Source organism: Chanodichthys erythropterus, chromosome 19, assembly GCF_024489055.1.
Source record: "Chanodichthys erythropterus isolate Z2021 chromosome 19, ASM2448905v1, whole genome shotgun sequence".
Lineage (NCBI taxonomy): Eukaryota > Metazoa > Chordata > Actinopteri > Cypriniformes > Xenocyprididae > Chanodichthys > Chanodichthys erythropterus.
The window spans coordinates 11,806,107-11,922,156 of NC_090239.1; the positions used below are offsets into that span (position 1 = coordinate 11,806,107).

The 116,050-nt window shown below is 38.6% G+C and overlaps 2 protein-coding genes across 2 annotated transcripts in view; one reads left to right on the forward strand and one right to left on the reverse strand.

The window, feature by feature from the left end:
* The first annotated feature begins 17,938 nt into the window (after nucleotides 1–17,938).
* On the forward strand, nucleotides 17,939–68,308 carry gfra1b (gdnf family receptor alpha 1b). Its single transcript, XM_067369252.1, has 9 exons — nucleotides 17,939–17,999; nucleotides 18,401–18,709; nucleotides 18,970–19,053; nucleotides 44,354–44,705; nucleotides 44,945–45,054; nucleotides 54,156–54,290; nucleotides 58,880–59,079; nucleotides 61,954–61,998; nucleotides 68,168–68,308. Exons 1-9 carry the CDS (start codon nucleotides 17,939–17,941, stop codon nucleotides 68,306–68,308), a joined length of 1,437 nt encoding a protein of 478 aa, XP_067225353.1.
* A 20,723-nt stretch (nucleotides 68,309–89,031) lies between these two features.
* The window catches only part of atrnl1b (attractin-like 1b), a 105,895-nt gene continuing 78,876 nt past the window's right edge, over nucleotides 89,032–116,050 (reverse strand). The window contains exons 27-29 of the mRNA XM_067369334.1: nucleotides 106,419–106,526; nucleotides 96,418–96,532; nucleotides 89,032–91,175 (exon numbers count right to left, since the gene is read on the reverse strand). Coding sequence (XP_067225435.1) covers nucleotides 91,051–91,175; nucleotides 96,418–96,532; nucleotides 106,419–106,526 — 348 coding nt within the window. The 3' untranslated portion in view covers nucleotides 89,032–91,050. The remainder of the gene's footprint in view (nucleotides 91,176–96,417; nucleotides 96,533–106,418; nucleotides 106,527–116,050) is intronic.

Sequence of the window (116,050 nt, forward strand, 5' to 3'; positions counted from 1 at the left end):
CACATGAGAGGAGGCAATGCCTCCACCACGCTGTTACTGGCTATTGCGCTGTTCATGCTATAAATCCCACCTCTTGTTCGGCATACGCAAATCTGTCTGAATGAATTTCCTAATGGTGTTAATAGGAAGACTAATTAAAAACTAAGTAAACAGCTCACCCACTTAGATATAGCCACTTTGTGTCATGTCAAAATCAAATTTGAAATGACTTAAAAACATGATATGTGATGGGTTTTTAGTGAGCAATGAGTTGTGAAATTAGGGTACATCCCTGTGTCTGTGACCATCATAACACCTGCAGTGTTTACAGAGTGTTGATGATTAGTGAAGTTGATTATAAAAAAACAAAAGCTGAACATCAGTTAACAAATAAAATGCACTTTAAATATGAAATTTGTTACTGTGTTTATAGTTATTATTTAGAAATAAATATCGATAGTGTAATATTTTTTCCAAGCACCTTTTACAAATTCCAAACCACATCAATCTTATAACTACTAATTTTGCATATTATCATTTATAAGTGATATATAATGTTAACGAGGGATGGAAGTGAAAAAGGCTTTATAATCATATTTAGCATGAAGCAGGTTTACTTTTACAGGAAAAATGGTCTAAAAAAGACATTTAAAGGCAGGAACACACCAAGCCGACGCGATAAACTAGTGGCGACGAAAGCAGACTGCAGTGTTGGCTTACGTTCGTAGCGTCTGGGTCCAAAGTTGCCTTGACACACCAAACCGACAGTCGTCAGCCAACGGCCAAGTAGCTGACTTGCTACTCTGCGCCTGAGTAAGATGAAATGCCTTTCCGTACCAGCAGGTGGCAGTAGCTGAACCGCCAATCAGAATGATCAGATGACCCAACGGACTGACGCCGAATCGGCCAAAAAAAGCAGACGAGGACCAACTTCAGCCGACAGTGCATGAAATCAAAATTGAATTTTTTTGGCTTTTAGTATGAATATGTTAGCCTTTAAGTCAAGATTAATACAGTGTATGCTTTCCATTGAGGAGAATGAAGTCTGGTTTCACGTTACTGTCACGCGAATCGCCGCAGCGTGTGCAACAGTCTGCTCCAGTTCAGAGAGATCGGATCATATGAGTCAGCACAGACCACACAACCCATTTGAATTCTGCACAGAAGGCTATATTTTAAAGCGATATGGATGAGAAATGGTTAGAGATTAGAAGAAAACTGAGGCTTTACCAAGTTCAATGGCTCTGGCCCAGCTGTGATATACAAGAAATGCTATTGGCTATTTTAAAAAAGAGGAGGAGCTGTTCTATATGTCCTGCCCTGTCTTCCTGTTTCAGTGGAAATTACATCAACACATTGAATAATGGTACACGTTTTAAGGCACTTCACTGGGCGTTTAAGGGTGTTTTCAGACTTGTAGATCATTTGCTTTGTTCCAAAACAGGGATTTAATTTGTTACAGTGTTGCATTTCTTCTCGGTTCTGTTTGCTTTCACAAAGCAACATTTCAAAGCGTACCAAAATGTTTATGTCACGTGAGTAAAACATTCATCTTATTTCTCAGACTTTACCTGTTAACGTTCATCTGCGTCATCCATCAAGATGAATTGATTAGTTGAGAAGGACGTGGCTGCAGCCTGTCAATAGTGTGCATGTGTCGCCCCGCCCCATACTTACTCTCATTGGTTCCATCGTCTTTCATAAGCATACATGATAGTAAATGTGTTCATAGTCAGTGTAGAAAGGAGTAGCCTATATCATTTAAAAACATTAGAGAAAAAACATTAGCCTGTAATTCGCAATGTCCCTGAAATTATTGTTTTGTTAAATTAAGCTGGTCTTTCGGCTAATGCACGAACGACCCCACAAATTTTTAAAAAATGAATTGGTTGATTATCCACAGCAGGAGGGTCAGGTCTTCAGGTAGCAGAATGAATTATGAATTAAATGATTTATGACATTTTGATTATTTCATACCATAGTATGTGAAAAGAAATTAAAAAGATGTATCAGTATTGTTTTAATTTAAACAACATGATAAGACACTTATAATTACCGAAGGTGTTATTGGTCATGCAGTTATGATAACTAAATGACATTGCAATAGGCTGCCATGTTATTTTTATGCATTTATGTAGGCCTATGTATTTGTATGAAGCTTTCTTTTTTTTTTTCACTACATCGCAAAGCATAATATCAGACTTTTTGCTACACTTTATTTCAGAAAAACAATCTGTTGCTTAACTATTCCTGTTGTCACTGCCTAGCTTTGTCATAGTAACATTCAGTGTGAAGCTAATGAGGTAATTACGTGGTATTTCATTGCTCCCTTCGCCAAGTCTGTTCCAAACGGTTTCATTATGACACATAAGTGCCCTGCTCCCTCCAAAGTCCCCACTTCAAGGGCTCTTCCCTTTGGAGTGAGTTGAGGCAAAGGAATGCTCTTCTGATTCTGGTTGGGCAAAGGAATACTTCTGATTGGAATTTGCCCTTATAGTTGTCACGATTACCTTCTCTCTGTTTTCATAGACTCTTATTTTGATATTCTTTTGTCTTATTGTGCCTATGTTCAGTTCCTGTGTATTTAGTTTCTGTTTCCCTTGTCTCCATTGTTATGTTGTTAGTTTCCATAGTTACCCTTGTTTGTTACCATGTCAACTATTCACCTGCACCTGTCTATCATTAGTCTCTTGTCATCTATGCTGCATCCCAATTCGTATACTATCCGTTCTAAATAGTATTTGGAAATAGAATTAGTATGTCCCAAATCATAGTATCCTATGTTGAAATGAGTATTCCAAACATACCCGAATGGTTTACGTTTTCCAGTTAGAATCCGAAGTGCAGATCGGTGCGCACTCTTAAAGGGATAGTTCACCCAAAAATGAAAATTTGATGTTTATCTGCTTACCCCCAGTGCATCCAAGATGTAGGTGACTTTTTTTCTTCAGTCGAATGCAAATTATGATTTTTAACTGCAACCGCTGCCCTCTGTCAGTCAAATAATAGCAGTAGATGGGAACTTCAACTATAACAGTAAATAAAACTTGCTTAGACAAATAAAAATTAAAACCTGCGGATCGTGACGACACATTAATGTCCTAAGAGACGAAACGATCGGTTTGTGCAAGAAACCGAACATTATTTATATAATTTTTACCTCTAATACACCACTATGTCCAACTTCGTTCAGCTTCCTGTTAGTGAGGTCAAAAAACGCGTTCTGTTGACAGAAGTGATGTCTCGCCCATATACTTCAATGAGCGCGAGACATCACTTCCGTTGTCAGAGCGCGATCAGACCTCACTAGCCGGAAGCTGAACGAAGTTGGACATAGTGGTGTAATAGAGGTAAAAAATTATATAAATACTGTTCGGTTTCTCGCACAAACCGATCATTTTGTGTCTTAGGACATCAATGTGTCGTCACGAGCCGCAGGTTTTAATTTTGATTTGTCTATGGAAGTTTTTTCGACTATTATTGTTCAAGTTCCCAGTCACTGCTATTATTTGACTGACAGACGGCAGCGGTTGCAGTTAAAAATCATAATTTGCGTTCGACTGAAGAAAAAAAGTCCTCTACATCTTGGATGCCCTGGGGGTAAGCAGATAAACATCAAATTTTCATTTTTGGGTGAACTATCCCTTTAATGGCTAATATTGCCCACAACCCATTGCGCTGTGGACGGGGATTCGATTAGAACTACAAACGCGAATAAAAAGTGTTTAGAAAACTACAAACATGATGGTGAGACCGACCGTTAAGCAGAACGATAAAGATAAAGGGGTTTGAGTGATTAATAATCAGTATCTAACCTGACGAAAAATATTTATTAAATGTTATCCACATTATATTTCATCTACAACAGGATTGTGAACTTTTATACCGACGTGTTTGGTCATTAACTTTTAAATGCATCATTATGCAAACATGCTCTAGAAGAGTTCTCCATATATAAGACCCATGACTGGCAGATCAGCGTGATATATTTCTCTTCGAAACGGTAGGAAATTAAATTTAACTGAATGTGGAGGATTTTAACTGTGACAAGATGACTGACAGGGCTGTTTAAAGGTGACAGGATGCACATAACTGAGCGACAGAGTGTTCGTTAAAGACGCAATTATGACGAAGTAGTATGACCCAACTTCTAAGTCTTCTGCTAAAAGTATTTACCTTTTCTTCACAAAAACAGTACATACTTTTAGGGCGTAGTATAAGTAGGCGAATTGGGACGCAGCATTAGTGTATTTAAACCCTCAGTTATCCTCTGTTCAGTGTCTTGTGTTAATGTTTCGTTAGGTTAAGAAGATAAGTTCAGAGCGCTCTGGAGGTACTAGCACCATTTCAAGTAAGACACTGGCTAGGGAGTCATGGTGTGAGCTGCTACTAACAATAAGCAAGACAGGCCTTTCAGGGTCGGAGATGGACTTAAAATGAACTCCCAAAACTTAGTGCCAGATTCTGGAAGATAAATTCTTCAGTGGTACAAGAGGTGCTGGTCCCTCAAGAGCCACTTTCATTCTCTCTATAAAAAAATCAGTCTTTGTGTATTTCACAACACTTCTGTGATTCTTATTAAGTGGGGGTCATGTTTCATTATACTTTACCTTCGCAAAGTCTCTGAGAACCTGACACTCTACTTAGACTTTTACAAGTAGGCTGCAGTTCTGGAAAATGGTGGCGCTTCCTGATGGTTTCACACCTAATTCTTCACCTTAATTCTTAAAGTCTTTTGCTGTTAACATCATAGACAGTAAAAGAAATGGACACAGCGACCCCATTGGAACTCAATTGAGTCAAGTGAAGCCCATTTTTAGCTATTTTTAGCACTTCCGTTTCTGACGCGCAGACTCACACTAAGCTTGATGATGTCCGCAACTTGTCTGACAGATGTAAATCTTCTAGTAGCTGTGCGTACAAACTGCCATCGTTAATCTTGCAGAGACGGCGAGCTTGAGCGGGGAGTTCTTTGGCGTGAGTGAGCAGGAGTAAGTATTCTGATTATTTTGTATAGTATTTTAAAATGTAACGCCAGTACGCCATATTAAGATAATCTCCCCGATTGCCTGCAAGCTTCTCCTCCTGTCTGTACGGTAATTTCTCTACTATGCGAAAGAGAGTCGAGTGGTTATGACGCAATCGTTAGCTTATTTTTACAAAAACTGTTTCTACGGGGCCATAATGTAACATAGAAGGTAATGGAGCCCTTTATACATTGTCGTGTATCTTTGGAAATAAATAATGGACAAATGGAATCTTTAAACGCCTCAGATTTAAAGTTATTCACTGTCAAAGTGACGCCAAAATGAATGGGAGTCAATGGGGATGCTAAAGCCAGTGAAGTTCTGCTACAAGATGGCAGCACGCGGCCGACTTCAACTTCCGGTCGACTTCCTTGGGCACTGGTTAACATGCATTTTTTCCTTCTAAACCTGTTTTTTTGTGACCCTGCTCACAAAATGAGCATTTTGCAGTCCAATGGTCACACCTTAAAGGGTTAGTTTACCCAAAAATCAAAATTCTCTCATTAATTATTCAACCTCATGTCGTTTCACACCCGCAAGACCTTCGTTCATCTTCAGAACACAAATTAAGATATTTTTGCTCAAATCCGATGGCTCAGTGAAGCTTCTATTGCCGGCAAGATAATTAACACTTTCAGATGCCCATGAAAGCTACTAAAAACATATTTAAAACAGTGAGTAATAAATGACATAATTTTCATTTTTGGGTGAACTAACCCTTTAATTTTGTAGTTTCTAATATTGCATCCTTCTCATAGGCATTTCATATTTTTTTACATTTCAATGTGAGTTAAAGCTCTTTTTTGGCACATCTTATTTGTGAAGGAAAACCTATTTAATAATTATGCACATCTGAATATAAGGCATTTTTCACTTTCAGCCCTCGTTAACAGTTATATATCACTTATAAATGATTATATACAAAAATACTTGTTATTAAGATTGATGGGGTTTGGAATTGGTAAAATGTGCTTAGAAAAAAAACATAAACACAAATATATAACGACTGTAAACGTGTGGTTGCTTGAAAAAAATTATATTTTTAATAATTAGGCGTGTAATAAGTGATAGTGTGCACTAACATAATTCTGTATTTTCTGTGCATGGGAGATCAAGAATGCAAATGATTTTTCCAAACCTATTCAAAAGCATTGACTTCAAAACCAAACTTGCAAAAAAGTATGTTTTCTATCTAGAGAATTTTTGGGAGAATCTGATAAGTTGAGCCAATTTACACATAAATGACTCTTTATGCAAGGAGAAATTGGACAGATGTAATACTGATATACATCATTATCTACATCATTTCTCCTATCAGCTGAAATGAAAAGAAATTATCTTAAACATAGGGCCATAAAACTATGACTTGGGGGAAAAAAACAGTCCAATTCCAGTGGACCTTTGGGTCATCCTAGTTCAAGTACTAGGCTGTATGTCTGAATTGAAATTACCTGAAATTTACCTGAAACCACGGCCCATTTAGACGTTATAAAAGCTTTTAGAATCCATAACAGCTCTTCAACTATGCTATTTTTTTCACAGTAGTTAAATTAACTTATGACCTTAATTGATTTAAATGTCTCATTTTTTTATTATGCCTGTTTAAAGCTCTTTGAATTACCCCTGTGTATGAACTACGTTATATAATTAAACATGCCCAGAGTATCCTATTCCTCTCTCTATATGTGTGCTGTAGGTTCATTCCTTTCTTGGACTGAGAATGGCAAGACCAATGAAAACACTGAAAGCTACTCTGACAATAAATGTTTTTGACTTGCACTCAAGCCCGTAGTGGGTTTCCATGGTGATGCTCTCACCTCTCTCCCACTGTCACAGTAAGGCTGCAGAAACAGAAGTCATTGACATGTTTTGCATAGTTACAGCTCGCAGGAACACAAGCCCGCCAGTATCCGGCTAAATAGAAACGAATGAACAGAGAAAGGGCATAAACCAAATGGTTTCAGCTCAAGACTAATTTAACCTCAGACATCATGCTTCAACTCCCACTCCCTGAACTTTTGCTTCTCTCTCCTCTGATCGCACACAAAGAAGGGGCGTGTTTAGGAGGATTCATCGCTCTGTTGGACACCAGCTACCTCTGTTCCTGAATCGTGACTGTAGGAGTGAGATGGAGTCCATTGGAGTTTGCATGCCTTGTGAAAAAGAAAAAAAACATACTGATTTTACAGTGAAATCACACTTGGGTCGTGGCATCTCCCACATAGCACTAACTACTGGCTCCCTACTGGGAAGCAACAGTATTCCCTAAGCAAAGGGCCCCTCAGACAGAGAGACTGAGTTGAATGGCATCGAGCTGCACAGGAGAGGGTCCCCGCATGAAAGAGCCGCCTTTGGCCGCAACATCTACAGACAGAAACGTCTGCGACTCTGACATTTGCGAGTGAAGAAGCTCCAAGCAAAACCTATTGACATGCATGCTGAACCCCTGCGGTCCACTGTTGTCTTACAGCAGTTGGCAGGTACAGACGAGTGTTTGCAGACAAAGTCGACACCCGCTTTTCCTTTTCATTATTTATTTCATTTCAAGTGCCAATCAGGCACTGGTGTATTGGCAGGTGGCAGGAGTCAGCAGGGGAAGGCTGGGAAGCTCTATGAGATGCACGGATGCTGGATGCAACACACAGGGATCTAAACTCATGAGGGGTGGAAAGGGACAGTTACAAATTTGGGGGTATACTTCAATACAATTAAATGATGAAAGAGATTCATTATTCACTTTTTCACACATGAGGAAAAACAAAAACTAATCATTATTCTTTTTTACAGGCGGGACAGCCTGTCACTCACACGAGATCACAGCAATAGCACACCACAACCATCCAATCAATTCCAGATGGACAAAATTAAGGCCCGTCCTACATTTATTCTTGTTAAAATAAGCCATTTAACTCGTATATATGTCACAATACGGAAGAAAAGACTATCACAACTTCTGTTTTATACTTAGTTGATGAATTACATTTAATATTATTAATAATAATAACATTTTCTAAAATTTGATTTTAACAAATAGAAAAAATAAAAATAACAGTTTGTACAAATAACAAATAATATGAATCATATTGGTACGGAAGAGGATTAGGGCCAAGCAATAATAAAAAAATAAAAACATCTCGAGATTAAAGTTGTTAAATTTCGAGAAAAAAGTCTAAATAAAATGTTGAGAATAAACTCGTTAAATTACGAGAAAAAAATCGTTAAATTTCGAGAAAAATGTAGAGATAAAATGTTGAGAATAAAGTCATTAAATTATGAGAAAAAACTCGTTACATTTCGAGAAAAAAGTCAAGATAAAATGTTCAGAATAAAGTCATTAAATTACGAGAAAAAACTCATTAAATTTCAAGAAAAAAGTCGAGATAAAATGTTGAGAATAAAGTCATTAAATTACAAGAAAAAAGTCGTTAAATTACGAGAAAAATGTCGTTAAATTTCGAGAAAAAAAGTCGAGATAAAATGTTGAGAATAAACTTGTTAAATTATGAGAAAAAAAGTCGTTAAATTACGAGAACAAATTTGTTAAATTACAACTTTTTTCTTGTAATTTAATGACTTTATTCTCAACATTTTATCTCGACTTTTTTCTCGAAATTTAATGACATTTTTTCATAATTTAATGAGTTTATTCTCAACATTTTTTCTCAACTTTTTTTCTCGAAATTTAATGACTTTTTTCTCATAATTTAATGAGTTTATTCTCAACATTTTATCTAGACTTTTTTCTCGAAATTTAACTACATTTTTCTCATAATTTAACAACATTTTTCTCATAATTTAACGACTTTTTTCTCGTAACTTAATGAGTTTATTCTCAACATTTTATCTTGACTTTTTTTGTAATGTTGCTAGGCGTAATTTACACTTCTGAAATTAATTGGAATAATTAAGTTTTTTTTTTTTATGTTTTTGAAAGAAGTCTCTTATGCTCACAAAGGCTGCATTTATTTGATTAAAATACAGTAAAAACTGTAATAATATAAAACATTATTACAGTTTAATATATTTTCAATCATGACAACTCTCAGAAGATATTTAGCATAGTAATGGATATGACAATTTTAATGTATTTGGTCTTGGCGGAACAGATCTGCTACTCTGTTGCTGAATTGACGCTTTGCCGGGCTTTTGACAGGTGATCTAACCAATCATAACGCAGAGTCCACCATTTTGCCCAACAAAGCAGTCAGGGGAGTCGGTAGACTTGAACTTGAAAACTGGTGTGTACTGACATCTTTCTGCGGTTGAAACAACATTCCTTATGATGTTCATTCATGTTTATTTGATGCTATAAATTAACTAGTAAGAAGAGATGATCAGTTCATGAGCCACTTGAACTGAGGCACTACAGCAATCTGTCATGACACATTAATGAGCCACAAAACTGTATTTGTTGTTTAAATTTCTCTAAAAATGACAAAATTTGAGACTTTGTTTCATATTAAAAATAACCTGCTCCGCAATGTATTTTTCATTGCGTGAGAACATTATGTGTGGTGTGAGAGCGGCATGGTTTGTCGGACTTAGCAACAGTAACTAAAGGGGGCGGCGGGTCTTTGCGAATGGTCAATTGCTGCTGCTGCTTATTATTGTTGTTGTTGTAGATTTTGCTACTGCCAATACATACATCGATACGCTGCTGCGCGTAAGACATATGCTGCTGCACAAATAGCATATATCAATAACCCATAGCAGATCTATACAGGTGGAGCTGGGGAAGGTGGAGGGTTTCAGAGGAACTCTGAAGCACACTGCAAACTGCTATAGTGAATGTAACCAACCAGCCATTTAAATGTGTGAGCAACAAGCTCATTGGCTGCAGAAGTGATATGGACCAATCAGCTTGTGCCAAGTAGTTAATGCTGTAATTATCATCAGCTGTGTTAAGGACCCATCAGCCTGCGCCATCTAGAGTTTCATGACTGAACTATTTATTCCTGTGATGGCAAAGCTGAATTTTCCAGATTTCATTATTTCAGTTTTCGGTGTCACATGATCCTTCAGAAATAATAATAAAATCCTGATTTGCTGCTCAAGATACATTTCTTATCATTATCAATGTTGAAAACAATTGTGCTGCTTAATTGTTTGTGGAAAGTGTGATACATGGCCATCATTATCAAAGATACATTAAACTGATCAAAAGTGTATCATGTTTTCCACAAAAACATTAATGTAAATCATCAAATCTGAAGCAGAATCCCCGTGTAGGCGCTGCTGTAGTCAGTCACACGATTGCAAGGCACAGCATTGGCCACTGTTGTAGTCAAATGTGCAGAGGCTGAGCGATGTCAAGAATGTATTATGCATTTTTTTATTCCGTGACCTGCTGAAATTTTCCCTTTTGAAGTCAGTCTAGGGCACAATGTGATATAACTTTAAAATTTTCACACACTCTGAAGATTTAAGTCCACAGCATGTCAACAGAAATGACCAGGGCCTGCTGTGAAATCCGTATATTTGCACTCGTCCATAAAAGACCCGTACCAGAAATGAGTGCATCAGCTGCTCCAGCTTTTTCTCCATTTGGTTGCATTTACAGCCTCATCAAATCGACGGTCGCGGTTGTCTAGTTAGGCAACAATGCGCAATACAAAGCCACCCGCAATGCTTTGGAAGGCATAGTAAATATAAAGACAGATCTGCCTTCACTTGCCCTTGCATGTCCCATTATATGTGCAATCATGTCAGAGGTAATTAAACATGTGGGAAGAATACAGATCAGAGTATTAAGGATACCTGGGGTGGGCACAACAATCAGGCGAGTTTAGTATTCCTACTTCAGTTAAAGAACAAACCTGAATAAACATTGTTCCTCAGTGGGCGCTGTCACTTCCAACTTCCAATATAATTACTGCAGGAACATTAGCAACAACATTGTTATAGTAACACAAACTTATTAATAGAAAACGACTACCAGTCAGTCTTGAAACAAGTTGTTATTAATGGTGCCGTTCCTCCAAGGGATTTCAGATTTCACCTTTCTTGTTCACGCAGCCTGGAGCATAATAACTTGTAGAGCATAAGGAGGCAATTAAAACACGCAGTGTCAATCAACTGTTGTTCTAGAAATTGGGGCAGAAATGTAAGTGATAAATAATTAGAATGGTGCCAAAAAATCTTCACAGACTCTTGCTGTCAGTAGCAGTTTGCATTACATGCATTTGTGTCACTTTCCAAGAAAACAAGGGCAACGCTGTCCAGTGGAACTCATTGCTATGTGGAGCTTGTGAAGCCTGGGGATGTCTCCAAACAGCTCACTATCCCAGTTTAGCTGGACCCAGGCTAGATTGCAAACAGCACATTTTTCAATGTTCAGATGAGCAAAATACTTATGTTAGGATGGATGTTTACTGACCTTTGCGGTGCCTTTAACTCCTCTTAAAGCTGGTTTCAAAACTCAGGGCTTGTGCCACTCAAGCTGTAACTTAATCCTGGATTTTGTCAAGAACGAAAGCACAAGCAATGAAACTAGACGGAGAAATCGCATTTTCTCAGATGTCTCAGACTGTATGACCTGTTCACAAACTGCAATAATATAAAAAGCAAAAAGTACCATGGTATTAGTGTGTTTTTAGACATACTACAAGGATAAAACTATGTTTTTGGACATGCACCATGACATCTTTTTAAGTATACAGGTAACATGTAATTCATTATCTGATACCATGGTAAAGCCACAGTACTGAGATATGCTCAGAATCAGTATCATCTATATAGTATGTAACAACACCAACACAAAAAAAAGTAATGACATTTGGGGAAGATATTAATCCATATTTTTGTTCACATTATTTTCTTATATAGCCTACCTTATTCCTTTGAAATACAAATAACCTTTTGAGCATTGACTACTGACTATTTAAAATATGCTCAAAATGAGGAATAAATATGGGCATCTTCAGAATGGTGCACAGACAGCAAATCTTTGCAGAGTTGTGTTTGCTACGTCATGTGTGATATGTGACAAACTGTACAACATTGCCATCTACTGGCAAGCTGATTGAACATCCCATTCACTGAAAACAGAATAAAATATATAATTAATTTGTATTCATTTTTATTTATTTAAATACATTTATTTGCATTCTTTCTACAACAAGTAGATCTCTTTTTTACATTATTTTTATTTACCTGTTTTAATTATTTCTCTACTTTTTTTGTCATGATTTAAACTTGATATTGTGTTGTTGTAATGATAGACCACTAGAGGGAACGCGACTCCTATTTCCAGACGGTAACGCTGGAATTTGGCCTAATCAAACTGTGATTGTGGGTAATACAGCAGTTAATTAGTAAATAAGCAGAAATATGAATATATTTCTGCACATTTTCAGTTTCTGACTACTATATGCCATATTCCATTAGTTCATCAGCTGTTTCTTTAAGAAAAAGAGAAGGCAGCAATAAAACACACACACAAACACTCACAATGTTGGGTTTTCATGGGAACATTCCATAGACATAATGGTTTTTATACAGTAAAATGCATATTCTATCCCCTAACCCTTATCCCTACTTCTAAACCTACCCATCACAGAAAACTTTCTGCATTTTTACATTTTCAAAAAGCATCAATCTGTATGATTTATTAGAAGTTTCCATGTGGACCAAAAAAATGTCCCCACAAGGACAAGGATTTTGGATATTGCCATCTTTGTGGGGACATTGAACATGTAAAAATGCATTAAGCTTTCTGTGATTGGTAGAATTAGGGGTAGGGGATAGAATATACAGTTTGTACAGTTTAAAAATTATTATATCTATGGAATGTCCCCATAAAACATGAAAACCCAACATGTTTTGTCCATCTGTCTGTTTCTTTCTCTCTCTCTCTCTCTCTCTGTGTGTGTGTGGTCCTGGTATTCCCTATGTTATGGGGACCAAATGTCCCCACAAATATAATAATATATCAGTATATTTTGACCTTGTGGGCACATTGTTTGGTCCTAATGAGGAAATAAGCTTATAAATCATGTAGAATGATTTTTTGAATCTTTTATGAAAACCTAAAATAGCAGAAAGTTTTCTGTGATGGGTAGGTTTAGGGGTAAGGTTAGTTGATGGGGATATTATATACAGTTTGTACAGCATAAAAACCATTATGTCTATGGAATGTCCCCATATGATGTTTTATTAACAAAGTTCAGGAGGAGCACGTTCAAATGATCTACCCAATCAGTACGATTGGAGGCCTATATATAGATAGCCGACTCACCTTCTTTCCTCGATAGTCTTTTCCGCATCCCTCCGCCACCCCGACTCCTCGGATAGTTACTATCCCAGTCAGGGATACGGGGGAGTACTCTGGGTTTGGGCCACATTCCGAGCTCAGAGCCTTCCCCTGGATAGCATGCCAAATACGCATACTCTTTTACTCTATCGAATGATTTGTAAGTGTGAACTCATGTGTGTGTATGTGTGTGTGTGTAAGAGAGAAAGTGATTATTTATCTGCAATGACAAACAAACTGAAACTTCATTTTTAAATCGTTCTTTAATCATATCAGATCTGTTCTACTGTCATGAGTCCCAGATGCTGGAACTTGAGATGAAGTTGTTAGGAGACAAAAGCTGGAGAAGTTTTTAAAGATTGCCAAAACGCAAGCACTTTGAAATCTATCGGAACATACTAGGGGTGGAAAAAAAATCTTGAAACTGCTAAAACCAAATTGAGCAAGCAGACAAGAGGGGCAATTGTCAAAGAATTGAGCAGCATGCCAAACTGAGTGGGAGAATCTGTCCAGACATCAGCAACCTCATCAGCACTTCACTTACTCACCCACTTAAAGAGAGAGAATTGAAGGAAGCCACTTGTGAGAAATGTCAGTAGTGCCCAGAGTTTGTAAATGAGACATATAATTCTTTCATTTTGGTCAGTGTTCAATTGGGAGAGGAATACTCTTGAATGAAATGCGTTGAATGCTATTAAAAAAGAAATTATTTCAATGGGTTTTTGAAAAGGAACAAAAACAGGAGGAAGAAAACCTCAAAAGAAGTAATTCTGAACAGCACTGCAGTTCCTTCCTTGGTCATTTTCAGTCAGTTTTGATCAACCATGTGCTCTGAATCACACCCTCCACAGTGATCTCGGCAGTTTCCAAAGGCCTTCGGTGAAAGTCTATTAGCTGGCAGGCTGAAACTGAGGCAATTTTCTTTTCTTTGATCAAGTAATCAAAAGGAACCGTCAAAGTCAGCAATTACTGTTCCTCAAACATAACTTAATTACATCCTATAGCTGTTCAAAGAAAAATGTTTGCACAGAACACATTTGCCATCCGAAGGAGAAAATGAATGCCGTTTCTTTTCTCTACTAATTAATATATTATAATGGGGATCAACCACGTAATGGCTTCTACATGGACCGGATGCGCTTACACACCAATATAGCTTTGAAACAAGCAATCAATTAGCTGTACAGATGACACGGATCAAATTACTCTCAATCGATTGCCCCAGAATATTGCTTACCCCCACACTGTGTGTGTTTCTAAGTGTGATGAATGATAGCCATTCTTAAGAATTATTCTAGAGGGTTGAGTTTTACAGCTATCCCCATTCTTACAGTCTCAAACCAATGAGGGTTAAGATTTGTGGGGTAGAAACACAACAAACCTCTCCCCCTCTAAATGACTGAAAAGGCCACAGAGAATATACAGACTTCCTGCCACAAATCTCCCATTGATTTTCTTTTTAACACTAGCTAAATGGAGATGCGCTACAGCACTCTGTTTGATGAGACTGCTTTTTGTATGTGAATACACATATGGACAAAAGCACAGTGCATATACACAGACAAACATGTCCTCTGGCATCTGTACATCTAAATCACCGCTCAATCTACACATTTTACACATCAAGTGTTTTAACCCTCTTCACACAAACACATACAATGAAGTCTTAAAGGATTAGTTCACTTTCAAATTAAAATTTTCTGATTTACTCACCCCCATGTCATCCAAGATGTTCATGTCTTTCTTTCTTCAGTCAAAAAGAAATTAAGGTTTTTGATGAAAACATTCCAGGATTTTTCTCCATATAGTGGACTTCAATGGAGCCCAAATGGTTGAAGGTCAAAATCACAGTTTCAGTGCAGGTTCAAAGCATTCTACATGATCCCAGATGAGAAATAAGGGTCTTATCTAGAGAAACCATCGCTTATTTTATTTTAAAAAAATATATATAAAATTATATAAGTTTGAACCATAAATGCTCAAACTAGCTCTCTTCTTCTTCTCTATTAGAATTCCGGCAGTGTTGACAATGCTAAGTGTATTACTGCCCTCCACAGGTTCAAGTTTGAACTAATTGTTATATACTTGCACTAGCATATTGTATATGACAATTTAGTTCAAACTTTGACCTGTGGAGGGCAGTAATACAGAAGAAGAGAAATTAAAAATAAAATTTTTTTTTAGAAAATGAGCGATGCTTTCTTTAGATAAGACCTTTATTTCTCGTCTGGGATTGCTGTAAATTGTAATTTTGACCTTCAACCATTTGGGATCCATTCAAGTCCACTATATAGAGAAAAATCCTGGAATGTTTTCATCAAAAACCTTAATTTCTTTTCGACTGAAGAAAGAAAGACATAAACATCTTGGATGACATGGGGGTGAGTAAATTATCAGGAAATTTTAATTTGAAAGTGAACTAATCCTTTAATAAGCACCATCATTGATAGAGCCCTTATGCTATGCTTACATTACAAAGTGTTTCTTCTATTACAGTAATCTAACACCCATATAGCTGACATTTTTTTCTCTCAGAAAGTTTTTGGAAGGTTTGTTAATGATTCTAAAAAAATATACATAATTCATTTTGATTATCCTTTGATTATTTGCCTCTGTAATAGTTACAGACATGAAGGTAACAGAATATAAAAGAATAATCGATCGATTAGAGTGAGCAAAATCCATTCAGGAAATGTTTTAGCTACATATATTCTGTCTCTTGGATGGATTTATTGTTACGTTTCAAACAAAGTTAATTGTCTGCAAAAGCATGGCTGGATCAATGGTGCATCATTTGTGTGATGCTGTTATTCACATTATCCATTGGTATCCGGCAATGTCTTCGATTAACTGACAATAAATCCAACAGAGCTCATTTCCTAGATGGTTAGTCTTTCGTACCCAACCTTAAGGTAAGTATTGATCATGTATCGAGTTTCTAATCAAGTTCAGAATGCCTATGCAATCTCATTAGTCTGAATGGTTTATATAACATGTCAAGCAATTGCTAGCTAATGATTTGGGTTTGTGTAATTAATTCTTTATTTTTTGAAAATTATTCATTAAACAGAGGAGATTGATTTTGGTTTGATTTCAGTGGAATGAAGCTTGTTAACAAGTGAAGAGCAATCAGTGTACCATATACACAAAGGAAACATGATTGAATCAATGTTTATGGATCAATCAGAGAAATAAAAAAGTCATTTGCAGGGGCACAAGACAATGAAGACACACTGGCAACATGTCAGATGTAGTATGTCTGCAAATGTATTTGTATGCTTGGTTTTGAATGTTTATTGTCTTTTAGAGAGAAATAATAATAAAACATTAATATGGATTCTATATGCAAATGGTAACGAGTGAAAATGTATTAGTTTCTGCTCCATTGAATTGAAATGGCAACTGTCATGCTATCTTCAGTAAACAGGTGGCGCTCAAGTTCTTAATTCATCCATACAATCAAGAAATAAAACTCCATAAAAGGGTTTATGATCATATGAGAGGCTTAAATGAAGAAAAGGGAAGAGTTACAGGTGGCAGCCTAAATGTGATTGTTTCATTACGAACAGTGCGCAAAATCTTTGCCTACTAGTACTGAATGACGTCATACTTGCTCTAATGTAGTACGCAAAACTGAGGAGAAGGTTAAAAAGGCCGGGGGTCTTAAAAGTGTGTATGCTTTTTACACATACGTAGTCTATATATGTGTGCGCTTCGACGATATTTTCAAACAACGTTACAGTAACCGCCAAACTGTGAAACAAGTTACTGACTAGAGTGAGCTAAACAGACGCTTTCACCTGAGGTAATCACAGCAACAGCTGATTGCTGTCTGTTTCGGTCGGTATACAACGATACAAATAGGCTAACTATTATTTATTTTATTTATAATTAGGCTGTTATTAATAATTGTCATTATTTGTTCACGTTATTATAGATTTATCAAAAAAATTAGCACAAAATGGTTAGTATTTTGTTAACAACGTCTAGATAATTCCTAACTCAAGAGTGGGCAAAAAACTTACAGAGATTGTTTAAAAAAAGTGAAAAATTCGCAAGCAGGGTGTGAGATATGGATCGCAAAGTGAACTCCATTTATGCTTGGACAGTCTTTGGATAATTCTTATTAAGTAAAGTGCTAAATGGTGCCTAATCAGCGAATATTCACTGTCCAACTGAGCCAAAGGGACCGACCTTCTCCAGAGATCCGAGCACATGCGCAGAATCTTCTCACAGAGTGCGCGTACTTCGACCTTATTCATACTGTCGGTCAACTGAGCGCGCACAGTACTCATATTTGACATTAAATGTGGACTGAAATGAACTTTTAATAATATTGGAATGTTCATTCTATGTACATTTTAACAAGAAATCGTTTTTTGAACGATTGCTGAAGAGATGAAAAAAGAAGCGTTCAAAGGCTGAATATAGCGCAATGCCACGATATTAGTGTTTTATCGTAATAGGCTATATTTTTAACTCTTAGTACAGTTTTTTTATTCTCTTCTCGTGGGGTGTGTCCAGCAGAGCAGCACTGAGCGCTTGTTGGAGTCTGTCCGGATGTGTATATGATGTCTGATCACTTGTTCCTCACCACTTGCACCAGTGCGCAGCTGGCGCGCAATGGATTTACTGTGGAAATTCTTCTATTTCGTATTTAACCAGTTTCTCTGCTCTCTGAATGGATCTGAATAAAGCGACGATGATATTCGTAACTTTTTGGATAATATTGCCTCTCCTTGGTAAGTGTGTTCCAATATTTGTTTGCGTAAATCTGCAATATATATATATATATATATATATATATATATATATATATATATATATATATATATATATATATATATATATATATATATATATATAGTAATTCAGATGCATACTTTTTTCTTTTCTGCTAGTATTATTATTGCTAGTATTATTATTTTTAAACCTAGCAGGATTTTTTGTTTTGTTTATAAAAAAGTGTTTTTGTCTTTTACATATAAGTTGTCTCTATTTGTTTAAATGGGGTCCACAAAAGTAACTAGGTAAGTGCTATTACAATAATTATGAACACTGGAAAATCGTTTTAATAGCCTACTGTGACTGTTTTACCGTTCTGCCTTATTCACATCTGCAACTTTGTCTTTTCCCTGCACAGATATAGTGCACTTCTCAAAGGCGGATGCGATCGCACAGTCTCGTTCGGTTCGACTGGACTGCGTTAGGGCTCATGAACAGTGTTTGGGGAAGTACGGCTGCAGCACTAAATACCGAACCATGAGACAGTGTGTGGCCGGGAGAGCCGGTAACTTCAGCATGCTGGCTGAACCCGAGGCGCAGGACGAGTGCCGGAACGCCATAGAGTCCATGAAACAGAGTCCTCTGTACGACTGCAAGTGTAGGAGAGGAATGAAGAAAGAGAAGAACTGTCTGCGCATCTTCTGGAGTATATACCAGAGTTTGCAGGGTGAGCAGATGATCCATGCATTACAGCTGAACAGAATCAAATATGGAAAATAATCATGCTCTGTAGACCACTTTAAGTCTTGGAAATGCATTATGCATATGTCGTTATAACTATGTTATAACCATTTTTTTTTTTTACTTAAATATGGATAAAGTTAAAAAGTTCTGGTTCTAAGAATGTTGCATGTAAACAGTTTGAATTCTCACTTGCTAAATTATTATTTCTACTATATTTTTACTTTGCGGGTGTTTATCTTCCAGCCAATGACTTGCTTGAGGACTCGCCATATGAGGCAGTAAACAGCCGCCTGTCTGATATTTTTCGTCTGGCTCCTATCATATCAGGTAAGTCTGATGTTAATATATATCTCCACCTCATACTTTCACACCATGTACAAATCATTTGCCTGCATTTTGTTTTGTCTGCTTATTCTAAATGTATGCATCATTTACTTAATATATGTCCACGATATATGTGTTTGTCCTCTTTCTCTGCCTCGTTCTCAAGAGATGCTCACTTGGCTATGGATAAACGTGTCTGCAAATGCCAAATGAATGATTTTAAATGCCTTGTGGCTTATGAATGACCCGCCTGCATCCGTCATTTATAAAAGTGTGCTTTGTAATGGATGTTAGAGATTTGAGTGAAAGGTTTCAGTGATGTCCTTGGAAAAGAGTCAATGCCTAATGCATTCCTATAGAGGACTAACAAAACAAGTGCTACTTGATGGAGATGGTATAGATATGCCCTGTAGATGACGCTGTTCCTCCCCTGTTCAACTACTGCGAGGTCTGCTGGTGTTGAGGATAACACTGACTGCATCTCTCAATCTGAGCTGTGCTTGACTGTAGAAGTTCTGCAGTAAATCTCCATGGTGACAGACAGTATCTCTGTTCCAAAACCTAGTAAGCTGCCTCTTGCCAACTGCCTACATGGGCAACATTCTAACCATCACGGAAGCTCATTAGTGACACTCTCATAATGAACAGTATGCGTAGACAGCACCTCCGTGCGGCACATAAATAGTACTCCGCACCCATTTTGAGACTCGACTAGCAATTAATTTCAATAGCGTTTGACATTATGATGCCCTGCTAAGAGTGAGATACTATACGCATTAAAATACACAGCACAAACTATTGGATAAAAAACCTGTTAAAATGTGTTTTTATACATAATTTTTAGGATTGAGTAAATTGTTAATTTGTTTATTTATATATATATATATATATATATATATATATATATATATATATATATATATATATATATATAATGTAGATGCTTAGAAGGCAAAACCTTGTGTCTGTGGTTTCTATTTGCATTAGAATTTGGATTAAAAATGAATATACTATAGTTCCATAAGGAACATGTGGGCATTACATGAAAGTACATGGGACGCTCTCCCATTACATTTCCCTCTCATTCCACGTCAAATCAATAAAGCCGTACGAGAAACACAGCTTCTCAGACTGCAGCCTTGTTTTTTCCTGAAGCTCTAATCAATAAGCCTAAATGAAAAGAAATAAGCTTAAATATACTGGTTTAATATTTATTAATTCTTTAATCATCAGCCTGGCACAATAAGAGCATTATTACAAAATGAACATCATCGGCTTGCTTTTGTTTTGCTGTGTATCCGTGTATGTGTGTTGACTATTTGTAGCAGCAGACTATTGTACATCGCCAGGGAGAGAGAGACATTAATTCAAATTATTTTAATATTTGGATGCAAAACCATGGGAAAAAATGTGCACTAGAAAAATATTAAAGACGTGCACTGGCTCTGGCATGTACAAGCAACCCCTAGTAATAATTCACAGCTGGTCTATACAGGAGTGAGCAGGATGTTTATGGCCGCTGCCAGAGCAGCTTCAATAAAAACTGATTTGGTTGAGAGACTCAGAGCTGCTGTGCCAGATCTCAATGTTGCCCAGATGGAAAGACATTCCTGTTCTTGAGTTGGTGCAGTGTCTGGGTTATACAGGCCTGTAGAAGTCCCTGCATCAACCAATACTGGTACCAAACCCATTGTAACAGAATACTATGGAGAGAGGGATAGGAAGTTGAAAAACAAAACAAAAATGGTTGGTTGGTGTCCAACGTGTGTCTTGTGAGTAAAGTATTTTTAGATTTACTGTCATGAACCACTGAATCAGCCCACATGCAGGACCCCAATAATAACTGACCTTAATCTCTTACTCTCAGTGGGACATCGCTTTACAACACCTTGTGTGGGTGTTTTCAGGCTTTTCACAGCAGAAATTGATATTTGAGTCTGAGGCTCGTTCACACAGTGCCAACAAGCACCAAATTCCAATGGTTGTTGGGTTTTGTTCAGTTTGATCAGTTTATTAACCTGTTGGTGTGAGCATGACCATTATGTTTACATACTGTAAATACAGCAGCAAACCTCAGGGGTCATATTCACAAAACACCTTAAAGGGATACTCCATCGTTTTTTCATATTAAACTATGTTATTCCCTTAACTAAGACGAGTTGATACATACCTCTCTCGTCTCAGTGCGTGCACTAAATCGCTCTGTCCTGCGGCGAAACTTTGTTAGCACTTAGCTTAGCCCAGTTCATTCAATAGGGGCCAAGCAGAGAAGCTACCAAACACCTCCACGTTTTCCCTATTTAAATACAGTTACTCGAGTAGTGTAACTCGACCTAGGACGGTGACACAAAACAAAACGTTGTGCTTTTCTAAGCGTGTAAAATGGATAACTATATTGTATGGCAGAATACCATAGCAAGTGCTTGGGAGCACTTTGACTTGGCGCAGTAATATCTTCACTCGTGAAAAGTCCCTGCTCCCTCTTCTGTAAAAGTCACGTTGGTTCTACTGACGGAAATGACAGGGAGGAGGAGAGAGAGCGGGGGCCGGTGAGAGGACTTTTCACGAGTGAAGATATTACTGCGCCAAGTCAAAGTGCTCCCAAGCACTTGCTATGGTATTCTGCCATACAATATAGTTATCCATTTTACACGCTTTGTTTTGTGTCACCGTCCTAGGTCGAGTTACACTACTCGAGTAACTGTATTTAAATAGGGAAAACGTGGAGGTGTTTGGTAGCTTCTCTGCTTGGCCCCTATTGAATGAACTGGGCTAAGCTAAGTGTTAACAAAGTTTCGCCGCAAGACAGAGCGATTTAGTGCACGCACTGAGACGAGAGAGGTATGTATCATCTCGTCTTAGTAAAGGGAATAACATAGTTTAATATGAAAAAACGGTGGAGTATCCCTTTAAGGCTAAAAGTAGCTCCTAACTTGCAGATTAAGGAGAAACTCTTAAAAATAATAATTTTAGGACTCTAAATTTTTGCTCTAAGAGTTTTTCACAAAGCATTTTAGCGCTAAAACTACCTCCTAAATCTGTAATAAGTTAGAAGTAGTCAAGAGGACTCTTAACTCACTAAGACCAAATCACAAACAATCCTAAAATGGCTGTTGCTGGCAATCCACCTCAGCAGTCCACCCAAAGACACTGTACACCAATGAGCCAATAGCCTTGGGTGCTGAGCCTTTTCTTCATAAATTCAATAAATATTTAGATTTTTAGAGTTTAATCTGCTATGACATAACATAAAGATTCAATTATGTACAGGCAAAATGTATTTAACAATGGAGAGTAAAACACTACAGCCAAGTTCAAAATAATATCCTATCGTCTGCACTGATAGCCTTGTGGGCTACTTGTGTGACGCGAGTTCGAGTTCCTGCTCATGAACCTTTCCCGATCCCGTGCTGTCTGAGGTGAGGCTCAGAATAACCCCATTTTTATTTTAAAATCTTTATCTAAATATTTTTTATTTGAATATGGCAACATGATACCTTGTTCAACAATATTTCTATGAATAAATCACTGACAGAGACCCCACCCCCATCAGCCAATCACATAGTTAGTAAGCGTGTTGACATCATTCATAGCAACAAGGTCAACCCCGCCCTTTTTTCTTAGCTTAAGAGTTCTCTCTATTCCTTAGTAAAAGTTTGTCTCAGCAGCTTTTGAATAGGTTTTAAGAGAAAACTCTTAGCTAAGAACTTTTACTGCTATTTAGGAGAACTCCAACTAGTGGTAAGATAAAATGTTTTGTGAATATGGCCCCTGATTGATCTTGCCAAGTAAGACATGTTTCTGAATCAACATATTTTGTTGATTCATTATTAAGTCCTAACCATATCCCTACCCCTAAACCTAACCCTACCCATAACTTTTTTCTAAAATAAGAGGGAAATGATAGGTGAATAACACTGATGTAGAAGCACCTAACCCTGGTTTTAAGCCTAAACTTGACATAAACTGTAAACTTGTCCCTAAAATCTGATTGGTTGATTGGAATGTTGTTCCAGGATCAACAAAGATGTTGATCCAAGAGGATGTTGTACTTGGTGAAATCATGTTCACCGTTTGAAATGTTAGTGTTTGTTGAGGCAGTGTGAACCAGCCTTTAGTTACAAATTAACTGTCCTCAGACTCAATTTAAAAACAGATTTAAGACTTGACTGAAAGTGATTATATTTACATTTAGTAATTTATCAGATGTTTTTATTAAAGTGACTTTCAAATAAGGAACATGACAAGCAATTTGTGATAACTACTATTAAAGGGATCTTTGAGACGTCACTTGAACTTGTGACAAACGACTTGACTCTGAAAGACTGTGAATGTGTCTGGTACACAGCATTGAACCAGTCATGTCAGTACAGAATATCGTTAAGGGAAACATGATGCCAAGCAAAGAGACAGAAACAGTCAACAGAATATCAGCTTTCTCGAACTCTTTTCATAGTCCTGACAAACAGAAATGCCTGGTCATCTAATTGAGCTGTCCAGGGCTCTAATACAAAAATGCCAGTGTTTCAGTAAATGTGTTAAGGTCACACTTCCTGTCAGAAACATAACTGAGATCAATATGAATGACTGCATTAAGCATCTAATAATTGCTGAGCAAGACAGTTCACTCCCCAACTTAGCATTTTAAACTTAAACTGTTCTCCATAAAGATGCATCATTGAGGTAATAGCAGTCAAAACGGATCGGGTAATTACACAGGTTTTACGTCATGTTTATGAGAAGCTGGGTTATGGAATTGATGCCTCTTAGATGACTCAGTTCAATAGGTATTGTCAGAACTGAGTCTTTGTTCAGAATGAGTCTGTATGCAATATGCTGTGCAGGCACTTTCTGTCCTCTTTATTTGATGCCACACCCTGCAGCTCTACATAGCTTTTGTGGGGTTTGGGCTTTAGTAACAGATCCTTTTGAGCTATGGGATCACAAGAAAAAGAAAGGGGGGAAAATCAACCATGTAAAGGAGGAAAGACATTCCCCGTTTAGTGAAAAAGTAGCTGAAAGGGTCGAGCAGAATTGCAGGTCAGTTAGTGATGTTATAAAGCCTATTAATTTTTCCACAGTTAAATAAAATGTTTACCCAAAAATGAACACTCTGTTATTATTTACTCACCTTCACATAATTCCAAACTGGTATGAATTTTTTTTCATCTGTTTTTGTGCATCTAATGAAAGTCAGTGGGTTTCAAAAACAACACTGAAAATTTCTTCTTTTCTGTTACAACAAAAAAGGAAAGACATACAGGTTTGGAACGACATGAGTAATTTTTAATTATTGGGTGAACTCTTGCTTTATGTACACTAAGGTTTTACATGTCTACCTTCATTTGAAGTACAACTTTAATGGCCATAGATAAAGACAGTGTGTAGAAGACTTTTTAGACATCCATCTAACCGCTTCATGGCTGTCCACATGACTCTTTATTTGTCTTTCAGTGCTGTGGCAAAAGAAACATGTTTATTGTGCCATCAATCATGAGACATTCATACCAAATAACCACTGGAATATATTCGCCTGGAAATGCTTGAATTAAAACGGGTCCTTTCCATAAATCAATAAAGAAAGCGGTCATGAGAGAAGAAGAATGATCACACTGTCACTGTAGAGCGAGAGTTGTGCCACCTGATCAGTGAGGAGCTGGAGCAATGTAGTCAGAGAACGGCAGCCATTGTTGGATTAATAAATAAATGAACCCATAGGGAAAAAGAAAAGGATAGTTCAACCAAAACGAAAATTCTGTCATTATTTACTAACCCTCATGTCTATCCAAACCTGTTTTTCTTCTGTGGAACACATAAGTAATGTAAATTTTGTACTTGTTTAAAAAATAATCATTATTATAGAGATTTAAGGGGAATAAAGAAATAAGAATAGTACACATTCAGTCTTATGTCAAAAACTCAAAACGTTTCTTTTCTCGTCAAGTAGATTCAGTTATGAATTACATGTCTCATGTTAAAAGGAACACTCCACTTTTTTGAAAATAAGCTCATTTTCCAACTCCCCTAGAGTTAAACAGTTGAGTTTTACCGTTTTCGAATCCATTCAGCCAATCTCTGGGTCTGACGGTACCACTTATAGCATAGCTTAGACCTTTAGCATCTCGCTCAAAAATCACCAGAGTTTCGATATTTTTCCTATTTAAAACTTGACTCTTCTGTAGTTACATCACCAACGGAAAATGAAAAGTTGCGATTTTCTTGGCAGATATGGCAAGGAACTATACTCTCATTCCGGTGTAATAATCAAGGAACTTTGCTGCCGTACCATGGGTGCAGCAGGCGCAATGATATTACACAGCGTCTCTCACAAATATCTCCATGGTTGCAAGGTACGTTCCCTGTGCAAGCAGGGGCTTATGGGCGCTGCGTAATATCATTGTGCCTGCTACGCCGGAATGAGAGTATAGTTCCTAGCCATATCAGCCTAGAAAACCACAACTTTTCATTTTCTGTTGGTCGTAGTACAAGATAACTACAGAAGAGTCAAGTTTTAAATCGGAAAAATATCAAAACTCTTTGGTTGTTTTTGAGCGAGATGCTAATGGTCTAATCAGATGCAATGAACTATGCTAAGCTATGCAAAAAGTGGTACCGTCAGACCCGGAGATCAGCTGAATGGATTTGAAAACGGGAAAACTCAAGGGGAGTTGAAAAATGAAAAAGTGGAGTGTTCCTTTAAATTATAGCATATTTTCAATTCAATTCAACATGACGAAATTTTATAGAAGATTTCAGTAGTTTGCATCACTAGACATTTCTGTCGGTCGTTTAACATTTATATTATAAAACAGATTCACATTGGAATTTACACTGTGAACAGAATTCTTCTGTGAACAGTAAGGCCCACCTTCTTTGATTTGATTGGCCATCTCGATCATTTTAAAACGTCAAACAGCGTTGAGGCAGACCAGTGTTAAAATGTAACTTTTTAAATTTTTTGTCATCCTGATAACAAACAAAGTGGTGCGCAATGGAGTACAGCAGAACAACATCAAGAATGTCAAATATTAGGGGGGACAGTTTGGCCATTTCTAGTTATTGGGGGGAAAATTGTCCGCCTCAGTGTCTATGGTGGTTACGGCTCAGCTTCAAAGTGTCTTCTTTTCTGTTCCATGCATACAAGATTAATCACATCGGAGTGAGTAAATGACAGAATTTTCATTTTTAGAACTATAGCTGCTTCCGAAATCACGTACTGTCTGAGGTACTACATTTGAATTGGAACTTACTTCACGATCGTTAAAAAAGTGTGTTCTATATAGTATTAATGGGGTTAGTATGAATGTAATCCGGAGACTACATCCGCCATATGCAACCTACCGGTGTCAGTTACGTCGATTCACCTCCATTCATAAATCCTCTCCCGTGGCCTCACGGGAGAATACAGTGTCCATCGAATGCGCACTTCAGAATCTCACTGTTTTTTCGAATTCTATGAATTCGGACATACTACTTTGTTGGCGTACTGTCTTTCGCATACTATATAGTAGAGAAGTATTCGATTTCAGGGGTCGGGTTCATTTTTGGGGGTTGAATGTATGTGTGTAACCAAAGATCATAGTGAAGACTAAAACAGATATAATGTTTCTCAATCAGCCACTCCTACCAGTTTAGACAGATGAATCTTGTTCTGTGCCTTGTTAATTGATTTTTTCATTTTCTTGCTTTGGTCCACAGGCTTGTCAATAATGAGGTGATCACAAATGGCCATTCATTTAAGGGCTACTCACAATTAAATGTTATATATGCAAAAAAAGGCAAATTTTTGACATGCCTTGACATTTGATTGACATCAATCTTATACTTATTAAGGCTATTTATTTGATCACTGTAAAAACGGTACTATTGTGCAACATTACCTCAATTACAATAGTATTACTGTGATGGCAAAGCTGAATTTAGCATGATTTCGGCTTGGGTCATGTGCTTTCATAATTCAAGTCAAACAGACCTACTGTATGGAAATTGAGTGCACATCCCTGTTTCTGTTGCCCTTACAAATGCAGCCCACTGTCTCACAGGAAGGAGAGATGGAGATATAGTGGTCTGTTTCTCTCACATGCAGAACTGAAGTTGTCCCGCCCATCAATTATTCACACCCTCGGGCTGGTCCAGAATGTAGTAACAAGTCCCATGTGGCCCTGTCCTCTAAGAGAACTGAGATGCATTGAGGTCAAAGGGACCATGTCCTCCAAGATGGTCTGCTTCCTTTCATGCATAAATTTGGTTGTATTCAGTCACGCCGCTCATCCAGAAAGTTTGATTGAATATGAAACAGACAGAGAGTCTATTGAAAGAAGAATTGGGGTAATTATAAATGACTCTGATAGATACTAAATTAAAATCCTTTTCATTGTTATTACATATATTATATATTTTTAAAAACGCCTTTAATGTCTGGCTCTGTCTAATTTATTTCTGGATGCATTTTCCTTAGTTTTGGTTTTGATCCATTGTCTCCATAATGACAATAAATCCTGTCCTTGTTTTAAACATTCAGTAGGATGAAATTCATATGCGTAATGCTCATTTGAATTGCCATAGTCTGTTTTAAGAAAATCATTTCAGACCTTCACCGATATTGGCACGAATCGCAAAAAGCCTATAAGAGAGAAAGAGGTTATTAAATATGAAAAAATGGCCCTGTCAGCAGTTATTGTTTGGAAGTGCAATTTGATTTCCAATCTCATTTCACATCATTGACATGAATGCCAGGGCCGTACGGTTCATGAATCCCAACCAGCTGCCACATAGCCTGAGGAAGGAAAAGACAATGAGAGACAAACAGAAAAAGAGAGACAGCTTTTTATGTTTGTATAGAAATAGACTGTTTTTGACATTAGATAATCAAACTCTGCTATGGGATAAGCATATAAACACTGAGAAACACACAAAACAAACGTCTCAAATCCTCATCATCTCGCGCTATGAGAAAAATGTCGGCCTTGTCAGAAAACACGTAAACAGCTTGATGATTGCTGGAGGCATAAATGACATTTAAAGCTTGTGCGTGCTGTGTTGTGTACAGCTCATAAGCGTTGGGTAATTACAAATGTCTGGATGGTTGATTACAAATCATTCAGCATCAATAACTCTGTCAAATGTGACAAAAAGGGGGAAATATGTAGAAAAAGCCTAACGTTTAAAACACTCTGCAGTTAATAAAAGTTTAATTTGTTTGATTCAAGAATTTTTTAAAATCGATTCTGATTCCATTTCCAGCTTTTCAAATTGTTTCCAAGTTTTCACAAATCTTAGAGGAAAGGAGGGGAATTGAGATCTTAACAGTGCAATATAAAGTACAATTTACATGATTATGATTAATAATATGCATAACAAGAGATCTTAAAGGTGCCCAAGAATGCTTTTTCACAAGATGTAATATAAGTATAAGGTGTCTCCTGGATGTGTCTGTGAAGTTTCAGCTCAAAATACCCCATAGATTTTTTTTTATTAATTTATTTTATTTTTTGGGGGCATCATTAACTATACACTGATTTTGGCAGCGCCGACCCTTTAAATCACATGCTCCCTGCCACACGAGCTCTCGACTATATTACAGTGCATTTACAAATTTCACACAGCTAATATAACCCTCAAATGGATCTTTACAAGATGTTCGTCATGCATGCTTCGAATTATGTGAGTAAAGTATTTATTTTGATGTTTACGTTTGATTCTGTATGAGTTTGAGGCTATGCTCTGTGGCTAACGTCTAATGCTACACTGTTGGAGAGATTTATAAAGAACGAAGTTGTGTTTATGAATTATACAGACTGCACATGTTTAAAAATGAAAATAGTGACGGCTCTCTTGTCTCCGTGAATACAGTAAGAAACGATGGTAACTTTAACCACATTTAACAGTACATTAGCAACATGCTAATGAAACATTTAGAAAGACAATTTACAAATATCACTAAAAATATCATGATATCATGGATCATGTCAGTTATTGTTGCTCCATCTGCATTTTTCGCTGTTGTTCTTGCTGGCTTACCTTGTCTGTGCACAGATCCAGACATTAATACTGCCTTTCCTTTTCTAATGCCTTGAACATGGGCTGGCATATGCAAATATTGGGGTCATACATATTAATGATCCCGACTGTTACGTAACAGTCGGTGTTATGTTGAGATCCACGTGTTTTCTGGAAGTCTTTTAAACAAATGAGATTTATATAAGAAGGAGGAAGCAATGGGGTTTGAAACTCAATGTATGTTTTTTCCATGTACTGAACTCTTGTTATTTAACTATGCCAATATAAATTCAATTTTTGATTCTAGGGCACCTTTAACGAAACCCCTCCTGTTCGAACCACTCGCTCTAAGCGAGGCTCGAACCCAGGTAAGCAGGCATGGGAGGCAGGCTCTCTAACAAGGAGGCTAAACACTGCAGTCGCTAGAGCGCCTCTTGAGATCAGGGGAGTGAGGTTTACATGCACAGCCCTTGCCAGCCAATGTCCATTACACTCACCCTCCTTAAGCTCACTCCCATCCGGGTCACAGCACCAATGTAAACCCTCTTGTTTCAATTGCCCGCTCTAAGTGGCACTCGAACCCGTGTCCGCCGGCATGGGATTAGGGTGCTCTAACAAGGAGGCTAAAGACCACAGTCTCTAGCGTCAGTCGCTAGAGTGCCTCCTGAGATTAGATGAGGAAAGTTTACATGCACAGCTCTTACCAGTCAATTTCTGTTACACTCAGCCTTCTCAACTTCTCAGCGCTCTAAGCGGGACTCGAACATGGGTCTGCCGGCATGGGAGTAGGTTGCTCTAACAAAAAGGCTAAAGACCACAGTCTCTAGAGCACTTCTTAAGATCAGGGGAGTAAGGAGCAATGTCCGTTAACCCCCCTTAAGCTCACTCCCATCTGGGTCACAGCATCAATGTAACCCCTGGACTCGAACCCTGGTCTGCCGGCATTAGGGGTCAGGCGCTCTAACAAGGAGGCTAAAGACTGCAGACTCTAGCATCATCGCTAGAGTGCCTCTTGAGATCAGGGGAGTGAGGTTTACACGCACAGCTCTTACCAGCCAACATCCGTTACACTAACAATTTCTATTAATATAAATTACCATAAGATAAATAAACTTATTCTTAGTAAACATTTAGTTTAGCAACATCTTTGCAAAATATTTTTGAGTGGAAACTTTAATAAATGATTTGCCTTCCATTTAAAATGCATCACCTCTTTTTACCTCCTGTTATGATTGTTGAACTTATTAAAAATAAAAAATAAAACAATTTAGTATTGTTGTGGTGTTTCAGCCATGAACGATTCTTGAACAAATCTGTTCATTGAATGACACAAAATACTCAAAAGACACCTATGATACAATCAGTGTGTGAATCTGAATGATTCTTGGTGAATAGAATCAAAAGATTCAAGGAGGATGATTCAAAACCTCTGTTATAGCACTTCTGTGATCTGTAGCAGTTTGATTGAGGTAATGAATACAGAATAAATCAAGTCGGGCCTTTGAATGGAGTTGACTCTCGATTCTCAGAATCAACAAATCAATTTGTTTTCAAATCTCTCCCAGTGAATTGATTCAAAGCAAGTATCATCCATTTCCCCCAACAAAAAGAATGTGCATTTCGATTGAAAGTAGTTGAATAAATATCATACCCTACTATATACCCGATATATTCTGAATCATAACTCTTGAAATATGATGGGCTGAGAAGGTCATAATTCATAAAGATATATCTGTATGTCATTGACCTTGTCATAACAAAAGATTAGAGCTATGAACTACACATTAAACAGGTCAAAAGCAGAATGCTACATAATAGCATAACTGTTCATATTTTCACATCAAACGCTGTTTATGTCTGATGCTGTATCAGGAAGTGACACCGCTGTCTGTGATTTTTAAACTGCTTGCACTGCAGTACTGCGTGAGCTTGCATGACCAGGTCACCCAAAGTCACGTCATCTGTCAGTGCTGAGATTAAGGACATTCAATGACCCGCACACACACACACAGAGAGAAAGACTCAAACACTCACACACAGCAGAAGAGTACAGATTCAATAGGCAGTGCGAGCGTAAAGGCTGTCAAACATATATAATACAAATCCTTTGGAGTGGATTTTGGAGAGAAGCCTAGCGAGAGAAAGAGGAAATCCTTTATTCTAATGGACTGGGTTGACAGCTCTATGCTGTCAGTCCCTAAGGACTGATCCCCTGCTGTGGATGTGTGCTTCAGTGTTTGTGATGTATGAAGCCTATAGTTATCATTTCCTGACTCCAATATTGTGGGAATGTGAATGGGAGTAGAACGCAACCACCCCCCTCCCTCTCTTTTAAGAGTGTGCCTGCATTCATCAGTGGATTTATCACATCTCTCTAGCTTACTTTAGCTCCTTTTCTCTGTCTCTTTAGCCATTCAAACATCTACATGCATGCCCAAGCAAGTCTGATTTGGCGCACGCTTCAGTGTTACTGTGCTGCTTTTAACTACTTAGCAATGATCAGTGGACAAAGGGAGTTGAGAAGGAGGTGTGGCACAAAAGGATGACTGCAGGAATTAAATTGAATTTTGTACCTCCCAATGTCTGTTGAATTGAGAAAAATATTTTTTACAAGCCTTTTATTAATGCTAATTGACATTTTATGCTAGATGATAAAAAAAGAGTAAAATAGCTAAATAATACCACTGACATATGGACAAAAAATAAATAATTTTTTTTTATTTTGCATTATTATTATTATTATTATTATTACTACTACTACTGATAATAATACTAATAATTAAATGATTATTTTATTATTACACTCTAAAAAATGCTGGGTTGTTTCAACCCAAGTTTGGGTCAAAAATGGACAAACCCAACCATTGGGTTAAATTTTTAAATGCATTTTGTAACCCAACGGTTGGGTTTGTCCATATTTGACCCAAATTTGGGTTAAAACAACCCAGCATTTTTTAGAGTGTATAAATTAGTTTTTGTCCCTATGAGCATTTTTCCCTTGCATATTTATAACAGCACATCATTGCAAAATTCACAGAATTATATGCTAGCTAGATCATTCCACATCTAAATTTAAGCATTCTAGATAATCTTATGAAGGTAAAAATTGTTACAGAACATTTGAGTCGCAACAGCTAGCTGTATGAATCTCTCACATCAGTGAGTTAAATCTTTTGTTGCAGTTCCACATAAAGTTACCGGCAAACTGACAAGCATCACTGTATTATGTAGATACCAGAGGCAATTTTGACTTGCATTTGGCACTCAGCGAGTGTTCGTTTTACACCCGGCGTGCATCGCTTTTTCATTCTCAATTTATTAATGCCTCAGTCTTGGCTCCATTTCTCACAGATTAATAAATAGTGGCTTGTATGTTTTACTGCTAATGTATGTAAATTGAAGGCAGTGCCCCAGTGGGAAATTACTTGGCAGTTGTTGATGGTAAAACATCAAATACCAGTTTTATGTCTTATTAGACATTGATTTTTCTTCTATATTGAAAGTCATCAATGCTGTACACTTTATTAATTACACTCGTGAGATTTTGTGCAGTTTAATTGCTTGGCGGTTGGACATACACAGCCACACACACACACATACAGCCCTTAGTCATCATTTACTCTCTTTACAACACAGTCTCAAACTCCTAAGAGCGTTCCATCTCTCACTCCCAAAACACACACAGTCAGACATCTAGCAGTAATGTGACTCCCTCCATTGTCACTGCAACAATAGCACCAACAGGGTAATTCTCCAAAAAAGCCATTGCTGGAATTTCACTGTTCCACTGGAGTATCAATGACCCCCAAATCCCTCTGGCTCTGGTAATTATTTGAGATCATACTAATCTACACTGTCAGGAACTGACTAAAGTGTCCATTACCTCAGCCTGTTAGGGGTCAGCAGTTTACAGTCTCTGTTAGATTTGGGTGGTCATGATACAAAAATTTTAGAAGTTACCAAAACCATTTAAACATGCCCAGTAGTAATTTTACTACCGGACTTTTGAAATTTGAAATATCAACAACATAAAAAACAGCATGACATTTGATTGAATTTTTTTTTTTTTTTAATGGTCAGGATGTTTGATGAAATAACACACCGTAATTGTTTGACTAAGGACTACGCATTCATAGAGAGTTCATTGAAAGAGTGTTTGAGAAGAGTGCCATCATTTCAACCTCATCTTTAAGATATTTCAGGGCATGATCTCTGGTGAGAAGTCAGCTAATGTAAATTTCATTATAAAGTTGTCCTGCTTTTCACCTCGTGAGTCGTTTGATCAACGATTCAAACTGCCGGTCTTTTCGAGCAGAGCTGCATCAGCTCCACATGGACCAACTCATGGATCAGTGCGTTCATTAATTCCTTTTGGGTAAAAAACACTCATCAATAAATCAATAGACTCCACATCCACTGGATATTTTCAAGTATCAATTGGACTGGCTAATTCCCTTAAAGCGTGCTCCAGAGTTCAGCCATTGGCAGACATCACTTCGGAGGGCCATTAAAAGTCCCTGGACAGCAGTTTAAGCGGATAGTCTTTTACACAGAGCTCACAGTGTTGTTTAACTAGCAGTTCTCTCTTTATTAAAGAGCCCAGAGATGGTCAGCGAGGGTTCATCTCGTAACAAACCCTCATTGTGCTGCAACTGCAATTTCATTAATTGATAGAAGGTTCCAGTCCAATGGACTCATTAGCTTAATTTCTAAGAAGAATCACCATATATTTTGAACTATAGAGAAATTTTATTGCTCTTTCACAGCTCAAGAAACTTAATGGAGTTCTCAGTTCATGTTTCACTGAAGTGTTTCAGATGTTCCTTTTTAAAAAAAAAATAAAGAACAGAAAAAAAAATTAGACAGTTTTTGACATACATTAAGAATAACATAAAATATAGCTGCGAGCAGCGATGGCGGGCCCAAGCCCGGTGGCACCGCCACCCCGGTGGCTTCAGGGCAACTGTGCACAGCGGGCAATAGGCACTTAAAATGGTTAAACATCAAAGGACTATGTCAAATTCACTCCACATTTACTGCACTACAAGGTGCCGTTATAGAGCCCCTCCTCCCTGCCCATTTTCAAAGGATTACATGTGCCAAGTTTTAACATTATTCTGATGAATTTTGAAGCAAATCAGGTAAAAATAAGAGGGTGATCTCAATGTATGCTGAAAGTGACACATTTTCTGCTTCCAGTTGGTGGCGCTATGACTTTGAATCACAATAGTCAAATCCATGTGATCAGCCTCGTACAACGAAGACTAAGCCAAAGTTTCATCAAAATCAATTAATGTATGCAGAAGTTATAACACTTTGTTTCCCTTTTCTTGCCATAAATTCGTTGCCTCGCCACGGCCAAACCGTTTGAGATATCCAAAATCCGTTTGCAATTAAACAACTTCAATGTGTTCGCAACAAGTTAAAAAAAGCTTGGTGTAAATTGGATAAACCCTGTAGGAGTAGTAGTATAAAATTCATAGCCTGTTTTTTCAAAAAATTAACATTCAAACCAAAATAGCCGACTTCCTGTTGGTCGGAGCTAATGAATGTAAATTAGAAAATTGTCCGGCTTGATGAGAATAATATGTGTACCGAGTTTGGTGACTGTAGGAAAAACTAACCCCCCCACTTTTGTCAAAAGGTGGCGCTACTGAGCCCCTCCACCACGCCCATTTCTATGGCTTTGTCCATGTCTACTGGTTGACAATATTGATGTGTGTGTCGAGTTTCATGCAATTTGAAGCATGTTAAGAGCCTCAAAAACACTCAAGAATATTATTACAGTTTGACCTGTTGCCATGGCAACAATATTTCAAATATCAAAAATCCTGTCATAGGTCTACATCTGCTGTGTATTGACATTACACTGATGAAGTTTGAAGCAAATCAGGTAAAAATAAGAGGGTGATCTCAAAGCATTTTAAAAGTGATACACTTCTTGCTGCCATTTGGTGGCGCTATAACTTTGACTCACAATAGTTACATCCATCTGATCAGACTACTACAACCAACACACTCCTGAAGTTTCATAAACATCAATCAATGTATGCAGAAGTTATAACACATTTCCTGTTTCCCTTTTCTCGCCATAAATTCGTTGCCTCGCCACGGCCAAACCGTTTGAGATATCCAAAATCCGTTTGCAATTAAACAACTTCAATGTGTTCGCAACAAGTTAAAAAAAGCTTGGTGTAAATTGGATAAACCCTGTAGGAGTAGTAGTATAAAATTCATAGCCTGTTTTTTCAAAAAAATTAACATTCAAACCAAAATAGCTGACTTCCTGTTGGTCGGAGCTAATGAATGTAAATTAGAAAATTGTCCGGCTTGATGAGAATAATATGTGTACCGAGTTTGGTGACTGTAGGAAAAACTAACCCCCCCACTTTTGTCAAAAGGTGGCGCTACTGAGCCCCTCCACCACGCCCATTTCTATGGCTTTGTCCATGTCTACTGGTTGACAATATTGATGTGTGTGTCGAGTTTCATGCAATTTGAAGCATGTTAAGAGCCTCAAAAACACTCAAGAATATTATTACAGTTTGACCTGTTGCCATGGCAACAATATTTCAAATATCAAAAATCCTGTCATAGGTCTACATCTGCTGTGTATTGACATTACACTGATGAAGTTTGAAGCAAATCAGGTAAAAATAAGAGGGTGATCTCAAAACATTTCAAAAAGTGATACACTTCCTGCTGCCAGTTGGTGGCGCTATAACTTTGACTCACAATAGTCACATCCATGTGATCAGACTCCTATAACGAACACACTCGTGAAGTTTCATAAAGATCAATATATGTATTAAGACGTTATAACACATTTCCTGTTTCCTTTTTCTCGCCATAAATTCGTTGCCTCGCCACGGCCAAACCGTTCGAGATATCAAAAATCCCCTGGCAATTTTTAATCATCAGTGTCTTGACTTCATGCTGACCGAGTTTGGTGGCGATCGGATTAATCGTCTAGGAGGAGTATATCAAATTCCAGAGCATGCGTTTTTCAAACAACCCTTAATAGCTGACTTCCTGTTGGCGTGGCGATTAACTTAGAGCGCGAAAGTTGTTCGGCCCGATGAGGTCTATATGTGTACCGAGTTTCATACTAATACGTGCAAGCGTGTTTAATATATGGACCAAATTTTCAGACTTTTTTTCAAGGGGGCGCTGTCGAGCTCCCCCTGCCACGCCCGGGTACCAGCCTCTCCGGCGTCCTAATGGCCGCGGATTCCAATGTGTGTGCCAATTTTCAAGAGTTTTTGAGCATGTTAAGGCCCCCAAAAAGCCCCGGAAGACGGAAAAATAAAAAAATAAAAAAATAAAAAAAAAATAAATATAGCTGCGAGCAGCGATGGCGGGCCCAAGCCCGGTGGCACCGCCACCCCGGTGGCTTCAGGGCAACTGTGCACAGCGGGCAATAGGCACTTAAAACGGTTAAACATCAAAGGACTATGTCAAATTCACTCCACATTTACTGCACTACAAGGTGCCGCTATAGAGCCCCTCCTCCCTGCCCATTTTCAAAGGATTACATGTGCCAAGTTTTAACATTATTCTGATGAATTTTGAAGCAAATCAGGTAAAAATAAGAGGGTGATCTCAATGTATGCTGAAAGTGACACATTTTCTGCTTCCAGTTGGTGGCGCTATGACTTTGAATCACAATACTCAAATCCATGTGATCAGCCTTGTACAACGAAGACTAAGCCAAAGTTTCATCAAAATCAATTAATGTATGCAGAAGTTATAACACTTTGTTTCCCTTTTCTTGCCATAAATTCGTTGCCTCGCCACGGCCAAACCGTTTGAGATATCCAAAATCCGTTTGCAATTAAACAACTTCAATGTGTTAGCAACAAGTTAAAAAAAGCTTGGTGTAAATTGGATAAACCCTGTAGGAGTAGTAGTATAAAATTCATAGCCTGTTTTTTCAAAAAATTAACATTCAAACCAAAATAGCTGACTTCCTGTTGGTCGGAGCTAATGAATGTAAATTAGAAAATTGTCCGGCTTGATGAGAATAATATGTGTACCGAGTTTGGTGACTGTAGGAAAAACTAACCCCCCCACTTTTGTCAAAAGGTGGCGCTACTGAGCCCCTCCACCACGCCCATTTCTATGGCTTTGTCCATGTCTACTGGTTGACAATATTGATGTGTGTGTCGAGTTTCATGCAATTTGAAGCATGTTAAGAGCCTCAAAAACACTCAAGAATATTATTACAGTTTGACCTGTTGCCATGGCAACAATATTTCAAATATCAAAAATCCTGTCATAGGTCTACATCTGCTGTGTATTGACATTACACTGATGAAGTTTGAAGCAAATCAGGTAAAAATAAGAGGGTGATCTCAAAGCATTTTAAAAGTGATACACTTCTTGCTGCCATTTGGTGGCGCTATAACTTTGACTCACAATAGTTACATCCATGTGATCAGACTACTACAACCAACACACTCCTGAAGTTTCATAAACATCAATCAATGTATGCAGAAGTTATAACACATTTCCTGTTTCCTTTTTCTCGCCATAAATTCGTTGCCTCGCCACGGCCAAACCGTTTGAGATATCCAAAATCCGTTTGCAATTAAACAACTTCAATGTGTTCGCAACAAGTTAAAAAAAGCTTGGTGTAAATTGGATAAACCCTGTAGGAGTAGTAGTATAAAATTCATAGCCTGTTTTTTCAAAAAATTAACATTCAAACCAAAATAGCTGACTTCCTGTTGGTCGGAGCTAATGAATGTAAATTAGAAAATTGTCCGGCTTGATGAGAATAATATGTGTACCGAGTTTGGTGACTGTAGGAAAAACTAACCCCCCCACTTTTGTCAAAAGGTGGCGCTACTGAGCCCCTCCACCACGCCCATTTCTATGGCTTTGTCCATGTCTACTGGTTGACAATATTGATGTGTGTGTCGAGTTTCATGCAATTTGAAGCATGTTAAGAGCCTAAAAAACACTCAAGAATATTATTACAGTTTGACCTGTTGCCATGGCAACAATATTTCAAATATCAAAAATCCTGTCATAGGTCTACATCTGCTGTGTATTGACATTACACTGATGAAGTTTGAAGCAAATCAGGTAAAAATAAGAGGGTGATCTCAAAACATTTCAAAAAGTGATACACTTCCTGCTGCCAGTTGGTGGCGCTATAACTTTGACTCACAATAGTCACATCCATGTGATCAGACTCCTATAACGAACACACTCGTGAAGTTTCATAAAGATCAATATATGTATTAAGACGTTATAACACATTTCCTGTTTCCTTTTTCTCGCCATAAATTCGTTGCCTCGCCACGGCCAAACCGTTCGAGATATCAAAAATCCCCTGGCAATTTTTAATCATCAGTGTCTTGACTTCATGCTGACCGAGTTTGGTGGCGATCGGATTAATCGTCTAGGAGGAGTATATCAAATTCCAGAGCATGCGTTTTTCAAACAACCCTTAATAGCTGACTTCCTGTTGGCGTGGCGATTAACTTAGAGCGCGAAAGTTGTTCGGCCCGATGAGGTCTATATGTGTACCGAGTTTCATACTAATACGTGCAAGCATGTTTAATATATGGACCAAATTTTCAGACTTTTTTCAAGGGGGCGCTGTCGAGCCCCCCTGCCACGCCCGGGTACCAGCCTCTCCGGCGTCCTAATGGCCGCGGATTCCAATGTGTGTGCCAATTTTCAAGAGTTTTTGAGCATGTTAAGGCCCCCAAAAAGCCCCGGAAGACGGAAAAAAAAAAAAAAAAAAAAAAAAAATAATAATAATAATAATCCTTAGAAGAACAAGAGGGCCCTGCGCGAATTTTCGCTTGGGCCCTAATAATCCTTAGAAGAACAAGAGGGCCCTGCGCGAATTTTCGCTTGGGCCCTAATAATACACTGTAAAAAAAAAAATTATCAAATGTTTTCTTCTGTCAAATCAACTTAGATAATTAAAGGGTTAGTTCACCCAAAAATGAAATTTTTGTCATTAATTACTCACCCTCATGTCGTTCCACACCCGTAAGACCTTTGTTCATCTTCGGAACACAAATTAAGATATTTTTTATGAAATCTAAGGGTAAATCCGAGGGAAATCCAAGGGCTTCGGCCAATACTGAGTTGGTGTTCGTAAACAAGGAAGCCTGCACTGAGATCACTACGTATGACAACGGTTCAAATTGTTGAATAAAGTCGTTATTTTTGTTTTATTTTTGCGCACAAAAAGTATTCTTGTCGCTTCATAACATTAAGGTTGAACCACTGTAGTCACTTTGACTATTTTAACACTGTTTTTAATACCTTTCTGGATGTCAAAAGGTGCAATGACATTGCTGCCTATGTGTGGATCAGATACCCTTGGATTTCATCAAAAATATCTTAATTTGTGTTCTGAAGATGAACGAAGGCCTTACGAAGGTGGAATGACAAGAGGGTGAGTAATTAATGACAGAAATGTCATGTTTGGGTGAACTAACCATTTAATGTAGATAACTAACAAATACAGTTTTGAGTTTCTGTTGATTAAACCAATCGCCTTCATTACATTAACTCAATTTTTTAAAAATAAACTCAAAATATAAGGCAACCAGGTAACTTACTTTTTTAAGTTAAACCAACAATTCTTTTTTACAGTGTAGAATAAAATGAATAGATATAATTTAGTCTGGGAATGAATCAATTGTTAATAAATTGGTATTTTTGGTATTTTGGCAAAAAGAAAGACAGGAAGCAAGGAAGATTGGAAGAGAGGAATGAACAGAGGAAGGAGGATGGAAGAATGAATGAATGAATGAATGAATGAATGAATGAATGAATGAAATGAAAAAAAGAAAAGAAAAAATAAGGAAGGAAGGAAAGAAGAAAGAAAGTATGGAAGGAAAATAAAAAAAGTAAAGTTTGGGGAATAAAAAAGAAAGACGGATCAAAAGGGCAAGATGAAAGCGAGAATGCGAAGATGGGAGAGATGGGCAGAAAGACACAGTGGCAGACACGGAGGAAGAGAGAGTGGGAGATCAATTATGGAGGCCGAGTCCTCGTATGATTTGATTTGCTGCAGTGGCATGTGTTTTTATTGGATTGGAACAGTTGGAGGAAAGCTGTGAGATTATTAAGCATCCGCTTCAGGTCTCTGCCATCAGCACTTTCTGTGTCTGCAGCACTCCCAATCTCTCAGGCCACTTAAGGAAGCGACTGAAGAGCTCACTTATTATTCCTGCGCCCAAAGAGCAATAAACAACAGAGCGCTCTGCTGCCTGAGCACGAGGCCACATGAGCACACACACACACACACACACACACACACACACACACACACACACACACACACACACACACACACACACACACACACACACACACACACACACACACACACACACACACACACACACACACACACACACACACAAACACTGTTGCTCGTTATTTCATGTGACACTTGAGTTCTCTAAGGTGTACACATAGCCAGGCTCCCAGCTTTTGGCACACAAAAGACGCTTGGGAACATATTACACATACAGTCACAGCACTAACAAAAATACCATGGCATTACTACATTGTAAGAAATTATTGTTGGTTTAACTTAAAAAAAAGTAAGTTACTTGGTTGCCTTAAAATTTTGAGTTCATTGAAATTAAAAATTTGAGTTAAAGGGTTAATTCACCCAAAAAATTAAAACTGTGTAATTAATTACTCACCCTCATGTTGTTCCACACCCGTAATACCTTTGTTCATCTTCGGAACACAAATTAAGATATTTTTGATAAAAATCCAACGGCTCAGTGAGGCCTCCCTTGCCAACAAGATAATTAACACTTTCAAATGCCCAGAACTATACTAAAGTTTTATTTAAAACAATTCATGTAACTACAGTGGTTCACCTTAATGCTATGAAGTGACGAGGATACTTTTTGTGAGCTAAAAAAATAAAAATAATGACTTTATTCAACAATATCTAGTGATAGGTGATTTCAAAGCACTGCTACATGAAACTTTATGAAACTTTTGTTTCGAATCAGTGGTTCGGAACGTATATCAAACTGCCAATATCACGCCCCCCATTTGTGAACCATTGAAATTACGAAACACTTATGACATAACGAAGCCTTGTTTACTGAAATCTCGTGACTTTGCAGTTTGATACATGTCTCGTCGCTTCATTTGCCTGGAAAATCCAGCCTCACCACTGTACCAGCGGATGAGTCTGGTCGGCCATTGAATCAATTCGATTTCTAGGGCAGAGCAAATCAGAGCAAACAGGAAGCAGAGTAAACCAATCAAAGAAGGGCAGATATGATGTTAGCAAAACGACAAGAGAGTCAACAGTGAAAAGTAAATAATTAATGTGTTTTTGGTTATTTAAAACTGAATTCACAGCTGAATAGAACAAACTCTTGAGTCTCCCGTGCGCAATCTTTGTTGATATTGAAGGGACTTTCGCCGCACTAGAGTGACGCTGTTTGCGTCACTGAAATAAACTAATCTGATTGCACGGTACAGTTTGGAGTTGACTCGAGGTGCGATGGAGGGCGGACTGACCAGACTGATCTTGTAGAAGATATATCAGTCTGGCCTTGCCAGGCAATCCGCTTCATAACATTAAGGTTGAACCACTGTAGTCACATGAACTGTTTTAAATATGTCTTTAGTTCTGGGCATCTGAAAGTGTTAATTATCTTGCTGGCAATAGAGGCCTCACTGAGCCATCGGATTTTATGAAAAATATCTTCATTTGTGTTCTGAAAATGAACAAAGGTCTTACATGTGCGGAACGACATGAGGGTGAGTAATTAATGACAGAATTTTCATTTTTGGGTGAACTAACCCTTTAATACAATGAAGGAGATAATCAAAATAATATGTTATCTGAACCACATTGATTATCAGTTGATTTGACAAAAGAAAAAAAGTTGTGATAACAAATCATGAAAATAATTTTTTACAGTGATAAAGTTGAGTCCATGGCATTGGCTTTTTTGGCTGTCTTTGAATTTTTAAATAAGCACATCAAACCAAGTGGCGTTTACTTTAAAATCATCATGAAACAGAAGTTGCAATAGTCTTTTCTTCACTATTGTGATGTATATCCAAATGAAATGAATTAATAGGAATTAATTTGAAAAAAACGAAATGTAGGGTGGGACTTGATTTTGTCCATCAGGTATTGATTGGATCATTGGATCGTTGTGGTTTGCTATTGCTGTGATCAGTAAACATATTAATATAAAAATATTTTGCACTGTAAAGAAGCCATTATTTTAATGATGTTCCATAATAAATTACTATTGCATTATGTCTATAAACTAGGCTCATGATCAGGGTATCACAAGAGGATATGAGTTAGATTTATAGACAATGATATGTTGCAGAACCTGTCCACATGACTGCAACTTCTAATCAACAATTAAACCTCCCTCCAGTAACCTTGAGCCTCATGTCAACATGCTTGTCAAACGTAAGTAATGGTTTTTGTAATAGGTGATTAACCTCAAGGATCTAGGTTATGTTCATATTTAATCACATCTAACCATCTCACAAAAGTCCACAATAAGCACAAATTCTTCATCAAAACACATAATTGCAAAATGCAGCCTTCCATGCACATGCAAGAGCTGCAGTGTATCTAAAAAAAGTTACTGAAGCGGGAAGCAGAGGAGGAGAGGAGAGAACACTGAGTCATCATTAGGTAAAGATGAGTAACCTCACTTATTACACGGCTCACTAGATACTTGATTCTAATAAGTCAATCTGCAGTCAAGTAATTTGTGCATAATTATTTTATATTATATATTAAATATACATTTTAGTAAACATTATAACTCACAATTTTGTCTGGCAATCAAATAATGATCAATAAAATATATACTATAGTACATGTAAACATTCATTCTTTGCGTAGCTAATGGCGTATATGTGTTCTTATAGGAATGAAATTATGTTAAAGCAAACAGACAGCTTAGAAAAGAGAGAGGAAATTCAAACAGAGTTTTCAGGGTTGTGAACTTATCCATGCGAGTGAAAGCGAAGGATTTACCTGAGGTTGTTTGTTCAAGAAACAAAAATGCTGTGTAGATTGAGAGGAGGGAAACAAAAGGAAAAGTGCGGCAGTGCGATCAGCTGAGAGAAGTTCTTCAGGCAAAAGATTCAAACGTTACACAAATAAAAGCTATTTTAAACTGTGTTTAGATGCTTGTCTAATTGCAATGCTCTGCAGGATGTCAGTTCTGGGTTGGAAATACATTAAAAAGAGTTATAAATTGATATGCTTGAGGCATTTTGTGTGGGATCTGTTGAAGAAATTGAGAAAGAAACAAATGAGAAAATATAGTTTAAATTGTTGATGTTTCGATGGTCTCTTATCTAGAAAATTTAGTAACATAGGCTACACACTACCGTTCAAAAGTTTAGGGTCTTTTTTTTAAAGGATTACCAGAGGTGACAGTAAATATTTTTACATTGTTACAAAAATTATTTTGAACTTTCTATAAATCAAAAAATCCTGTAAATAATAAAAAACATTAAGCAGTATAACTGTTTTCAACATTGATAATGATAAAAACTGTTTCATGAGCAGCATATTCGAGTGATTTCTGAAGGATCATGCGACAATGAAGACTGGCCTATATATATAAAGTGTGATTTTTGGGCCACTAGCATGACCAGATACAAAAATTAGTACTGTTATCAAAAAGGTTTCCCTAACACTCTTCCATTGGCTGGTCAAACAGATAGCCCCGCCCCCAAACTCTATGCTTCACATACCTTCAAAAACCCAGTCTTTAGTTGATCCTGATAAGCGCTCATTGTCCCTCATTGGCGTTCTTCTTCCATGAGGGGGTTTGAGGTCACGGCATCTTTATTTCCAAACGGACTGTTAAAGAATGCGACACAAACACATCTCCCGGAAATCAGATGAAGACTTCGAAAATTTGAATTATGTGTGCCAAATGCATCTAAGTTCAGCTAGCGGTCTGTGGCCGTGACGTCTGAGGCTGAGACTACTACATTTCAAGCTGGGACAGAAGAACTTATTTTACGCACTTCATCTTTAAATATACTTTGAATAAACTCTGTCGTTTTCTTGAATATTAATTAGCAGTATAGTTACTCTCACAAAGACGACATACTGGCTGACATATGGCCTCTAGTTCTGTGAATGCCGTACGGCACTGCCTCAGCCAGAGGACGTTCACAGTCCTAAAAGGTCAACAGTTGCCCCACTCTCATCAAGTGTTCTTTGACATTTACAGTGCTTGCATCAGTAAAATCAGCCAGTAGTGTTCATAACTCTCCCTCTAAATCTCTGCCCGCATAGGTGAGGCGGCCTTTACGAAGGACAACAACTGCCTGAATGCCGCCAAGGCCTGCAACCTGAATGACACATGTAAGAAATACCGCTCCTTCTACATCAGCCCCTGCACCAGTCGAGTCTCAACCACTGAGGTGTGTAACAAGCGCAAGTGCCACAAGGCCCTGCGGCAGTTCTTCGACAAGGTGCCACCGAAGCACAGTTACGGCATGCTTTTCTGCTCCTGCCCCTCCGGGGATCACTCGGCTTGCTCCGAGCGCAGACGTCAGACCATCGTGCCAGCCTGCTCCTACGAGGACAAGGAAAAACCCAACTGTCTCACCCTGCAAGCCTCCTGCAAGACCAACTACATCTGCAGGTAGGATGAAAGACAGCTTGTTTTACATGTCAGAGTAAGGAGGAAAGTGCTCGAATGTTCACTGTACTTTTCAGCGAGTTAGTTACTTATCCATAGAAGAAGTTTCTGTGGGGCAGATGGTGTCTGAGAAGAGATGACAATAGTAATAAGACTGCCAGACTGTCACTTGTGTGCTGAGTTTGTTTAATGAGGAGACCAACTCTGTGGATTCTTGTTCATTCCTGCATAATTTTTTTCAGATCTCGTTTAGCTGACTTCCTCACAAACTGTCAACCTGAGGCGCGCTCGATTTCAGGGTGTCTGAAGGAAAACTATGCAGACTGTCTGCTGGCATATTCAGGTCTCATTGGTGAGTTAAGAAAATTTACTGTGTCATATCCTTCACAAAAAAGTATTGTGGTATTATGGTGCAGTAATGGTAACACTATAGTACTTTATACCATTTTTTGGATTACCACAATATTTTTTTAAATTACAGTACCTTAGAGTGCAATAGTATGGGGAACACATATACTTTATAGAGGGTATGCAAGTGACGTCACCGTCTGCTGGAGTGACTGCCGTTACGCTCGCTGAGTGGCAAAAAGACTGAGTGGCAGCATTGATTTTCAGTGTGAATGCCGTGAAAAACACAAAACACATCCAAAACGGGAAAGAGCTTTGCGATTGACTGTACAAATCGATATGACACAAAATCTGAGGTATATTTTTACAGACTGCCAAAAGCTACAGAAAAGAGAAGCAATGGATCGCTGCAATTCACAAAAATAACAGGACTCCAACGAAATGTGGATTTGCAGTTATCATTTTGTGTCAATATGTTGAATTTAGGGGTAAAATCATACCCTATATATTGTATTGTTATATATTGTATTGACAACTCATCAGTTAAATATTTACCATCTTATATTCTGCATAATTGGGTGTTTTTTTAAATAAACTGACAAAAATAATACAAGTTTTAGGGCTGGACGATATATATAACACTGATATAAGTGTCGTGACCATCCAGATTTAGTCCTACCTTTATAGTATTTATAAAGCATTCACAGGCAGATTTGCTTTATGTATTTCCCTGGCGTCGAAATGTCATAAACATGATGATAAATGTCAGGAAGCATGATTCCTGGCTGCATGTCAATATCCATAGATCTCTGGCTCTTTGGTAAGTTGTAAGGAACATTATTGAGTCCAACCTTTAGATTAATTTTTTTTGTTTTTTGTTTTAATTAGTGTTTTACTAGCATTTTTGCAGTTTCCCTTATTAAATCCAATCATGCAGCAGGCTCTTTTGCCATTCATTCTGGCTGAGGAGGTGTGTTTCCGGCAAGAAAGTGACGTCAATGCATACCCTATATTAACTACGACTTTTCTGCTCAATAAACTCTTAATTTACTGCTTATTAATAGTTAGTAAGGTAGTTGTTGTAGCATTTAAGTTTAGGTATTCGGTAGGATTAAGGGATGTAGAATATGGTCATGCAGAATAAGGCACTAATATGTGCTTTCTAAGTACTAATAAACAGCCAATATGCAAGCTAATAACTTGCAACTAGTTAAAAGTGAGAATTGTTCCCATTCAGTCGGTCACGTTCGACGTACGTCGGACAGACCGACGAATAGGAATCTCGCTAGAGAGGCCAATCTACTTCGAGTGTAACTAAACGAGCCAATGCACATTGGCATGCAATCATATGCATCAGCTGCTCGCCTCGCAGCGCGGGTATATAATGAGCAGCAGGTGCGTTGCATCTTCAGCTTTTCGCTTCGGAGCCAAACCTTCTATGAAGACAGCTACTGAAAGCGAGTGTGGTGAACGAGTCTCTCTTCAAGACGTCTCTTTGTTGCGAGGTGCAGGCGGACAGCGCAGCAGCGGGGCCGATTCTCCTTTTGTTTTTGTTTTTGCCTTTAATTTGATTGAGCAAAGCTGTAATCAGCGTGAAGGCCGTTCTCACGGCTGGTGAAACGGTGCGCCTAGAGCGCTAAAAGGTGTTGTTACAGCTGGTAAGAGGAGCGCCTTCAAGGAGAGTGCACACGACAGGCTGCACATTCCCTGTCTGTGCTGCAGCGGCTATTCCCCTGCGTGCTTCAGCACCTAAAAGAGTCAGTCCTTGAAAGAGCTAACACGAGTAGTTCGCGTCTTTTTAAAGATGTCGTTCTACTTGTGTGTTTCTGGATGCGGTCATTACCTGGCGCCTCGGGATGGTCACCAGCGCTGTATCGCGTGCTTGGGCTTAAGGCGCGCTGAGGCAGCGTTTGTGGATGAGTCATGTACCCATTGTGGGAAGATGACCATCGCGGAGTTGCGGTCGAGACTCCACTTTCTGCAAAGGGGTGGAGTCCCGGTCCCGACGCCTCGCTCCAATCCTCCTCAGAGGGTTGCTGCGAGCGGCGGGGCTGGTGACTTGAGGATAACGGTGAGCGCGCTTCCTTCGGGGAACCAACCCCCTGGGAACCCTCCCCCTCGTGCGCTCCGCAGCTTGGTAGAGCTGCCCTCGGAACGTGGTGGACCACCCCAGCGGTGTGTACCATCCGTTTCCTTCGGAGCTCCCCCAGACGACCGGATGTCGATCGCTGCATCGGAGGGTGAGCCTGATACTTCTGGGGAGGATGAGTCGGCGCAGTTGCCTCCTTCGGGGGTGACAACTGTGCCCGACACGGGCCCGGAAATGATGGCTATGCTTTCCCGGGCCGCCAACAGGGTCGGGCTCGTGTGGAATCCTCCACCGTGTCCCGAACCCTCGAGGTTGGATGACTGGTATCTCGGGGTGGCCAGGGCTGGTTCTCAGCCCCCACCCCGGTGCCCTTCTTCCCGGAGGTGCATGAAGAGCTCACGGGCACGTGGACGGCACCTTTTACTGCCCGAAACCGTGTCGGTGGGTCCTCCTCCCTCACCACCCTTGATGGCGGGGCAGCGAAGGGTTATACGCGCATACCCCCTGTGGAGCACGGGCCGTTGCTATGCAACTGTGCCCTAACTCCACCTGGCGGGGGGAGCCGTCTCTCCCTTCCCGGGCCTGTAAGTACTCGTCGGATCTTACCGGCAAGGCTTATCAGGCCTGTGGGGAAGCTGCCTCTGCCTTAAACGCTATGGCGTTGTTGCAGGTCCATCAGGCCAAGGCACTGAGGGACCTGCACGAGGGTGGTCATGATCCACAAGTTCTCCAGGAACTTCGTGCCGCGACGGACCTCGCGCTTCGAGCGACGAAGGTTACGGCGCGGTCAGTGGGTCGTGCGATGTCCACTATGGTGGTCCAGGAACGCCATCTCTGGCTGTGTCTTGCGGACATGAGGGATACCGACAAGGTCAGGTTTCTTAATTCCCCCGTGTCCCAGACCGGCCTTTCGGCGACGCGGTCGAGAACTTTGCCCAACAGTTCTCGGCTGTACAAAGGCAGTCTGAGGCCATCAGTCACATCCTGCCGAGGCGGTCAGCTGCTGCACCTCCACCGCCGGCGGCACCTCCAGACTACCCGTCGCCGAGGGCGCCCCCTGCAGCCGCCCCCGCTCCCGCGCCCCAGCAGCAGCAGCCTCCATCCAAGCGGCGCCGTGGAGCCGGTCGCGGGCGGCGGGCGCCCAGCCCGTCCAGCCACCCCCCAAGAAGAAGGGTGGCAAGGCCAAGTCCAAGCGGCCCTAGGACGGGCGACCCGGAGATGGAGGGGACTGCTCTTCAGGAGGTGGTGAATGCACCACTCCTTCCCCCGGAGGAGGGCCGGGTGGAGAATCTTTTGTTGTTTCCTTTTTGTTCCGCCGCTGGCTCAACGGCCAGCGGTACCCAAAATTTTCAAGAAAGAGCAGTTTCCTTTATCTCCGGGTCCGAAGAGGGCTCGGAGAGCAGTGGGAGGCTAGAACCTCACCACTCTCATCCACCTCTTCTGTCGCCAGCGGACAGCAGCGAGCAGCAGGTAAGCAAATCCTCGACTGCTCCCTCTGTCCACCCGTGGAGGCAGGTAAGTGTTGCACAGCACACTGTGACCCCGCTTCGGGCCGCCTCACACAGAGAGCCTCCCGGGCCGCGTCCCTGCGTTCCACCTCGCTGCCCCGCGGCGGGTACGCCCGGTGGTCCCCTTGGTGCCGCTGGTGCGGTCTCTGGGAGCCTGGCTAGCGCTCCCCAGTCCGTCTCGCTGGCTCCTCCGGACCATCAGGCTCGGCTATGCGATTCAGTTCGCCCGGCGTCCCCCCAAGTTCAGGGGCGTCCTCTTCACTTCAGTGAAAGATGTCGATGCCCCTGTTCTGCGTGCGGAGATTGCAGTCCTACTGGCGAAGGACGCGATAGAGCCGGTCCCTCCAGCCGATTTGAGGTCAGGGTTCTACAGCCCCTACTTCATTGTACCCAAGTAAAGCGGCGGGTTACGACCGATCTTGGACCTGCGAGTTTTGAATCGGAGCCTTCACAAGCTACCGTTCAAAATGCTTACGCAGAAACGCATTTTCGAGTGCATCCGTCCCCGAGATTGGTTTGCAGCGATCGACCTGAAGGACGCGTACTTTCATGTTTCGATTCTTCCGCGACACAGGCCATTCCTGAGATTCGCGTTCGAAGGTCGAGCATATCAGTACAGAGTCTTACCCTTCGGGCTGGCCCTGTCTCCCCGCGTCTTCACGAAAGTCGTGGAGGGAGCCCTTGTTCCCATGAGAGAACAGGGTGTTCGCATTCTCAACTACCTGGACGACTGGCTCATTCTAGCACAGTCTCGGGATCAGTTGTGCGAACACAGGGACTTAGTGCTCAGGCACCTCAGCCAGTTGGGGCTTCAGGTCAACTGGGAGAAGAGCAAACTCGCCGCAGTGCAGAGGATCTCTTTTCTCGGTATGGAGTTGGATTCGGTCGAACGGGTAGCACGCCTCACAGAGGAACGTGCTCGGGTCGGTGTTGAACTGCCTGAATACGTTCAATGGCAGGACAGCGGTCCCACTGAAGTTTTTTCAGAGGCTCCTGGGGCATATGGCGGCTGCAGCGGCTGTAACACCGCTCGGGCTGCTTCATATGAGACCGCTTCAGCACTGGCTTCACGGCCGAGTCCCGAGATGGGCGTGGCAACGCGGCACGTTCCGGGTGCCAATCACTCAGGAGTGCCGCCGAACCTTCAGTCCGTGGTCGGACCCTTTGTTTCTCCGGGCAGGAGTGCCCCTAGAACAGGTGTCCCGGCATGCTGTGGTTTTCACAGATGCTTCTGCCACCGGCTGGGGTGCCACGTACAACGGGCATGCAGTCTCAGGGGTTTGGACGGGACCCCATCTGCATTGGCACATCAATTGCCTCGAGTTGCTGGCAGTACGCCTTGCGCTGAGCCGCCTCAAAGGCCTGCTTCGCGACAAGCATGTACTGGTCCGTACGGACAACACTGCGACCGTTGCGTACATCAACCGCCAAGGTGGTCTACGCTCCCGTCGCATGTCGCAACTCGCCCGCCATCTCCTCCTGTGGAGTCGGAAGCATCTGAGGTCGCTTCGCGCCATTCATGTCCCCGGTGTGCTCATCCGTGTGGCCGACGAGCTATCACGAGCTGCGCTGCCCGGAGAGTGGCGACTCCACCCCCAGGTGGTTCAGCTGATCTGGAGAGAGTTCGGAGAGGCTCAGGTAGACCTGTTTGCCTCACCAGAAACCTCCCACTGCCAGTTGTTTTACTCTCTGACCGAGGGAACACTCGGGACAGACGCACTGGCTCACAGCTGGCCCCGGGGCCTGCGCAAATATGCGTTTCCCCCAGTGAGCCTACTTGCACAGACCCTGTGCAAAGTCAGGGAAGGACGAGGAGCAGGTCTTGTTAGTTGCGCCTTACTGGCCCAACCGGACCTGGTTCCCAGAACTCTCACTCCTCGCGACAGCCCCTCCCTGGCCCATCCCTCTGAGGAAGGACCTCTCTCTCAGAGACGGGGCACTCTTTGGCACCCGCGTCCAGACCTCTGGAAACTCCATGTCTGGTCCCTGGACGGGACGCGGAGGTTCTGGGTGACTTACCCCCGAGGTACTTAACACCATCACTTCGGCACGTGCACTGTCTACGAGACGTGCTTACGCCTCGAAGTGGAACCTGTTCGTCGAGTGGTGCTCTTCTCGCCGAGAAGACCCCGAAGATGCTCGATCGGTGTCGTGCTTTCCTTCTTGCAGCAAGGGTTGGAGCGTAGGCTGTCCCCCTCCACCCTCAAAGTCCATTCTGCTGCTATCTCCGCTTACCACGACCACATAGATGGCAAATCTGTTGGTCAGCACGACCTGGTCGTCAGGTTCCTTAGGGGGGCGAGACGGTTAAATCCTCCTCCTCGTCCCCCCTCCATACCCTCTTGGGACCTTACTCTGGTGCTCAGAGCACTCCAGATTGCTCCCTTTGAGCCTTTGCTGTCAGCAGACTTAAAGATTCTCTCTATGAAAACTTTGCTGCTGGTGGCATTGGCCTCCATCAAGAGGGTAGGGGACCTGCAGTCATTTTCGGTCGACGAATCGTGCCTAGAGTTCGGGCCGGGTGACAGCCACGTGGTACTGAGACCCCGGCCTGGCTATGTGCCCAAGGTTCCTACCACTCCCTTCAGGGATCAGGTGGTGAGCCTGCAAGCGCTGCCCTCGGAGGAGGCAGACCCAGCCCTGGCTTTGCTCTGTCCAGTTCGCGCCTTGCGACTGTACATAGACAGAACTCGAAGCTTCAGGACCTCAGACCAGCTCTTCGTCTGTTACGGAGGCCAGCAGAAGGGAAAGGCTGTCTCCAAGCAGAGGATGGCCCACTGGATAGTGGATGCCATCGCCCTGGCTTACCAAGCTCAGGGCGTGCCCTGCCCGCTCAGGTTGCATGCCCACTCCACGAGAGGTGTGGCATCCTCCTGGGCGCTGGTTCGTGGCGCCTCGCTAACAGACATTTGTAGAGCTGCGGGCTGGGCGACACCTAACACGTTCGCTAGATACTATAGCCTTCGTGTCGAGCCGGTCTCCTCCCGTGTTCTCGCCTCAGGTCAGAGGCACGGAGAGGCCCCGGCTTAGTGTCGGCTTGCTGCGCTACATGCGCATTCTATTCTCCAGAGAGTCCCTACGGGCAGACCCTGTTGAGTCCTCCGGTTACCCTTCGGCAGCCGACGTGGCGGAGCGTCTGGCGCCAGGCCTATACTCCCGTTGTATCCTTGAGAACCGGATTTAGGCTGGGTTCCATATGTGTGACCCTACGGGGATCCCATATGGCTTTTTCCACGGCTGCTCCTAAACGAAGCCCGTGTCTTTCCCTCTGGGAGAACCCATCTCTCACCGAGTGGAGTCACCCCAGTTCTTCCATATGTTGTACAACCTACAAGGTTAGTCCATATGTACTTATCCATATAACTCCTTCGGGGAAGGATATGGCTTCCGCAGCGTTCCTTATCGCATGTAAGGCTACGCTTTCCCAGCGTTATCCAATTGTCGCACTGAGTGGGTTTTGGGAACAACAGTGATCGACCCTCTCTGCGTGAGCCTGGTCCCACCGTCCTTAGGCAAGGGGGTTCAGGTGGCTCACGACAGAGCGCTGGAAAGAGGGCAGCCCCTGTGGCGCTTTGGTAGGGATTCCTATTCGTCGGTCTGTCCGACGTACGTCGAACGTGACCGACTGAATGGGAACGTCTCGGTTACATAGGTAACCCTCGTTCCCTGAAGGAGGGAACGGAGACGTACGTCCCGTCGCCACAGGCGTTGTCCTGCTGATGCTGCCGCCTGCTGGGTTCGGCTCCTCAGCGAAAACCTGAAGATGCAACGCACCTGCTGCTCATTATATACCCGCGCTGCGAGGCGAGCAGCTGATGCATATGATTGCATGCCAATGTGCATTGGCTCGTTTAGTTACACTCGAAGTAGATTGGCCTCTCTAGCGAGATTCCTATTCGTCGGTCTGTCCGACGTACGTCTCCGTTCCCTCCTTCAGGGAACGAGGGTTACCTATGTAACCGAGACGTTCCCCATACTAAAGTGTTACCAAAGTTTGTTAGTTTTTTTTTTTTTTTTTTTTTTTTTTAATTATAAAAGCTATGCACTACTTTTCAAAAGTTGGTCAGTTTTTTTAAAAAAGGTTTTTGAAAGAAATTGATTAAGCTCACCACCGCTGCATTTATTTGATCAAAAATAAAGTAAAAACAGTAATATTGTAAAATATTACAATTTCTAATTGAATACGTTTTAATGTGATTTTTGTTCATTTTTAACCAAAAATCTTCCATAATGCAGCTTTAAATTCCACCAGGTAAGTCACAAAACTGAATTTCATCATTCACATGATGTCACATGATCCTTCAGAAATCATTTTAATATGCTGAATTGGTGCTAAAGAAACATTTCTTATTATAATCAATGTTGACTATAGTTGTACTGCTTAATATTTTTTGTTGAAACTGACTGTGATAAAAAAAAAAAAAAAATTCCGGATTCTTTGATGAATAGATGCTAACTGTTGAAGATACCAATTGGTTTAATACACTGCCCGGCCAAAAAAAAAAAAAAAGTCACTGTTTGGATTTTAATGCGCAAATACTTAGATATAGTTATCTATGAATGGATCATTATTGCGGTGATTATTATGTTTCTAGCATGTTATATGTTTGGCAACAGTTCTTCTAACCCTTAAAGATGGAGTGTGTAGTTTTTCATTTCTTAAACAACCATGTAGGAAAACACATCATGGCCATATTCCAGGATTAAATTGTCAAGATTCACCAGGGTTAAAATTGTGAAAGAATGGTTGGGAGGCAGCATGAAGAATCATTTTCACACATGAATTGGCACTGACCTTAACCTCAGTCTAAGTTTTTGGGATGTGCTGGAGGAGACTTTACAGAGTGCTCACCTCTTGCATTGTCAATACAAGATGTTGACCATAAATGATGCACCTCTTGATGGAAATAAATGTTGTGATGTTATTTCCATCAAGAGGTGCATCAATTTTTGGTCAAGATCTTGTACTGACAAAGCAAGAGGTGAGCACTCTGTAAAGTCTACTCCAGCACATCCCAGAGACTTTCAATGGATTTAAGGTCTGGACTCAGAGGTGCCAATTCACGTGTGAAAATGATTCTTCATGCTTCCTCCCAACCATTCTTTCACAATTTTAACCCTGGTGAATCTTGACATTGTCATCCTGGAATATGGCCATGATGTGTCTTCCTACATGGTTGTTTAAGAAATGAAAAGCTACACACTCCATCTTTAAGGGTTAAAAGAACCGCTGCCAAACATATAACATGCTAGAAACAATAATCACTGTAATAATGATCCATTCATAGATTCTTAAGTATTTGCCAATTAAAATCCAAACAGCGGCTTTTTTTGGCCAGGTAGTGTATTTTGTATCTAATGAAATGACTTTCATATACCAGTAAGTGTCCAAATGTTTGAGGCCACTGTATATTTCACTTTTGAAAGTACATGAATCTGTGACCTATTAAACGTCTTTGTTTTCAACATAAATGACCTTTGCATTTTGACCCTTGGTATATGTGACAGGTACGGTGATGACCCCTAACTACCTCCGTGCCCCTGGCATCAGCGTGTCACCTTGGTGTGACTGTAGCAACAGCGGAAACGGAAAAGCAGAGTGTGACAAGTTTACAGAGCTTTTCACCAACAACCGCTGTCTCCGTGAGTAGACTTCATTCACAGCTGCTGCTACTCTATATCATTGGTTACATGCCGTTATGCGCTGACTGACAGAATTTGCCCATCAAGACCGACTCTAAAGTTGAATTCTGCTCCGTTGCGTCTTCATGATCATTCACAGTCTGCACCAGTAAATCTGATCTCTGCGATTTGTGTTGCTGTGCGGTTCAAGGCAGTCTGACGGCCGAGAGACAGAGAAATCCCTCTTAAATGGGGTGGCTGAGATGGGGGATTGACATAAAAAGGCAATAAAGCATTACTCAGGTGTCCATGGGCCTGGAAGACTACCAAAAGCATGCATTATTTTGTCAGGGACTTATTCAAAAACATCCATTTAGATGAACTGGATGCAGGTAGATAGACAGAAAGCGGATGAGAAGGAGGATTTGTCTACATGAGACAATGGCCTTTAGGATGACAGCCCGGATGATATAGCAGTACCGGCACAGGTAACGCCACATCCACACGTCATATCTGACATGTCCTCATCAATGTGTGCTTTTGTGTTTATGTATAAAGAGAGAGATGGAGGAAGAGAGAAAAGACTGTCTGTCCAACAAGATGTCAGTGAGATCAAACATCAGAGACAGTATATATTAGCAAAATGTTTTCTTAGTTCTTTCTAATTTGTAATGAATATATGCCATTATTTGTATATGAGAGAAGGCTCATTTCTAGACATTATAGATAGCGGCAGGTTTATTAGAATGCATTTACAATGCCAGACCTACTTTTCTTAAAGGGATAGTTCACCCAAAAATAAAAATTCTGTTGTCATTTATTCATACTCATGTTATTCAAAATCTGCATTTTTGTTCTGTGGAAAAAGTATTTTTCCCCCATACAATGAAAGTCAATGGGGTCCAAACTTTGTGTGTGTGTGTGTGTGTTCCACAGAAGAAAAAAGTTGGATCAACATGAAAGCAAATATTTCCTTTTTGGGTGAAGTATCCCTTTAAAAATAAATCAATGCAAAAAAGCATCTATCTTCATATTAGATTACAAGATGAAAACCTTTTCTAATAAATCAGACATAATTAAACCAATGGTCATTTACTTGCCTCTTTAGGCTCTGAATCTGGCCACACATATGACAGCCATCTAATAATGAACCAGTAAGAGTGAGAGAAAGAATAGTCAAGTCAACTTTATTTATATAGCACTTTACTGTAAACAATACAGATTGTTTCAAAGCAGCTTTACAGTGATTATAGGAAAATTATGCATTTCGGCTTTTGTTCAGCTGAAATCAGTTCAGCGTTATTTCAGTTCTGTTGTAAAGATCATTAATTATTAAATTAGTTCATTTCATCAATAAAGCAGTTCTGCAAAAATTATATCATCGTCCAGCTCAGTTCCTTTCTCATACAACAGAGTCAGTACAGTCAGATCAATAACATTGTTGAATATGTTTGTATGATGCAATATAAAGATCCTCCTATCATGTTACGATCGCACAATCAAAATGACCTCAGATTCGCTCCTGAGGAATGAATGTTCTATATACTCCCTCCTTTGCTCAGACAGATGAAAGTGTGCTACAATGTATATTATACAATTGATGTCACACATCTGCCTTGGCTCTTACCCAAGATCTCCCCAGGGTCCTATTGTACAATCTGTCGACCCCTCAAAAATCTGTCCTTTAAGCTTTTAAATCTATATAATCTATCTACAATTATGCTTGGAATACACATCCATTCTTATGGGAGCAATGCAATCTTAAAGGGACACTAAATTCAGGTTGTTCCAAACCTGTATGCATTTCTCTCTTCTACACAAAAGAAGATATTTTGAAGAGTGTTGAGAAGCAAACATTGGATGGGACCCATTTACTTCCATAGTATTTTTTTCTAAGTGAGGTCCATCAACTGTTTGGTTACACATATTCTTCAAAATATCTTCTTTTGTGTTCAGCAGAAGAATGAAATTCATACAGGTTTGAAGCTACTTGAGGATGAGTAAATGATAACAGAATTCTAATTTTTGGGGTGAACTATCCCTTTAAGGAGCAATAACACAGTAATGGAGAATGAGGCTTTATGAGTCTTTAACCCTTAAGAAACAGAATCAGCTTGCAAGCCTTAAGAGAATCTCAACACTCACTCAATAATAAGGCCAGCCTACCCTCTTCTCTGGTAATAGATGGTACTTAATACACATGCAGCTTATTCTTTACCCGAGTACTCATCAATAATCTCCCACTTGCCCTTTAGCCTGCTGTGGCGTGAGGTAAATAACATACTCTGAAGTCAAAAGTGCTCTTGAGAATACAGTCATTTTTAAAAGACAGTTGAGTCATAATGGCTTCCCTCGTTTTATCACCAGAAAGGTCCCAGAAACTTTTGAGTAAGTGGAGGTCTTACTGCACTTACACACAAAGGCTAAGTGCCTCTTTATCAGAATTCATCTGCTACAGTGTTAAGAAATGAAAAGAGAAGCTTTTTTTATCAAATAGTTGATGGCAGCATGTCAAGTGAATTTTAAGCAGAGTTGATTTGAGAATGACTATTGAAAATTCAGTTACAGAACTGTTGTTATTACAACCTGAATTTCAGAAAAGTTGGGACGGTATTTAAATTTGAATAAAATGAAAACTAAAAGACTTTCAAATCACATGAGCCAATGTTTTATTCACAATAGAAGATAGATAATATAACAAATGTTTAAACTGAGAAATGTTTACAATTTCATGTGCAAAATTAGCTAATTTCAAATTTGATGCCTGCTATAGGTTGGGATGGGGGCATGTTTACTATGGTGTAGCATCTCCTCTTCTATTCAAAAGAGTTTGAAGATGTCTGGGCATTGAGGTTATGAGTTTTGGTGTTGGAATTTGGTCCTATTCTTACCTGATATAGGTTTTCAGCTGCTGAAGAGTTCATGGTCATTTTTGATGTATTTTTCGTTAAATGATGCGCCAAATGTTTTCTATAGGTGAAAGATCTGGACTGCAGGCAGGCCAATTCAGCACCTGGACTCTTCTATGATGAAGCCATTCTTTTGTAACAGCTGCAGTATGTGGTTTTGCATGGTCTTGCTGAAATACACAAGGCCTTCCCTGAAATAGACTTTGTCTGGAAACCTTTATATACCTTTTTAGCATTCATAGTGCCTTCCAAAACATGCAAGCTGCCCATACCGTATGCACTTTTGCACCCCCATACGATCAGAGATGCTGGCTTTTGAACTGAATGTTGTTAACATGCTGGAAGATCTCCCTCCTCTTTAGCCCAGAGGACACGGTGTCCGTGATTTCCAACAAGAATGTCAAATTTGGACTTGTCTGACCATAGAACACTTTTCCACTTTGAAACAGTCCATTTTCAATGAGCCTTGGCCCACAGGACACAACGGTGCTTCTGGACCATGTTCACATATTGCTTCCTTGTTGCATGATAGAGCTTTAGTTGGCATCTGCAGATGGCACGGCGGATTGTGTTTACCAACAGTGGTTCCTGTAAGTATTCCTGGGCCAATTTAGTAATGTCATGGACACAGTCATGCCGATGAGTGATGCAGTGTCGTCTGAGGGCCCGAAGACCACGGGTCAAAGTTCTTCGGCCTTGTCCTTTAGGCACAGAGATTTCTCCAGTTTCTCTGAATCTTTTGATAATGTTATGCACTGTAGATGATGAGATTTGCAAAGCCTTTGCAATTTGATGTTGAGGAACATTGTTTTCCACAATCGTTTTACGCACCCTTTCACAGATTGAAGAGCCTATGCTCATCTTTACTTCTGAGAGACTCTGCCTCTCTAAGACATCCCTTTTATAGCTAATCACGTTACAGACCTGATATCAATTAACTTAATTAGTTCCTAGATGTTCTCCCAGCTGAATCTTTTCAAAATGTCTTACTTTTTCAGCCATTTGTTGCCCCGTGCCAACTTTTTTGAGATCTGTAGCAGGTATCAAATTTGAAATTAGCTCATTTAGTGGATATAATTGTAAAATTTCTCTGTTTAAACATTTGTTATGTTATCTATGTTCTATTGTGAATAAAATATTGGCTCATCTGATTTGAAAGTCTTTTAGTTTTCATTTTATTCAAATTTAAAAAAAGTCCCAATTTTTCTGGAATTTGGGTTGTAATTAAAACTATTAAAGCTGAGATATGATAAATAATAATATTATATGAAAAACGTGAAATAAAATAAGCTATTCAAATTACTAAAACTGTCAAAAATAAATTAATGTTAACTAAGGAAAAAATTTACAAATTAAATATAAAAAAAAAATGTGGCAAAATTTAAAAAGTAATCCGATCTGTGTTGTTTTATAATAAAATTATGAATTTAGTTTTGAGGGGGGAAAAAAGTATTTTTATATATCAGGGAATAAATAGGCACAATTAGTCAAAATTGTTGATACAATTATTTATGGTTGTTGCATAACATTGCATTAACAATTATGCAACTGTTAAATTTCCTCTTCCTAATATTCCTGTAGGGTTTGGCCAATTCAATTCAAATTCCAACTCATTATTTGAAAAGTAGCCAATCCATATATACTGAATTTTGTCCTACCATGATTTCAAACAGTTTTTCCCTTCATTTCTGCATTATATAGGCAATGCCATCCAGGCGTTTGGTAATGGCACAGATGTTGGTGTGTGGCAACCCCAGCCACCCATCATGTCCACTCCACCTGACCCTTACACTCCACAGAGAGGACGGGACAGGACATCCAACACACTGGAAGACCCAGCACTCACCAATGACCTGGACAGTAATGCAGACCATCTTTACAGCTTCTGTGGAAGTCTGCAGGTACTGAAAGCAATCAGCATATTACAGTATATTAACAGTAAAAGACAAACTGAAGGAAATTCAGTGAAATGTACATCCTAGTTTCTGAAGGTCATCAGAAATAAAGTTGATTAGCAAAGTGCAGTGAAAAGGCAGTGTAAAATGTCTCCTGGACACCCAATCTCTCTTTGTTTTATTCTAGTCACCTTTTAAAACATCTCTGATGGTGAATGACAGCTGTCACTCAGACACACATGTTGCCGCTGGCCCACTCAGATGGTTAAAGATGCACAGCCTACATCAACTTTATAAACAGCTGGCAGCTTATTTGGATGCTTTCAGGCTTTGCTTGGCATACGATGACTTTCATTTTTCGAGCCTCAAAGTGAGATGAAGGTTTACTTTTGATTGATGTGTGTGGGCTGTTGCAGTGATAACACATACACAGGGCCTCTGGCTAGAAATGAGATACATCAAACTGCCAGAGCTGTCATGTCAGAGCTAATTGGCTGGCACATTAACATGAGGAATACCCTTAAGCAGGATATACCCACCCATTACAATCTCTCTGAGGGAAACATATCTTCACCAATCATCTTCGTATCTAACTTTAAGTTTGGCACACACGCAGTCTCTAAAATGACTGGCATAAAAACAGATACAGATCTTCAGGTTAAATATACTTAATGGTAGATCTTAGGCTGTCTAAGGAAACAATTGTGACTCAACTCTTGTATAAAAAAAAAAAAAAAAAAAAAAAAAAAAAAAGGAAAGCGATTACTTACGATTTGAACTGAGCGCTGTTGAGCGGATTTGTAAACACCTCTGATTGGTCATTGTGTTCACGCACTCAACATATATGTCTGTAATTGGCTAACATATAAAAAACATATATTATGAAAACATGAAAACATATTTTCATGAAAACATGAAATCTGACAAGTTGATTGATGTTGTTCCAGGATCTGACCTGGTTGAACAAAAATGTTGATCCCGTAACATGTTGAACCCAGCAAAATCAGGTTATGCGAATGGTCCGCTGATAGACGCCTGCTTTCAAATGCTCCTGTGTGTATCTGTGTAAGCGCTCGGTGAAAAGCATCATTGATGTCTATTTGCAAAATGTTTTTGAAGCGTTGATCATTGTAGCCAATTACAGACATATATATTGAGTGTGTGAACACAATGGCCAATCAGAGATGTTTACAAATCCGCTCAACAGTGCTCAGTGTCACATTTTTAAAATTTCAGTATCGACTTGGTATCGAAGTCAGTACTTTTGACGACACTATTTGGTTTGAAAAATTCAAATAAATAAATAAAAATGAAAAAAAAAAAAAAAAATGAAAAAGCGATAGAGAGAGAGAGTTATTATCAACACCAAAATGATAATAAACTGCATTTATCTGGGCTTTTTTCATATTTTTTCAAGTTGTTAATATTTAATATTAGTTAAGCATGGTTATGTGTTTTTACAGTTTTATACGGAAGAGGATTAGGGCCAAGCAATAATAAAAAAATAAAACTCTTGAGATAAAAGTTGTTAAATTTCGAGAAAAAAGTCAAAATAAAATGTTGAGAATAAACTCATTAAATTACGAGAAAAAACTCGTTAAATTTCAAGAAAAAAGTCGAGATAAAATGTTGAGAATAAAGTCATTAAATTACGAGAAAAAAGTCATTAAATTATGAGAACAAATTTGTTAAATTATGAGAAAAATGTCATTAAATTTCAAGAAAAAAGCAGAGATAAAATGTTTACTTTATTCTCAACGTTTTATCTCGATTTTCTCGTAATTTAATGACTTTATTCTCAACATTTTATCTTGACTTTTTTCTCAAAATTTAACGAGTTTTTTCTCGAAATTTAACAACTTTAATCTTGAGATGGTTTTATTTTTTTATTATTGCTTGGCCCTAATCCTCTTCCGTAGTTTTATGGCCTTATAAAGATCCACCTAAAATTTTGTTCTGCCTAAAAAGTAATTTTTTTTTTTCATCTTATCAAACAGAAGTCAAAAAAGGAAACACTTTTTTTTTCAGTTCTTTTCTTTGAAAATTGACAGCATGCTACAGATGCTGTTGATAAAGCTTAACTTATATTTAACTTGGAAAATTATTTTTTTATTTTTTCTTAATCTGCAGCTCCAAATAAAGAATACCAGATACACTCCCACAGATATAGCACAACAATTCATCATATTGGAGTAATAACAATATCATGATTTATTAGTAGACAGAATTTCTTTTGTAAGATAGACTTCCAGGAAGGCTATTAATCATTCTATCCCACAATGCTTTTCGAAAGAATTAGCTCCATTCTCTCTCCATTGTGCGGCACCTTTATTATATTCCAGATACTCTGGAGAATCATTTTATCGTTCCAACGAACCAACTTGGTGTGTGTGTGTGTGAGTGCATGTGGAATACTGGATAACAGAGCAGAGTCTCATGTAACTGGGTATTAAAATATATTGGTGTGTCACATATTAATGCAAACACACTGCCCTCCTGCACACAATGAAACACACACACACACAGCACATTGATTTGAAAGAAGCAGGAACTTAGAGAGTGCTCTTTGGCTACAGCACTGTATACGGTATGTGGTGTATGTGTGTGGGCTGTAAGGCTCATTATCATAACATTACATCTCACGCAGAAAGACCTCTCTTTGAGGCCAATACCGTATGACCTCTATTTGCAGAGGTGAATTACAATGTTTTATTGAAGCTGTGCTTGACTTAGATCACACTGGACTTAGTTTAAAGGGTTGCTGGATGGAAATGCTTCAGTGTGAGAAATGGTTTATAACACAGAACCTTGAAGAGCTTCTTGCAAGTAATTGACTTTCAGCCCGTATTTCAGCTGGCCTCTTTCTCTCTTTCTTTTTAGGCTCAGAAACTGAAAACTAATGTTACACTGGATGTTCTTTGTGTGGTAAGAACTGTACATTTCTACATTTCTACCTGGGATTTTCCAATGAGTTAAGGGCTTTTCACACAAGATGCATTCTGTACATTTTTGTCTATGTAATCATGCACTAAGTGGATGTTGCTGACCATTGCAATGAGTTTTTGTGTGTGTGTGTGTGTGTGTGTGTGTCCTTGAGCACTGTTTGTAATACATTTCAAGCTGTTTTTGAAAGCAACACATCCCTTGTGTGAACAGACCTTTTGATTCCATTCCATAGAAGTATGCCATGATATGTCTGTTTCCACATCAGAATAAAGAATAAAACAGGTAATTATGAGGTAAAGTTGAAAATAAGAAATAAAGTTTACATTGTAAGATATGTAGTCACAATTATGAGAAATAGAGTTAGAATTACAAGATATGAAGTTGCAATTATGAGAAAATTTTATATATTTTAATTGCGTATTTTTGCAACTGCGACTTCGTACATACAACTTCTACATGCAGTCGCAATAGTCGCAAATAAAGTCCCAATTGTGAGATATAAAATCATAATTATTAGACAAACTCTCAATTGTGAGATATAAAGTTGCAATTATAAGAAATAAAAAGGTCACAAATCTCTTTTTATTTTTTACCCTGAAGTGGAAATGTACAGAGCCCCTAAAGGGACATGGGAGGAAAAAATATTTTTCAAAGCTTTTGCGCTCTCTCGCAAAACTTTTGCCTTCCCCCGAGAAACTTTGAGTTCCCTCGCAAAACCTGTTGGGAGTTCAGACAAACGCTTTCTGTTTAATTTCCCTCTGGCAGGAGGGAACAGCTCCATACATTAACAATGGAGTGGTTCATAGAGTTTTATTTTGAACTTGGACTTAAGTAAAAAAATAAATATGTTCAGTAGTTATTTCAAGTCACAGTTTTGATGTAAGTGAAGGTTTCAGGTTTTGCAAGAGAATGCAAAAGTTTGTGAGCGCACGCAAATATCTTTGCAAGAGAATCCAAAAGTTTGCCAGAGAATGCAAAAGTTTGCCAGAGAACGCAAATATCTTTGCAAAAGAACGCAATAGTTTGCCAGAGAGCTCAAATTTATTTGCGAGAGAACGCAATAGTTTGCCAGAGAGCTCAAATATCTTTGCGAGAGAACGCAATAGTTTGCCAGAGAGCTCAAATATCTTTGCGAGAGAACGCAAAAGTTTGCCAGAGAGCTCAAATATCTTTGCGAGAGAAAGCAATAGTTTGCCAGAGAGCTCAAATATCTTTGAGAAAGAACGCAAAAGTTTGCCAGAGAGCTCAAATATCTTTGCGAGAGAACGCAAAAGTTTGCCAGAGAGCTCAAATATCTTTGAGAAAGAACGCAAAAGTTTGCCAGAGAGCTCAAATATCTTTGCGAGAGAACGCAAAAGTTTGCCAGAGAGCTCAAATATCTTTGCGAGAGAACGCAAAAGTTTGCCAGAGAGCTCAAATATCTTTGCGAGAGAACGCAATAGTTTGCCAGAGAGCTCAAATATCTTTGAGAAAGAACGCAAAAGTTTGCCAGAGAGCTCAAATATCTTTGCGAAAGAACGCAATAGTTTGCCAGAGAGCTCAAATATCTTTGCGAGAGAACGCAATAGTTTGCCAGAGAGCTCAAATATCTTTGCGAGAGAACGCAATAGTTTGCCAGAGAGCTCAAATATCTTTGAGAAAGAACGCAAAAGTTTGCCAGAGAGCTCAAATATCTTTGCGAAAGAACGCAATAGTTTGCCAGAGAGCTCAAATATATTTGCGAGAGAACGCAATAGTTTGCCAGAGAGCTCAAATATCTTTGCGAGAGAACGCAAAAGTTTGCCAGAGAGCTCAAATATCTTTGCGAGAGAACGCAATAGTTTGCCAGAGAGCTCAAATATCTTTGCGAGAGAACGCAAAAGTTTGCCAGAGAGCTCAAATATCTTTGCGAGAGAACGCAATAGTTTGCCAGAGAGCTCAAATATCTTTGCGAGAGAACGCAATAGTTTGCCAGAGAGCTCAAATATCTTTGAGAAAGAACGCAAAAGTTTGCCAGAGAGCTCAAATATCTTTGCGAGAGAACGCAAAAGTTTGCCAGAGAGCTCAAATATCTTTGCGAGAGAACGCAAAAGTTTGCCAGAGAGCTCAAATATCTTTGCGAGAGAACGCAATAGTTTGCCAGAGAGCTCAAATATCTTTGAGAAAGAACGCAAAAGTTTGCCAGAGAGCTCAAATATCTTTGCGAAAGAACGCAATAGTTTGCCAGAGAGCTCAAATATATTTGCGAGAGAACGCAATAGTTTGCCAGAGAGCTCAAATATCTTTGCGAGAGAACGCAATAGTTTGCCAGAGAGCTCAAATATCTTTGCGAGAGAACGCAAAAGTTTGCCAGAGAGCTCAAATATCTTTGCGAGAGAACGCAATAGTTTGCCAGAGAGCTCAAATATCTTTGAGAAAGAACGCAAAAGTTTGCCAGAGAGCTCAAATATCTTTGCGAGAGAACGCTAAAGTTTGCCAGAGAGCTCAAATATCTTTGCGAGAGAACGCAAAAGTTTGCCAGAGAGCTCAAATATCTTTGCGAGAGAACGCAATAGTTTGCCAGAGAGCTCAAATATCTTTGAGAAAGAACGCAAAAGTTTGCCAGAGAGCTCAAATATCTTTGCGAGAGAACGCAATAGTTTGCCAGAGAGCTCAAATATCTTTGCGAGAGAACGCAATAGTTTGCCAGAGAGCTCAAATATCTTTGCGAGAGAACGCAATAGTTTGCCAGAGAGCTCAAATATCTTTGCGAGAGAACGCAATAGTTTGCCAGAGAGCTCAAATATCTTTGAGAAAGAACGCAAAAGTTTGCCAGAGAGATCAAATATATTTGCGAGAGAATGCAAAAGTTTGCTGAGGAGCTCAAATATCTTTGCGAGAGAACGCAAAAGTTTGCCAGAGAGCTCAAATATCTTTGCGAGAGAACGCAATAGTTTGCCAGAGAGCTCAAATATCTTTGAGAAAGAACGCAAAAGTTTGCCAGAGAGCTCAAATATCTTTGCGAGAGAATGCAAAAGTTTGCCAGAGAGCTCAAATATCTTTGCGAGAGAAAGCAAAAGTTTGCCAGAGAGCTCAAATATCTTTGCGAGAGAATGCAAAAGTTTGCCAGAGAGCTCAAATATATTTGCGAGAGAATGCAAAAGTTTGCCAGAGAGCTCAAATATATTTGCGAGAGAACGCAAAAGTTTGCCAGAGAGCTCAAATATCTTTGCGAGAGAACGCAGAAGTTTGCCAGAGAGCTCAAATATCTTTGCGAGAGAACGCAAAAGTTTGCCAGAGAGCTCAAATATCTTTGCGAGAGAACGCAATAGTTTGCCAGAGAGCTCAAATATCTTTGAGAAAGAACGCAAAAGTTTGCCAGAGAGCTCAAATATCTTTGCGAAAGAACGCAATAGTTTGCCAGAGAGCTCAAATATATTTGCGAGAGAACGCAATAGTTTGCCAGAGAACTCAAATATCTTTGCGAGAGAACGCAATAGTTTGCCAGAGAGCTCAAATATCTTTGAGAAAGAACGCAAAAGTTTGCCAGAGAGCTCAAATATCTTTGCGAAAGAACGCAATAGTTTGCCAGAGAGCTCAAATATATTTGCGAGAGAACGCAATAGTTTGCCAGAGAACTCAAATATCTTTGCGAGAGAACGCAAAAGTTTGCCAGAGAGCTCAAATATCTTTGCGAGAGAACGCAAAAGTTTGCCAGAGAGCTCAAATATCTTTGCGAGAGAACGCAAAAGTTTGCCAGAGAGCTCAAATATCTTTGCGAAAGAACGCAATAGTTTGCCAGAGAGCTCAAATATCTTTGCGAGAGAACGCAATAGTTTGCCAGAGAGCTCAAATATCTTTGAGAAAGAACGCAAAAGTTTGCCAGAGAGCTCAAATATCTTTGCGAGAGAACGCAAAAGTTTGCCAGAGAGCTCAAATATCTTTGCGAGAGAACGCAAAAGTTTGCCAGAGAGCTCAAATATCTTTGCGAGAGAACGCAATAGTTTGCCAGAGAGCTCAAATATCTTTGAGAAAGAACGCAAAAGTTTGCCAGAGAGCTCAAATATCTTTGCGAAAGAACGCAATAGTTTGCCAGAGAGCTCAAATATATTTGCGAGAGAACGCAATAGTTTGCCAGAGAGCTCAAATATCTTTGCGAGAGAACGCAATAGTTTGCCAGAGAGCTCAAATATCTTTGCGAGAGAACGCAAAAGTTTGCCAGAGAGCTCAAATATCTTTGCGAGAGAACGCAATAGTTTGCCAGAGAGCTCAAATATCTTTGAGAAAGAACGCAAAAGTTTGCCAGAGAGCTCAAATATCTTTGCGAGAGAACGCTAAAGTTTGCTAGAGAGCTCAAATATCTTTGCGAGAGAACGCAAAAGTTTGCCAGAGAGCTCAAATATCTTTGCGAGAGAACGCAATAGTTTGCCAGAGAGCTCAAATATCTTTGAGAAAGAACGCAAAAGTTTGCAAGAGAGCTCAAATATCTTTGCGAGAGAACGCAATAGTTTGCCAGAGAGCTCAAATATCTTTGCGAGAGAACGCGAAAGTTTGCCAGAGAGCTCAAATATCTTTGCGAGAGAACGCAATAGTTTGCCAGAGAGCTCAAATATCTTTGCGAGAGAACGCAATAGTTTGCCAGAGAGCTCAAATATCTTTGAGAAAGAACGCAAAAGTTTGCCAGAGAGATCAAATATATTTGCGAGAGAATGCAAAAGTTTGCTGAGGAGCTCAAATATCTTTGCGAGAGAACGCAAAAGTTTGCCAGAGAGCTCAAATATCTTTGCGAGAGAACGCAATAGTTTGCCAGAGAGCTCAAATATCTTTGAGAAAGAACGCAAAAGTTTGCCAGAGAGCTCAAATATCTTTGCGAGAGAATGCAAAAGTTTGCCAGAGAGCTCAAATATCTTTGCGAGAGAAAGCAAAAGTTTGCCAGAGAGCTCAAATATCTTTGCGAGAGAATGCAAAAGTTTGCCAGAGAGCTCAAATATATTTGCGAGAGAATGCAAAAGTTTGCCAGAGAGCTCAAATATATTTGCGAGAGAACGCAAAAGTTTGCCAGAGAGCTCAAATATATTTGCGAGAGAACGCAAAAGTTTGCCAGAGAGCTCAAATATCTTTGCGAGAGAAAGCAAAAGTTTGCCAGAGAGCTCAAATATCTTTGCGAGAGAACGCAAAAGTTTGCCAGAGAGCTCAAATATCTTTGCGAGAGAATGCAAAAGTTTGCCAGAGAGCTCAAATATCTTTGCGAGAGAACGCAAAAGTTTGCCAGAGAGCTCAAATATCTTTGCGAGAGAACGCAAAAGTTTGCCAGAGAGCTCAAATATCTTTGCGAGAGAACACAAAAGTTTGCCAGAGAGCTCAAATATCTTTGCGAGAGAACGCAATAGTTTGCCAGAGAGCTCAAATATCTTTGCAAAAGAATGCAAAAGTTTGCCAGAGAGCTCAAATATCTTTGCGAGAGAACGCAATAGTCTGCCAGAGAGCTCAAATATCTTTGCAAGAGAACGCAATAGTTTGCCAGAGAACGCAAATATCTTTGCGAGAGAACGCAATAGTTTGCCAGAGAGCTCAAATATCTTTGCGAGAGAACGCAATAGTTTGCCAGAGAGCTCAAATATCTTTGCGAGAGAACGCAATAGTTTGCCAGAGAGCTCAAATATCTTTGCGAGAGAACGCAATAGTTTGCCAGAGAGCTCAAATATCTTTGCGAGAGAACGCAATAGTTTGCCATAGAGCTCAAATATCTTTGCGAGAGAGCTCAAATATCTTTGCGAGAGAACGCAATAGTTTGCGAGAGAGCTCAAATATCTTTGCGAGAGAACGTAAAAGTTTGCCAGACAACTCAAATATCTTTGCAAGAGAATGCAAATATCTTTGCGAGGGAATGCAAAGCTTCTCTGGTGAACGCAAAAGTTTTGCGAAAGAATGCAAAAGCTTTGAACAATATTTTTTCCTCCCATCCTAATTTTTTTTTTCCACCACCATGTCCCTTCAGGGGCTCCATAGAAATGGGCTTACATTCTATCCACACTATGAAAAAACCTGCAAATGAAAAAAAAAAAAAAAAAGTTTTGCTTTAAGGCTAATATTTATGCAAAAACAACTATAAGAACAAACAACCATAAAATTGCATTGCCTCAACAAGAACAGAATGGCTAACAATATGAAAACATGACTTTCTCCACAGGATCCGCAGCTGAATGACCCCAGTAGCTTTAATGCAATCTCACGGAGCTCAACTGGTGCTGTCTGCCTGATGGACTGGACTGTGCTCTTGCTGTCTCTGGTCTCAATTTTTGGGCATCTCACAGCCCTACAGACATTATAGCCGCTCACCGATCAGACCTGCTGGACTGCTGCTGCTGCCTCTGTACCATACAAAAATGTTGTATTTTGAGTTTCTTTCCGCAAGTGGTTCTGTGCGCAAGTGTGGTGTTTCGCTGTGATGAAACTATTCTTGGTCCACCTGCTTTTCTTTCTCACTTACCGGAGATATCGTACAGACATGGACATACTGTATTTGAGCATCAGTGGAAGGTCATCTAGGATTACTTCTTTTGCGAGAACTTTCTGCAAACAGTCGTCATCCGAACTCTTATATGTGGTGTGTTATGCCGCAATTTTTTCTACCATCACAGCAAGATCTGGTTGAAAATATAAAGATGCATGGAGATGCTAGAACCACTTCTGACAATGAAAGATTGATGCAGCTTCTGCATACCTGGGTGCTGCAGATGATGATTTATTTTTCTCTGAGCTGATGCCACAGGAAAGCCTGCAAACTCCAACTAATACGCAAACAGTGTCAAGCAGTGCACAGTATTTTTGAAGGCTTATCAGCAAAACCTGCTGCTCCTGTCCCCTATTAGGACCTACAAACTCCATTCTCCCTCAAAGTGGCAGTGACTTTTTGCAGTGCTCCAGCTTAGATGATACGGTATGGGAAACAAACATCAGGATAGGCACATCACTTTATCACATCAAAACACAGGCTGAGGTTTTTTTTTGAGTTTCTGGACTTCTTTAAATTTGTAAATGTCACATCTATTTTAGTTCCCTTCCTCTCCAACGAAACACGCTGTGAGGATGAAAGCTTAGCACCAATTTGCTTATTTTGGGAACTTTTGGGATTTGCCATTATCCTGGATATTTATGTGTAAATACCATCTTTGTTTACAATTACCATATTATGCTTCTCAAAGTTTATTTCAAATCTAGCAAACATTTTCAGCTATTGTATCACCTCTGTTGTATGTAATATGACTTAATTTTTAGTGATGAAATTCAGAAGTAACTACGAGGGTTGATACCACACTCCAGTATATGTCAAATGTGCTGTATGTACATTCAGTCAGAACGGATTCTTTTGCTCATCTAAAAGAAGTGCTCTCCAAGTATCATTTCTGCATTGTTGTTGTACTGGTTAGCTGTAAAAAGAATATATATAAACGTATATAGATCAGGGCTGTAAGACATGCAAGAGCAAAGAGAAACTTACATTAAAAAAACTAAAGAAGGCCTTTTAACTCTTGTCTTATTTTTAATTTTTTCATTTAAAATTAGGTGAGAACAGGTTTTCAATAGTATAAATATGGTTTAATATTAACCATGATTTACACACATTTACACACACACACGACAATTGTTTAAAAGTTTTAGAGAAATTAATACTTTTGTTCAGCAAGGGTACATTAAATTAATCAAAAGTGACAGTAAAATCATATATGTTGTTACAAAAGATTTCATATTAATGCTAATTTCTATGTATTGAAGCATCCTGGAAAAAATGGCACAAAAATATTAAGCAGCACAACTGTTTCAAAGCACTAGATCAGCATATTAGAATGATTTCCGAAGGATCATGTGACACTGAAGACTGGAGTAATGGCTGAAAATTCAGCTTTGCCATCACAGGAATAAATGATATTTTAAAATAAATAAAAATATATTAAAATAGAAAATTATATTTCTAATTTTAATAATATTTCACTTTTTTTTAAATCAAATAAATGCAGCCTTGGTGAGCATAAGAGACTTCATCAACACTGAAGTGCACATCAGACAGTTCTCTGGCAGATTGGGCCATTAAGTACTAAGCAAGACATGCTGCCAGTGTCAGTAAATGTGTAAAGACTATAATCGAAACACTCTTGGATTCTCATTACCAAAATAGAACATAAACTGAATGTCTACGCCTCCTATGGATTAGCCCGATTCACTGCCAGTGTGTCTCTCACAGTCCAAAATAGACATATGTTTTACACTTTGCAACATTAAACTTGACACTTGAACAGAATGCCATAAAAAGCTCTCATGGTTTAGTGAAGTGCTGTCAGTTTGACTGATGACTCAAGTCACTAACCATCTTAGCAGCTTTGCAAAAATGGACAAAAACTGCAACATAGGTTAATGGAATCAATGTACATTTTTCTAGTTTATATATGTTAACATTAGTTAATACATTAACTATAAGAAGTAACAATTTTACATGAACAATCCTTTTGCAGCATTTATTAATTTATTAATGTTAATTTCTATATATACTAACACATTTTGTACAATTCAAGTTGTATACTGCAAGTTAACAAATTAAAGTGCCCCATTGTGCTTTTTCAGATATTAACTTCAGTGTAAGTGTGTAATATATACTGTTTGTGAATGCAAAAGTTCTGAATTTTCAAAGATCAAAGTGCAGTTATTGTCTCCTAAATTAAAGAACCAATTATGAACTGCCTGAAACAAGTAATTCATCAGTAATTGCAGTCTTACTTCTAGTACAAATCTACGTAGGTTTGTAACAAATTTGCATAATACCAACTGGCTGCCCACAAACATCATATATTTTGACCCGCCCTCAAACACTGTAGCTGTAGCTGAGACCTGGAAGTCTTTGGTTTGTGTTGTTGACATGCTGTGAAAACAAATCTACTTTGCATGCTTTTTCAATGGATGAGGATTCGGGCTCTAATTGATACTGTAAAACCAACACCATCAATATTCATCATATCACTGTGTATAGAAGTTCAGAAATTCAGATATGGTAATGGACGTTTCGTTTCTGATGCATGCTGTTAGATATAGACCAGTCACAACAGACTGGGCCATCTGACCAATCAAAGCAGATTATGCTCCCAGAAAGGAGGGGTTTGGAACGAATCCTTTATCGAGACAATGAGAAAAAAGAAGAGATACTGCAGAGTATATTTTATTGAGAAAATTAAAGTGTTTTGACCTTGCACATAAACCTATTATAGGGGACCTCCAAAACAAAATAAGGAATCTTTAAAATGGCTAAGCGGAACTTTAATTTATTAGGAACAAACACAGTTTGACAGTGAGGTTACATTTTATTTTAATAGTCCACTTCAGACATTATACTAAGTAACTTTGCAGCTATGTCAACTAACTTTCATTAATTTGCAAGTACATGTCAACTAACTCTAATTAGAGTATTAGTAGACTGGAATTAGCAGAATAAGTTGACGTACTTGCAAAGTTACTTGTAGTCAGTAGAATATCTGTTGGGTGGCCATCAAAATAAAGCAGATGATCCACTGGCCATGACTGCTCTTTTATCCTGTCTAGAGGAGGTTAAATCCTGGTTATCTCAACATTTTTTATCCTTAAATGAGGAAAAAACTGAAGTAATTGTTTTTGGCCCTTCAGAAAATGTGAAAGCATTTAATTTTGACCTGGGATCCCTATCAGCTTTTAGGTCTTCACAGGTATGTAATCTGGGTGTTAGTTTAGATGACTCATTAAAATTCGATAAACAAATTTCCACTGTGATTGGGTCCAGTTTTCATCAGCTCTGTATACTTGCAAAAATTAAACATTTCCTCACTGATAAGACTCTGGAGATGGTGGTGCATGCTTTTATTATGTTCTCGATTATTGTAACTCATTATACTGTGGCATTTCTAAAGCTCAAATTGCCCGTCTTCAACTGGTCCAAAATGCTGCCTCTAGATTTCTTCTAAAAAAGAAAAAAAGGGATCATGCCACTCCGCTTTTAAAGGCCCTTCATTGGTTGCCTGTTCAATTTAGAATACTTTTTAAAATCTTGTTTTTAAATAATTACACAATCAAGCACCTGGCTACCTATCTGAATTGCTGCATCAGTACATCCCCTCGAGAAGCCTAAGATCTGGTGACCAGAAACTTCTTTTAATCCCTCACTCCAGACTTAAGCGTAGAGGTGACCGTGCCTTTTCGGTAATCAGTCCTCACCTCTGGAATGACTTGCCAGTGGAGATCCGAATGGCCCCTAGTCTAACCATTTTTAAGTCTCTTCTAAAAAACCATCTGTTTTCATTGGCCTATTAGGTTTTATATTCCTGCCTACAGGGGCGCTGCAAGCAATTTTGGGCCCTATCAAAGAAAATGAAGTTGGGCCCCCTACTGCACCCATTCAGCACCAAACATAAAGCCAACCAAAATCTTTGTCTACATTTACTAATACTGACCTATTACTTTTGCTATTGGTTTTGACCACTAGGTATCAGTATTTAGTTAGAGAACTACCATGGCTGTAGCTAGCAGATGAATTATTATTAAAATGTAAATGTATTTAGACAAATACAGTACAGTAATCAGATATACATAGAAAATGCAACATTCTTAAACAATGGTTAAACATACATTAGCTATATTAAACATGAACAATACACTGCAACAGTGACTTTTAATAATAAATTAGACACTAGAGACAACTAAAGGCCTAACATTACAGCAAAGGAAGCTCTCTCTCTTTATTTCTCTGCCCTCATAACTTCTCTTTTCATTCTTGACGACCTTCGTCTAACTCGAAGACATCTCTGATTTGACAGTTTACTATCTGATCTCACACAGTGACTCTATTCCAGTGTTTCCCAACTCCACTATAAAAATATAAAACTGCACAAACATGCATTGCTTCAAATGGCATATAAAACTATTATATTAAAAGCAGTACTCACATTTAATGCTAAACTTGAGCTTGAGTCAAATAAGAACACAATAATAAATTTACATATCATTGCTTTAAATTTACACCTCGTATTTAATTAAACACTGCCATCGATGTTGGTATTGAAGCTTTATATAGCTATTATATAGCAGACTTGCACATGTCATATAATATTAACATTTTATGAAAATCAAGCTCAAATTGAGTTACAAGGTTTTTGAGAAGATATTTTGTCTCTCACTGAAACAGTCGCATATGAGGTAGTAAGTGCATCGCATTATGTTTTCATCATCGGTATATAAAGTTTGTGGCACTCAGTCTGGTTGAAATCTCATGATTAAAATCTCATGATATGATGAAGCGCTATGCACAGGATATTAAAACAGTATGCTTCAACTAGACGACAAAAACATAAAAAATACAAAAAAAAGTTAGCCTTAATGGACATAGGGTCTCATTCATGAAACAAGAGCAGAACGAATTTTTGTGTAAATCGTGTGTAAAGTGGTTCTGGCGTAAATTTTCGGATTCATTAAAATGTTCGTATTTTCCAAATGTTAGTTGGTACGAAAGAAATCTACACCTGCTCCCAGTCACGCGTAAATAGTGCGTTTAACATCCGAACGTTTTGCTCATTAATAAGGCTGCATTTTAATTCACCTTAATAAGGTACATTACACAGCATTTTAAAAAAATATTATATATAGTAATTACATACGTTTTTTCTTTTTACTTTTATTGTGAGAGCCAGTATTAAGCTGCCTTCACGTCACCTTGTATTTACCGCTATCTTGAAATGACGTTATATTCGGAGCTGTTCACGTCCTTTTGGTCCTTGGACTGGAAATAATGCGTTTCCATGGCACCACTATCAACGCCTAATAAATCAATCTACAGCGGTCAGGTGGTATAGTGGCCACATGTTACATGTGGGAGCTTTCAGAAAACTCCCAGCTTACAAACTGTAATTACGAACTCTACGAGGACGTGAACGCTTTTTACAAGCTAGAATCTTGTAACTACAGGAATTACGAGGCCGCGTGAACGCACCTATAGCATCTGCAAACGGAGCACTTTAATCAAATAATTGATTTCAATAGGGCTGGGCAAACTATGGAACTTGTTTCCTATAAAATGGCCAAAATCCTTCATTTGGTGTCATAATATGATGCCCATATATAGTTGTCAGTCGGATTTAATGGGCGGGATTTATGGTAATTGAGAATGAGCGTGCACGCGCTTCCCATTTACGACTGATTGGAATTCATTAACACACACACATTTCACTATCACTTCTGACGTTTACGAAGTATTTGTGAATCAGGAGGAGAGTTTTCGGGAAAGTCTGTTTACGCGCAAATCACTCACATATTTACTCGTATATTTACGAATGTTTCATGAATGAGACCCATTGTGTTTCTTGAGTAAAGAAAACCGTGTCGGCTACTTACTTAAACATCAGTTCTTTATTTACCCTCGCACTGCAAAGAAGCAGACATCTCCAACTCCAAACTATGCGTGGACGTGGTGGAGTTATATGAGATTTGACTGACAGTTTGAGGAGCCAATGGAGTAACGAGGTTTAGTCACAGCCTCTTTTAAATGCGTTTTATTGGTTAAATATTTGTAAAACCCACATACAAAAAGGATGACCAATAGAGTGCCTCAGGGATGATGCATTTTTGTAGGCAAAACCCAGATGCGAGTTAGCATTTTAGGAGTTCCGGTTCCAACGCCATAAAGTCTATGGGTTTTTTTAATGGGTTTTTGCTAAATCGCCTAAAATAAGGTCTGTGGTTAACAAAGCCTCTAAATACTTTCACGTTTTGATCTATGACATAAAACACACCAGTTTGTGATTTTTTAAACTTTTACTGTGTCTTAAAATCGGCGGTTGCTAACAAATTGCTAAAAGGGACTACTTTCTTTTGGGGGGCCTTTAGACATCATCATTAAAAAGGGGACATTTGGACAGCATTTCTCATGAAAAAGTGGAAAAGTATTCATAACAGCACAGATCATAATCAGCAAGCATGATCAAAAAGTTGTTTTCTAAATAAAGTTTGAGGAAGCTTGGCGGTGACGACGTTGATCCGCGACCATGGTGTGCTGTAGTCCGTTTATAGCCTACTGTTAGCCTTTTATATCTGACGACTTTATTTAGGCTTCAAAATCTATAAATGTTGTGTTAACTTGTAAAGATTATCTTGATAGACAAAACGTGTAAGCGTCATAAACCCTTTGTTAAACACATAGCTTATTTTCTGCAATTTTCCCAAAGTCTATGGGAAAAATGCATAGGCTTTCGATCGAGGGAACCCGTGCGCCGCTAACTTCCGGGTTGGCCTACAAAAACACGTCATCCCTGGGGTACTCTATTGCATTAATTTTATAATACAATGAAGAAATATAGAGATACAAGGTTTTGTCGGACAGCGCGATGATTCTTATTTGTAGCATTTATTTTTTTAGGAATTTGATCATTTTCCACGGCACATTAGTGTGCGGTGCACAGTGGTTGGGTTGGGAATGGGGGAATCATTTTGCTGGAAAATGCAGAAATAAGCCGTAATTTTGTTTTATTTATAATTCTTTGATATATTATACATTTATAATTTCTATTACATTACTACTAGTACTATTACTACTAAAACCAATCTCTGGGGGCCCCAAAAGTGCATGGGCCCTTAGAATCGTCCTAACTTTCCCCCCCCCTTAACGGCGCCCCTGCCTGCCTATTATATTTCCCATTTGTGTTTTATTTCTTTTTTCTGGTTCTTTGTTATAGTATGTTTTATGTGATCTTACTACTCTTACGATGCTGTTTCTCTTGTGAAGCACTTTGGTCAGTCTTGTGGCTGTTTTAAATGTGCTAAATAAATAAAGTAAACTTGAAACTTGAAGCAGATATTAAACTGAGAGTTTACTAATAAACTAATGCAGTGGTCTCAAACTTAATTCCTGGAGGGCGACAGCTCTGCAGAGTTTAGCTCCAACCAGCTCCAACTCACACCTGCTTGGAAGTTTCTAGTAATCCCAAAGACCTTGATTAGCTGGATCAGGTGTGTTTGATTAGGGTTGGAGCAAAACTGTGCAGAGCTGTGGCCCTACAGCAGGGATGGACAACTCCGGTCCTGGAGGGCCAGTGTCCTGCAGAGTTTATCTCCATCCCTGATAAAAACTCACTTGCCTATAACTTTCTACTAATCCTAAAGACCTTGATTAGCTGGTTCAGGTGTGTTTGATTAGGGTTGGAGCTAAACTCTGCTGGATACTGGCCCTCCAGGACCGGAGTTGTCCATCCCTGCCCTACAGGAATTGAATTTGAGACCACTGCTCTAATGACTGGTAGTTGACATAAAACTGCAAAGTTACTTAAAGGTCCTGTTCTTCGTGATCCCATGTTTCAAACTTTAGTTAGTGTGTAATGTTGTTGTTAGAGTATAAATAAAATCTGTAAAATTTTAAAGCTCAAAGTTCAATGCCAAGCGAGATATTTTATTTAACAGAAATCGCCTACATCGAACGGCCAGTTTGGACTACATCCCACTTCCTTCTTTAATGCCGTCACTAAAACAGTTTTTTGACTAACCTCCGCCCACAGGAATACACAAGAGTTGCGTTTGTAGAGTGTGTTTGTCGCCATGTTGTCGAAACGCTGTTATTTTCATCCCGCAGTCCAATCACCGGGTCTGATTCTGGCTCAAATTGATAGGGTAGAATTAAAGACATGTTTACAATAACACTGAGCGCATGCATCTCCACGTTATGGTAAGAGGCGTGACTTTTCCGGGCACGGTGCGCTCAGAGCTGTCGAATCACAACACAGGAACCGCTGGCATTCTCGTTACGTATTTCTGAAGGAGGGACTTCATAGAACAAGGAAGTCATCAGCCCGTTTTTATGCCAGTGGAAACAGCGGTATACAGATAAGTAAATTATGTGAAAAATACTGTGTTTTTTTTACACGCGAAACATGAACACATGTTATATTGCACACTATAAACACAATCAAAGCGTCAAAAAACCATGAAAAACGGGACCTTTAAAGGTGCTAAAGAGGATGTTTTGTTTTATACATTTTTGCAATATTACTTGAAACTGTCTTTACTAACTGATAAAAGACTATTTATTAGGTGCACTGAAAGGAATAATATTAATGTACATCATCTGTGCGCGAGGTAGGGCCTTAAAAACATCAGCCAATCGCGTAAACGATTGGCCCTCTGACTTGTCAATCACTGCCATTACATTCCTTGTGAGAGACGTGCGCGGATTGGCCCTCTGGCGTGTCAATCACTGCCATGACGTTCCTTGTGAGAGACGAGCGTGGCTGCGCACTCCAGTAACTTTCCACACTCCACAGGCGCCGCATGCAATGTTTTTGTCAGGAGACAGGAGTAACAACTGCAGATTATGAGTTACCTGCAGTGAGTCCGACATAATGAATCCACTAACACGGGCACAGCGAATACCGGTGATAAACACTCGTGTTCCAATACTCATGCACGAGTTTTGGGAGGCGTTCACTCGAAATGAGCTGTGAAGGAGAGTGGTTGTTCTTCTTGGAAGTTAGTCAGGCTGATACCAACAACAAACGTGTAACCAATCAGCATTAGGTGCCGTATGATGGTCGAGGAGAGAGTATAAAAAAATAAGAAAAAAAAAAAACTGCAGAATGAGAAATGGGACGCAATACAAAAGAGCTCAAAAGAACATCACTGGAATGAAGGTTTATGACTGGGCAAGCCCTTTAGGACCCGGTTTATATCAGAAAAGCTTTCCAGCGCTGGAGAGAGCTGAGTGGGAAGGCCTGAAAACTGCTTTGATCCCGCTTCTCATGTGAGTAACACTGGGTTTCGATTGTCTGGAACTGCTGTGCTGTTTGCGACTAACAACAAACACTTTGTATTTACTCTTGTGTACTGTATGTTCATTTTCTGTGCTTCCTTGTCATTCATTCATCATCTGTGCTTTATTTTTCGTGAAGCATTTTGAGGCGCGTCAGCTGTGATAAACAGACATCCACTCGCATTGCGTGTGTAACAGTGGCCAGATAGTAAAATCCCCAGAGTTAAATCAACTCTGCTCAGAGTACATTTGGTCCCTCTCTAAATAGTGTTAAAGTAACACTGAAGCAGAGTTAAAGTTAATGAGATAATTAAGCAATTAATAAGGCTGTTCTTGTGTTTCTCTTTTCTTTAGTGATTCTGCTTGTTAACAGCAGGCGTTCATCACTAATGCACAATCATCACTTAATTAATTGCTTAATTATCTCATTAACTTTAACTCTGCTTCAGTGTTACTTTAACACTATTTAGAGAGGGACCACATGTACTCTGAGCAGAGTTGATTTAACTCTGGAGATTTTGCTGTGTGAGAGTTCTGCAGGTAAACTACTGCACACTGACGATTGCTAGAGAATGAGGTGTTTAGCATCATTGGTAGTGCATTCGCCTCACATGCCAGCAGCGATCGTGCGAGACCGACTTGGAGCAGGTTGGTTAGGATTGGAGTGTGAGTTTTGGAAGCGGAGCAATGAAGAGAGTGGTGGTTTGTTTGGGTTGATTTCAAATATCAACAATGTCCAATAGCATAGTTCAAGATCTACTTACAGCACCTTTAAGCTAGATTAATAAACACGGTCACATTTTAGTTTAGGGTCCAATTCTCACTGGATAAACTCCTAATTACTGCTTATTAATAGTAAGGTAGATGTTAAGTTTAGGTATTGGGTAGGATTAAGGGATGTAGAATATGGTCAGGCAGAATAAGGCATTAATATGTTCCTTATATGTACTAATATCCATCCAATATCCAGAATATGCATTCTAATAAGCAACTAGCTAATAGTGATAATTGGACCCTAAACTAAAGTGTTACTATAAATACTGTACAAATGTTCATTGTAAAATCATGATACCTAATATATTAACTAATAGAAGAGGTGTAGAAACCAGTGCGGTTACCTTTTACCTCAGTTTGACTGTTCTTGGCCATCTTATCAGGCTGGATTAACTTTCACTCCTAGCAGGCAGGATTAAGCGATAATAGGGACATGATTGTCAGTCAGATCACATCAGTCCACTCTCCCCAGGACAATAACACACAAGGACGCAACCCAGTTCACCTGGCACTCACTCAACGTGCTGTACCAGGACATGGTGTTTCTTAACACCAGACACCGCTTCAGACATGATGATTGAACATGTGTCCAAAAGACTGGCTGAGGATTTATTAGTGGTGTCACATTGAAACAAAAAATGAATGTATAAGAAATTTGCATGGTAAGAAACAAGGAACACTCAGAGGCGAGATTTAATAATCGCTGAAGCGGAGCGTCAATGGCTGTGAAGTCTGTTCGAAAGAAAGGGATCACATTGTGCCATTGTAATTGCGGAGCATCACAGATTTGCATCAAGCACAATATGAGCTGTGAAGCAGGAATGAAAAGAAAATAACACGGTATCAAATAAATGAATTTTATGAGCTGGGTGTCTTGTCTGTTTCAGATAATTTTGCAAAAAGAAAGCCAGGCTGATTAAAAAATACCTTAGAATACGTCCTTTGTACACAGCAAGCACAGCCACACGCTAACCTCAGTGAAAGAGTAAAATAATTGTGGTCCTCAAATAAAAGAGAGGCACAGAAGATACCGAACAATGTAATCAGTGTGTACTGTCTGCTGTCAGAGAGGAACTTGTATCTAATTACCTCACCCTTGACCTTGGGGCCTGGCAACGTTGCTCTTTTATTTTTTCTCTTTTTTTTTTTTTTTTTTTTTGAGATCATCATTTCAAACCTCTTATGCCATTGCACAAAAGTGCCACTTCTAAACTTATAACTGGACTTTTATTTAATATGTGGTAAATGTCAGGGTTTCAGGGGCTGTTTTTTATTGATTTCCTTCAAAGCTACAGAAGGGCACAGGTAATATAGTGGGTTAGTGATTTGACTCATTGATAACATCAAAACGATGTGAGACCTTCACACTACAGCTAGAATACATGAGTTTGAAGAGTGAATTCACTAAACAGTTTCAACACATAAACCTGCATCTTATTCAGTAAACATCCACAATCCAACTTAACCAGGAGCTAAATGTGCAGCACCATATTTAATAGGGATGCACAATGAATTGGTATCATACAGGTTATATGATATGATTGTTATTTATTTATTTACTGGTATTGACCGATACTGGATATTTAATTGTGCATGCTCATTTACCTTATTTTGCCCTTTTTAGATTACCTCAATGCTCACTTAAAGTTCAACGGTAACACTTTAAAATAAGGTCCCATTACTTAACATTAGTTAAAGGCACACTATGTAAATTTTCGCCACTAAAGATCGCTTATTCAAAACAAAGGCGTAGCTTGATGATGCCTGGGAGGTGTTGTCTTCACGTCTACAGTCGATGGAATAGAACACTCTAAAAAATGCTGGGTTAAAAACAACCCAAGTTGGGTGAAAATGGACAAACCCAGCAATTGGGTTGTTTTAACCCAGCGGTTGGGTTAAATGTTTGCCCAACCTGCTGGGTTGTATTATTTAAACCAACTATTGTTTAAAAATTGCTATATGGCTAGCTTAAAATCAACCCAAAATAGTTGGGAAATTAAAAACCAGATGCAATTAGAGACAACAATAATAGACAAAAGGTGAATTCTGAAGGTGAAAGGTGAGTTTTATTAATATAAGTTTAATAGTTTATTAATATAAATTTATTAATAAGCAATTTAATAAATGTTTATTGTTTAATAATTATTAATTGAACATTAATAAATGTTCATTTCCAACATACTTTGAGTTAATTTTAATTAAGCAATACAGTAATTTTTAAATAACAGTTGAGTTAAATAAAACTACCCAGCAGGTTGGGCAAACATTTAACCCTACCGCTGGGTTAAAACAACCCAATTGTTGGGTTTGTCCATTTTCAACCCAACTTGGGTTGTTTTTAACCCAGCATTTTTTAGAGTGAATCGGGATGGAACTCGGGCCGAAATCATGTTCATGGGTGAGATTATTAACGTTACTGTAGTATGAAGCAGAGCATGAAGCAGCTGGAGCAATTGCCTCGAGAGCAGCGGAACTTTTATTATGCTGCAGTCGCTGCTTCCGCTTCTTCTGGTCAAGTGTATGTGGGGTAAAGAAGTGCTGTTTTATACATATATGCATTTGTGTTGAAAGTTGCCATAGTGCTATTCTGCATTTGCTCGGCAGTTACTATGAGACACTTGTTGCACACTGCAGTAAGCTAGATCGATATTAGGCAAAGTAAAATATGGCACTCGCTGTAAATCAAGAAAGCGAGATATAAACAATAAAACTTACTGTGTTGAGCTATATAACATGATTAGTTTTCTGTCAGTGAATGTATCCAAACAGTTGCTCACCTGTCTAATAAAACACATAATATATTAAAGCGTCTTTGGTGTTTCCATGGTTTCTACAAAATAAAACCGGAAACCGAGGGTATCGCGGGTATGATGTCATTGATAGACGACGCATGGACACGGTCCGTGTCCTGGTTAAAATGACTTATTTCTCTGGATTTAAAAGTCCAGTTTTTCGTGTTTTTTTGACACTTTGATTGTGTTTATAGTGTGCAATATAACATGTGTTCATGTTTCGCGTGTAAAAAAACACAGTATTTTTCACATAATTTACTTATCTGTATAACGCTGTTTCCACTGGCATAAAAACGGGCTGATGACTTCCTTGTTCTATGAAGTCCCTCCTTCAGAAATACGTAACGAGAATGCCAGCGGTTCCTGTGTTGTGATTCGACAGCAGCTTAGCGCACCCAGAGCCATAGAGAGCGCACCTTGCCCGGAAAGGTCACACCTCTTACCATAACGCGTGCTGCACATAGTTTTACATGTGGATTATTGTGGTGTTGTGCCGAATGAACACAAAAGACAAGAATTCCCGAGAGACTGAACTCTTTAATCTCCACAAGCAGCGACAGAAAATGTACAACGTTAGCACTCACTCAGAAGAGTACCTCATACGGAAAACAGCCATATACATAAACATAGTCCCCTCTTGTGGCCATTATGTGCACTGCAGTCCAACATTAACTATTGCAGTAATGATACCACAATTATAATTTTCGGGAACTGAGTTAAACATAAATTGTAACCATTGATCTCTAAGTACAGCGTCCCTGGGAAGGCCAAACAAAGGTGATTGGACTGCGGGATGAAAATAACAGCGTTTCGATTACATGGCGACAAACACACTCTACAAACGCAACTCTTGCTCTTCTCTGTGGGAGCGCAACAAGACCACGCCCCCTTTTTTGTGTATTCCTGTGGGCGGAGGTTAGTCAAAAAACTGTTTTAGTGACGTCATTAAAGAAGGAAGTAGAGGGATGTAGTCCAAACTGGCCGTTCGATGTAGGCGACTCCTGTTAAATAAAATATCTTGCTTGGCATTGAACTTTGAGCTTTAAAATTTTGCAGATTTTATTTATACTCTAACAACAACATTACACACTAACTAAAGTTTGAAACATGGGATCACGAAGAACGGGACCTTTAAACATACTTGGAAAGTATCTGGGATAATATAAGTACACAAGTCAACAAAATATATAACTGTTCTAGTGGTTTTTGGATTTCCCCCCCCCCAAAATCTTACATATTGTACCTTTAATGCATTAAGAATAACAATAAGCAATACATTTCTAACATTATATGTTAATTGTTGTTAAAGTTATAGGTAACTGTTTATTGTTAGATCATGTTAGCTCAGCTCCATTACATAATATTAACAGATACAACTTTTTTTTTAGTAAATAGTAATATGTATTAGTAAACATTGAAATTAACATTAAATAAGATTACCAAATGCTTTACAGGGTTAGTTCACATTAACTAATGTAGTTAACTAATGTTAACAAATGGAACCTTATTGTAAAGTGTTACCAGATAATCTTAAAAAAACAGTCATTTAATAACACTGTTAAATGTAATCTTTAGCAAATATCGAAATGAAAGTCCATTTTTACTGTACAGTACATTATAATGTTGTGATGCCTAAATTCATTTGTAGCATTTAAAACTACTGATTGTATTTTTTTTTGTTTGTTTGTTTTTAATTTTAGACAAAATAATTAGTTTTATTTATTTAGTCAAAAACAATGATAAAAATGTATTGACTTATTAATATTGGACTCAATTTTAATATTTCCTTTTTATTTAAATGATTATTTACATTCTTGACAAAAGTTACTGTATCAAGATTGAGAATTATATTTTGTCTGATTACATTTATATTTATTTGAATGTCAATTAATGTTAATTTCCCCTTACCAGACAGAGAGACAGACAGACAGAGATAGATTTCATGCTGTTTCCTAAGATGTATGTGCTTGTCACATTTAATCTCTGAACTTTGACCTCTGGAATGAGGATTATAGTGTAATGTCTGCGGTTACTGTGGTCAACTCTTTAAAAGTTTCATATGTGAGGGTGGAAAGGTGAAAGGACAGATCTATGCCATGCAGCACGCACTCAACATGCTGTACATGACGATTATTCATGGGCCATTTCATAGCTTGAAAGCAAAGACGGAAGTGGGCAGAGAGACACAGAGATGGGACAGGGACATGACTCACAGGACAGCTGAGGGAAAGCCAAAGATAGGAGGCTCTTTGTTATTACCAAAGGCAATTAGGCATAATGTCTGGTTTCTGCACAGTCTTCAGTGCCATGTGCCCCTCTTTCTTTTAAAGGGTCTTGAATACAGAAAGACAAGCATCAGCTTTGTGACCAGATGAGCTCTGTCTGTGTAATTTGCAATCAAGCAGAAAAAAATTACCCGACATCAGAAGGGAAATAATGCCATAGGGTGACAATTCAGAGGGAGTATTCATGTCTTCTGCAGGGTCAGCAGGATTTGAGACATACAGTTTCATAAAGGGTTTGTGTCTGCTGATTATTTCAAAAGTTCAAATAAAAAGGCCTTGAAACTAGCCACAGGAAAATAAAGTGGAACAAAAGACTGCAAAGAGCAAAGCACATATGCCATCCTGTTCAGAAGAAAGATGGTTTCTCTGAGAGATTCAAGGAAAACACTGATTATCCACATGTCTTCATATTTGACCACAAGCATATTTCACTTCTGAGGAAACTCTGGGTGCGTATCAATCAGCTTCCTAGTTCAGTAGTCAAGGTACTGATTAGGATGTCGGCCATTTTAAGAGCTGTGACTGTCTCTATTGCAAAATCCTTCCAGTGCACTGAAAAGTTCACTCCCTAAAATGTCCCACAATGCACTTTGAAAACCATGGCGCATCAATGCTCACTATGTTCCCTTAATAAAAGTTCTAATGACGCAATAGATGTTTTGAAAAACAAACTGTCATTTAATTATATTTCAGCATAAACGAACATCGCTAGACAGGTACTGAACATAATCTAGCTAACATTTGATACTTTACTTTAAATAACAGAACATCAGAAAAAAATCAGTTCTGCTGTTCATAAATACCAGTAGTTATGCTGTATAATGATGTTGTCATGTCACCATCAGTGTCCCAATGTGTAGTAAGCCAAGGTCCATACTATCCTTACCAGTACCCACATTTGTCTGATTCACAAGCTATAGGGAGCCAGGGATCTGATATATAGTAGATACATATACTATGAGACTAAAGAGAAAAATTAAATTTCATATGGAAACTACACAGTTGTAAACCTAGAACAGATGTTAAGGCTTATGCTATGGGTTTAATACAATACGCCTAAAATTAACACTTGTTACTCTTAAACAAGTCACATGTAATGCACTCTAATGAAGTCTATTGGGTAAGACATTTCAGTTATTCCATAAAGTAAATCTAAATCTTCCTTTTAGCAATGGGACTACTAATCAAGGTGATGACCACATGACTATACAGTACATTACCAGTGTAATTACTGTGGGATTTATTTCTATTTAACTTTTACAAGTCAGAATCTCGTAATTATGGTAATTCTGACATGGCATGAACTCACTTTATTTCCACCCAGAGGACCCACCAATTAGTGCAGTGAATAGAGTAGTGCAGAGATGTCATATTTTTGTAGGCCAAAACCCAGAAACGAGAAAGCATTTTAGTACTTCCTGATCAACTGTCTCAAAGTCAATGGGTTGCTGAAATAAGGTCTGTTGTTAACACAAGCTCAATATATATCCACATTTTATTCACAAAATACATCAGTAAAACCTCCTTGTGATTTAAAAAAAAAATTGTTAACTTGTCTTGAGAAAGGTTGCTAACAAGTGGATAAATGGAACTACAGTGGTTGCATTTAACGTCATCAGCCGAACAGGAATGCTCATCTCACTAGCCCGCTTTCACAGCCTCGTTATGTTTAACTGAGCACTAGCAAACTCTTTTATCCCTTCAAACTTTCAGGGATAATGTTCTTAAACAAATAATGTAATAGTTAATTGTCAAAATCTTAGTGATGGTGATGTGACCACGGTGTAATGCATGCATAGTATATATTTAGTTTGGGGGCTCGTCCGGGATACTCCAACGGTAGAATTGATTGAAATCATCTCATAATAGGTAGTGTTATCCTTGGATGGAGCTCTAAGAGATAGTCCAGGTTTGTCTGTAAGGGTAATATGTAACGATTGTGTTTAGGCTTCAAAATTCATAAAAGTTGTGTTCATTTGTAAAGATTATCATGATGGACAAAGACCCAGTAGGATTTTTCCACTGGCTTTTGGATTATTGCAGAAAATAGTGACCAACAAAAGTTTATGGTTCTTACACATTTGTTTATCATTAAGAATTTTGAAGCCTATACAATCGGCAGAACTAAGCTAAACGTAGGCTATAAACGAACTATGCCATAGTCGCAAGACTTTGTCGTCACCACCATTATGCTTCTGACAACTGTTATAACTGTTATAAGTTATAACAGTTTGCAAAAGCGTGATTATAAACACAATGAGGCTGTGAATAGTGTTCGTCACGATAGCGGTTAATGTCCCAGACAACCTTTATAGCTCCATTTAGCCACTTGTTAGCAACCCCCTTTTTCAAGACAAGTAAATGATTAAAATAAAAGAGGGTATTACTGATTTATTTAAAGTCAAAGAAAAAAACGTGAAAATATCTTGAGCTTCTGTTATCCACATACCTTAAAAAAAAAAAAAAAAAAAAAAAAAAAATTGACTTCAGGACAATGGAACTAGAAGTGCTAACTCGTTCATAGAGGAAAATACAACTATTCCTTCTAACATAAAGTGTCCCAGAGAAGCATGTGCCAATGTGAGTAAAGAAACCATCCTTGCAGGTCTTGGTGTTACAGGCATCATAAGGATGAATGATTTATCCATAACCATCGCTCATTCTCTCTCTCACCTCCTGTGTTACCAACAGTCCGCACTCTCATTAATATCTCTTAATGTTAGTGCCAGACACCTTGATTTACACTGGGCATTTCCTGCCAACTAAAAGCAATAAAGGCACGAGGCATCTCTCACAGCACTCATCCTCTGACACACCCAGAGATATATGATCGCACAGGATACACACTCCGTGACTCCCCCACACATTGACTTATACCACCGATATTGACAGATTCATCCATACGGAAATGGCACGTCTCAAACGCTCATTAGAGGAGGGGATCAGGTGAAAACCAGACAGAGGGGGGAGGAAAATGAATCGTTAGGTGATTTTACATTTCTTTTAACAGTCCCCATACTGTCATCACATTGACATTGATTGCAGCCAGTCACAAATCCAAATGTTATCATGAGTTCAAACATTGCTGACCAGAGACTAATGCGTAGGTTTGGTATTGAATTGGTTTCCAGAAGACAGTGAGGAACTCTTTGACATGGAAAATGCAAAAACAAGCCAGGCTTATCCATCACTGCCTTTGATACATGGCATGATGCTACAGCTGTCTCCTGTCAGCAGGCTGGAAAAACACACATACACACGCAGATCTGCAGTGAGTTATCCATACGTCTCTCCTGAGTGTCTTTATGGGCATTAGTCAGCTGTGACAGCTCATTCCGTCTATGTCAGGCTGTGTCGTGCACCTACCTGAGCAGACTGACTGACTAGCCAGGTCTGGTGACTGTCACAGTGAGGTGAACAGAAAAAAATGGTTTATAAAACAGTACAACTTTCAGGGATCTATAATACTCATTGCACATCATGCATCAACCCTAATTTGGGTTGGAAATGTAATATTATAAAATCATTACAGCTTTAAAATCTAATTGGATGAACCACATTTCAGGCCATTGCAATATAAAGCCATAAGTGGTTGTGCTTTATCTTTAGTGTCTTTGGTTTTACTACAGAAAAGGTGTCCCATTAACAGCAGAAAAAATTTGGGGACTAACACTTTGGTGGTGGCAAAAGCAAAATGATAAAAGACAACAATGTTCAACGGTTGAATTTATTAATAGAATTTATTAATAAAAATTATATTATATATAGCCAAGAAATATTAGCCTAAGTGTACATTGTTTATGGTTGCACATTAATATAGCCAGTCCAGATTTTAAAACTTGAGCTATTCTTTTAATATTTCAGCTATAATGCAAGAGTGGCTGTGCTATACATTGTTATTTTTGTATTATTATACTAGTCATTCTGTAGTTTAAGTTTTAGTCAATTTTTATTAGAGTTTTTATATATATATATATATATATATATATATATATATATATATATATATATATATATATATATATATATATATATATATATATATATATATATATATATATATATATATATATATATATATATATATATATATATATATATAAAATATATATATATATATATATATATATTTATATATAAAATATATATATAAAATATATATATATTCACATACAGCTTCATTTATATTTATTTCAGTTTTATATTAGTTGGAAAGGCAAAAATTCTCATTTTAATATTTTTTTTTAATCTAATGTTTATATTTTTATTTCAGCTTTATTTTATTTATTTATTATTTTTAATTTTAGGTAACATTAACAACACTGGTACTATATTGTGAATATATATAACATGCAATATTACTTTTATAAAAGAGTTAACGTTTCTCTTTAATATATAAATAGTAAACTATTTTTGTAATCAAAATGTTATATTAATAACCAAACAGGCGTCTTTGCTTTAAAATAAATCATCCCAAAAATAATAGAACATTGCTATGCAAAATAATTAAATAAAAAAAAATAAATAAATATTTGGTTCATAAAAATAGCTGTTACTATATCATGTATCTCAGCAAAAGAGCTTCTGATTCTGACCGATCAGAAGCTAGACTGAAACTATTCAATATACACAGATTGTGTGACTGCACATTAATTCTGTATTGATGCGACAAGCTCTTCTCTCTTTGATCATTATGTTGCTTGGCAATGATAAATAACGTACAGTTAGTCTAATAAACTACTTTATCAATTGTATCAATTGAACATTTGTGACTTTAACATATTACTGTTACTGCCACTGTATAAAAGCAAAAGCACTCTAAACTAGGTTTTAGGCAATCCACTTCACATTGTTGCCTAACACCCCTTGACTGTGGTAAAATAATGGGCCACTAAAACCATATTACAGAACAGAGATTTGCTTTCATGTCAGGGATAACAGGCTCAAATCAGATCAGCCACTGAAAAACCGTTGGCTACGTTACAGTGTAGGTAAACCATTCATATGCATGTTTTCTTGCCTCAGCAGTTCTGAGAGTAATAGGGGCTTCTCTGAAATGAAACAGAAGTAAAATGGTTTTTCAAATACATTACATTGTCTTGGTGATACCTTAGTGATCAGAAGGGAAAATATTTAAAGTGTTTTGGAGGACATAATATTATATCTAAACATATTATCAATTATTCCAATAGATAGACTAACTACTTTTACACCTGAAGGAAATGCAGTAAATAAAATATTATAAATGTATCCATCTTTTGAATATATTTGGTCCCGACAGGCACTTTAACATTGGAGTATTGGCTAATGGTGAGAGCCACCAAATGATTGATTTTGTGAAAGCTTTGAAACAAGCTCTTTGTATTCATAGGCGCTGGAATGATCCATGGACTTCTGAATATTCAAGTGTTTTATTTTTTCCATTCATCTTTAAAATACAATGAAGATTAATGATATGCACTGAGGGATGAATGAATCTGTTTTTTTCTCAGTTACAGTGAGATGATTCCTGTGTAATCAGTCTGTAAAATTTCCGTGTGGTAATCTCTTACACACTTCAAAATAAAAAATAGCTGTGAAACTAAATTCCTAACACATCATAACCTGAAAAGTAAGTTCAAAATGCCCAGAATAATCTAGATGAGCAGCTTCAGTTAACCTAAAAACAGAGACACTAATATGAATCGAGTTAGTTACATGTGTGACCTATCACAGAGGTATTACACAGGAATCAATTAGTTACAAAAACAATTCAATATTTCTTTTTTCCACAAACATTGTAAAAGACATGATTATTTCTCATCACCGTCATGTACAGAGGGTGGCCCTAAAATACCTATTGACATTTTAATATCCTTTATTAAAACCAGCAAAAAATTACAAACAAAAACATTGAAGTAGCTACATGAAGAGAAAAAGAGCGATTCACATTAGATTCACATGTTCAAGTCCATCTAAAGCAAACGAGTGATGAGTAGGAGGCTGTACACTTTTTGCTGTTGCCACAGACAGGAAAACACATCTCCCAGATGTCCTGTTTTACCCACGGAGGGCTCTGACTCAGTCCTAGTGGTGGGTTAAATTAGATTCAGAGGATCCAGTTGTATGGTGAATCCTGCTCTGAGAAAGCCCATTGTTTGAAGACACAGTCCTTGAGTGAATGAACAGTCTAAATGCACTCTCACGTGCTGGTCTCCTCAAAAATTTCTTCCTCTGTTGACATTCACAATATGTGAAACTTAAGTATACAAAAGTTCATTATAAAGAGATGAAGCGTTACTGCAAGGTTATGAGTCATTGCTCATTTAAACCTGTACCGTTGCAAAATGACAATAAAAATAAAGAAGATCAACTGCTTTTCTAGGGTTCCCTAGCATTTCCTTAATACTATACACCCGTTGCAATGCGACCTACTGGCGTAAATTCTCCAGGTTTGTCAAGTCAGCGAGGCTCGATTTCATCCCTCACCTAAAGACTGACTTCTCTCTGTGATTTACAACTGACCCTTGGTTTCACCCAAACCAGCTGGCTCCTCTACATTATGGTGCATTACACTGCAGCTAACGGTCAGCGATATTTCAAGACATAAAGACGCTCTTCGTGTGACACGTAAGCCACAAAGTTTTCAAGCATAGTGTGAGTGGTCCATGCAAAGTCTTCACAAGAAGAGCGCAAGTATGAAATGTGCGAAACCTATCTATCTATCTATCTATCTATCTATCTAAAGATGGATTTGATCCATTCCTAACAGGAGTTTACCAAGCATGAGGCTACCAGCAGCAGAACGTCATTAGCTTACACAACAGATAGATTCCACGCCATGGCAAACATTTCTATAGTCCATCTCTTAAATAAAATGTCAAAATAGCTAAAAATTGAGCAAAAATGTAAGTCTAGTTGGCAAGCATACAAATAGGTGAGCTGTTCAACCCGTACACGAGACCGGCGACCGTCCCTAGACTACTAGAACACTGCTTCTGGCTTAGCAAGACACTCTGGTCCAAAATGTACAAACCATGCTAGAGGCACATCTGTGCTTGGTGTGAAGCTGATAGGAGACCATTAGAGAGGCCCTCAACATTCAGAAGACCGAAATGGCTGTGGGGAAAGGGCTCAAAAGTGCCAAGAGTTGGATGAATGAAAAAGAAGCCTGTTGATTGGTACGGATGGAGTCAAACTAGTAAAGTGATGCTTAAGCTGGAGCAGGTGGTGATGGCAAGGTCATTTGAGACGGACGAGATCTATTTACGATGTTCAATTGCCGTGAAGAGATAAAGTGTATGTGGAGTGGAAATAAGAGGTCACTCTGTCACCTAAATAATCCCCTCACATGGGGCCACTCTAGGCCGTCGTCTGCCTGAAGCAGCACAAGAGAGGAGGTCGCTCTGGTAAAGGACAGCCCGCCGAGGCCGCAGACGATTCAAACACAGGTGCCCTGGTGAGCGGGAGGCAGAGCTTTGCGGTTCTTCAAGCCTTGGCTTTTCTCTTTGAAGTCCATAGGCTTCTGCTGGGACGTGTCGATAAGAGCGCTGGCGATGGCTATACCTGCAGACAACACACAACAAAGCAAGCCGAGGGTCAGAGAGGAGAAGCACAGACTCACTGAGAGGATTCAAAAGCAAAAGCGGTTCATTTACATGTCAAAGCAAAGTTATTTAAAAAAGGAACAATGGTAACTTACAGCTATCTCTTTCAAAAGAACAAATATCAGCTCGTTCATTTTTAAAGACAGATTCCTGACTGTTCATGCATAAAGAAAAGTTTCCACTCATGCATCGGAAGACTCAGAAGCCACTCCTTGTTCAATGTCAAGGTCATCTGTTTCTAGAAGCATCCCTTTCTCCTATTCTATGGCCACTTTTCTCTTATTCTAGGATGGGGGTTTGAATTGAACTCGACTCCCAGCACCCTACATTTTGTGCCAGGATTCTGTCTCGGACTGATGTGGTCAAAACCATGGCTGCAACCCCAAAGCCATTTTTCAAAGCAGCATCTCACAAATCATCCTACAAACACAACGGCCACTTCTGTGCTAGTCTGGCACTGCTCCCTCCCTGCTATTGAAGCAATACAATTATCGGAGGGGAACAATTCATTACTTGAGACAGGCCAGGGCAAAAGGAATTGAATTCAGCACATTGGTGAGAAGCCGGAGCTTCAAGCGTTCAGGCGAAGACGATTTACATCCAAGAACAACCTGAGCCTCAGACAGTTACATACTGCCCTACATCGATTTATTACCCATCATACCTGGCCTGCAGGGAGGCACGTGAAAACTACATGTCTGTCAACAGAACAGTCCATGGGATTGAAGAGCGCAGTGTACACCTACTACTGTAGTGCTTTTACAGCTGGTTATGCAGGGACTTGCTACTTACCATTCAGGTACTCAAACTGGGTCAAATCATGAGGATTCTAACTCAAAAATATCATCTAGAATGAAAAATAAAGCATTTAACTGGCTTGTTCAGACATGTTTATGTTTCAGATGTTAAAAAGCCAAACATTAAGAAATGATCACACTTACAGAACGTGTTGTTCCATTCCAATGCACTACCCAAGAGAAAGAAAAGTACACTTCCATTATGTACTTAAAGTGCTCTATTTTCGCGCACAAATTTTGTAATAGATATACTAAAAAATCTTCTTAAGATAATCTTAATTACAACTAAGTGTACTCAACTGTGCTATTTTGAGACACAATGAATATGAACTAAAATGTGCTTTTAACATATCTCTGTATTATACAACTTAGTTACCACTTGTAGTACACTTGAACCCATCTTTCATACACTAGTGGGCTCAAGTGTTGTACAAGTGGCACATAAATATATATATATATAAATATATATATATATATTTAATACAGAGATAGCATGTTAAAAGCACAAGATTATCTTAAGAAGTACTAAAGAAGAATAGTACAGTGCACTATGAGTGCAATGAAAGTGCAATGAAAACAGTGCACTAAGTACATTATGGAAGTGTACTTTTTTCACCTGGGTAATTCTCCATTGTTTTTCTATGTAAACATGCTAGATGAATGTGTATGACCGTTGCGCACTCATCTTTCAACTTTTATGCAACTGACAATGTCAGTTCCAAAATAGTGGACCAATTAGAAGACCCGAGGTGGAGCAAGTGTTGCAAGATTTTGTTTACAGTAGCAAATTGGCATGGCAACTGTTTTATTTGACGGCAATTTACTGGGCACTTTGTAACGTGGCAAACAGAACAAAACAAAAAAAACATGTACGTATATATTTAAAGGAACACTCCACTTTTTTTGAAAATAGGCTCATTTTCCAACTCCCCTAGAGTTAAACAGTTGAGTTTTACCGTTTTCAAATCCATTCAGCCGATCTCCGGTTCTGGCGGTACCACTTTTAGCATAGCTTAGCATAGTTCATTGAATCTGACCGTTAGCATTGCGCTTAAAAATGACCAAAGAGTTTTGATATTTTTCCTATTTAAAACTTGACTCTTCTGTAGTTAAATCGTGTACTAAGACCGACAGAAAATGAAAAGTTGCGATTTTCTAGGCTGATATGGCTAGGAACTATACTCTCATTCAGGCGTAATAATCAAGGAACTTTGCTGCCGTTCCATGGTTATTACGCAGCGTCTCTCACAAACGTCTCCATGGTTGCAAGGCACGTTCCCTGTGCAAGCAGGGGCTCATGGGCGCTGCGTAATATCATTGCACTGCTGCAGCCATGGAACGGCAGCAAAGTTCCTTGATTATTACGCCTGAATGAGAGTATAGTTCCTAGCCATATCAGCCTAGAAAATCACAACTTTTTATTTTCCGTCGGTCTTAGTACACGATTTAACTACAGAAGAGTCAAGTTTTAAATAGGAAAAATATCAAAACTCTTTGGTCATTTTTAAGCACGATGCTAACGGTCTAATCAGATTCAATGAACTATACTAAGCTATGCTAAAAGTGGTACCGCCAGAACCGGAGATCGGCTGAATGGATTAGAAAACGGTAAAACTCAACTGTTTAACTCTAGGGGAGTTGGAAAACTAGCCTATTTTCAAAAAAGTGGAGTGTTCCTTTAAGGACATTAAGAAATGACTGCCCAGGCCTGGCCAGGTTTGGAAATGTAATTAAATAAAATATACAGGCACCTATCTCCACATTTTGTCATTACATCACCTAGACAAAATTATTCCATGTTATATAAAGCCGGACGTGCATGTTTTCCCATTGAAAGATAAGGAGGTCTTATTTGATCACACATGCATATAATGAAAAAACATTCAGTTGATTTTGTTAGCCAGGCACAAAATGAGAAAGACCTTCAGCACCAAGAAAATCTCAAAGTATCTGTATAAAATAATCGATATGGTTAATACCAATCAGCGTCTGTCTGCTTGCCGAGTTTATTATTGTGTCCAAGCACTGAGTGGGAGGCTGTTTCAGAGAAACAGGCATCATGTTTTCAGGATCATACTCACATCACACCATGTAGACATGCAGACAGAGCAGGGTGAGAGCTGACAAAAGCAGCCTTCTCTGCTCCAAGCTCCTACATCAGTCAAACAGCGATTGGTCTGCTCTGTGAAGGTGATGCACCGCTTTATACTAGCAGACAAACACCTACACATCCATCCTGCTGTGGAACTTCCAAAAAGACAAACTAAAACAAAGCTCTTTGACGACAAAGAGACATCTGTGCGCAAAGCTCCTGTGCGTCTCTCCAAAAATATTCTTTGTTGATTCAAAACAGTCTCACCACTTTTTCTCTTCAGTCTCCCTCTCCTTTTATTTCTCTCTATCTGAAGTAGCTTTCTCCAAAAGTGTTCATGACAAACTTCAACAGCCCAGCAAGCAGCCACTCTAAAGTTTTCAGTGCCATTAAACTGCAACAAAGCTCTGTCTCGACAGATCCAACTGTCTTCAGATATCACCAAACATACTCTTTCTGTGCATATCAGTTGTTGTTTTCATGTTGCTGTTATTTGTTGTCTCTATTTTGTGCTTGTCAAACAAAAGAGGAGCTATTAGAGAAACAAAAGCTGTTTTTTTCCCAGATCAGTCTAGTTCCTGGGGAGGAAGACAAGCTTAAATGACAAGGTCCCATAAAACAGCAAGTTGACTGACAAGCCTGCTGAGAAGGGGAGGGGGTAAAAGGTTTTTTCTCAACCCAATCGTATCACTCTGTACCTCTTAAAGCTAAACAGAGGTCTACGAGACAGACCTCTAGCTGACATGGCTTTTAAGGCACTGCCGTCTAAATATATGCGTGTGATACGAGCTCTCAGAAAAGGTGCTGTCGACTGAAGGTGAATGACAAATATGGGGAAAAAAGACAGAAACTGGACACCATTATTACTGTATTGATTATTTTTTTTGTTTGTACATTTGTAGAAAGCCAAGTTTGGTGATCAGTGGAACATGACAATCCTTTGTCTCAAAGCCAAGGATATGGAGAGGTACAATGTCTACTCAGATTTTTTTTTTTTTTTTTTTTTAGATCTATTTTGTTCAGGCTATAGACGGGAGACATTCAGACTGGGGTTAGCCATAGTGGTGTAAGAAGATATGACCAGCATTCACAGACAAACTTACATCAAACCACCAGGGGAACACTGGAGAACTTCCTGCATGAAATTAATTCTCACATGGGGAATGAACCAAACTGCAACATAATAAGTGTGCAGCGGGCATGTTAATTCGGTGTAAAACATTAACTGAAAAGCTGCCTGTACCAAGTCAAGTTGTAAATTTATGCTAGGGATAAAATTACCAAACACAGGAGGATAAATCACAAGTGCCAAAAAACATGCAGAAACATTAGGGGTGCACAATGAATGCATATGGTATCAGTTTTCTGCATATATTAGAGATTTTTTTAATATATCGGTATCAAAATTGGATATTTAATTGTACGTTCATTTCCTTTTTTTTTTTTATACATTTAGACCACATTGGCTGTAACGCTCATTTGAAAGTTAGACGACATTGATTAAAAGACGACCAAAAGTACCCACTTCAGTACAAATTTTAAAAATCTGACACTCTGTGTGCTGTTGAGCGGATTTGTAAACAACTCTGATTGGCCATTGTGTTCACGCACTCATTGGATGTGTCTGTGATTGGCTACAATGATCAACACACGGGAGTGTTTAAATTTGAAAGCGTTTTGCAAGCGGGAGCATTTGAAAGCAGGTGTCTGGACCGCGATAGACGCCTGTTTTCAAAGACATATCCGATGAGCAAGTGAACAAAATGGCCAATGAGAGGTGTTTACGAATCCGCTCAACAGCGCTCAAAGTGTCACATTTTTAAAATTTCAGTACTGACTTGGTACCGAAGTTGGGTACTTTTGACTCTCTAAAATAATGTTTTTTTTTTTATAAAAACATTTTTATAAAGAAAATGCTTTTATTTGAAAATAATTTTCATATTGCATATTTTTAATATTTAAATTTTTGTATCGAAAGTATGGCAAATACTGGTAAAATGTACCAATGATCGCATTTAGCATCATGTAGCCTACCAAAATTTCATTAACAGTAGAAGTGAAATCTTAGTGTAGTTTTGAAATCTGGGTACCGTTTTACTTTTTAAAATCACGAACAGGGGAAGTCTGGTTCCGTCAGTGAGGCACATGAACATGACAGTCACATGTCTCTTAGAATTTTAAGCTTTTCTTTGACTGTTAGCGTTTTTAAGACTTTTCGCACTTTTTGCACTTGCAATCTTCTAAAATTACACTTTGACACCATATTTCTTGGCACACTTGTTTTATGTGTATGTATGTTCGAAAATACTGACCTGATTGGCCGGGTGGAGGAACACCAGATGCCCCTCGTGGGAGACACAAGAGCACCGTGAGCACTGCTGCTTTACCCCCTGAACAGGGTTCCACGGCCACTGGCTTGGGCGGTCCCTGTGGAGAGATCAGAGGAGAGGAAATGTGTCATCTATAACAAGCCTACTCCTGAACACATAACCATCAGTCACAAATGTCACAGTCCTCGGTGTGAGAAGACATTGTAGGATGTCTCTCGCACATCGATAGAAAAGGAAAATTCACATCGTGATTATCTCAGTAATAAATCACCTCCCTGAAACACAAAGACTCAAAGCAAGCCACTTTCAAAGTTCACATCATGCACACACATGCAAAGAAAATGTGACATTTGAGGTTGTCGACTACCAACTAGGGTCGTGTTGTAGCACCCGCTCTCTGTCTCTATAAACGCTGCCCTGGATAGAAGTATGCATCAGCGGGTCTCTGATGCAGCATAGTGGAATGAGGAGGAAGGAAGCCACAGGCAATCGCAGTGATCTTAAAATGTCATCTTTTATCTCATATTACAGATTATTCAGCTAACATGTAGAGGATTGGTCCACTCACATATATACGAATGCTTTTTTAAAAGGACTTGTCGAATGTTTTATGCGTTTTAATGACAAAGGGAGTCATAAATGTCCCCGTCATTGAATAAAGCATGCATGTGATGTTTTGTGTATGGGGTATTGTCTTTTAAGATTCCCTTAGCTCATTAATACACTCTCATCTCTAGCCCTCCACACACATTGACTCAGCTATAGAGTTGCTTTATTCATCATTTAAAGAGAGTGCCTCTTCAAGAGCTCTTCCAAGAGCGTGCTGCAAGATCACAGACTTTGGCAGCCAATGGCTCTCCACAAAATGAAGCTTTAATATCTTACCCCAGTTGCCAAAATGTGTGTGTATATAAAAAAAAAAAAAAAAAAAAAATGAAAGTCACAAAAAGGGAACAGATGCCAACTAATATTTTCTGCCAAAAACGGTCCTCATCTAGCCTATAATATGAATTAAACGCCAGACGTCAAACCAACAAAGTTACCCTAAGGTACCTTTCTCTAAAGCAGGAACGTTTAATACAAACTTGGCCCTTTCCCACCTCAATATAATTATGACAATTATTGGAGCACACAGCAAACATTTAAATTAGTTCTCGGTGGCTTTTAACTGATCTACAGATCATTAATTTTTTTGTGTTCTCAATATTTTTATATTTTTATCAACTATATATTTTCCGAAAACAATATAAAACAAGTAAGAATGAAGTGCAAAATTTTCTTCTTGGCTAATAAAATCATAGAAAATGTGTTCGGTTTTATAATGAAAGAATGCCCAAACCCATCACTCTCTCATTTCGTGAGAGAAATCATGGAACGCGATGGCACAGGCGTGGAGGGGCTTGTGAAAGGTCAAATTAAGCCTGCGCTGACAGTGATGTCCATCAAGCCCAGAGGACAGAGGCTGTTATCAGAGCAATATCTGTCTCTTTGAGAGGAAAAGAGGCCACTTGTGCTGCACTTAAAAAGTTCAAAGCCATTGTTTCTGAGTGACAGGGGGTGGCAAGGGGTGTCTAGCTCCCCTTCTAGCTCCCTCAATCCTCCGTGTGCAGAATATCACTGTTTTTCCTCTTGATTTTCTCTCTCTCCCTCACACTGCATGCTTTTTTCTTGATTAAAATCAGTCTGTAAAGATATTTCCTTCCCTTGCTAAATGCCTTCTTGTATCTTAAGGACAAGGCTGAGTTTCCACCAAGGAATAAAAAGAAAAATAAGGAATGGATGTCAATACATGTATTTGCTCTGCTAGCCATCAGGTCTAGTCTCTAATCCACCTCAGAGCATCCTATTTATTATGTGACAGACAGCACAAACAGTATCTGCTAATGGTTTGACAGCGGCCTCAAGACTCTTCAATATGCCCATCATACACAAATGCATCCTCTTGCTTTTGAATGACACAGCAAACCTCATTATTTCTGGCAAAACACACCAATCAAGTGATTCATGCTAAATATCACACTTAATTACACATCTCCATTTTCAAACCTACACTTAAGTATCCATTTCTGGCCACTGCTATTGTCTGAGCTTGGTAGTTATGCATAATATAAAGATACATTTCAATTTCACACCCAAACATACATTACAAAAGACTCTTGCTCAAAGGGGTGACCACTTCTTTACACATGAAAGTACTTTCTAACTTAAATGACAGAGAAAAGTATAATTTTCAAAGCTTTGTAACACATGACTCATTTCAATGTTTTTTTTTCTCTGTGTGTGCACATGTGGGGGTCTTTTAACCCCTTCCTCCCCATTGATAGAATTTTCCAATAATCCATGGGTGTGTCTCAATCAGCTCCCTAATTCAGTAGTCAGGGCACCGATCAGGGAGTCAGGCATTTTTCAAAGGTGTGGTAAGCGATTTCTAGTAAACACTTTATAATTAAAATCACCAAAACAAACACGCCCTACCCAAAAGGATCACACCCCTATCTTGATGCCTCCTCCCCCACATTCATGTACACGCTATGCAACACTGGCAACAACTATGGCAGTATCTGCTGTGCCTGCTGCCCGAAGCTACATTATGATGTTATCAATAAGTGGAAAGCACACTTGCTTGTTACTATGATAATTCATGTTGAATGTCTAATTGTTATTTAGCTCCTCAACTCCTTTGATGGCAATCATCCCTTCCATCTAAAAAAACAAAAGTTTTTAGCTCCCTACATAAAATGTTAGTCCGAGTAACTAATATATTAAAAATATGACAAGATTAAGGGGTTATAGCGACCAACCAAACAGATGGTGGAGGTGGTTTCCAGGCATATAATAATAATGCAAATGAGCAAACAAGCAAAGAAGACACAAGAGTATATTCAAGCAAAAGACTGCATATCTTAGCTCTGTGAAACACAGCAAAGCCAACGTTTTCTCTGCAATCTCTCTCTTTCTATAGTCATTATGTTAATGTCTTTCTTTTGCACTGAGCTCTCTCACCTCCCTCATCATGAGTGTATACGCCACTTACTGCTGATTGGCTACAAGTTTGTTTTGGTCAAAATGATAAAAAAATGCTAGCACTAAATGAAAATTTCTCGCAGGAAAACTAAAAATGTGTTTAGTTTATCATAAAATGTAATTTTACAATATAGTGTTTTGTGTTTAAAATATTGTATAAAAAAAATAATAAAATAAGTACAAAAAAAATAAAAAATAACCCCACATGGTTCACAATTACTCCTTTTTATATCATAGAGATTTTTATCTATAGAACTCCTTTTAAAACATCCATCCTGTAAAAACTATGACCCTAATGACCCTAAAAGATTCTCATTAGTCTGTTACGAGTTTGTGGGGACTGTGTATTCAATGTATAAACTGTATAAACCACCTAACAAGATCTGCAGTCCTCCCAACAACTCCAATCAAATCCATTTTCATGTGCTTACTCTCATTCTTTATGGTTTGGGATTCAGTGATATTCGTCTCATTCACATTAGCCTTGCATCATAGAGATTAGAGTAATCCAATTGCAGGCCATTTAGAGAGAATTGCCATAACACAGTTAATGAATAACAATACAGTTTAGAGCCATACTAGCAAGCTAAGCTAAGGTTAGAGATTACAGAAGATTACATTATAGCACATGTACTGCAAAGATGCACTGGAGGAGGTGATTTAAGAGGTTTTCATATATTCATAACTCTCAGTTTTCACTACGGTATCAATGCTACCTCAAATCTTGGGGCTTTTGAGAAGAGTTGTGATCTGATAAAAATATTTCCATTTTAAATAAATGCTGTTCTTCTAAACTTTCTATTCATCTAAGAATCCTGAAAATAATGTATCACAGTTTCCACAAACGTACTGAGCAGCACAACTGTTTTAAACATTGATAATAATAATAAATGTTTCTTGAGCAGCAAATCAGAATATGAGAATGGTTTCTGAAGGATCATGTTACACTGAAGACTGCTATAAGGAATAGATTGCTGAGGAATATTCAATTTTGCCATCACAGAAATAAATTATATTTTAAAATGCATTAAAATAACTTTTTGGCCTAATGGTTAGAGAGTCAGACTGGTAACCCCTTAGTTGCGGGTTCGAATCTCAATACCAGCAGGAAATGACTGAGGTGTGTGTGTGTTCACTACTCACTACTCCTAATGTGTGCACACTAACTTGGATGGGTTAAATGCAGAGGACAAACTCTGAGGGCCCTATAATACACCTGGCGCAATGCGACGCAAGGCGCAGTATTCAGTATATATATCATACAACCCTTGAAAGTAAACTCTAAAACTTTACAAAAACGCTCACCTTTGAACATGAAAATGGAGGACAAATCCAGAAAATTTAATGTTCATGAAAGACTCACACATCTTGTCTCAGGAGAAAACAAGAAAGTCTATAAAATGACATGAACTTGGCAGCAAACAGATGTCTCCCATACAGCCCTGCTGATTTACAACTAATTGAGGGCCGACTCTATCCCAATCTCTTGCATTGACTAACCTGATGAAAACAGCTCAGCGCCACTGAGGCACATTCTAATTAGACACTTTGAAAAACTGGCCGATGAGAGACACTTTATGGGCCATGCCTTGCCAACATGTCCGGCACTTTCTGTTTACTTGATGTATCCTGTACATATTTCATTCACGGTTTTTCCACCTTGTACCTCTTAACGTGACCAACTGGTGAATATCTGGTATTATTTATGACCACATTCCATTCCTTGTTTCATTATTTTGGTGTCTTTATTCCACCCATCTCTAATTTCCTCTGTTGTGTTCATCTCTTTACACATGTAAAAATATGTATCCTCATATCGCTGCTGCTGAAGATGAAGCTGATAAGACTGTCACTGCTGCTTTGAGTATTAAGCAGCAGAGAATGGAAATGGAAATGCAAACCAAGTCATAAAGCAACAGGACTATCCTCTTCATCTATATGTTTCTCCAGCTTTTAACAGACGGTGGAGCATCTCATTTGCATGGCTAATCAGAGCATTTGCGGTGACAGGGAGCATGAGCACTGGTCTGTAGATAAGAGCTCACTATTGAGCACTCTCAAACACAAGAACATCTACGTACACAGCATAATTTAAATGGCCCTCTCTTTGTTGCCTGGTGACAGCCTCCATCCATCATACTCTGCAACAGTTAACGGGCCCATATGTTGTGCACTGGCCATGGTGGCGGAGCAGCATCTGTGTCATCTGCACCATTTTAAATGGGCTGTCCTCACATTGGCTTCATAATGCACTTCTGCTGACCTCGATGCACAACTTTTTTTTACTCCAGTCCAGTTGAGCCAAACCAAACACAGACCAGCCCAGCCTAATGCACAGACAGAGCGGTCTTAACACAGCCTGTGGCAGATGCAAACTGACCCTGTGGAGATTACAGAAAGCAGCCTTTACTGTCATTATATTGCAAAAATCATGTAGGACAACGAACATGCAATACCATTCCAGGTGTGCACTGTAAAAACTGATCAGTTTAACTCATAGACTGGAAAAAATATGGATGTTTTTCAGGTTTCTGAAGAGCATTTTTGAAACCTAAAGCCGGCTGTGCAGCTCATCCCCGCGCATCACTCCCGGATAACAGAAAATGGGCAAAGAAGCGGGACGTGGGTGGAGCTGAGGTGACATGACGCAGCAGACAAATGGCTAGTGGTGACAGCAGCAGCAATCCACCTGACACTCAAGTGGCCGTGCTCCTTAATTATGCAGAACTTTAAGGTTTAACATAATTTAAACAGATGAGCTATAAGAAAAAAATTCACCCCCCTCACAAATGTCATGAAGGACAAAATTAGCTATATAGATCAAAACCACAATTTGTACCAAGCTGTAAACATGTTTTTTTCTGCTGTAAAGTTGGGCATTTTAACATGGGACTCAATGAGATTATGCTGTCTTTTGGAGCATGTCCCTAGCGGAATTGCAGTTTAAGTCACTTCCGTATTGGCTTCAAGAGAAACGGGGGGAGGATGCCGCTTGGTTTAACTTTAAAAATGCTACTGTGAAAACCTGTTAATTGGTTAATGGTAATAAGGGGGAAAAACGGTAATAAATCTCAATGAAACATTTCATGTAATTTTACTGTGAAATACTTTAAAATTTTGTTTTTGGAAGTGAAAAAGAATACGTCATCTTATAATTTACAGTAAACAAAACAAAACAAAACAACACAACAACAACAACAACAACAATACCCAACAACATTCCCAGAATTCCCTTTGTGACACTTCACAACATTTAAAAAAATTGAAACAACTGTTGTTATTTTTTTTTCTTCGATTTTTCTTCAGTTTTGTACATTAGGGATTTTGTTATATTAATGTTTATTGCATTATTTTAGTGTCACGTGTGTTATCATGGTGTTTTTTTGCATGACACTTTGTACACCTTCTATATATTACTATTTATTTACCTCAGCTTATGGAAAAGCTACATGTGATGAGCTTTGATTCTAAATGTGGCTATCTCATTACCACCTGTTGTTGGTTGTCGGTGTATTATAAAGGTACAAAACAAATTTTAGTACTTCAGTAGGTTGGCATATTAACACTACACAGTTAATAGATTACACTATTTTACTGTAAATTTAAGTTCAATCTGTAAACCCTAGAATGTTGCTACCATATTTTTATTGATTCTCAAGTTCTAGCAGCTGCTGTTTTACTGCTTTTTACAATATTTTTTTTTTGGCTACCCATTATTTCCAATCATTTCTTCAATTTTGCTATAAATATTATTGCAAAAATCTATAAAAAAAAAAACAAAACAAAAAAAAAACACCTTAAAATGGTTTCTCATCAAATGGGTCCAAAATAACATTGGACCCCACTTTTATTGTGTGGGCCAAGAAAAAAAAAAAAAAACAAACAAAAAAAACAAAACGCTGTGTTTATACAGGTTTGGAATGTGAAGATGGTGAGTAAATGCTAAGAGAACGTTTGTATGAATCATCTGTTTAAGGCTTTTAGAGGTCTGAACTGTGGCTTAGTGGTATGCACATGTGCTTCAGACATACTGAGCTGTGGCACTCAAACTGGAGGTGTGGGTGCAAATCCATGTTCTAATCCCATTCCCTCTTTTTCCACTCATAATTTCCTAGCATACCTCTCTTTTATTATCAATAATTCTGCAAAAAGCCTAAAAACTGCACAGTTAATGGCTTGGATAAACCTGCTATTAAGATTAGTCTTGGGTGAGCTAATCTGTGATAACTACAGACAGAAGCTGAACTACAGGAACATATTACTGTGCTGAACTGTCTGGATTGTCCTCTTTTTTATTAGCAGGTTATGCTAAACAATTCAACAGCACCAGATGCTGTCTCATTAACCTTTATAGAACAGAATTGCTCTCATTTCCCTCCTTTCACCTTCAGCTGCTGCCAGATTTTTAGCAAAGTGGGGCCAACATCTGGATCAGCCTCAATAGACTCCAAGAAGTGTCAATGTTGATCACCGAGCACATGATGAAAGCTGGGAAGAACAACATGAGGGGACACATATGCTATAAGACTAAACCTAAATATATGCTTAAGGATTTCATACCAAGTTGTCCCCATAAGCCAAAAATAATAAAACAAACATTTAAGTAGAGAGGTGTGTAGAAGAAATGCTCAGAAAGCCACTGTAGACAGATCCACTGTTGGATTTGATTCTGTTTCATTAAAACATTCCCAGGCTAATTTTGAACACAAACTTGGAATGCTATTGCAATCAAAGCTTTGAAGGAACAAGCTCAGAGTTGAAACAGGCAGCTCTGAAAGGTGGTGGGCCGGCTTATAACGGGTCTCCTGAGATGAGCCTATGTGTTAGTGGAAACTGCTTGGGAGATTTGCGCTTGTCGAAATGAAGCCTTTGAGAGGCTGAGAAGAGAACAACAGGAATCCAGTATCAAAGGGTATCTCTCTTCTTCTACAACAAAGGTGACAGAGCTTACAAATTGATGAGAAACAACAGTATTTTAGAAAAGGAACGACGTTCTGAGAGTACATTCAGTAAAATGAAGAGCTTTTGAGCTAACAGACTCTCCTACCATAAATACTCTATAAGAGAAACTGCATATGCGGGTACTGCACCATCTGAAGCCAAAATGTTGACTATCAAAACAACTTCTGTTCATAAAAACTTTTATTCTCAACAGCTGGCTTGTGGACACAATTTCACCGGACTTAAGTGGCTCTTTTCACTAGACTGATGTCACCGTAATTGAGAACCATACACTGATAAGAGTGAAGCTGAAGTTTGTTTAAAAAGATCTATGTTGAACAGCATTCAGCTGGACGATTGACGAGTATGTTGTTTTCTGCTCTCTTCATTTGTGGCGTGTCCTCCCACAGCCCATAATGCTCACTGAGCACCACTCCACTCTACACTAATGGATTCTGGAGAGGCACATCAAGTGCTGCTGAACGTACGTTTTCAACGTCTCTGCTGTGCGGCAGGTACATCTGCTCTCACAGGTCTGTGTGCATGTCTGTTGTGTAACACCACCGATGCACTTAAATTAGAGCCGTCAAACTGCAAACAGTTTCTGCCTAGTATTGCTCATTATTTAGACTGTAAACCTTGTAAATTTGATTTTAAAGGTTAGGTACATTATATACATGTATATATACACACACATGTCTGGATTATTTTTAAATTGATTTTTATATTATATAAACGCTATCTATCTATCTATCTATCTATCTATCTATCTATCTATCTATCTATCTATCTATCTATCTATCTATCTATCTATCTATCTATCTATCTATCTATCTATCTATCTATCTATCTATCTATCTATCTATCTATCTATCTATCTATCTATCTATCTATCTATCTATCTATCTATCTATCTATCTATCTGTGTTAACGTTTTGCTCTGAAATGCCTTAAAACGAAAATACAAGTAAAAAATTGTAAAATAATACAAGCATGTTTTCCACACTGTTCTACACAAAATGATATTAAAGGGATAGTTCACCCAAAAATGAAAATTACCCCATGATTTACTTACACTCAAGTCATCCTAGGTGTATATGATTTTCTTCTTTCAGACGAATACAATTGGAGTTATATTAAATAATGTCCTGGCTCTTCCAAGCTTTATAATGGCAGTGAATAGAGGATGAGATTTTGAAACCCAAAAAAGTGTAACCATCCATCATAAAAGATAATCACCGGGTGGTTAATAAAGGCCTTCTGAAGCGAAGCGATGCATTTGTGTAAGAAAAATATTCATATTTAAAAACTTTAAAAACTTAAATAACTGGCTTCCAGCAGACAGCCTTAGCACGTTGACTTAGGCCAAAAGAGTAACCCCTGATGCAATGTAGGAATTGCTTTGATGACCCTCGCTGTTCAAACAAATAGGGCAACAATCTCAAGCTCCTGTTCTCTTATATTGAAATCCTCTGACATTTTTTCTTTAAAAATTCTCGTTTTAGTCTTCTAATTCATGACCGGTGTTTTGTTTTCCTCTCTGCACTTCCGCATTCGTTAATACGTCATGCGTCGGGTCAGAATGTACTCTTTCACTGTAAATCGATATAACTCCAATTGTGTTCTGAAAGAAGAAAGTTACATACAACTAGGATTGCTTGAGGGTGAGTAAATGGGGTAATTTTCATTTTTAGGTGAACTAACCCTTTAAATTACGACCGATTCACATAAATGTAGTTTTTTTGACACTCAAGTTTAAATTAGAAATATTTTCTAGTGTCTTGTCATTGACATGGAGTGACTGCAAAAAGAATGCAATGATTTGGTTTTTACAAAACTAAATGGCTAAATAAAAAATGCATTGCAACTCATTGTAACATTAATGATGTACCTTAATTGTATGTCTTTAGGAATATATTGTGAATATGTGTTGCTGTATATCATCTAACCCCACATTCAAATTTGTATGTAGATTAAAACCTAACTGTGTAAATAATAAGTTCAAAGGTCAAACTAACCTCGATTCCACCCTGAAGCAGTTCTACTTGAGTGCCGCCCACATCAAGTGTCACCGCAACCGATGCAAAAGGGCGACTGGCCATCTGCTGCCTTTCCCTCATCAGTTGCTGTAACAGGAAGAAAATACATTAGTAAATATATGTACATAAACCTTATAGTTTCAAACAAATCTAAGCTGTCAGTTTTCTTTGTCAAAAATCTTTGATTTAGGACAAAAAGTGGTGACTGACAGCATAAGTGACATGACATGAAAGTTCAGTGACTGATATTTATTGAGAACAGAAAAACTAAAAGCACCTCTAGACACACACACAGGTGTGAGGCGGTATGCAGATATTCTGATGTGTTTGAGATAAGAGGAAGGAAAAAGATTACGAAAAGAGAAGAAAGTGCAAAACAGAATAAAGCAGAAAAAGACAGAAAGAGAGAGAGGCCATTGACAGCACTCTGGCTGTTTTCCAGCACAGACAGAAACAGGTGGTTGAATAATTCATTTGTTCCATATAAAAAAAGTTCGGAGGACCTGGCTAATCAAATGTCTGCAAAGATTGGAAGGAAATTTCACTTGCCACAACATGCATGACAAGCAATTATTTTGCCATTGATTGCGTGAGCATCAGTATTCCAGTGGTGGAGTTTAATTAATGATGCATTCCCTGTAATTTCTCCATGCAACTGACTGGCTGGCTGCCCTAAAAGTAGGATTCACAACCTTCATACAAAATCCCATCCATAACCGATGGCACACTGCTTTTTTTGCCTCTTTGATGGGCATAGTTTATCTATCATGTGCACATGGTGCACAATTTTCCTTGCTTGTGCATACAGGAGGAGATGACACGGTCCAGGTCAGAAGTACTTCTCAAGGTGACATCAATATATTTATCAATACCAAATTCTCATCTGTAATCAGAATGTGTAGATGTCAGTGAGTGAAAGAGAGTGAGCATTCATGAGCATTTGCAGGTGACAGGTACGAAAGATCAATACACTGCAATATAGTGTGTTCAATCACTTAACACTATGCCTTTTGCCTCCATATTAGAGAATTCCACAGAGAACAATTAGCATACGTTTTCAGTGAAACATTCAATAGGCATCCTAATAAGACCTCAAATCCCTGCTTAAATATCTCATTGCATTTCATTAGCAACAATGACATCAAACAATAACGAACAACACTTCAGCAGGTACGTAGTAAAACAATTAGAGAGAAATCTTTTGCCCTGGAGACAAACTTTGAAAGACTTTGTACTTAAGTGAACACTCCAAATCAGCTTCTCTCAGAGAGATGGAGGAGTCGCAGGTGATGCCTCTATCATCTCTAGATAAACAATAGTGGAAAAAAACACACACACACAAAAAAAAAAAACATTGAGTGGTCCTCACCAGCGGTCGATCAATATCTAAATGTGGGCTGATTTGGGTACCAAGGACAAGGATGATTGCTATTGGATTTGTGACAAAGGAAAGTGTGCAGCTTTAAACTCTAATTGTGCCACATAACGGTGACGAAAGACAACTGCTGAGGTACTGTCACTCGCCTGGTTTCACAGCAATTCTGCACCATGTTCACGTCCTGACAAACATGCCAATGTCCACATTAGGGTTGTAACGATATACCGGTATGACGATATATCACGGTATGAACACGTACGATTATCATATTGTGTACATTTGCTTATTTTCGGTATTGTACAAAAATTAATAATAATAAGACGCAGAATTTCACTTGCGCATAGACAACAACTTTCCACTTCACTACACACTAAACTTGCTCCACACATACAGCAGACAATGTCAGAGACAGAAGTTGCTATCTCTAATCTCTATGCCCCGTTGAAAAATAAGTTACAATTTGCATTATGGGAATACTTTAGATATAGAAAAACAAACGCGGGGCTGTCCTCGAGTGTATATCCAAAAACAATGCGGGCGCAAAGTAGGCCTACCTGCAAAAGGAGGAAACGCATCGAACATGTTCACCTATATTCGAGAACACCATCCGTGTAGATACAGGTATGTTCCGTTTATAACTTAGGTCGTATGATGTGATGGAGAGGGAATACCGGAATCCAGTCATGAAAATGGAATGTACAGTATAACGCAGCAATATCAGGTAAAAACGCGCGATTTGTTGGACTGATGAATAAAACGTACTATAAATCAAATGGCCTAGGCGGGCTCTGTGAATATTAAAGCGCAAAAAGACGGCTGTAAATATATCTGTTTTGCGAGTCTGCCTGTGTGAATGAGCTGCGCTGTTTCCTGTACTACATACTAAAGTATGCGCGACGCTCTTATTGTTTTTTCAGTGTTTGAAGTCTCGTTATCTGAGGACATGAACACAAACATATCCAAGGTTGCTCTGAGATAGCGCTTAATGAGCATTTCATCATTTTATTTGAGAAAAACCATTGTCAAATACACTGAAACTCAAAGCTCTGCACTACATTCCGTCAAAATAAAAGACCGCTTTTTAACCCGAAGTTTTTAACTCGAAACTGAAATTTATTATAATTGTTAAATAGAATGTACTTCTCAAAATAATAATAAAAAAGTTAATTTCATTTACATAATTTTTGATAATATTTGTATTAAAAAATAAAAGCCAGAAGAATGAAGTCAAAGCAGACTTTCTGAATTTTAATTAATAAAAGATCTTCTAATCAATAATCATTTATTAAATGTATTTGATTGTTTTTGATTATTGAAATCTGAATAAAGAAAACAAACATTTTAATTAATTTATTGGTCATTTTAATTGATGGTATAAATAATAATTGATTGTTTAATACCGTATACCGTGATACCGTGAAACCGTGATATTTACTCAGACGGTTATCATACCGTGGAAATCTCATACCGTTACAACCCTAGTCCACATATGCATGTATGTGGATTTCAAACTTTTTTTTTAAAGGGGACTAGATTTGATGACGTGGACACTAGGGATGAAACGGTTCTTGGTAAAAAAAAAAACCAAAATGTACCGTTCTGCACACTTGGTTTGACACGCACTTGCACCGCAGTTCATCTCATATCTGAGGATGCATACACATCTATAATATGGTTTGTAGAAAATAAATAAAACAGACCAACAGAGTTAGGCTAATGTATGTTTCTCTCAATGGATACGCATTCTGGCTTCCCCTAAACTTTGTTCAATGCGAGTGCCGTATGCTTTATATGAGTAGTCATTTACGGCGTCATCACCTGGGTGTTGAAGGAGCGCGAGCGCAGGTGAGACCTGAACAGCACACGTTGCTATCTGCGTTTAAACTAAACTCATTTAAGCCTTGCCAATTTAAATATTCAAGTGCAAGCCGCTGTGAGAAGATTTGTGCACTCATCCGAAGCGCGTGTACAAGTCAAGTCTTGTGTTTGAAAGGACAAATTCACACAAAATTATGTCAACATGCCCGTCCTGGTGAGTATCCTAGCAAGCATAGTTGGTTATGTCTTAGGTGAACTTGTACACTCGAGAAAGAACGCATGTGTTCAGTATCCGTGTACTGTATCATGCATTATGTCTTAAAGAGACAGCAGCTCTTGCATTCCTGCTGTCTGAATGTGTTTTTAATGTTAATCAAACAGCAAAAAACAAGAAAATCACTCATTGCTCATGACTGAATAGTAACTTAATAATTAATAATGTTTGATCTTTATTTTATACAGTGAGGATTACATGCAATGTTGTTTTACATTTTATTAGCTACTTTATTCAATTTCTGTACCTGAAAAAGTATATATATGTACATGTATACATATATATATTTTTTTTGTTTGCAGTTTCTTCACATTTTATCTTATTGATGTTAATTACACTACCATTCAAAAGTTTGGGGTCAGTAAATTTTATATATATATATATATATTCTATTTTTTTTTTTTTTTTTTTTATTAAGCAAGGGCAAAATAAATTGATCAAAAGTGACAGTAAAGACATTTATAATGTATTTAAGAGAATGACTCTAAGATTTATTTTTAAAATAAATGCTATTTTTTATAAATTTTCTATTCAAAAAAATGTTTTTCACAAAAATGCAACCCTTTTCAGCTTCTGAAGGATCATGTGATACTGAAGACTGGAGTAATGGCTGCTGAAAATTGAGAGAATAAATTACAATATTACTGTTTTTACAGTATTTTTTATCAAATAAATGCAGCTTTGGTGAGCAAAATTAATTCAAAACATAAAAGTGCACACCCCAAACTTTTGAAGTATAGAGCATTAAATCAGTGTTTCCAGCAATGCTTTTGTTACACATGTAACAACAAACAACACAACTGATTTGGCTGAATGAAATGACTCTAAAGAGCTGGATCAAATTCAAATAAATAGTAATATATCAATTGAAATACTTTACAGCATAACTAGAAATATGCTCACTAGACATTTCCATTAATTATTCCACATTAAAAAATTCCCAAATAGCTGGAACCACAAAGTGTCATTTTTAATGTTTTAAATTGTTATCTTAAATAAAAAGGTAAAAACAGTGGAGATAAAAATGTAGTGGTAAATAACAGTACTTCAGTTTATATATAATTAACTACAAAAAGAACACGTAAAATAGGACCACTAGTACTTGCCTTTAAGTGCCTTGATTATAGTACTCAAAAGTGACTAAAAGGAGGGAAACCTAGCTTTGCACTCAATGAACTGAACTGCACATTCAAATTCTATGTACACTCCTATGTACACATTATGTACAGTCTTCTGCAAGCCTTCCACATGCTAATACAACTAATCTTCTAACAATGGCAACACGTATCACAGTTCAAAGCTTCACTGTATTGCTTTCAAGTTCATGAATCTTCAACCACTGCAACAGGTCCTCAAAACTCATCCACAAAAATGAACATGAAGGACAGTGCTTCTGAACAATTTTGCTTCTGAGCAATTCTGCAATTAGTTGTTTGACATATAAAACTAAAATAAATAAAATATAAAAAATGCACATAAAATATATGCAAAATGAAATCAACATCAACAGTCTCTAAGGCATTCAGATGAACAAGTTCTCTAAAGTGTTTTAAACAGATGATTATTGGGCCAAATCACACTATGGGCCCTATAATATACCCGGCGCAATGCGACGCAAGGCGCAGCGCAAGTATGTTTGCTAGTTTGCGTGCGGCGCCGTTCACGTTTTCCCGTTCAGCGCCACGTCCTTAAATTAGTAAATGCATTTGCGCCAGTTAGTGCGCCCATGGGCATGCTGGTGTAAAAAAGAGGTGCGTTCAGGCGCATTGCCGGCGCATTGCTATTTTAAGGAGCTGAAAATAGACTGCGCCATAGACCAACTCAAACCTGCTTTAACTTCGCGCATGAGCAGACCGGTTTCTTCGCTTGAAAAGCTTTCAGATTTTCCGCCAACAAATTCCGCCATATAAATAGCAATCCGCCATGGTGCGAGCGCATCTCGCTCTTAAAGGGAATGGGAGATGACACTCTGATTGGTTTATTGAACGTTACGCCCATTACTCATTAAGAGAATAGGGACAACCCATTTCAAAAATGCGCCCTGGCGCACGGACCGTTTTTCCGTCGTTAAAATAACAAAAGTGGATTTGGACACGCCCTGAGTGCACCTGCGCCGTGCGCTTTACACTTTGCGTTTAGATCGTTAAAATAGGGCCCCATGTCACCAAACACAGTCAATGTTTTTCTATGAATCTGAAAGTCAACCTAAGGAATCACAGAATAAACTTCTTCCTGAGTCCATGAAAACAAATATGCCAGGAAGGTGGCAATGTCCTTGACGGTGCACATATCAAGCTTACAGTGCTGTCTCTGTGGGGGTGTCTCTTCGGCACTGACACAAAGAGGTCTCTTCAATGACTTCCGCTCAAATGGGCCCTGATGGCACCACGGTAATTAATCACTCATTATCTTTTCTATTAATCACCACTTGAGGACTGTTATGGCTGATCCCACCGCGACCATATTTATAATGAAATTATCAAAGCTGAGCACACTCCTCACATCAGGCTTTCTCTTGACAATACGATCTGATCATCTCTGCACTAACCCGGATAAATAAATGTCTGTGTGATGAGAGATACTAGAGAGATATGCTAGCTTGAAAAGTTAAAGGGAACTAAACATTTTCGAGTGTTTAAAATCAGTCGGTATAGAGCAGTGCACTATTTGCATCCTCCTTTATTTCTTCAATTTCTATATTGCAATGGTGCTTTCACTTTTATGATAACTCATTCATAGGTAATAAAAAAAAATATATATATAGCGAGCCAAGTGCAAAGCAAATGCAGAATGTATCTTTCCTGGACTTTATTAACCCACTGGAGTCGTATGGATTACTTTGATTATGGATGGTTGCATTTTTTATTTTTTTTCCCCCTCAAAACACAGGCCCCCATTCACTACCATTATAAACCTTGGAGTACTATGGATATTTTAAAATATATCTCTGATTGTGTTTGTCTAAAAGAAGATAGTCAAAAATACCTAGGATGGCTTGAGGGTGAGTAAACCATGGGATAATTTTCATTTTTGGGTGAACTAACCCTTTAACTGTATAGTGCACTATGTACCATTCACTATGGCCCTGTCCCAAATGGAACCCTAAGCCCTTGCAATTTTTCTCCGCATGCACAATTTGTGACTGCAATTTTTAAGTCCACAAGATGGCAAGTGCACATTAAAGGGATATTTCACCCAAAAATGAACATTTTGTCATAATTTACTCACTCTCAAGTTGTTCCAAACCTGTATGAATTTGTTTCTTATTTTGAACACAAAAGAAGATATATTGAAGAATGTCAGTAATCAAACAGTTGATGGGCCCCATTGACTACAATAGTTTTTTTTTTTTTTTCCCATTCTATGGAAGTCATTGGCACCCATCAACTGTTTGATTACCCATATTCTTCAAAATATCTTTTTATTTTCAGCAGAAGAAAGAAATTCATACAGGTTTGGAACAACTTGAGGGTGAGTAAAGGGTCTATATAAGTGATATAAGTTAAGTTAACAAGTGACTGATTTCGGTCACAAAAGAGCAGGACAAAAAGGGCAGGACAGGAAGGAGTAAATTATTCCTGCTGAGCTTGTTGATATCATTGTAAAGCTGTGCTCTTTTCAAACAGAGATGACATTTGCACCAGAATGGCCCCTTTCTGAGGGTGAAACATTTACACATTTATGAGTCCATTAATTATATCTTCGTTTAAATATTGATTTGAAGCTATTTGCTTTCATTCATCCTAGCGTATTAGCGACTAACGTATTTGCGCATGTATGCAAAGAGTAAGAAAACAAACATGAGGAAAGGAACTGAGAAAATAAAATATCAAAGCAAGATAGGGAGATAGCAAAAGTGATATGGCGTGAGAGAGCATGGCAGAAAGGGAGAGAGCTGTGGCATGCTCTCATTTGTGCTAATAGATCTTCTCTCAGAAAACAGGCTGGCTTTGTTGACAGCCAAAAAGCACCATCTGCAATTTATCCATCTCTCTCCATCACCTGCTATTACTCATCAGGCCCACTGCCTTTACTAGATCAGGGCATCTCCATAACAATTATGCAAGACAAAGCCGGTCCATCACTGACATATACATAGATGCATCCATGCACCACACACTCGAGGATGCAGCTGCCCTTTTCAACACATTTTTAGTTCCGTTTTTGTTTTTTTAATCCAGACTTATAATTGCAATGTTTTGCTTGATCCTATAAACTAAGCTGAACACGGGAAGGCATGCACACAAACTTGTAGGGGTTTAGACTTAGAGTTAAGGTCAAATTTGTTTTATTATTCTTTGAAATGCTCTTAAAACCTTGCCCCAGGGTAGTACAGTGAAAACCTCACTGATGTGAAATTGAGATTGATTGTTCATTGATTTTACCATAGGCTTCATGTTAAACCCTGCTGAAATTCCTGCTTTATAGCATTAGGACTTTCCTGTTAGACATTAAACAAGGGCTAAAACTCTCAAAGACATTTTGGCCACAAATACTAACATTTAATGGAATGGTTTCATGGTTTTTCATTCCTGAAAAAATGACAAACCCATACCACCCCGATGAAACACTTCAGAAATATAAGGAGGACCACCATTCAGGGTCTCGGTTAAGGATAAGTTTACAAAAAACACCTAGTTAAATGAATTTATAATTATTTCCCCCAATTTAATCAGGTATGGCTGTATTGGTATCATGTTATGTCTATGTTTGTGTTGGGCTCTTAGTTGGTTTTTCAATTTATCAAAGTTTTCCCTTTCTATTTCCTTCATTTGCATTAGTTTCCATGGTTAGTCATTGTTTGATTAATTTGATGCATCCGTTTCTCGTTTCCTCTCTTTGTTAACGTTTGTATATATATATATATATATATATATATATATATATATAGAGATATATATATATATATATATATATATATATATAGAGAGAGCTTGTTCTCAGTTTCTCTTTTGTTACGATCTTGTCTCATTTAAATAGTTGTTCTATTTCATCGTATATAGAGTCTGAACTCCTAAGTTTCTGCTATTTGATTTTTTTGTTAGAAACTGCTGCGATCAGATCCTGCTTTTATTCATCTTTGCTGCAAACACGCTTTGACAGTTGGCATGGATGCACATAAATTTATATACACTGCTGAATAATTACAAAATGATTGTGATAATATCTAGATACTAGAAAAATAAATACTAAACTATGGAAAGATGTTTATTTTTATATAATAAAATATAATATAATAAAATGAGAAGATACCAATGGTCTTGTGTGGTTTTATGCCTTACAATTACAAATGCCACAATTGAACTATGGAATAACTATTGTAAATATTCATAAGGAAAATTGCAAAGTACAATCAAGAGCTTCAAAGCCTGGACCTTCATGAATTATGGACTATGCTATCAACTCTCCTCCTTGTATAATCTGTTCTAATTAGACAAAAAAGAAAAGAAAAAGGGAGTAAGAAAAAACTTTTTTTGCATTTAGATATTACAAAGGATGACTTCAATTATTAACAGCCCAATGAAATGAAAACAATGTGTTAAGGATTAGAAGCACAGTCCCAAATCAGCTTTAACCAGCAGTTTAAACAGTTTTAACAAAAAAAAAAAAAAAAAAGAAAAAAAAAAAAAGAGGTTTCAGTTGATGGAGAAAATTCACTGTCAAATTCAAAATCTGTGGATGCTTAGCTGATCAAAAATAACTCTTATGCACACTGCACAAAATGCAAATTAATTATTTTAACTATTAATTGCAATTATGTACTCAATCAACAAGCCTAGCATGAGGATTAAATTCATTCTGATTTGTTGGTGCCTAACTTGCAAACACTCTATTTAAAATTTTAACAAAGTATTCACTGTAGAAATTATGTAAATTGAGCAACTCACAAACCAGCAAATTAATTAAAGCTGCTCATAACTGGAAATGAGGTCTTGAACCAAGCAGGGAAATTTGCCCAGACAAATGACACGGAAAGAAAAGTTTTCAGACTGGGTGCAAAAGGACCAGATACAAGTGCACCCACTGATCTTACGAAGAAAAAAAGAAAAGAAAAGAAAAGAAAAGAAAGAAAAAAAACCTCAGAAATGTCTTCAGCCACAGCCTAATGTTTTTGATTTGCTCATGTTTAAGGGTACAATT

Coding starts and splice junctions, on each gene's coding strand:
- gfra1b (XM_067369252.1), top strand. CDS start 17,939: ATGGATCTGAATAAAGCGACGATGATATTCGTAACTTTTTGGATAATA. Junction 18,710..18,969: donor TATATACCAGAGTTTGCAGG/GTGAGCAGATGA, acceptor TTTATCTTCCAG/CCAATGACTTGCTTGAGGAC. Junction 61,999..68,167: donor CACTGGATGTTCTTTGTGTG/GTAAGAACTGTA, acceptor CTTTCTCCACAG/GATCCGCAGCTGAATGACCC.